At 44.2% G+C, this 136837-nt stretch overlaps 17 protein-coding genes, 1 long non-coding RNA gene and 1 pseudogene across 26 annotated transcripts; 7 read left to right on the top strand and 12 right to left on the bottom strand.

Moving 5' to 3' along the window:
- Positions 1–1084: 1084 nt before the first annotated feature.
- On the top strand, positions 1085–3449 carry LOC4332765 (reticulon-like protein B16). Its single transcript, XM_015773232.3, has 5 exons — positions 1085–1339; positions 2290–2470; positions 2577–2718; positions 2800–2869; positions 2979–3449. Exons 1-5 carry the CDS (start codon positions 1204–1206, stop codon positions 3143–3145), a joined length of 696 nt encoding a protein of 231 aa, XP_015628718.1. The 5' UTR covers positions 1085–1203; the 3' UTR covers positions 3146–3449.
- A 642-nt stretch (positions 3450–4091) lies between these two features.
- Positions 4092–6207, bottom strand: LOC4332764 (uncharacterized). The gene is made up of 7 exons (XM_015773421.3): positions 5936–6207; positions 5311–5359; positions 5124–5226; positions 4926–5021; positions 4753–4827; positions 4584–4653; positions 4092–4379 (listed from the first exon to the last, which is right to left on the bottom strand). The coding sequence occupies exons 1-7, from the start codon at positions 6194–6196 to the stop codon at positions 4296–4298; spliced, it is 738 nt and encodes a 245-aa protein (XP_015628907.1). The 5' UTR covers positions 6197–6207; the 3' UTR covers positions 4092–4295.
- A 7279-nt stretch (positions 6208–13486) lies between these two features.
- Positions 13487–14921, top strand: LOC4332763 (expansin-A6-like). Its single transcript, NM_001417666.1, has 2 exons — positions 13487–13732; positions 13847–14921. The coding sequence occupies exons 1-2, from the start codon at positions 13597–13599 to the stop codon at positions 14488–14490; spliced, it is 780 nt and encodes a 259-aa protein (NP_001404595.1). The 5' UTR covers positions 13487–13596; the 3' UTR covers positions 14491–14921.
- A 242-nt stretch (positions 14922–15163) lies between these two features.
- On the bottom strand, positions 15164–25706 carry LOC4332762 (nardilysin-like). Its single transcript, XM_015776638.3, has 19 exons — positions 25287–25706; positions 24770–24845; positions 24558–24604; positions 23445–23557; positions 23278–23351; positions 23054–23149; positions 22848–22967; positions 22514–22747; positions 21773–21921; positions 21106–21262; positions 20865–21020; positions 19672–20048; positions 19387–19536; positions 18154–18336; positions 17764–17967; positions 17432–17538; positions 17001–17154; positions 16490–16611; positions 15164–15866 (listed from the first exon to the last, which is right to left on the bottom strand). The coding sequence occupies exons 1-19, from the start codon at positions 25641–25643 to the stop codon at positions 15620–15622; spliced, it is 3123 nt and encodes a 1040-aa protein (XP_015632124.1). The 5' UTR covers positions 25644–25706; the 3' UTR covers positions 15164–15619.
- A 2183-nt stretch (positions 25707–27889) lies between these two features.
- LOC4332761 (transcription factor RF2b-like) lies at positions 27890–32103 on the bottom strand. 2 transcript variants are annotated; one of them, NR_175280.1, is made up of 5 exons: positions 31517–32103; positions 29726–29858; positions 29098–29182; positions 28305–28742; positions 27890–28151 (listed from the first exon to the last, which is right to left on the bottom strand). NR_175280.1 is itself a non-coding variant. In NM_001402148.1 (4 exons), exons 1-4 carry the CDS (start codon positions 31927–31929, stop codon positions 28384–28386), a joined length of 990 nt encoding a protein of 329 aa, NP_001389077.1. In that variant the 5' UTR covers positions 31930–32103; the 3' UTR covers positions 27890–28383. The 2 variants fall into 2 exon arrangements, 1 of the variants encoding a protein (NP_001389077.1); NM_001402148.1 differs by having other exon boundaries at positions 27890–28742.
- Positions 32104–34443: 2340 nt separating this feature from the next.
- LOC4332760 (vicilin-like seed storage protein At2g28490) lies at positions 34444–36943 on the top strand. Its single transcript, XM_015777328.3, has 5 exons — positions 34444–35044; positions 35144–35325; positions 35408–35503; positions 35672–36142; positions 36255–36943. The coding sequence occupies exons 1-5, from the start codon at positions 34585–34587 to the stop codon at positions 36741–36743; spliced, it is 1698 nt and encodes a 565-aa protein (XP_015632814.1). The 5' UTR covers positions 34444–34584; the 3' UTR covers positions 36744–36943.
- Positions 36944–37094: 151 nt separating this feature from the next.
- Positions 37095–39279, bottom strand: LOC4332759 (pentatricopeptide repeat-containing protein At1g09900). Its single transcript, XM_015777329.3, has one exon. It carries the CDS (start codon positions 39137–39139, stop codon positions 37502–37504), a length of 1638 nt encoding a protein of 545 aa, XP_015632815.1. The 5' UTR covers positions 39140–39279; the 3' UTR covers positions 37095–37501.
- A 12205-nt stretch (positions 39280–51484) lies between these two features.
- Positions 51485–61756, top strand: LOC4332758 (valine--tRNA ligase, mitochondrial 1). 3 transcript variants are annotated; one of them, XM_015777289.3, is made up of 23 exons: positions 51485–51748; positions 52534–52707; positions 52819–52854; positions 53392–53439; positions 53644–53703; positions 53822–53991; positions 54091–54163; positions 54314–54379; positions 54458–54541; positions 55084–55161; positions 56123–56206; positions 56314–56393; positions 56551–56608; positions 56705–57007; positions 57146–57316; positions 57723–57916; positions 58042–58444; positions 59539–59784; positions 59852–60352; positions 60608–60705; positions 60823–60922; positions 61186–61331; positions 61435–61756. In XM_015777289.3, exons 2-23 carry the CDS (start codon positions 52699–52701, stop codon positions 61598–61600), a joined length of 3174 nt encoding a protein of 1057 aa, XP_015632775.1. In that variant the 5' UTR covers positions 51485–51748; positions 52534–52698; the 3' UTR covers positions 61601–61756. The 3 variants fall into 3 exon arrangements, with proteins under 3 accessions (XP_015632775.1, XP_015632774.1, XP_015632776.1); XM_015777288.3 differs by having other exon boundaries at positions 52816–52854; XM_015777290.3 differs by having other exon boundaries at positions 52816–52854; positions 53630–53703; positions 61435–61732.
- Positions 61757–69072: 7316 nt separating this feature from the next.
- LOC4332757 (probable LRR receptor-like serine/threonine-protein kinase IRK) lies at positions 69073–72885 on the bottom strand. Its single transcript, XM_015773358.3, has 3 exons — positions 72778–72885; positions 70953–72618; positions 69073–70822 (listed from the first exon to the last, which is right to left on the bottom strand). Exons 2-3 carry the CDS (start codon positions 72407–72409, stop codon positions 69364–69366), a joined length of 2916 nt encoding a protein of 971 aa, XP_015628844.1. The 5' UTR covers positions 72410–72618; positions 72778–72885; the 3' UTR covers positions 69073–69363.
- A 2854-nt stretch (positions 72886–75739) lies between these two features.
- On the bottom strand, positions 75740–82244 carry LOC4332756 (vacuolar-sorting receptor 1). The gene is made up of 12 exons (XM_015774231.2): positions 81649–82244; positions 79567–80253; positions 79342–79430; positions 79168–79237; positions 79011–79094; positions 78832–78908; positions 78653–78734; positions 78384–78466; positions 78236–78302; positions 77653–77784; positions 76334–76440; positions 75740–76209 (listed from the first exon to the last, which is right to left on the bottom strand). Exons 1-12 carry the CDS (start codon positions 81947–81949, stop codon positions 76102–76104), a joined length of 1887 nt encoding a protein of 628 aa, XP_015629717.1. The 5' UTR covers positions 81950–82244; the 3' UTR covers positions 75740–76101.
- Positions 82245–87345: 5101 nt separating this feature from the next.
- Positions 87346–89614, bottom strand: LOC4332755 (transcription factor WRKY45-1-like). The gene is made up of 3 exons (XM_015774235.3): positions 89165–89614; positions 88479–88586; positions 87346–88340 (listed from the first exon to the last, which is right to left on the bottom strand). Exons 1-3 carry the CDS (start codon positions 89512–89514, stop codon positions 87728–87730), a joined length of 1071 nt encoding a protein of 356 aa, XP_015629721.1. The 5' UTR covers positions 89515–89614; the 3' UTR covers positions 87346–87727.
- Positions 89615–92570: 2956 nt separating this feature from the next.
- LOC4332754 (E3 ubiquitin ligase PQT3-like) lies at positions 92571–94113 on the bottom strand. Its single transcript, XM_015774238.3, has one exon. It carries the CDS (start codon positions 93696–93698, stop codon positions 92718–92720), a length of 981 nt encoding a protein of 326 aa, XP_015629724.3. The 5' UTR covers positions 93699–94113; the 3' UTR covers positions 92571–92717.
- A 4609-nt stretch (positions 94114–98722) lies between these two features.
- Positions 98723–103630, top strand: LOC4332753 (uncharacterized). Its single transcript, XM_015774233.3, has 6 exons — positions 98723–99086; positions 100082–101015; positions 101418–101513; positions 101969–102105; positions 102392–102564; positions 103255–103630. Exons 1-5 carry the CDS (start codon positions 98896–98898, stop codon positions 102516–102518), a joined length of 1485 nt encoding a protein of 494 aa, XP_015629719.1. The 5' UTR covers positions 98723–98895; the 3' UTR covers positions 102519–102564; positions 103255–103630.
- A 215-nt stretch (positions 103631–103845) lies between these two features.
- Positions 103846–110888, bottom strand: LOC4332752 (phospholipid-transporting ATPase 1). Of its 5 annotated transcripts, none has more exons than XM_066308627.1 (10): positions 110522–110888; positions 108101–110006; positions 107498–107828; positions 106504–107359; positions 106188–106311; positions 105736–105846; positions 105383–105602; positions 104842–105300; positions 104464–104753; positions 103846–104316 (listed from the first exon to the last, which is right to left on the bottom strand). In XM_066308627.1, the coding sequence occupies exons 2-6, from the start codon at positions 109851–109853 to the stop codon at positions 105809–105811; spliced, it is 3102 nt and encodes a 1033-aa protein (XP_066164724.1). In that variant the 5' UTR covers positions 109854–110006; positions 110522–110888; the 3' UTR covers positions 103846–104316; positions 104464–104753; positions 104842–105300; positions 105383–105602; positions 105736–105808. The 5 variants fall into 5 exon arrangements, with proteins under 5 accessions (XP_066164724.1, XP_066164723.1, XP_015629712.2 ...); XM_066308626.1 differs by having other exon boundaries at positions 103846–104288; XM_015774226.2 differs by lacking the exon at positions 105736–105846 and having other exon boundaries at positions 103846–104357.
- Positions 110889–116643: 5755 nt separating this feature from the next.
- Positions 116644–118104, top strand: LOC9271406 (uncharacterized). Its single transcript, XR_001544330.3, has 2 exons — positions 116644–116940; positions 117564–118104. It is a non-coding gene; the product is annotated as an uncharacterized lncRNA (long non-coding RNA).
- A 129-nt stretch (positions 118105–118233) lies between these two features.
- On the bottom strand, positions 118234–121887 carry LOC107280351 (protein FAR1-RELATED SEQUENCE 5-like; annotated as a pseudogene).
- A 2435-nt stretch (positions 121888–124322) lies between these two features.
- LOC107277999 (uncharacterized) lies at positions 124323–125085 on the top strand. The gene has a single exon (XM_015774239.3). The coding sequence runs from the start codon at positions 124461–124463 to the stop codon at positions 124923–124925; it is 465 nt and encodes a 154-aa protein (XP_015629725.1). The 5' UTR covers positions 124323–124460; the 3' UTR covers positions 124926–125085.
- A 585-nt stretch (positions 125086–125670) lies between these two features.
- LOC4332750 (protein ENHANCED DISEASE RESISTANCE 4) lies at positions 125671–129137 on the bottom strand. 2 transcript variants are annotated; one of them, XM_015774229.3, is made up of 3 exons: positions 129044–129137; positions 127956–128194; positions 125671–127852 (listed from the first exon to the last, which is right to left on the bottom strand). In XM_015774229.3, the coding sequence occupies exons 2-3, from the start codon at positions 128074–128076 to the stop codon at positions 126036–126038; spliced, it is 1938 nt and encodes a 645-aa protein (XP_015629715.1). In that variant the 5' UTR covers positions 128077–128194; positions 129044–129137; the 3' UTR covers positions 125671–126035. The 2 variants fall into 2 exon arrangements, with proteins under 2 accessions (XP_015629715.1, XP_015629716.1); XM_015774230.3 differs by lacking the exon at positions 129044–129137 and adding an exon at positions 128810–128974.
- Positions 129138–131177: 2040 nt separating this feature from the next.
- LOC4332749 (uncharacterized) lies at positions 131178–136628 on the bottom strand. The gene is made up of 7 exons (XM_015774237.3): positions 136111–136628; positions 132772–132852; positions 132525–132599; positions 132209–132253; positions 132007–132096; positions 131817–131918; positions 131178–131705 (listed from the first exon to the last, which is right to left on the bottom strand). Exons 1-7 carry the CDS (start codon positions 136576–136578, stop codon positions 131523–131525), a joined length of 1044 nt encoding a protein of 347 aa, XP_015629723.1. The 5' UTR covers positions 136579–136628; the 3' UTR covers positions 131178–131522.
- Positions 136629–136837: the final 209 nt, after the last annotated feature.

Genomic DNA, 136837 nt, shown 5'->3' with positions numbered 1-136837 from the left:
TTTTCTAATTGACATTTTTTTCCTTTTTCTTCTTTCCTTTTCTCCCAACCATCTTGATCATCTCCCGCTCCTTCCGATCACCTCTCTTTTCTCCTCATTTTCTCTTCCAAATTTCTTTCCTAGTAAATATTTTAATTTTGAAATTATCATTGTTTTAAGGTGTTTATATGATAAATTTGTTACTTTGCAAATACTTTCTATTTACAGTAAAAAAAACTTTCACTAACCGAATAATCAAAATTTCAAAATACGTATGCATTAACTTATAACGTAATCACCCGACTGATTTATAAGGGTATGAAATGGTATATAGAAGGGATTCTTCATGTGATGATGTATGAAGCAAGCGTAATCGGGTTTTATGCTATATGTGATTTTTTTACTCTTTTTTGTCTTATTGTTTTGTTTATTTTATTTCAGTTTATTGTTTAAATTGTCAGAGTTTTAATCAATTGTGAAAATTATCTTCACACGTTGTTATGCATAGGTATTTTTGCTAGTCAAGTTTTATTATTTTACTTGACAATAGTTGTAAACAATTCATCATATACAATGAATAATATTGGTGTTCAAATCCACTTAGCATTCTTTATATAAAACACCCAGAGCTTATTCAGATTGTAGCTAAAATAAACCTTACAAAGTTTTGGCAATGTCAAAATTTTGGCAAGATGATAATATTGCCAAAATTTTTGACATGATTTTGGAGTTGTGTGTAGCCGCCACAGTAGTCTTTTGTCTCTTCTTTATTTTAGTTTTTTTTTCTCCCCTTTCTTGGCATAAGTTGGTCTGACTGATTGCGTCGTGTAACAAACATTATATTCTTCTAATATATTGACGTGCAATCCTTCTGCGCGTTCGAGAAAAAAAAATATTTGACATGATTTCTTATGTATTAACCAAATTTAGCAACAAACTAAACGTAGATATTTTTTAACAACTTTAGAAAAATTAATAGTATAGTTGAAAATGGCATCAAGGGAACAAGCCCCAAATTTCCGGGGTTCACGCCCATTTGCCACAAAGACATGTGTTTCTGCGAAATTTGCTCCAATTAAAAAGTCGAAAAATGGGCAGCGCCCCTGTGCTGACCTTTCCCAAGTCCTCCTGCCGCCGCAGCGCCGCGGAGGAAGAAAGTAGAAACTGCTTCCCCCTCCTCTTCCCCTCTTCTCGCGGGAATCTCCCCGTCTCCGCCGCGAAACCATGGAAGCTGCCGCCGGCGCCGGCGCCGGATTGGCGGAGGCAGCGAACGGCGGGATCGAGAGCTCGGCCGCCGACCCCTCCACCTCCGGCACCGCCTCGCGGCTCTCCGTCCACCGGATCGCCGGCGGCGGGAAAGGTATACTCGTCCAACCCCCCCGAACTTCCTCCTCTCGTGCTAGAATTCGGTAGCCTGTTGCTTGAGCCGTGTGGTTGGATGCACGAATCGGATTTTAGCCTTGGTGGGGGAATGGGATACGTCAGGTCGTTCAGCTCCCTTACGAAGTCTAGACCATTTCTGTGTTTTTCAGTACTAGCAGCTGGATTGATCAGGGTGGTTCTTTAGTTTCTGGGTCTCTTATGATGTTAGAAACTGGAAGAAGCCTGTTCAGGCTAGAGGTGCTTGCGGCTGCGGGGTTCGATTGTGCGTTATGATATCGGAGCCTAAATTTCATCTTTAGATGGGAATGCTGAAGGGCCTGCTGTTTCGGACAATTGGGTTGGAAATTTAGTTTACTTTGAGTAACTCAATTAGGCTTAAAACTGGGAATTTCTGTGATGCTACCCAATCGGACTAAAAATATGGGCCAAAACTAATACTCTAAAGTAATGATTACACATTTTGATACTTCGTTGCTCCAATGTGTTAGTTTTATAGATAGCTGGTTGGGCCAAAACTAATACTCTAAAGTAATGATTACACATTTTGATACTTCGTTGCTCCAATGTGTTAGTTTTATAGATAGCTGGTTGAAGAGCTTGGGTTTGCATCCGATGGACGGGACTGCAAATTCAGTTACTCTGATACTTCATTGATGATAGCCAAATTAAGTTCCTATGATACTTATTGATGATAACCAGTTAACTATGCCTCTTGTATATCTTCTGCGTGTAATTAATGCTTAACTTGAAGGGAATTATGCACAATGTAATATGATTCTATGGTTTCGCTACCTTTTATATCTTTTAGATGAAATATCATTTGCATGCTCCAGCTTTACAAGAAAGCTCGCGAAGGGATACCTTTTATATCTTGCTGGCCATCAACTTGCCTTATTCACGCTTCATGATGTAATTCCTATCTTACAGCTGCTGATATCATCTTATGGAAGCGTGGACGTGTTACAATTGGTGTTATATTTGGCGCTACAATGGCATGGTGGCTGTTTGAGAAATCTGGACTGTCCTTCTTGACAGTTTGCTCTGATGTACTGCTCATTTTGATTGTTGTGCAGTTCATACGGATTAAAGTAGCTGGATTGCTAAATAAGTAAGCCATCTACATCCGACCTTTGATGGATCCTTCCTTTCATGTTATTTAAAAATTGGATCGGGGGTGTGTATCAGTGTTTTTATCTCCTGTTAATTATTTGTAGGCAACCTAGGCCACTACCTGAGTTAGTTTTATCAGAGGAAATGGTTAGCAATGCTGCAGCTTCATTCCGTGTTAAAGTCAACAACATGCTGATGATCGCACATGACATTACTCTTGGCAAGGACTTTCGACTCTTTTTCCAGGTTAGCTAATTCATTTGCAGTATTTCTCTCTGTTGATTATATGAAATTCATGTGGATTTTGAGAAGGAAAATTCTTGACAGGTTGTGTTGCTCCTATGGCTGTTATCTGTTATTGGAAATTTCTGCTCGTCTATTACTCTTGCTTACTTTGGTATGTTCTGTATGCATAATGTATTTTGAACTCACTTTACAAGCATACAGCATCAGCTGCTCACATATCTATCTGAAGTTCATGCTAATTTTGCAATGTATCGTGTCAGGAACCATTGCTTTGGTCACAATACCTGCATTATACAGTAAGAACCAGGAGCAAGTTGATAGGTATGCTGGGATGGTCCACAGGAACATATCAAGGCATTACAAGATTGTCGACGAAAATGTGATGAGCAGGCTACCAAGAAGCTTTATCAGAGATAAAGAGGATTGATTTGTTTAGAAGCTGTGATAGTAGTCATGCCACTATATCCACACCCAAGTGTGTGTGTTTTCTACACTTGTATTTTTATGCCGTAGATTGTGCAAATTAGGAATTTAGGGCAAAAGCTGGAGTATGCTGTAGATGCCACTGCAATGTGCTACTATTCTAACTCTTGAGCAATAAGGTTCGAAACAAAAAAAAAATATTTTGCTTGTCCTAGTGCTTTTTGTCCATTTCTTCAACAAACTGGATACAAAATTGTCCAAAGGTACCCAGTGTTCGTCATGAAATGAAATGAAAAGTTTGATGTCAATTGCCATACGCTGGTAACTTGTTCATACTTCGGTACTTACTTCCTATATATTCCACTGGTATGACATAGTAACATATGAGCTTGTACAGCGATGTGAATATTGAATTTGGATATACATGGCTTGTTTGGATTGCTGCCATTTTGAGCCTTAACAAGGAAAAGAAATGGCAAGTCAAAATTTTGGCATTGCCCAAAATTCGGCAAAAAGTGTAGTGTTTGGGTTGTGGCCAAAATTATGATAATGTTACTTGTGATGTATTGTTTGCCCTTTCCAAAATATTAGCAACACTAATTTTTGGCAACAAACCAAATGCATGCCCATTCCGTTGCCCTTGCTTTTGTGTGTGTGTGTGTGTTGGGGGGGGGGGGGGGGGTTGTTTGGGCTGTAAACCAAGCAGACCCACAGTAACGTAATACCAGCTTATATCATGTCATCAAGTCTGAATTGACACAATGAATGAGAATGAACATTCTATGGCCGTGACTACTCAGGCACCTTGATTGAATCATTTAGCTCGTGCACATGAACGAGATGTTGGAATGTCTTCGACAGTTAACAGTTCAAAACGCCCCAGGTTAGATGTAACATTCTAAGTCTAACGATAAGACATGGTTATTGGTTTTCGAGTACAAGTATGTTAATTAGCATAATTCAGAGATGAAACCTTTATTTTGATAAATATGCCATTCAGGGCATATCCATTCACCACTAAGCAACTCATACTGTCATACAGATACAGGTTTTATCATGGCCAACCGGCTCTAGTGCTCATATTAACGACGGCAACTACGGCACGGTCGGCACCAGACTTACACCAGGAAGTAAGCCTCATCACAGTTCACAATTCATTTCTCAAATTGTGACAGAAATTCCTTGGCAGTCTCACGCCAGATATCATAGAGCTCATCAGAAAACAGAACAAAGTGTACCTGCAGGAAAAATTCATACCAACAGTGATTCAAATGTTTAATTGAGGTAATAACGACTAATAGAGGTAATAACAACTACGGTGAAAAAACTATGAAGATGATCAAAACACCTTTAATATTGGACTTGATTACAAATTCAAAACCACAACAACTTCATACTGAAAAGTGAAAAGTGATAACTTAGAAAACAGGACCACTGCTAACCTCTTTAATATCATTAGAAAATCGTTGTGCAGTAGAAACAGCAATCTTCGATGCTTCCTTTGGAGGATAACTGCATTGAGTTAAGTCATGAAGATATTGACAAATCAAATGACGCATAGGACTTACACAATGACTAGGTAAGTCAAAGGAAAATGCCAATAGCACATACCGATAAACACCACAAGAAATTGCAGGTAATGCAATGTATTGAATACCATTCTGTTTAGCGAGCTTCAAGCTATTTCTGCAGTTAGCACATCAATCGGAACAGTTATTTCACTGATTTTGCAGGCAACCACAAATTTTCTTGTAATACTATACAATTTAGAAAGGACGACTAACGTGTAGGCATTATTTAAGGAGACCTCAGGTTGCTTGTCCATATCATATATGGGCCCAACAGTGTGTATCACGCGGGAAACAGGAAGCTTGAATGCTCTGTTCACATTCAACATACAGGTAATGATATAGAGATATGTGGTGTTCAGAAGATGGCATTCTGATGCCATCAGTCAGATTGATTAAGGGAAAGGCACTAACGGAGTAATCCTAGCTTCTCCAGTGGGGCAGCGAACTCCAGATTTGACCTCTGGAACTTTACGGCATGCCTCTACGAGTTCAGGTCCAGCAGTTCGATGTATAGCTACAATGAGAATTTTAAGTTTGTATGAGATAGTCAATCGGTGATGAGATAAATGATAGCTCACTAGTAGCTGCATTCAATCACCTCCATCTACACCTCCACCTCCTAGCATTCGCTCATTAGCAGCATTAACCTGAGAAATATGAATAACTGTCATCTTCTTCATCGTCATACTCAGATAGTCAGAGTTAGAGATTATTGCTTTAACAATTTTGCAAATATTTTCTAGAAAAAATGAAGATTAGAGAAAGTCAAACACAAAACAGCATCCTGCATATTGTCGCACTGTAGCACAAATGACACACCATGGATCCAAGAAACAGAATAACCAGAGAGTGATGCAAATTCATGCGGATATAACACTAGAATTGTGTCTGACAACTAACAACCCATTACTCGCGACCCAGAATTCGTTTCTTGAATTGTCACACTGACTTCCTAGATAAAACGGCAAAAGCACACAACCCTGAGTGGTCGTGATTCTCGTAAAACACGCGCGGATTTGATATCCCGGGCGAGTTTCAGCTCACCAGAACAGTCTCCTAGCATGGCTCGAACCTAGACACGAATGTGTGGCCATGCGCACTAATCCCACCAAATTCACACGAGCAGCATCAGATTCGAACCACTCCTTCGCCGGGAACACAAGCATCGGCAAGGATCGAGGGAGGGAACGAATTAACAAGGAAGGAAGGAAGGAGGGACGTACGATGGCGTCGGTGGCGCCGTCGACGGACCAGAGGGTGATGTCGCCCTTCTGCAGCTTGAGCGCGCCCGCGCCCGCATCCGCCGACAGACGGAACGCCTCGCCGCCGCCTCGCCCCGGCGCGGCCGCCATGGCGAACGATGCCCTCGTCGCGCCGCTGCTCGGTGGCGGCCGCCGCCGCCGCCGCTTGGGGAGGAGTGGGAGAGGGAGTGGGAGTGGGAGCCGCGACGGCGTGAGGAAAATTCTAGCGGCCGCACGCGACATTTCGTCGGGTCGTGGCGTCTCCGTTGTCTGTCTCCTCAACTAGCCGAGGCCCACAAGTGGGCTGGGCTGGGTTGGGCCTTTCGTTAGGCCCACATAGAAATTGTTCTTCCTCGTAGTTTTTCTTTTTTTTGAAATATAAGTCCACTTATCATCGAGTTTAATCGGCATCCCTAAACTGCAGTGCCAGGAATCTTGAACCCTCCAACTTGTAAAACCGGGTTAAATTTGATCCTCCAATAGTATAGATGGTTGGTTTCGCTGACTAGGCGTTTACGTGGCAAAAACAAAAATGGACCCTTCATGTCATCCTCATTCTCCTCCCTCCTATCTCTCCCTCCCCCCTCCCCCTCTCTATCTCTCCCCCTTGTTCCTGGAGCTCGATGCATCGAGCGCACCGGTAGGTGAGGGTTGGCCAGGAGCGGTGACGAGGAAGCAGCTAAGGGCAAGGAGGTCCGGTGGCATGGTGGGCCTACCATGCCGCCAGCTGAAGCCGAACAATAAAAAGAACGGGCAATGGCCATATTGGACCGGCGGCGGCCAAAATGAAGTTGGGGCTGCTGAATCGGAGGAGGAGTCGTGACCGTCATCTAGGCTGGACCCTCCTCTCTCACCTTTTCCAGCAAACAAAGTGAGCGTCTTAGCGGAAGGCAGTGGACCTCACTGACGCCGCCTTCTCCTTCGACCTCATTAGCTTGTCGTCTCTACCGAGCTGCCAAGGAGCGACAAAGAGGTGCTAGGCCAGGTCGTTACCACTGATGCGACGCGGAGCATGCCCCGCTGGTGGAGGCATAGCAAGAGTCGATGGGCGAGCCGGGTAGCATGAGCTCATTGGGACAAGAAGTAGGACACGGGGACAACACCACCGCTCAATCTCGTGTTCCACTGCCACCGCTGCGGCGCCTCCTCCCATTCCTCGCGGCTCCTCCCTACTCTTGGGTGGTGGCAGTGAACCCACCCCTAACAATGGAGAGGAGCCTACCCTAGCGTCGCAAGACCGCAGGAGCACTCGAGGCAGAGTTGCTGGGCCGTCGAGTTCTCTCCTCCTCCATCACCATAGACAACAGCGACCCCATCCTCTCCAGCTGCCCTCCCGTGGACGGCTGGTGAGCTCGAGCTTGCCGTCTCCCTCGTCTCCCTTCTTTTCTCCTCCTCCGCCACGGACTTCCTGAGCCCCCTCATCGCCGACCTCCCACTGTCGCTGACATCTCCACTGTCACTGTCGCCTCCCACAAATGGCTCACAGGCCACCACCTCTCTCCCCGCTTGCAAGCTCTTGAGGAAGAAGGGTAGAGGTGGAGAGATGGGGAAGAGAGAGGAGATGTGGGTAGATGCGGAAGTCCACTTACATGTGGGCCTTGTATGCTTTTTTAATTTTCTTTTTTCTGTCTAGGGTGCCATGTTAGCCAAAACAACCATTCATACTATCATGGGATTTGATTTGAATGATTTTGTCAAGATGGGAGGTGAAGATTTCTAGTATTACGATTTAGATATTACAATTAAACTCGACGAAGAGATAAGGAATAGCAACTAGACTTATTCCAAGATTTTTCGGCCGAATGTTCTCCCTCATAGTTCATTCCTTCATTCCCTTATTCTTGAAGAAAAACTAAAATATTTATGTAATAAAAACCTCACAAGGTTTATGTTGGAATTTTTTAATAAAAAAAGTTTGTTTATGGATTTAACAAAATTCCCAAAACAAATGCATAAGTTAATATGACAGTCAACAAAATCTCAGGAGGTTGGAAATTGAGGGAGAAGGCATTAAGAGCATGGATGCAATAACTCCTCCCTCTATTTTAAAATATAATCATTTACAGGGCATTTTACGGGGATTAAGTTGAAGGTGAAAATTAAATAGGCGATGGTTGTGATCAGTTGAGATAAGCAAGGGCTTGTTTGGATTAGAGCTAACTTCTATCATACCAAAATTTTGGCAACTCTAATAGTATAGTATGGATGTTTGGTATGATGTCAAATTTTGTCACAGAAGAAGTTATACTTAAAAGTTTAGTAGTGCTAAATTCATGTTAAAAAGCTTTTTTTCGATTAGCGACATATTTCTGATCGCGCTGAATTCATATTAAAAGCTCATTTACGTTTACGTAATAATCGTAGGCATCAGGATTTGAACCTTGATAGGTGCAGTTATATATCCACGACTTCACACCACACCATGACACCATCCGTGCTTCCAATATTTTGAATGGATAAAAATTGATTTCAAACCAAACTAAGGTCAATCCCAGCAAAATTTTGGCAGAACCACTCCAAGCAAAAGAGCAGTTAGCAGAATTTTGGAGCAGAATTTGGGGGCAGAAACACGGGCCGTTAGCAGATTGCCCCCTTTTGTCTTAGGTTACAAACAAAAACATCCCAGTTGTAGCATAGACAGTTCCGGTTTGGCTTTCTCTCAAACAAATAAATTGGGTTTGGCGACCAAAGGAGAACTACTCCTGCCATGGCTGCCGCCGCATGCACTTGCCACGGGCGTCGGCCGTCGCATGTCGCCACCGTGAAAGTGATCATTTTCTTTCATTTTCCTGGGCTTAGTTTGGGTTAAAAAAAGGGTCAACCAACGTGGTAGCCGAGCGTACGGCGCGCGACACTATACGTGAAAGCAACCGGGCGAGCGGCGGGGTGTCGACCGTGCCCCTCGCCGTACGTACCATCAGAATCCGAGACGATCAACACCATTATTCAGGTTGCATATTAACGTGTAAGTGTGTAACTAGTCTAGCGAAAGAAGACGCGCGTGGGCATATCATAGCACGCGGCTGCAGCCACCCCCCACCCGCCCTGTCATTGGATTTGGATCCTTCTCTCTGCGTCATTTTTCCTTGTGGAGTATCAAAAAAATGCTGCAGGTTTTTTAAGTCAAAAACTCTTAAGATGTAACTATAATATACACATAAACTTGTAAAGTAATTACATTGTAACTATATTATAATTGCATCGTAACTATATTATACCAACGATATAACATATATTAAACTTGCATTCAAATATATATGGTTTGGTAATTAGTTAGCACTAGGATCTTACACGTAACATATGTAAAAAAAAATTTATCTAGTAATTTTTTCCCTTCATGCACAAATCTCAAGGTGATCCAAAGATCGCAAATCTAAAAGTATTGGAGGCAAAATAAACTTGCGAAAATTTTCTAGCAAATCCATTTCTTTGTTACAGATGACCATATCAATACTTAGCCAAAGCAAAAAATTAAATTTTGAAACCTAATTATAACGTTGATTTTGGATTTTTTTTTCCATAAACAAATACAGATATAAAAGTTTTACCTATAAATTATAAACTCTGAAACCTGCTCAACCTATTAGTGCCGCCAGGTATTTTCTCTTATCGTGAAAAGAATATTTCAGAGTTGTAATAGGTTTTAAAGTTGTAGTTGTTGTACTAAAAAGGAATAGATAAGATTGTTGCAAACTTGCAATCATGCATCAAACATGACAATTGGCAATGCCATCCTCAGGCCGTGTTTAGTTCTAAAATAATTCTTCAGAAGAGCAGTCATATTTTCGAAGTAATAATTGTTCTTATCCCTGCCCTATGCATGTAGATATCTCAATTTTCTGGCTCATGTTGCATGGCTAGCTAGCTCCCCAATCATCGATCAGACTGAAAACGAGCAGTGACTGGCGGCTACTTGTCAGTTGTCACCCATGTGCACCGAACATGCATGGTTCAACACTGCCACTGCAATTTACTCCTACATCTACATTGAGGGGGCAAAAAAATTGACAATTGTAACTAGGTATTGTTCTCTTGTGATCATTGATCAAAATTCATTGAACCGGATGGCAATCGTTACTGGCCATTGTTCTCCTGTCGTCAGAATTCAATGAACCGGATGATCTAGATCTGCTATATATATATTGATATTACCTGTGCTGTGTAGGAAAGAAGAGAAAAACTACGGTGCATTCTCTTCTGGAATTGTTGGGTGCGAAGGTCCCCCGTTCAAATGCATCTAAATTACTACACGAAGTCGGTAAATATGAAGATAGCAAGCATGCAAGCGCCACGGTTAGGTCTGGAACCCGGCCTTTTGCAAACAGGGTTTTCCACACCTTTTTCATCCCTGTTTCTGATGAAAAGAAAACGAAAGCCATCTTCCCTCGCAAAGGTTGTCGTCTAGCCATCTAGTCCTAGCTAGCAGCACACATTTTAATTACTGTCGGTGAGAATAATTAAGCAGCACCATTGTCCTCTGCATAAACTTCACACGGTACAAAACTCTCGAGTTTTCACAGGTTGAGTTCGGTAAAGCAAATAGCTGCGATAATTTTCTCGTTCTTCTAAATTGGTAAACGATGTGTTTCATGTAAAAAATATTATAAAGTTTCTTAACAAATCAAATAAATCTATTATTCAAGTTTAAATATATGTAATTAATACTCAATTAGTTATATGTTAATAGATTGTCTCGTTTTACGTACCATCGAAAAACCTCAGTCCAACCACTGCATCAAAACCCAATTGCTAGGAACTATATGTTTACCAAATTTGAGAACAAACACGTCCTCCACCAAAGCTAGACTGTGTGGTGGCCTGATGTGAAATATATATTTGCATGAACAACTTACCCATAACTAATGAATGAAGGTGGGTCACTCCGCTCCATGTGTTATCTATTCTTCCACACTTAGGACTATGTGGTGGCCTAGTGTGGGAGCTATAAAGCTACACGAACAACTTAACAATAACCAATGGATGGACACGGGTCGATCATTCTGTTCCGTGTGATGTTTCATACATGTTTAGGTTTAAAAGTTGGGTCTGGTGTGAAATTGTGGAATTACTTAAAACACAGCTCTACCTCTCTATTTATTTTGTGATATCACTTCAACCTGCTTTTTTAATTAGGTAGAAGTAAAATTGTTTGGTTGAACTTCTCAGTTTAAAAGAGATGGAGTTTTTTCTTTTTTTTGGGGGTAAAAGAGATGGAGTTGAAGCTAGAGGTTAAAGCAAACATGACCTTAACTCACCCGCGTACAGTTTCTTTGAATTGACCAAGCACGATTCCGCGAGACACATCATGTTCCGTCATTAACCAACTCCCCTGGTGGTCACACTCATCAAGCACACGCACGTACGCATGCATATGAACGGATTCACGCGCACACCAGTTGCACGGCGCGTCCAATCCCCATCTCCTAGCCATCAATTTTGGAAGACACTATAGGCACCGGCACGGATGGTGAGTTGTCAAAACTATGGCGGAAATTCCCCCACCGATCATGCCTTATGTAAAAGTGAGTATTGTTTTTGACCGTTAATTTCTGGTTCTAACCATATACAAAATAATTGTTTCTTTTGGTTACACAACAGATTTATAGCACACATCACTACACACGTAACACCATACTTACACCCCATGAATACGTCTCACAATATATACTCTGAAAGACGGAAATCAGCGGTACATCTATGATAATATTTGTGGACGACGAGATTTTAACCTTGGTGGTAAAATCATATATACCAAACTTCTTAACTTCATCACCACAACATTGCTTTCTAATCTCTTTTATCATCATATTACAGTCGTCGCTAAATAGCTAAACTGATAGATTAAACATGATTACTTCTCGACTGGCCGAGAATCATTTCTGTAGATATGTCACCATTTTCGATCGTTTGAAGAAGGGAAGAAGAAGAAGCAGCAGCAGCAGCAGCAGCAGCAGCAGGAGACAAACGGAAACGGATCCAAGCCATGGCTGTAGCTGTAGGCCTGTACTGCCCTGCCCTGCATGTGGGCGCGGCGGTCTGGCCCTCGATTTTGCCTTGGGCCGCCGAGAGCAGCCGCATGTGCCGACGACTCCCTGATCGGCGGCAGCCTTCCCTTTCGCCGGGCCCACACGCAGAGGAACAACGAGGAGTACTATTTAGAAGAGGAAAGAGAAAAAAAAAAGATAGCAGGGGTCCTGGTCGTTGTATTCTTCTTGCGTGTCATCGAATTTGCACGTAGACAAACAAAATTGGGGTTTGCGTGTGAGCTCGGAGTAGTTTGTTTGGATGTTAGTCGAAAAAAGGAAGCGAGTTGATCGAGTATCACGAAGAAATTGCTCCCCAACAGTGCCGAAAAAGTGTCTCTAATCTGTGATGGAAAAGGCCCGTCTTCGTAGATCACTCGATCACCCTCTGTTTGCAGGGTTGGGCTTGGGCGGTCCTGCGGACAAATAATGCAATGTGGATTCTTCTGGTTCATTCATGGAAAAGCATTAGATTTAGCTTTGATCTAATTAGAAAAGGAAAATACGAGGAAGCACCGACGGTACAGTGGTATAGTCGTGGACTGGGATTTAAATCATGATAAGTACAAATATTATACACAGATTGTTTTAATACAAATTTAGTGGTCCAATGATTTGTTATTGGTCTCTGTGTTCGAACATGTTTTAAGGGTGCATTCACCGAACATATCTTCCATGTAATTGAGTAAAAACACGATACTCTCAGTACAAGCATGTTGTATCTTACGGATCATGGGTGTCGTTGAGCATTGCGCTTTCCAAAATGTAAAAAAGTAAGAATAAAACTTTCATTCATCATCATCTCTACTATTATAAAAATTAAAGATATTTTTACCGGTATTTTGGTACGTCATCTTGAATCGCTTTTAAGTTCGTTCGCTTTTGGAAATACAGATCCATGTTTGAGTCGGATTTTAAATTTATTTGCTTTTGGAAATATAAAAGGAGTCGTATAAGAAGCCTCTTTAAAAAAAACTCGCATGCTAACTTGAGATAAAAGTCGGACTCCTAATTGCAGTTCGTGATTTTCTAGAAAAAATATCAAGCGAATTCCCAAAGTGAATTTCATCCTAGCTAAACCGTATAACAATAATAAAATTAAAATAGAATTCACCCATTGCAATGCACGGACATTTTTTTCTAATATCTTAAAAAGATTAAAAAAAACACTTTTCAAACTTTTTAATGTTTTGTGAGCTATCTACTCCTGATAATTTATGCAATTACGTAAATATTAGGGAATGACTTAATATCAAATAATTAGAATATGTAAGACTTCAAACTTAGATCGTCTAACTCACCACCTTATTAAGCTAGCCAGAATAACTCTGGACATTTCTCATAATTTTTGTATTTACTGCCTCCTTTATAAAGGCTATGTTTAGATCCAAAGTTTGTATCCAAACTTCAGTCATTTTCTATCACATCAACCTATCATACACACATAACTTTTTAGTCACATCATCTCTAATTTCAACCAAAATCTAAACTTTGGATGCAGCCAAAAACACACTTAAAGGTCACACTCAACGAAGAAGGATCCAAATCCCTACGCAGTGCCAGCGAAGCACACTACAAATAGCCAACAGAGACCCGCAGATAACGCACCAAACTACCCCAATGGCGCCACCCCTGCTCCTCCTCCTCGCTTCTCTCCTCCTCGTCGCAGCGCGGCGAGCCCTCGGCCTCGGCCTCGGCCAGTGGCAGCCCGGCCACGCCACGTTCTACGGCGGCGGCGACGCCTCCGGCACGATGGGTACGCACTGGCGCACACTGACACTGACAGTCTGACACAGATGGCGGCTTAGCTTACCTATGATGTCGCCGCTCATGGCGCCGCCGCCGCGCGCGGCCGGTCTTGTCGGTGCAGGTGGCGCGTGCGGGTACGGGAACCTGTACAGCCAGGGGTACGGCACGAGCACGGCGGCGCTGAGCACGGCGCTGTTCAACAGGGGCCTGAGCTGCGGCTCCTGCTACGAGCTCCGGTGCGCGGGCGACCACCGCCGGTCGTGCCTCCCCGGCGGCGCCACCGTGACGGTGACGGCGACCAACTTCTGCCCCCCGAACTACGCGCTCCCGAGCGACGGCGGCGGCTGGTGCAACCCACCGCGGCGGCACTTCGACCTCGCCGAGCCGGCGTTCCTCCGCATCGCGCGGCACGCCGCCGGGATCGTCCCGGTCTCCTTCCGCCGCGTGGCGTGCGCCAGGAAGGGCGGCGTCAGGTTCACCGTCAACGGCCACGCCTACTTCAACCTGGTGCTCGTCACCAACGTCGGCGGCGCCGGCGACGTGCGCTCCCTCGCCGTGAAGGGGTCGGGGTCCGGGTCGCGCGTGGGGGGGCGGTGGCAGCCGATGTCGCGCAACTGGGGGCAGAACTGGCAGAGCAACGCGTACCTCGACGGCAAGGCGCTCTCCTTCCGCGTCACCGCCGGCGACGGCCGCTCCCTCACCTGCGCCGACGTGGCGCCCGCCGGCTGGCAGTTCGGCCAGACCTTCGAGGGCAGGCAGTTCTAGATTAGTTTAGCCAAGAGGATTATTATCTCTTAATTCTTACTAGTATCTTTTGAGTTTAATTGCACACCCAATCGGTGTTTAGTGAGGTCTAGTCGTCTAGTAGATGCTGAGGTTGCTGTGGCTCCTGCAAGAGAAGGCAAGGCATTTCGCGCCCGCGTGTCAGAGGCCGGATGGTTTGCAGTTTGCTGCTCTGCTCTTAGTTCAGATTTGTACAGGGCATGTGGCATGAGTAAATGAGTTGATTAGTTAGGTCCAGAGAGTGGCTGGCTATAGTGCGAGCGGTGATCGGTGAGCCAGCCTCTCTGAAAAAGAGTGAGCTGTCTGTACAAATGCAGTTGCTTGTTTGCTACTCACTCCATTTAAAATATAGCAATTTATATTATTTCTAAAATATAGTAAATTATCAATCATAATCATCTCTAATTTATTTATTTTCTCTATATACTTAAATTTCGGCCATGAGTTACTGTAAAATTCTGGGCACGACCAAAATTTGGCTCGCCAACCCTGAAGGCTACCTTGTACTGTACTTAGAGAACAGCTGAACTCATGGAGTCGTGGTTACCTTTAGCACCACGTCCCTTGTTTATAACCTACTCGTCCTTGGATGTGAACAAGGTAATCTCACAAAATAGCTGAATGTAAGCCTGGAGGTCACTGAAATTCGAATGGATGATTCTAAAATATGATATCATTGTATTCCAAAATTGAAATCCAGCAACAATTTGTATACATAAAAAATGAAATAACAATCGATAATATGAGATCCATCGTATAGCACCTACCAAAACACTATAGGCACCTTACTGGCAAAGAAAAGGTTCTCTTTATCAACAGCACAAAACACTATTAGTACACCTTACCAGCAAAAAAAATTCTCTCTTTATCAACAGCTTTGAATGGAAGCTCGTCAATTTACAAGCTGCATGAAACTGTGCTGATCGCTGGATCTTCGGCAGAGGCGAAGACGCCTTTCAAGGATTGGACGTCATCAACTACACTCTGTGACTGCTGCAGCTTGGCTGCCTCAGAAATTCCGGTCACCAAACCGATGGGTTTGCTAGCCATCAGAGCCTTGGAGATGATGTTTCTTTCTTGTAAGATTATACCAAATCAATAATTTCCTCCCTCAGCAGAGGCTCGAATAAAATTGAGATGATTTTTTCAAGGATTTGACATCATCAATTGTAATCCATGACTGCTCTTTTAGCTTGGCAGCCTCAGCAATGTCTGAGTTGCAGCCATACACATGGATTGCTAATCGTCTGCGCTTGGGAGATGATGGTTTAATGTAAGTATTGTACCAACTGATTACATCCTCCTTCCGAACTGTCCTTAGCTCTTCAGCTTCCAGTTTTGACATATCAAACATATACCTACATTTAGATTTACACACAACGTGAGATAGCATATATTGGGTAAATAAAGAAAAGATGAAACATTAGCGAATCCCATCACATTCAAAGAGGACATTTCTACTGTGTTTGTTCCAATTTTCAAAGAAGAAACACATTTTACAAGTATTAAGTTAAAATGTTGTCCAAGTTTTATGCGTGACTATCATAAAAGAAGCCAGCTCCGAACAGAGGTATAAAACCAGCAATGCTATCTGGAAACTCTGAAAATGAATGTTTCAAACAAGTTCCTGACCAAGTCTATTGACTGAGCTACGGCAATTTGTTATCAGCAATAATCTGGTTTTACAAAATATATGGCTCAGAGAATCTGGTTTTGGCATTTTGACTGGTGGCAAGACACATATGCTGGACTAGATAAAGCAACAGTATGCCCACAAGCAATAATCAGTTAGACAGCAAGTTTATCAGCTTCCAAGCTTGATCCTAGCTTTCATGTTGTCAAACATTATTACGCAGAATATGTACTTTGACAAATTAACAATAAATGCCATTCAAAAGTACTATCCAAATGCCCCGCAAAAAAAAAAAGTACTATCCAAATGAAAAATGATCACTAGCTGCAGTTTGGAATAAAATAATACCTTTTGTCAACAATCTGCGACCAATAATCTCCAGTTTGATAACTAAGAGAAGGATCCTTCTCCAGCTTATCGGCTATTAACCCACTCCTGTGATGCTCAAAAGTCTCTTCATCAAGCCCATCCTGCAAGCACACAGATTAATGGATAATTGGACACAACAAAGGATATTGAAATTTCAAAGCCACCTTAAAGATTTATTTTTTTTTGGAACGGGAGGATTTTGATCCAAATCCTCAGGATCCTATTATAAATTTGAAATCCAAATAACACTGAGAATAATCCCTTCAACCACACACCCCCTTTATTGTCTTCGAATCCAGATATGAAGAGATAAGGGTGAACTTTGATTTAATACAATTTCATAAGGTTCAGAATTAAGGCAATCTTTTGTGCTATGATCACATCAACAGTAGTAATACGAAGGTTAAAAGATACCACAGAATAGTAATATGACAGTAGTAATTAAGAACTGAAACATACATGTGCATGTTAAAATAGGATAGACGCATACCAGCAAAGCAGATACACCATCAATGAAGCTATCAATCCGACTTTGTAGGTAAACAGGGCTATACTTGGAGGACATGACTCGAAAACAATATGCGAGCACACGGTAAGTCATCCGCGGACTAGAGTCCACAGTATAGCCAAGCTGCTCCTTTGTCCTATTATTGGAACACCAAGAGAAGCAATTAGCAAGGCATCTTATAAAAATATAATTAACACTGACTAAATTGTAAACCACTCTGGTCAAAAGGATCCTAGAAATTTGTTTAGTTAAATTTATTTTAACTTGACCAATAACTTTGCAAATATTTAGACTACACACAATAAAAAAGAGTAAATCTGTCCCCAAAAAATTGCATTCAAAATATTTGTGTGGAGTAAGATGACATTTATCTACATACTTGTCGAGGCAACAAGCAAGCACAATATTTATACCTGAGCTGATCAAAGCAAGGTTCTTCAATAATGTTGCTAAAAAGATCTGTAATAGCTCTGAGTTTTGTTGCATCCTTCCCAATGTCTTGTTCAACTGGAAAATAAACCTGACAAGCAATTGTATATCAGAAAGTAGTGTAATTATGTCAAATCAAATTATCAAAGGAAACATAAAAGGCGGCCCATGAGGCCCTTGTTCACAGGCAAACCGAGGCTCCAAACCATAATGCTGGCATGCAATAATTGAAGAATTCAAATGCATCTATGGAAGATAATGTTTATGATGCTTTAGTAGACAGTCATCAATAGAGTGCCAGAATATATAACCCCACCTCAACCACAGAATTCTCTTCAAGTTCATTCTTCACACGGACACTTCTAACAAAATTTGTATCATCAGGAATGCAAAGAACTCTTTCTTCATGCCTTGCCTCATCAGGCAGTGTCTGAGCTGACAATGTGTTTTGGAATATTTTTGATATATTCATTGCTTCATCTTCTGATAGGTTACCATGACAGAGGCCCTCGATGTGCAACTGCATGTGTGCAAACAGATAATCATATGAAGTATATAGAAAATCATGTGGTACGTTGAACATCCATTTTTTTGTTCCTCAGAAACATTAAACATTTCCATATTTGAAAATCATTTGCTATTATGTAGGAAAAGGTGGTTAAGTGGAGAAAAAAATCGCATAAAAGATCATCATGGTAATGGATACCTGCGAAAGAAGCTTTGGCACATATGCCACCAGATCAGAAAAGGTTAACTTCATAAGAACTTCCAACTTTTCATCGACATCCCAGAATATTTCACGTAGGACTTGTAACCTCAGGTAGGTTGAATGGCTCATAGGCTTCATATTCGTGTTTTTGTAAGCTCTTTCCAAATCCTCCTTGATGACCTGGGTTAGGAGATATAAAGGAGATAAACAAACCACAACAGCTTGCTAAAATGTCCCTCTCTCTCATACTGGTCATGGAGGTCAGACAGTGTGCTTCTACAGCTAAGTACTAACCCATGGAAACTAGCGAGTCCTACAACTTTGGTTGACAGGACGTGGAAGAGTAAATAACATACTCCCTCCATCTACTTTTGATAGTTATATTTCATCTTGGCACACAAACTAAAGATAAGTGATTCTAGTTATCATCCATTTAAACATGCTACTAGTTATTTCTCGTAAACAAGTGATTCATTAATATTTACATTTCTCGATGCCCATATAGCCAATCTTGTGTGGAAGAATGGAGAGTCACGCATTAAATCCGAGAAAGTCATTAAGAGTAGGTTGTTGGATTGAAATATGCCTATCAAAAATAAATTTTTCAGATTTGAAAATATGACTACCAAAAGTAGATGGAGGGAGTACTATAGAAGGGGAGGAGTCAATTGTATAGGTTTATTTCTGCCAATGTATGATAGCAGGTACAAGTGTCCAAGATTAAGATACTTTTAATTGTGGCAAAGTGAAATACATGAATCAACAGGGCTTAGGGACAAAAACATGCCTGAACTCAGCTTGTTTTCAGCCATCATAATCATTTTTGGGTGATATACTTGTCAAAAAGAGCAATTTCTGATTAACATGAATATCAAAACCTGCTATGCCCATCTAAATCCCAATGCCTAGGCTACATTCATTCAATGTGCTCATCCTCCCAGAAATCAAAGTAACGTGTTTTATATTTCAGAAAAATTGTAAGATGGACAGAAATACATGATATGTGATTCTCTCTAATCTTTGTATGTCAATAGTCAACAACTTCAATATCTTCATGTTAATTCCTCCACTTTTATTTTGAAAAATCAAGAAAACAGATACAGAAAAACAAGACTTCCAAAGAAATAATCCAAACTTTTTCTCTACATCAGATCAGTCATCTTTCAAAATAATAAATCATGAATTGCATAAAACAAGTCATATTTCAGTTATATTTCAAAACAATGTTACCTCAAACCTATCTGACTTTGGAGAAAAAGATTGAGAGGCAGCCAAGATACTGGACAGCAGGGTGGACAGCTTGTCATTGTAACCATAAAGCTTTAATTCAAGGTTGCTACCAACAACGGACATTGAAGTCTCCAGTTTAGCCACATATGCCTGGGAGAATCATAAATCAATTGCAAAGAATAACTCAAACAGTTCAAGGAATGTAACAGCAGACAACTAAGTTGGCATTTAACACCAGATATGGCAGCATAAAACTGGTACTGCAACAAATTCAAGAACACACACCTGGTAGAGGACCTCGTTCAGCTCATCTTTAAGAAGATTTACAAATAGATCTGTCAGGACAGAGTTTTCAAGATTGCTATAGCCATCCTTGACAGAAATCAAAAAGTATGTGTTGGCACGAGGTACATTAAATGTCATGTCCATCTTGTACCAGAGCTTTATGAATGGTTCATCCACAATGCATCGAGGATTATCATCACTCAGGGGTTTTGGCATATTAGCATTTCGCAGATTAAAGTCCCCTGGAATAAATTCATTCTTTCGTGGCAAATGAAAAGCATCATCTATTTGTGCTGGGTTTCGCCAACTTTCCATGAAAGATGACGGAATGTCCTCCTCGATGTATTGTGCGCCAAACCATGGCTCACATTGAATAGCTGCATGCAATAAACTGGATTAGAAAGGCTATCATGAGGAAACAAACTGTAACATGGTGTCACATTTGTCCTTTTAAGAATCCATGAAACATGAAACAAACATAAATCTCAGAGCTCAATGATCTGTTGATATCATTCTGCAAATAGAATAAGCTCCATCTATGAGAAAAGGTACAGCTAGGTCAAAGATGTGCTATAAAAATGAGTCGTGTTGCTTAAGTTTCCATGCATAAACAACAAAAGTTGATAGTCAAAACAAAAAAGTTGCTGGAGGCTTCTAATTTCATACACTACATTAAAGAGCAGAATTACAAGTGCAGTGTTCCACAATTCCCTTTTCAGCCTTCCTACAATGCTCTCATTCCACCTCTTTCCACAAGATTAAAAAAATACAGATAGTTTAATAGAAACACTGCAGTTGCATTTTTTTAGCACAAAACATGAAAAAAATCTCTATTTGCCAATTCAAATTTCAGGATTAGTAAAATATCCATTTAGAAATTCGGAAATCCAGGAATTTCAGGTGTAGTTAATAAAATATCCATTTACTCAAAATATAATATATGCATTTCAGAATTAATCAAAATAAGTTTTCCTAATAAAGTGAGCACTGGATAATAAAATATCAAGATCTTGTTTGACCAGTACGATATCAGATAGAGCAAAATGGTGAACAAGAGTTGGTTTAACGAAGGAACACCAAATGTTTCAACATATAATAATATGATGAATTATAAACCTAAAAAAACTTGCCCAATTGCATGAGTTCATCGTTCATGAGTCTGAAATAATATTTTTCATACACTGCCTGATTACCTTGGGACTGTTTGTCAAATGATTTACTAAGGACATCAACTCTCATGTTGTCTGGATGGAAGAAGCTCAAAACATGCTTTACCAGCTCTGGATCCCATCCCTCATAAATATATTCTCCAGAAACAATGTGCTTCTCAGAATAATATAGCATATTTTCTGCAAAAGAAAAAAAAATCAGTAAACCCTGACCAATCCATAAACTAAAAAGGAGAAAGGGATAAAAAGATAAGGTAAAGATAACCTGCAAGATCTACAGCATAATCATCCGGAGGTTGCTCTTCTGCAAATCTGAACTCCATGTACCCAATGTCCTGAAGTTCTTTGAATATCCATTCTTGTGGCTCAGACTGCTTAAGCAACTTTATATATTGGTATACGGCACTTATGACCTCGTAAAGCTGGAAAAGCATTCCATGTTAGACGATGCATCATAAGCTGATCTCATTACTATCAAAATACAGATCTAGTACTCAGCACGTATATATCACATAAGGTGGGGAAAACAAACCATGGAATGTTGTGTTTCAAACAAAACCATTCTAAGCCCCAGACTGGTCCACCTAATAACAGTGTTTCTAGAAAGTATTTAGTTCTACCAGTTCAACAGTGAAAACAGATCTGATGAATAAAAAGGGAATTGCAACATATGGACTTCCCTAAAGAACTGTTAGTCTTGGCTATGTTTGGCAACCAGACTGGTGGCAGAAAATGAAGTCAAAATAAAAATGAATAACAATTTCTTAGCATAGGCATTCGTAGCAGACCTTTTATTGCAGCTTTCTATTTAAACTTGACATAATATAGAGAAATATGTAAAATACATTGTTATGAAAAAGGAAAGGGAGTTTCACTCATTCAAAATATGCTTTAGACATTTCAAAGGTCTAGGCATAAGAAGTTATACATACATTTTTCAGTCCTGAATCAGTAAGACGGATAGACATTTCAAAGATATAGGCATATGAGGAGCGTTGTGTCCCATCAGTGCCAACACCAGCACTCAATGAGCTTGCCCAACCTTTAGCTTTCAGAAAACAAAGTAAGCTTCCCTTTCCCTCTGAAATAAAAACAAAATGGTCAATTGCTAAATGGCAGAACAGGAATGTTATAATTTATTCAAAATAAATTAATTATATTGCAACTTAACTTTTTAATGCAAAAAGGTTTGGTCCTAAAGAACTACTGTGCTGAAAAGCACACATCATCTAACAGATGATTAACATATATTAGCAAATCACCACAGTTGAGTGCATAGCTGAGCTGCAGAAACATGAAATGGAACAACTTGCAACAATAGCTGATTATCAGGTAAAACCAGCTGTTGTTGTTATCATATCAACCAGAGGAAGAAGTTATTTTTTTCTAATCAGGATAAGAGCCTATTGAGGAAGATGCGCTGGTGACAATATTAGGTATAAGAGAAATAAGCACATCATCACTTACATCCAGTCCCATGGCTCAACTTGCAGAACAAAAGAAAGGGCAAAGTAATGCACACTTTACTAAGCTCAAAAGAAATCCCAGTCTCCCAGAAGAAGAAAAATAAATGCTAGAGGCAGTCCACTAGCTTAGCATTCAACCTTCTAAGCTAGAGCATATACATTGAGGAGTAAACATGACAAGATAAAGGTGTGTGGCAGCTATTTTACCATGACCAAGGAGATGTGCCAAGTAATCTTCTGGTTTCTTCATGTATTCTTTGTGCAGACAAGGTAGTGTCCATGACAAGCACAGGCTGTGAACATCTCTAACAGCCTCTAACCTGTGAAGTTTACCGGATCTCCAAAAGGGCATATCAGTCTTTGGACTCATATCCAAGAGAGGACCACCTTTAACCTTACTAAATAGTTCCATGGTCCAACTTTCTAGAATGTCAAGGGGTTCTGAAACAAATAAACCAAAAATACATTCAGTATATCCTTACCTCTGATTAAAAATGATTTGAGGTCATCATACAATTAAAAAAAAGTGAAGAAGCCTTACCTCCTCCAATTATAACTAGCTTCATCATGCCTCCATGATAGTTAGTCTTGTACATCTGTAAAATCTCTTCCCTTAGATTAATTCCACTGCCCATGGCATCAACCAAGCTTTTCTTGTTTCCTAAAAACAATCTCAAAAGTTTAGACCCAATACAATTCAGCTGATTGCACTACATCAAAATGAACTTTGCCAAATGACAAACATACCCCAGGTAAATCTGTTCAAAGGGTGCCCTTGTGAACAAGTATGAGACTGAAGTTGGTAAAGACGGCAGCTATCACTTTGCAGAACTTGGTTGAACTCTGAAGCAACATAATTGTTCAAGTGACAGCAGTTCTAATGTGCATAATCGAGAGAGAGAGAGAGAGAGAGAGAGAGAGAGAGAGAGAGATGATCTAGCAGTGGTTAGTCGGGACAAGGTTGAACATACCAGAGTCTACTGCCAATATCTCACGGTCCATAGCTTCCGCCTTAACAAGAGGTGATACAAAGAACTGAGAAAATCTAAGAACAAAATCAAACCACAAAAAAATGAATTTTGATTCAGATTCATCGTATAAAGGAAAACATTAGAATGAAAAGTAGCAGGATTGCTACCTGTCCAATGCTCCCTTAAGATACTCCCGCTTGACCTCAAAATGGTAGCATGTGTATTCAGTTTCAGTAAAAGCATTGGACGAACCACCATGTTTGGACAAGTAACTGTCATACTGCACATGAAAGTTCATATTATAGATATGTTTGAAATTCCAGGGCCATCCAATCATAAAAAGACTACTCATTGACCATGTAACAGAAAAAATGTTCAAAATGTTGCATCTGACCCCCCCCCCCCCAAAAAAAAAAAAAGAAAGAAAGAAAAGCAAAAGCTCAATAACTACCCAAAGATCTATCTGCTTTTTCTGCAACTAGTCCCAATTCACTAGAAGCTCAAAGAGTTGCATATGGTACCCAGATATGGGTAGGATAACTAATCTCAAAAGCAGGTCTGATTACAATTATTCGTAATTATAATACAATGCAAGGATGTGGAGATTTCATTGAAATCAAATAAGCACTAAAATAAGTGTATGAAAAATGAGGAAAGAAAGCAACTTGCAGGCCCAGATTCTCTGCATGAACTAGAAAGGGAATAAAGTGGCACATCTTCATCACAGAACGAAAATCCATCAGAAGAAACATCCTACTTTCTATTGTTTTCACTTTTCAGTGATGTGTTAGCATTCAGTGCAGTCATATTGGCTTAACTTTAGATGATTCCATGCAAGATTCACCAGTTTCAGTTATCAGAGTTTTACTAATAAAAATGTGTTGTCCCTACTATACACAATCCACAATAATAATTAAAAAAAACATCTCCATGTCTCCAATGCACCCACCTTAAAACATAGATCCAAACAGAATAGTTGATGCTATTAGGTACTCCCTCCAGTCACAAAAACATGCCGTTGTGGGCATTGACACGGTTTCGACTCACATAAATCTACACACATGATTTTCATACATCTAATATAAGAATTTTAAGAGATGTTCATGTTTTTAAGTTTTGAATTTTTAACTTAAAGACGCACCCAAAACGACATGTTTTCTGTAACTGAAGGGAGTATAATGGAACTAAGCAGTCTCAATACAGAGAACCTTATCAGTTACAGCCATTCTCACAGCTTGACGAGAAAAGAAAAAAAGGGTTTATATGCACATTGTACAAACCTCATTTTCATCTGGAAACTCAGAGCTCCCCATAAAAAGCATATGCTCTGCAAAAGTGTAGTATTCGTTCAGGTTCATAAGCATGGAAACTAGCCGAGCTTCAACCCATTACAGGAGAGCATGGACTAGAAGGTATTGTAGTTTTCAGCTTTTAACAGGTGCATACAAGCAGTTTTGGTGAGACAAAGGATACGATTACAAGGATTACAGACCTAGAAAATGAGCTAATCCCTGGGCCTTTGGAGGGTCAGCAAAACTTCCCATTCCAACACACATTGCAGCAGCAGCCTGAAACACAATTCATCACTTTGTATGGATTGAAACAAACATCAAACTTCAAACACGCATCAAAATCCACATTATCTAATATGTCGATTAAATGATAAAAAAAACATCACACCACAAGCCCACACCAAATTCTTCAAGCTATAACTTGGTACTCTTAATAGTCCAACAATAACTACCTCCTGAGATTCGAACCACAGACTTCTAAAAGGTTAACAGAAATCCAATTTCCATTACATTGGTTATGAATCACCTAGCTTAGCTGAATAAATGACCGTTTCCAACACTACTAAATGTCTAAATCACGCCAGATCCAGGGGGGTGTTAACACAGTGTATCAGAGTCACCACACCACACAGAGGAGATTGAACTAATGTACTCGCACAATTCAATCTACAGATTAGGCAATGGTAATGTAGGACTAAAAGTTAAACAGGCCATTACCTTCTTAACGAGCGGCTCGGAGCTGCCCTTCTCCTTCCTCCTCTTCGGCTCGCTCCCATCCTCCTCGTCCTCCTCCCCTTCGTCGTCCTCGTCGTCCTCCCCTTCCTCGTCGCTGTACTCCTCATCATCGTCATCCTCATCGCCGTCCTCTTCCTCATCGTCCTCCTCACCCATGTCCTCGTCCTCGTGGGGCTTGGAGGCGTGGGGGTCGGGGTAGCCGTCCGGGTAGATCTCGGGGTCGTGGACGAGGAGGGCGCAGAGGCCGTTGGGGAGGCGCAGGAGGCGGTAGGAGCGGTGGTCGCTGGGCGACTTGATCACCAGCTCGTCGTCCCGCCACGCCGCCGCCGCCGCCGCCATCTCGGCCTCGCCGCCGCCCCGGGAATACTACGGGAGAGGTGAAGACGAGGGTTATGCGGCGACAGTAGCAGCGCCGCTTCCTTGTTTGCTTCTCTAATGAGGTTTTTTTTTTTAAAAGTCTTTTAAATAAATTCCTTAAAAAAATTAGGGCTACATAAGCAGATACGGATTCTGTGGGGACTGGATGCGGCTCAAATCAACTTTTTTTTACGCTTTGCATCGGGTGCCAACTGTCAACTGGACTACCGGTTGGGACGGCTCGGTGCAAATTGGTCGTGTAAATTTCATATTCCCTGTCCCAAAAATTATAAGACCTGTATCTTTTTATACGGTTTTTAATAACATACTTTGATCAGTATTTTATTTCATTTTATAATCCCAACAAATATGAAATAAGCATCACATGAAAGTACTTCAAAATATGAATATAGTGATATAGCATGCGTAATACTTAGTATAGATATAGTTAGTATGATTATTAGTAAAAAGTTACCAAGTTTGATTTTCTTTAAAAAGGGGGCGCCCTATAATTTGGGACGGATGGACTATTATAAGTCGTTTCATTTTCTAATCAAATTCTTTTAAGTTTGACAAGTTTATAGAAAAATGTAGTAGTATTTTCAATACAACACAAATATGTTATCAAAATACATTTAATGGAACTAATTTGATGTTTCAGATGTTGCTAAATTTTTCTATAAATTTGGTCAACTTTAACAAACTTTGACTTATATAGAGGGAGTGTTTTTTTATTACACAATGCATATACCATTACACACTTAATACAACACTCATACCTTCGTGAATATGTCTCTTAACGCACGCTCTAAGAGACGAAAACCAACTACATATCCCTAATCTCTAAATGTTAGAGTTTGCATCGAATATGTGTACGTAGACGGTTACAGTTTAAAACTTAAAGTTATACTAGGTATAGAAATAGAGTAAGAGTCAGACTCTATTACAGGATATCTCTTAAAATAGAGGTGCGGACCTGTTGTAACCGCATGTGGCGACTTAGCATAGCGAGAGGAAGTGGCTGCCAGCAGCGTCCGGTCGTGAGTCGTTGTAACTTCGATACGCTATAATATGCTGGATCTGGGAGGAGCGCCCATAATCAATGCCCTAGGGATGTAGGTTTTGGCTGAAACTCGTTAACAAATATCGTGCCTTGGTGTCGTCATCGTGTTTGAATTTCTTATGGTGTTTCTTCCGCGTTTGGTTTCCGATCGTGATTTCGGGCTGGTTTTATAACACTGAAGCCCAAGTGAAAGTTCAGCTACATATTCATAATATTCGTAGTTGTCAGGATTTAAGGGTTTGTTTACTTTGTTGCCAAAACAAATCTTACCAATTTTAGTTATGCCAAATTTTAGCACGTTTTGATGTTACTGAATTTTGATAGAGTTGTTTACGTTTGGTTTGAAGCCTTACTTATTTTAGTTGAGTTTTTGTGAGAGAGAACTTTTGGAATTGCCAATCTTTAATAAGGTAGCAATGTTAAAATTATGTTTAGTTTATTACCCTATCAAACTTTGATAATACTTTTTTAAGGTGGAAAGTGACAACAAAACAAACCTGCCCTAAACCGACCTCACTACTGATATTTCCTTAAAGAAACAATTTATTGATCGACACGGGAGAGGTGGAGGAGGAGTAGAAGACAAATTTGTTTAAAATGACATCAGAAAAATAAAAAAAAAAAGGGGAAAGGACATAGATGAAGCTGTCGCCAGTGAAAATTGTAGTCCCACTGGATTGACGATTTTAACGTTTGCTTCCGTCACGTTCGTTAGTGTATTGCCGTATTGGTGAACCAGTTCCTTTTTAAGGATTCGCTGCCATCAGCCGTATATATGCCAATTGGTGAACCAGTCCCCTTTTAAGATTTAAGAAAACTATACAGGTCAGAGTTGTAATTCGATATGGTCTTTAACGTGGATGATCATAAGGGTATTGCAACAGCACTCTAGGTCGAAACAGTAGCAGGTTTAGAGTGCAAAATGATCAGCACACATGCATCATTTGAATTTTGATTCGTCTTGTTGAAACCTCAAGAAGTAAACGCGTGCATTGTCAAAAATACTGGATCGAAGCTTTTGGCCTCTAATAGTAGTATTTGTCAAGTCATTGTTAGCAGGCACAAATGCTCGGAGTACATAACACGCATACAAATCCATATTCCACAATAGTAAGAGACTATGAAAAGTGGAAAAGTTACCCCACATGCATATGGTGAACAAGAATAGAACAATTTCCCAACATTAGTCACATACGAATATACGATACAGATGGTTCCACAGCAATCCCAATCTTAACTCCTTTTGTTATCCACAAATTCCACAGTACACATCAATCAAACTAGCATAACAGTGACATGTACATGACTGAGAAAAAAAAATCAGAGAATACATGCATCTTTTCAAAAGGTTGAATTGAATCCATGGTGAACAAGTCCACACGACCACAAAGAACACAGTATTCTCGGAGAAAGCCAGTCCTGGTGCCCTGATAATCCCAAACACAGCACACAGGAGATGAACCCAAAACAAATGGATGTGAGGGGTACAGGAATCATGTCCACAGAAGGGAATAGATCAGCCACTGCAATTACGAACAATTTCAACTAAATCGAACGAATTGAATAAATAATAAGCTTACAGAACAGGGAGCAGCGCGAGGATGTCAGGCTATGAACAAACGAATCTAATGGAACTGTGGGCTCGGTGGGTAGGCCTGGTTAGAAGGTGCTGCTGCTTTCACTTGCAGAGATCGAGCTGCTCTCTGATTTCACAACTAGAGGCCCTTTGCTGATGTCCAAACCCTGAAGCCGGCCAAGAGGGTCTTGCTGCATGATATCTTGCAAACCGTTTGGATGGGATAGCATGTGATTGGGCACATTAGGACGGGGTGGTTGGAATTGTGGTGGCAACTGGGTTCCACCGTTCTGGCGGGCTGCATTATGCTGGGCGAGAGGGAAGAAAGGGGTGTTGTATGGGACATGTTGCAGTCCCATGCTATATGTCTCATTGGAATTTGTCATCTCACCAGTAGCGAGCTTAAGCCTCTCCAGTTCCTGCTTTAGTGCATCATTCAGAGCTGAAAAATTATATCACACTTTTTGTTAGAACCAGAAAGGTACGCTCACAGTTGCAATTCATACTCCAGCTATCACTTCTACATATCCAATATAATTACACGGGTCTCCGTATTAAAAATCATTCTAGCTTTTGGCACAAAATTTAAGATGTCACAAATAGAACGTATATAGCTAGGATAGCTCTAGACTGAATTGTAAAATGAAAAGGGTGTGTCTATCAGGAAAGGATAAATGAACTTTGATGCTATCATTTCCAATATAATGATCAGTTTTATACTTTTACCACTAGTTATTGTTGATGAAAAACAACAAATGTTAAGTAACTATAGTTATCCAGTTAAGGAAAATGCTCACCATCTCGCAGTTGAGCCTGTTGTTCCATGGCCTGCAACCGTATCTTGAGCTCTGCATTTTCTGCAGAAAGCCCAGTTGTGTCTCTCTGAAAGTAAAAGAAATGTTTTAAGAGCCAGTAGTTTAGCACAGCCATAAATTGAAAGGTTTTATGCTCTTTCAGAAGTCAACAGCACAACAAAATAGCATAACCTATAACAAGATAGTCAAAAGTCAACGAATAGATTTATTCTTTATTCTCACATGCACTCCATCAGCATTCAGCTCTTCAAGGTGTTCACATAGCCATATAAAATAATCCAATGGATATTTATAATGATCATAGCATGTGCAGAAGTCATGCATACAACATACAAGTTGTCCAATGGTACATGAAAAACTATCAAGCTAGATGCAATCCACAAGGAAGCCGCAACTTGGTTCTCGTCTTGTATGGGATTCTTGCATCTAGCAAAGAAGCTACAGTTTGTTTGCTGTGTGGTAAGTGGTAACTATTGGGGATGGAGGAACAGCCGACAGCCAGTTTGTTTACTAAGATTGCCAAGGAAAAACAGTGTTTCACTAGTACAGGATTACTGTTTCCAGAAACTCATGATTTAAACCATGAGGCAAAAGATAGATGGAAAGGCACCTGAAATAGTGTGAGTTGTGCTGAGAGAGTAGTGGCTTCAGTCTGAAGAGTTTGAACCTTCCGCTCAAGTTCTGTTATGTAACGAGCTTTTCTCTCTTTTGACCGAGCTGCAGATTGTCTGTTCGCCAGAATTCTGTAAGAGAACAAACTCAAGAGGTTAACAAAATATTACAAATTGCCTGGTTTAAAAATATTTCAGGAACATAATGATAATTTGCCAGCGATTGAGGGTGTTCATCTTCAATCCACTTTCCACATTACAAACAATATTTACAAATTTAAAAGAAATCATGAATTAGGGATAAATCCCACCATAGATTTCAAGAAAGAAATAGGAGTGTTATTTATCAACATCAAACACAAGTGTAGTCAAATTTTGTTAAATAATGGTATGTTCAGTATTTTTGTATATATCAGAACAGAAAAGAAGAAATATTCATTGCCCGGATAACCTTATTAAATTAAAGATGAACTGGGGAAGCATTTGTATATTGTTTAGAAAACAAAACAAAATCGGAAGCATGTGCAGAATTACAGACAAGTCAACCAACTGGCATGTGTAAAGCGATCTTTTTTGGTTGATGTTTCACACAAACTGTTTACTGCATACAATTAGGGAGAAAACAAAGGGAGGCAATGCAATTTTAACGCATCAGACGTTAACTGTAAAAAAATAAGTTTAGATATACTATCTGGTTAAACTGAATAGCAATAGTTTATTGAGGTGGAAAGTATACCATGGTTTAGTACTGGTGAGATCACAACCATGCTGATAATTAGAACATCTAAGTTGACAGACCTACATTGCAGAAGGCATCAATGCACATCTTCAATGTGTTGAAGAAATGAAGTACTGCCCTCACAGTTTTATATTGGTTGATTGCTTTAAGATATAGAAAATTTTGACTATTAAGTATTTGCAGCCCCTAAATAGCTACTCCAGAAGGTGATGGTATTTTCTCTAATTTGATTGGCTACACGCCTACACACGACCTCAAAGAATAATTCCAAAACTGAGACTGTTGCTTTCTCTTATTCGATTGGATGTCTATCCTTTGGTTGTTGCTCCCACAGTCCCACTGCCTTTCACAATCAATCCAGACAATCCGGTTTAATAACATGTCACTAATCGCATATCATTGTGCTACATTTTCATAGTTTAACTAGAGATGCAACATTTGTTCATCACATTTCTTAGGTACCAGAGCTAAGCAAAGAGAAACAAAAAACAATCTAATCAGACATCCAAACAGTATCTAGCATCTTAGACAGTAACTAATATCGAATTAAAACCAGCGCATATGCACAACTAAAAAGTAACTAACGATTACACCTACTCTATTGACCCACCCCCTTTCACAATCCCAGCAAAAAAAAGCCAACAAAAGCATGCGCCAAGCCGCCACCTCACAGCAGCAAACACTTATCCATAACAATCCCACCAACCGAGTGCTCGATAACTAGCACTTATAACCTTAACTCCTGATCTGCCAACCAACCACCAAGCGCCATCTATCCAATAATCCACACAGTACGCAAAGAAACAAACAAGACGCAAATGCACATCTTTTTCTCTAACCTCCAGGCATTTTTCAGAAAGATGCATGCATGCATAATTGTCCTAGGTACCTCGTCTGGTATGATTCCCTGCTACCTTGGAGAAACGAAACAGGTAATCTGTTAATCTATGGCGTGTGACGGGCACCTTTCTAATCTAAGCATCAACGACAACGTCGGATTCGCGAGAGCAAGCGGATGGATGGAGAGCGGGAGATCGGGGAGGCTTTGCACCTTTTGGCGCGCTTGGGGTCGATGGCGGCGAGCTCGGAGAGCTGCTCGGGGGTCATGGCCTTCTTAGCCTCCATGACCTCCGCCAGCGATGCGGCGGCGTCCTTCCGCGCGGCGGCGAAGAACCCGGAGCCGTCGACGGAGCTGCTGTGGCGGTGCTTGGGGCGCGGCGGCGAGGACGTCTCCGCGGCGCGGTCCCGGTCGGAGCCCCCCGCGGCGGCGGGGCCGGAGGAGATCTTCTCGATGTCCATGAAGGTGGAGAAGAGGTCGTCCTCGGAGCCGATCTCGTCGAACGCCCCCGCGCCGCCGCCGCCGAGGTCGAGGTCGTCGGGCAGGCGGAAGGCGACCTCAGATCTGGCCCGGCGGTGGTGCGCCCCGCGCATGGCCGCCGGATCGGTGTGCTTTGGCTCCTGCATTGCGCTCGCCCCCGCCTCACCACCACCACCCTGTCTCCCCCCCGGTTCCCCGGCTGCGCGCGCGCGCGCCCGCCAGCGAGTGTTCGGCTCGGGGATTGGAGGAGGCGGCTGCTGCTCCTGCCGCGTCCTCCGCCGCCGGTGCCGTGCGTGCCTGCGCTGCGCTGGGATGGCGTTGGTTGCTTTTGGGTTTGGTTTGGTCTTTATGAGGTGGTGGGGTGGGGGGATCTGGGGTCTGGGCTGGGGGATGGAGGCGGGAGGATGGGCAGCATGTGAGCGCCCACGGGGACGCAAGTGAAGTGAGCCGAACCGAGCCGGGACTGTCTCTCCGTGGCGGGTGGTGGTGACGGGTGAATGCAGCGGATTGGCGGATCGTGGAACCGGATACAGAACAATAATACACGCGTCGGACCGTCTGTTAACGTAGCAGCTCCATTGTTTACGAGTTGGCTACAATTATCCACATACATGATTATACATTGTTAAATAACATGCAAGTGAAGTGAGCCGAACCAAGTCGGTAATGTCTCTCTGTAGCGGATGGTGGTGACTGGTGAACGCAGCAGACTGGCGGATTATGGAACCGGATGCAGGGCAATACACGCGTCGGACCGTATGTTAACGTATTAGCTCCATTGTTTACGAGTTGGCTACAATTATCCGCAGACATGATTATACATTGTTAAATAACATTCTCCCTCCGCTCCAATAATTTAGAACTAAATATAAAATATATGTGGATTCGTACATGGTACTTGTGTCGGCTTCCTTGGCGTCGCAGACTTCGTTGTCCACACAGGCAAAGCAGGCCGCCACAGTCTCTTTTCATTGGGCGTGGTCTTCATCCTCGATGTTCATGCTGTCGTCACCATACAGCAGCCTTCGAAACCGCACCTCCTCAGCGAATACCATGTTCATATACTCCCGATACGCCTCCGTCACGTGGGACCCAACATTCCCGTCGTATGCCGCAAAGAACCCCTCGTCGCTCCCCTCACCTGTCCTCCATCTCCCTCCAGCGCCCGATCACCGACACTGCCCCGTGCGACATGCGCACCGATCATCTCCTTGTTTCGTCACCTTACCCTCTTGGAACATCACAATTCCACCGTCCTTGTTCCCAATCGATCCAGCCTCTGTCGCCAATAGGCTCCCCAAAGTCCAATGACCCTATTCCATCCCTCGTCGAGATCCAATCGTCGCTAGAGCCGTTTTCTCCAACATCGGCGCCCCACGGGTCCAACGCTCGACTCTCGCTGCTAGTGATGGTAGGAGCCAAGTCTCCCCTCCAATTCCTTCCCCTCTGCAGTGGGCTCAGGCACTACCTTAGCCGACTCTGTTGAGTCGAAGGAGTTGTCCGATGCCGGCTGCACCCTCTTTGTGGCCTCATTCTCCACCGTTCGCCCGAGCCTCTAGAGCTCAATACCACACGGAAGAGGGAGAACGAGAGGAGGGATAAGAGTTGGGCACTGACATGAGGGCCCACTCGCCCCGCCACGTTAGCCAATACCGGTCACTATACTGCTGAGGGATGAATTTCAGAATCGACGACAAATTGAGGAACGTAAGGTGAACTTATTCTTTTTTTTCCCAGGTTTCTAGCCCAACATTGCGCAGAATGTTCTTAACCGGCCCATAATGGGCACGATCTCAATGCACCGTGCTTGGGCCACACTGCCACAGGCCGCGCAGGAGATATTAAACTATATGCCACTTTTAGATGTGGCAATTAACTATTTGCCACTGGACCCACATGTCATAGACACATGTGGACCTACATGTTATTGAGATAGTTGTCGCAAATAGTTAATTGACAAATCTAAAAGTGGCAAATAGTTAAATGCCCCAGCCGCGCAGGGCAGGACGAGGCTGTGCTTGTTCGGCCGCGGAGCCGCCGTGATCTTCTACGGGTCGACGGCGCTCAGCGTTCGCGACATCACACATGCATCGCGTGCCATCCGCTCATCACCATAACCTCCGATGAGCATCGCCAGAAACAGTGGTGCACAGTTGCACACCACCATGTACTGATGTACACAAGAGCCGCATACACCGCGCCAGGCCAAGTCCAAGCACATTGGCTTCACATACAAGGTAATGCTAATACAGCGGTCTGGTTTTGTTTCTTTGTACGTAGCGTACACCTAGTACATATCATATCAAAAGCCTTTTCAGCCTTGCTTCTTGCATTGCCCAAAAAAGAAAACACAGAAAACTACAGAAGACGCCGGCGCATGGTGTGACGAACGTCTCTGAATTTCTTCCGCGCCGGGCGTGGCGCACAGTTGGAATTTGGAGCGCAGCTGGGCGGTCGGCGGTCACCGGCCTCGCGCGCCAACAACCCCGCTGCCTGACTGCCTCCCTCCCTCACTCGCCCATGCGGCCATGCTGCCATGCATGCGCGCGCTACGTGGAGCCCGTGGCCGCGCCATGCACGCCGACACGTGCGCCGCGCTGCCGCGCCGCGCCAGCGCCACCCGTCGCCTCTTTTAACCCTCCTCTCCCTCCTCGCTCGTCACGCCCACGGCGCGCACCGATCGAGCCCTGCACTGCGCGCGGACAAAGAGATCACGAGAGGCAGAACATAATCAGTTTGCTCGAGGAAGAGTGATTAGCTTGCTAGCTAGGCGTTTAGGACGACATCGAACGGCTCGATCGATGGGTCGTCGTCGCGTGGCGGCAGCGGTGGCGCCGCTGCTGATGCTGCTGCTGCTGCTCCTCTCGCGGTGCTCGGCGGCGTCGCGGCGCGGCGGGAAGGGTTGGGACTGGGAGGAGGAGCATGAGGGGGAGTGGCGTCCGGAGGAGGAGGAGGAGGGGGGAAAGGGCGGCGGCGGCGGCGGCGATCACCCCGGCCCCAAGCCGAGGCCAGCGGAGAGGGGGCTGTTCGTGCTGGACCGGGGGGAGAAGGTGGTGGAGTCGGAGGGAGGGCACGTGCGCGTGGTGCGCGGCCGGCCGTGGCCGCCGGCCGCCGTGCCGGACCCGTGGCAGCGCGGCTGGTCGGCGGCCTCCGGGTGCTGCCGGGAGGGGCTCATGCACATCGGCTTCATCACCATGGAGCCCAAGACGCTGTTCGTGCCGCAGTACGTCGACTCCAACCTCATCCTCTTCGTGCAGCTAGGTACATCTCCGATCTCTCAACAATTCGAGCAGAAATCGAGTCGATTCATTCCGCTAGCTCGCGCGTGTGCACGAGCTTGATTGATTTGGATGTGAGCAGGGGAGGTGAAGGTGGGATGGATGCACAAGGACGAGCTCGTGGAGAAGAACCTCAAGATGGGCGACGTCCTCCACATCGACGCCGGCTCGACGTTCTACATGGTCAACTCCGGCAAGGGCCAGAGGCTGAAGATCATCTGCAGCATCGACGCCTCCGATAACATCGGCTTCGGCCCTTATCAGGTCGACCACATCATGCCTTCGTTAACACCATCGATCGTTTTACTCGTCATCTCCGCTAATGAATTACGATGGTGCAATGCAGGCCTTCTTCCTTGGTGGTGGCGGCGGCGGCGGTTCAAGGCACCCGCAGTCGGTGATCGCCGGCTTTGACCCCAAGACGCTCGTTATCGCGTTCAACGTTAGCCCTACTAAACTGAAACAGTTCTCAATTTCGAAAAAAAACGAACAATTTCCATCGTGCAAGTTACAACACATAGACATGGGGAATTGATCCATTAATCTCCAATCGATCATATAATCATATGCGCGTGATTAATTTTGGGGTCATTGATGTCTCATGTTCTAGACCACTTTCGAGGATTTGGATCAAACATTACTGGTGGATACCGGGCGGGGGCCTATCATGTACTACACCACGGAGCCCGTGATGAGCGGCGGCCAAGGCGGCGTGGGAGTCGGATACAGCGGAGCACGGCGCGGCGCGGCGGCCGGGCAGTGGAGGCCAGTGGGCAGAGGCGAGGAGGAGGAGGAGGAGGAGGAGGAGTTGGTGGTGGACGAAGCGTCGTCGACGTGGTCGTGGACGAAGCTCGTGGGCCGTCTCCTCGGAGTGGTCGGAGGCGGGGCGCCGTCCAACTCCGTGGCCGCGCAGCCGAAGAAGAAGAAGGACAAGACGGTGCGCGCGCCGGAGCCGTACAACCTCTACGAGCAGGGCACCGGCTTCCGCAACGCCTACGGATCCAGCGTCGCCGTCGACAAGCACGACTACGAGCCCCTCGGCCACTCCGACATCGGCGTCTATCTCGTCAACCTCACCGCCGTATGCAACCTTGCCCTCTTCTTCCTCATACGCATACGTACTCTTGTCTGCAGCCTCTGTACTACTACAGATTTGACACGGCGATCGTTGCATATGCGTTGCGTTGTCGCAGGGATCGATGATGGCGCCGCACGTGAACCCGAGGGCGACGGAGTACGGCGTCGTGCTCAGCGGGACGGGCTGCATCGAGGTCGTGTTCCCGAACGGGTCGAAGGCGATGAGCGCGACGGTGCGCGCCGGCGACGTGTTCTACATCCCGCGCTACTTCCCGTTCTGCCAGGTGGCGTCGCGGGGCGGGCCGTTCGTGTTCTTCGGGTTCACGACGTCGGCGCGGCGGAACCACCCTCAGTTCCTCGTCGGCGGCTCCTCCGTGCTCCGCGCCCTGCTCGGGACGGAGCTCGCCGCCGCGTTCGGCGTCCCGGAGAAGGCGATGAGGAAGCTGGTGCTGGCGCAGAATGAGGCGGTGATCCTGCCGTCCTGGCCGGAGAAGAAGAAGAAGAAGAAGTGGGAGGAGGAGCCCGAGGACGAGAGGTGGGAGGAGAAGAAGAAGGCGGCGAAGCAGAGGAAGCCATGGGTTATCGAGCAGGTGCCGGCGAAGTAGTAACTAAGCCCGCGTAAGCTAGCTGCTTAACTCTGATTAAGCATGTGAGCTATCTATCAATCCATGCTTAGGTATGCAGCTGGTTAACTTTGTTTTGCTGTCCAAACTTTTGTAACCATGGGCGTGTCTGCTCAACTTATGTTTGCGCTCTTCGTGTTGCTTCGGCGTCGCGTTAATAAATAAAGATGCTTCTGCTTTTACTTTTTGGCGTCGATACATGATCATTCATCGTGCCTGATTATAAACAGTTGTCCTAAGCTCTTTGATGTTCTTTTGCTGAGTTGAGCATTTCGGCTTCTGATAAATCAGCGCATTTTTTACAAATTTGTACTAGCTGCGAAAAAATCAGCGTGAAGAATCAGAATCCGCTCCAATCCCAATTATGTTCTACTTATACAGCCTTACAGGTCACAACAAGCAACTGAAGCAAGTTATAGCCTCACCGGAGAATGACCGAACAAAGTTTGCCTCCGGAAAGGGTGGTGGCGTTCGTTGCTACCAGGGCCAAAGTGCTGGTGCACTGGTGCTGATGTAGCGTGATGGTCCGGCCGGTTGAGCCGATCATGTCGAAGCGATTATGCAGAAATTGGTTTTCGCCATCTCCCCTCCCGAATTGTCAACGAAAATCCAAAACTGGTCGTGTATTCGCATGCAAACAATGGCACGCCTTTGATCGGTGCAGATTCCGGAGCTTCCAACAATAGAGTCCCCCCAAAAAATGTGTGAATTTTGCAGCAAAATTTTTCACTGCGGAACGCTCAGTTGCACGGTTGCACCGACGATTCTCGCGTTTCCGTCTGCTCCTGCACCAGCAGGGCCTCCTTGCTATGCCGCTTCAAGGAGACGAGGACGCCGCGCTTCACGGCGGCGGCGTACACGGCCATCGCGTCGGGCCACCTCCCCTGCCGGGCGAGCTCGCCGAGCAGCGCGTCGAACGCGTTCCGGCCGGGCACGAAGTCCCTGGCGATCACCAGCGCCAGCACCCGCAGCGCGTCGCGCGCCCGGCCACGCTCGCACAGCGCGCGGACGACGTCGGTGTACGCGCGCTTCCGCAGCGCGTAACCCCTGCGCGCCATCTCACCCAGGAGCGACACGGCCGCGTCCACCTCGCCGCCGCGCGCCAGCGCCTGCGCCATCAGGCAGTAGGTGTACGACACCGGCTCGTGCCCGGACGCCACCAGCTTGCCGAACACCTCCCTCGCGTCGGCGAGCGCCGCGACGTTCGCCGCGCACTGACGGCACAGGCCCCGCGCGAGCGTGTCCAGGGCGCGGCCGTCGGCCTCGAACCCGGCGCGCTCCATCCGCTTGTACGCCTGCCACGCCGCGGAGGTCTCGCCGGCGCGCAGCAGCGCCTGCAGCACGATGCTGAAGCTGATCCTGTCCGGCGGGCAGGCGGCGTTGCCGCACATCTCCATGAGCAGGCTGTACGCCTTGAGCGGATTCCCTTCCTTGCAGTGGCCGTTGAGCAGGGCGTTGTAGGTGAATATCGTCGGCGAGAGGCCATTCCTGACGGCGTCGTGGAAGATGGGCGTGGCCTCGTCCGTCCGCCCGACCTTGCAGAACCCGTCGAGGACAATGGTGAACGTGTAGATGTCCGGCGTCTGCTTCGGCGACTCCTTGAGCTTGTTGAGCAGGTCCAGCGCCTCCTCGAGCCGCCCGACGTAGCAGAGCCCGCCGATGAGGCTGTTGTAGGTGCGGATGGTGGGCTCGCAGCCGACGGCGCGCATGGTGTCGAACACCTCCATGGCCCTGGTGACGCGTCCGCGCTTGCAGAGGCAGCCGACGACGGCGGAGAAGGTGGCGACGGTGGGGCGGAAGCCGCGCGCCACCATCTCGTCGAGCGCCTCCTTGGCCTCGTCGGGGGCGCCCTTCCGGCAGAGGCACTGCACGGCGGTGGCGTAGGACTGCGCGTCGGGCGTGACGCCGTTGGGCCGGAGCGCCCGGAAGAGCGCGACCGCGGAGTCGTGGTCGCCGGCCATGGCGAGCGCGGAGAGGATGTCGTTGTAGTCGGACACGGTGAGCGCCCCGTCGTCGCGCTGCAGGAGGTCGAGCACCTTGACCCGCTCCTCGACGGGGAGTCCCATGATCCGCTTCGCGCAGTCCCTCGCCCGGATCCGCGTGCCCCGCCTCCCGCCGCCGCCGCCGTCACCCGCCTCCTTCTCCTCCTCGACACCAGGATCAAGAACGCCATGGACGCTCCCGTTGCCGTTGAACGCGAGCGCCTGCAGTATCCCCGCGTCGTGGTCGTGGTCGTCGCCGCCGTCGCGTGCCGCCGGCGCTCTGCAGTAGGACGCGAAAGGACTAGTCGCGGCTCGAGTGGCAAACTGGAGGACGCCTCCTCCATGGCAGGAGGATGGCGGGGAGAGCGGGAAGGAGGAGTGGAAGGGAGACGCCATAGGCGCACCGACGAGAGCGCTGAGCTGGGGAGGAAGAGACGACGCGATGGATGGGGTTCGGTGGCGAGAGGATGAGAGGCTCTCGTCGTGCGGTCGAGCGATTCGACGCAGGTGCTAGTGCGCCAAGCACACGAAGCGTAGCACCCCTAATGTTCCCCACTCGGTGAGGGCCCAACGGGACAAGTGGCCAAGTCATATATGGGCTGCCACCACTCGAGCAGCTAGGGAAGATAGGCCGAGGCAGCAGGAGGTGACCTAGGCCTCTCGTGGGTTAGTGTACACGTGAGGAGAGATGGGCCGAGTGACCTAGGCCGTAGGAGATGGGCTGAGTCAATCTGAGTTGGGAATAAGTCTTTTTTTCCCCCTCATCTCTTGCTGCTAGTTGAATCGCCTCCCTCAACCGTAAATCCGGTTATAATGTCCGGAAAAGCTAGTTAGTACTAGTATAAGCCGGCAGGTATGTCGCGTCCCATCGTGATGATAAGGGACCTCGAGCCACTCACCGCTCACTGGACACACCCAAGATTGTGTCTCTAGCACGGTGGTTACTCCCCCAAGTCCTTGTTCATTAAATGATGAGTGACGAGGGGCGTCCCCGTGTCAGCCGGCATGATTTGACGGGCCCCGCACAGCAGCCGATGCAGGGATGACTTCTGAGCTAAGGCACGGAACGTGTATTTAATATAGAGAATGTTTTCCCTCCTCTAGTGATAGCTCTTGCGGCACATGTGGTAACCCTTTGAGATATAAAAGGAGGTCCAGGCCTACGGAGGAGGGGGTTGGATCCCACAACTCCTGAGAGACCGTGCGTTAGCTTCCTCACCAGAGATTCAAAGACTTTGTAAGTTCAGAAAAATCATCATACACATGAGTAGGGTGTCACGCACTTACGCTCCACAACGGCCCGAACCTGTCTAAATCTCTTGTGTCTCCTCCACCTCGAGTATCTGACCCCCTCGAGGGTTTCCTCCGTTTACTTTTCTCCATTCCCTCTGCGCTCACTCGCTGCCTCCGGCCGAACTCACAAAGGGGGACCGCGTTGTCCCTCGCTAGCGGAGTTAACCCTCTGACAACACTATTCATCAACGAAAGAAACACACAACGGAAAAGTAGTGAATGCCCGATTACCTTGGGACTGTTTTATAAAATGATTTACTAAGTACATCAACTCTCATGTTGTCTGGATGGAAGAAGCTCAAAACATGTTTTTTAGATCCCAACCCTAAATATATTCCCCACAAACAATGTGCTTCTCAGAATAGTATAACGTATTTTCTGCAAAGAAACGAATCAGTGAACCCTGTACTAATCCCATTAACTAAAAGAGACCAAAAAACCCATGATGAGGGATGAAGTCCTTCCATTATGGGGATTAAGAATATAAGGGATGAATGTAGGCAAAATCCCTTCCATTACGGGATAGAGGTGGCACTAATTACTTCTAGGGATGAGGTGGTGGTGGATCTAACCCATTCCATTACACAAACCAAACAAAAAGGTGAGTGTGAAGATAATGGACCACCCTATTCCTCCAACCAAACACTGATTTATCCATTAAAAAAAATCCTCTGATACCATTCTGTGCAGTGTTCCAGTATATCTCATGATCTCATCATATGTACCAAACATACCGCTATATATCTCAATGTTTCTGTAGATCTATTCTATCTATACATCTCGTTGCCAATCTTCTGTACGTGCTGAAATATCTACAGAAAGTTTATGGAAAGCTAAGACAGTATATTTACAGCCTTAGAGCCATCAAACAAGATAACCTCTATGCACATCTCGTTGCTAATCTTCAGTTACTTGTCCACATGAGGATTGTGGCAAAACAAGCAGACACATTGCTAATCTTCAGTTATTTACATGGGAATCCATATCGGTAAATTCGTTTTTTCCTGCATAAAGATAGAGGAAGTTGTAAGCACAAATAACAATTAGATGAATGAAATTCATGCTTTATGAATGATACTGAGCCTTAGTAAGCTAAACTAACCAAGAAAGTGAGTGCGAGCAACAAATGCTGCAAAGTGCAAACTAAGCACTACTAGGACATATCTGACATGACAAACATGGAACCATGTAAACAAGCCTAAAACGATAAACCAGACACTTAGGAGGATTATCTAACATGGGAAAGCATGCAAATCACAATTTTCACTACAAAGAGCACACCTCGTGATTAGACTTCCCATTGGTACTTCCAAGTTCCAACAGCTTACCCCCTAAATCAACTATTGATGAATTCTAACTCAAACGAATTGATTAAATAAACACAATAGTTCCTGGGAAATCATAGAGGGGAGAGATGGACCTCTTGAGTAGACTGTTCATTCAAGTGCTTCCCTATCTTCTGAATCAGCGACTTGTGGCTTCTCCTGTAAAAGAAATGTTTTTTCTTGTAAATTATAGTGGCACAAACTTTTGTTTTTTTATCAATCCTTTTTTTCTAAGAAAATGGAGATCCCTGCTTTTATAGATAGTGTATTCTATTAAGGCCATTACCAATAAGATTGAAGAGGCAGTACGCTTCACGATCAAGTCTTTCATAATCTTCAGATCTCCTCCCCAGTTACTCCACAAGGAACTAGTCCAAATATCCCAATTACCTCTTTTACTGTATGAGTATTTGTCGCAGAACTTTCTTACATAAGCTCTTCTTTTTGTGATCCCTAACAGATGCATCTCAAAGTAAATTATACCACAGCTGTAAAAGTCCACCTATGTAAGACAAACAACGTTAATAAATCAATGATATTACTGTTTCTAGTACCAACAACACTATTTTTTTTTAGATAAAGGTACCAACAACAATATAGGCTAACCTTCTCATCATGTTGCAGATGGGTGGAATTTAAGATAGGGTCGCAATAAAATTGGGTTCCATACTGAGGGCCACCTGGATACCTCACATTTGCACTTGGATATGGCTTTATCTTTGCTGAAAACTGAAATGTTAGCTATACTGAATTTACAATATCATAGTTTACATGCTACAAACAGAAACTTACAGATGCCAAAGTCAGTGATATAAATGTGATCATCACTGTCTATGAGAATATTGAGAGGCTTCAAGTCCCTATGTATGATTCCTGCTTCGTGTATTTCCTTCACTCCAGCCATTATTTCAGCAAATATAGTTGTGCTCTTTTGTAGATTTACTCCTTTTCTTGCATCAAGGTATTCATCCAAATTGCTGACCAACAAAAGGAAATTGCATATTCCATCAATAAAAAGGAAACAAAACTCATTGCTCAACAGCAACTAACATTTTTTTCGGACTTATTCCAACAGTGAGTTGATTTGAGTTTCAGTAAGTACCTTTCAAAAACTTCCATTCCAATGTACACATAACCAAGACCTGACACCGCATTCTCTGACCAAGCACAATACATCTGTACCACATGGTTTGCTCCACTCAATTTAGCCATCGCTTCAACCTCTGAGCATGGATTTCCTTTGCGTTCTTTACTAACCTTCTTAACTGCCAATGGCATTATTCCCCTTGAACACCTATACACAGACCCATGAGCACCTTTGCCTACAATGTTTGTCAAAAAAAATACACACATCAGGACTTCCCTAAAATATATAATGGTCAAGTCGATTACGATGATGTCTAAAAGTTTACCTAAAATTCCAGTAGGGACAAAATCTCTCTTGAAATCAATGGCCAAGGGGTAAAAGCTATCTTTGGAGATATGGCCTCTAAACCGGATCACAGTGGCACCGAATATCTATTGGTTAGGAAAATTATTTGTTGGTCTGCATGATATTTAAAATGAAAAAAAAGGGGAAATCATAAACAAGGAATGGTAGATGCTAAGGCATACCATCTTAAGAGCATCGCTGTTGGACAGTACCACAGATTTAACCTTAGGATCCAGCATTGAAACCACTGAGTATATGGTTGTTGATCTCCATAGTACTGACATTCCTAAATTATAAATGAGAAGAATGAAGGAATTTGGTTTGTTAAAAAATGAAAATACAATGGAAAAGGATTATTACAGTTTATCAGTAAAGCAATAGTACCTTGTGCTGTGTCATAAGAGGTCAGAACAGCTGTTGCCTTAAGAGGTTCAATTATCAATTCCAAATTGGATGTTCTTTCATGTTCACCATTTGTCAATTCCAGTTCGACACACTCAACAAGATCATTAGCTCTTTGGAACTTTAGCTGTATGCTGTCTGGTTTCGTAGACACCTGAATCGGTACCTGATCTTGTGAAAACAAGGCACGGCAGATGCTAGAATCTTGACATGGAAGCTTCTCCAGGGGATTAGAAAGGCGAAATACATAAGTGGGGTGTTCCCCCTCAACCTCAAGTACAAGAAGGTAAATCTGCACTTCATCATTCTTATCATCTTCTGCCATCATGTGCTATTTTCTAGAACTTCTGAACAGGTTTGTGAAACAACTTAGGATGTCAGAATCACGGAGCATCAGGAAAAATATACACGAGCATTGTGAATGATAATGAACCTCGCTTGCTACTAATGTCGCGATAACACACACTATATTTCCAAAAACCAACGCATACAGAGATCACTCTAAACAGAAAACTACAGAATAAATGCTGAATATGATGTAGCATTCTAGAAGAACATGCCCTTTTTTCCTCTGTTAGACACAACAGAGTCATTGTAAATTTGAAACTACTGCATAGAAAAGTGAACATGTGATCTAAATAAGCATATCTGTTTTTTTTGGACTGAACTGAAGTTAAGATCTGAAGCCTTTTGAGGTTCACAATTCACATACTGAATATGACAAGAATTAAAGAATCATGAACAACAGAAACTAGCATGATTCAAACGAGTGTGTTCGGTATACAGAATTCACATAAACAGCAACAACTAGCGGTTCACAATTCGAATACTAAATATGACAGGGACGAAAGAATCATGAAAAATAGCAACTAGCAATTAGCAGGATTCAGGTGGTGTTTGGTTGGAGGGACTAAAGTGGGGCTAAACTTAGTCCCTAGTTCCCAAACACCCCCTCAACAATATGAATATCGTGCCAAAGTGGAGGCACACGAAGAGCACGAGTGAACAACTCGTGTGCTAGTTGGCAGCACGGCGTGCGTGGTATATGTGCACGTAGCAATCCCTAAAAAAATGAATATCATTTGCAATCCAATATCAGTTCGAGACCACTCCGGATTATTAGACAACTTTGAATGCAACTTTAAATTTTACGTTTCCTGCAGCTGCGCTCGCAACCGGAACCACCTAGCGTTTCCGCAGCACCCCTCCCTACCCCTGCGTGTGGCACTACCACCTCTCAGCAATTACAGCGAGATCGATTCCTGAACCCTCAATGCGCACTTCTAACCCAAATTCCTAAATCCTGATCAACACCCCCGATTTTCTCCCAATTCAATGGTCTAATCGAATGCAAAGTAGATCCAGGAACAGCTAAAGCGATCCAAAAAAAACATCGAGAGTAACACGAGAAAATCCGCGAACCGCGCCTCTCCCGTAATCACTCCTCCTGATCCTGCAGGGGCACGGCCCTGCTACCTAGTACCTACTACCCTCTCAGCCACAACAGCGAGATCGATTTATGGAGGCTCACTTCTCGTCTCAAATCTCCCCGGCAAAACCCTGATTTCATCCTAGTTTCCAGGTGAACTCATGTGCGAAACAGCGAACTCGAAGAATATGATCGAAAAATCGACTAGAAAGCGAGAAGATCAACTATCATCACACCATAGGCGAGAGGGAAATCCTCACCTTCCAGGTGCGAGCTTTCCTAGGGCACTGCGAGCCCGCGCGCAGATGGGGGAAATGGCGGCCGCACTGGGCGGAGAAGATGCCGTTGGGTTTGCCCCCGATTGCCACGAGATTTGAATAGCCGTTGCTCCCAGGATCTTTTCGATTGGTGGCCTAAACCGCCATTTTCCACGGACTCGGGGACCTTTTCGATGGTAGCGGACTTGTGGGCTTCTCCAACTATTGGCCCAAACCGTTCACGTGTTCCTTTGTGGAAAGTGTCCAATTTAAGTCCTCCGATCTAATTCATAAGGAATAAGTTCATTTTGACTCCCTTAGGCCTTGTTTGGTTTAGAGGGGTTTTGAATGATTGGAGGGGATTGAGGGGGAATAATTTCACACCACAATATGTGTGGGAAAAATCCCCTCAAATCCATCCCTCACAGGGATTAACTGAAGAAGCCCTTAAAACTGACATGAATCTAATCCGTGACCCGAAACCACAAAACCAGATATCTTGACCTCCTAAACTGTTAAAACCGATGCAATTTGACTCCCTCGGTGGTTTTGGAGGACGGTTTCACTCACGTGGCATATATGTGGCGGTATTGACCTGGTCTTCTTTCCACGTGGCGCTTATGTGGCATCAGAATTTAAAAAACTAGGTGATTCCCCGCGCTTTGCTGTGAAAATTCCTAAGTTACTTTTAATATTTTTTAATAATCGAGCTAAAAGTAAAAAAATTACATTATTTATTAACAACAAATAAAACTAGTTTGTCAAACTATGTTAAGAGAGAAATACATTTAGTAGACTCTGTATATGCTTGTAGATAAAATATGATATATCGCACTTTGATTATATGGATGAATATATGTTAAGGATTATAAAAATGATGGATATATACATGTTAAAAATATTGCAAAAAATAATGTGAAGGAAGATTATTGGATGTTGATTTATAGAATTCAATAAATTATAGATGATGTTGATTTGTATAAGTTTTGATGTAATTATTGCTAGTGGATGATAAAGTGGCATGTTTGCATATTGAGCTTTAAAATTAGTGGATTATAACCTTATAGTAAGATAGGATATGTGTGGGAACCATTTGTCATTCACACAAAAAAGATTGTGGGCCCCATTAACATGTCATCGTCTCTCCTTCCCTCCTTTCTCCTCCCTCTCTCCCTTCTCTCTCTTTCTCTCCCCACACCGGCGTCATGGATCCCCGACTCCTTGTTGTCAGCGCCTCCACCTCGCCACCGTCAGCACCCTCCCGGAGTCATCCTCCCCGAACAACCGTGCGCGCGTCTCATGACCGGTGTCAAGGGGAGTGGCTAGGCATGGAGCTGGCCGTGCGCGTGGTACGAACGAATGTGGTGGTAGAGGCCGATCGCCGCCACCGCTGCCGTGTTGGACGAGGGGTTTGGCGACCCCACGGTGGAGAATTTGGCCGCTGAGATGCTCTCGTTCGGGCAGAAGATGGCCGAGCGCGCCGTGTCTCATTGCCGAGCCAACACTCCAGGTCAGTGGCATATCGCTCCATGGTGCTCCTCCCGTCGCTCCACATGGCGGCGGTGCAATCCCTGACCATGCTCCGACGGACGAGGGTCAAACTACGTGGTGCCGGTGGAGATGACGACAGTGGAGAGGCTGACGGCGTCGTGGGTCTCAGATCCGCTCGTGTGTGCTGGAGACCCACATGAAGCCGAGGGGACCGGGGGGGGTGCCAGCGGTGGCGAGGTGGATGTGCCGGCGACGGGGAGGCGGGGATCCATGACGCCGACATGGGGAGAGAAAGAGATAGAAGGGAGAGAGGGATGAGTAAGGGGAGTTGAGGCTCCATGACGCCGGAGTCGGGAGAAAAAGAGAGAGAAGGGAGGATAACATGTGGGCTCCACATGCCAGTGGGTCCCACAACTTTATTTTTGTGAATGACAAATGGGTCCCACACATATTTTTTAAATTCTAATGCCACGTAAGCACCACGTGGAAGGAAGACCAGGTCAATACCGTCACGTATGCGCCACGTCAGTGAAAGTGCCAACCAAAACCGCAGAGGGAATCAAATTGCACCGGTTTTAATAGTTCGGGGAGTCGTCTTATCCGGTTCTATGGTTGAGGGTCACAGATTAGATTCTGGTAACTTTTAAGGGAGTCAAAGTGAACTTATTCCAATCCATAAACCCTCAACCATAAGACCGGATATAACGACTCCCTCCAACTACTAAAACCGTTAAAAACAACTCCTTGGTAGTACCGAAGGTGGTTTTGCTGACGTAGCGTCTGTGTGACAACCTAGTCATTAAGAAATTAAAAGTATAACCCACGTGTAAGTGACAAGGGGAAAAATCACCTCTTCATCCTGCAGGGTATGCACGTGCACCTCTGCTCAGGAACCGCGAAGGCATGCTCGGAGCCGTGCATTGGCAAGGTCGTCTCCCGCAATGGTTCCCTATTCATCTCGCTCTTCTCCTTCCCAGCTCTTTGTCGGGGAGACCACTTGTTCCATGGGGAGGTTACGCTCGATTTGCCATCCTCATTGCTAGCCCCAACCCGCGGCCAGAGCTACCTTGATTTTGCACCAGCCAATGCCACCTCGGCCTGCGCCGCTAGGGAGCACGGCGACGGTCGGAAAGGAGGACAAGAGGTGGGTGGGGGGTTGGGGGGGTTCGAATTAATGAGCACCACCTCTACTTGACCTGTCTACGGCCTCCTCGACCGCCAATGCGGTCTCATTGATATGAAGAACTACCGACAACGGTGGCGAGCTCCTTTGAGTGGAGCTCAAGGGAGAGAGGGAGGAGAGTGGGGAGCTTGCCGTTGCGGCCTCCTCGACCAGTCACCACTACTCGACCTGTCTACGGCCTCCTCGACCGCCGATGCGGTCTCATTGATCTGAAGAACTGCCGACAACAGTGGTGAGCTCCTTTGAGTGGAGCTCAAGGGAGAGAGGGAGGAGAGTGGGGAGCTTGCCGTTGCGGCCTCCTCGACCAGTCCAAGGCAGAACGTGGCATGGGGAGAGACGGCGGCAGGAGAGTGAAGCAACAACAATGGCTTGAAGGCGGGAAGCTTTGCCATCGCCGTTGAGTTGTTGTTGTCGGCTCGCGAAGTGGGGATCGGTGAGGGAGAGAACCATTAGGAAACATACTATGGGCCTGTTTGGTACCGCTCTAACTCCTAAATTTAGCTCTAGGAATTGGGTCTGGAGTAGAGTTGTGGAGCTGCTTAAACCCAGCTCCACAACTCTAGTTCATTTTGTGAGAGAGCTCCACCCAGCTCCACTCCCAGTTTTGGTGGAGCTGAAACTGTTTAGCTGAGCTCCAGCTCCAGGAGGGGTGGAGCTAGAGTTGGAGCTGTGTCAATCAGGTTATAATGATCTTCAAAATAATTTTCCTTCTGATATAATTATCCAATCTGTGATATGATCACACCATTATATTTGTTATAATTAAATTTTTATAACAAGATATCACATCATTACATTCCGATGAAAGAAAAACGTATGTTTCAATCCATTAAGTTTAATGTTTTAGACGCGGTAGCAATATGTTTCATTGTGAGTTTTCATTATGTTTTATAGAAAAGTTAAATGTTTCAGTAACTGATTTTTTTTGTTTCACCACGTATAACTAAATGCTTCACGCTGAAAAAGTATGAGACGCATATGCCTCACTCTCTTTCTCTCTCATACATTTTATTGACTTTCTCCCCATACCATGCATGCATACAACTATTTAGTGATGTTAAAAATCTTTTTTTCTTCTAAACTACTTATCCGATGAGCGATTCGATCACACCGTTGAATTCGTTATAATTAAATCTTTACAACAAGATATCACATCATTATATTCTAATAAAAAACAAACATATGTTTCAAACCATAAAAACTTAATGTTTCATACGTGATAGAAATATATTTCACCATGTGTTTTTATTGTGTTTCACAAAATTTTTATATGTTTCAGAGGCTGATTGTTAAACCATGTATAACTTAATGTTGCACCAATGGTCAACTGAAACATTTGACTATCCGATTTTTTTACAACATCGGACATCTGATTTGTAGTTCTCTCCAATTAATTAGGTTCACCTTAAAACCAGCAAATGAGGAAAGTTTCACATAAATAGACAGAGGTGTAAAAAAAGAGTAAATTACATGGATGGACCTTAAATTGTTTCGTCCATGTCATTTAGGGTTTTGTTTTGGAAGCTTAAAATTCTAAGAAGCAGTAAGTTGGTAGCTAGCTTCTAAGAATAGATCCAAACAGGCTCTACGTTTGCCTGTCCGATTTTTGTTTGTTGCGTCAGACGTATGATAGGAAGTATTTCCGTAATTAATTTGATGGTAATTTTCTGAAACGGTGATCTTTTCATTACACATATCTTTCCGAATAAGAAGTTGATAAGCAGTTGAACATGTAAAGTTCTAGAGTGAAAGCTTTTGAAATTAACACAGTTCAACATAAACTAAACTTTTGTAAGGCTCAATTCAAATTCAACATGTAAGCGCTAGATCCGAACCAAACCTACGCCTCACATAATCCCATGTTTCCCCTCTCCCGTCCGCACGAACAAATGATAGAAATATATATATATATATTTTTGCTAACATAAAATGTTAAAAGTCATTAACAACTAATAGTATTGTACCATAGCGTTTAGCACGAGCATATTTATTAGACTCATGTAGTGTAAAAAGTAGTGTAAAAAGTGATGTATTAACTTTGCATGTTATCCCCTAAACATTTTTTTTGTTTTAGTCCTCATTTTTTTTTCAATTTAGAGGTTACATTTGAAATAGAAGTAAAAATAAGCAAAAACAAAAGAGTAAGAATACGAAGAAAAATTTAAAAAAGGAAATCGAAAAGGAAAAGGAGGAAAAAAAATCAGTATATATCTTCCTAAGCGCCAAACATGGTAAAATCATAAAAGTAACGTGTTCATGGTTACTCCTACAGTACCTTACAAGGAATAGGAAAAAGAAGGAAAAAGTACACCCAAGATCCCTCAACTTATCATCGAGATATAAAATCGTCCTCCAATCGCAAAACCAGATACTGGGCGTCCCTCAACTAACAAAACCGTTCGCTTTAGGTCCCTCAGCGGTTTTGACCCCGGTTTTATCCGACGTGGTGGCTGAGTCAGCGTTGAACCCACGTGGGCCCCACATGTCAGACAATCCACGTCAGCCTCCTCTCTCTCCCCCCTCCTCTCCCTTCCTCTTCTCTTCCTCTCTCCTACACACACCCAAGCGGTATCACGTCGGCGCGTCGGCAGCAGCGGCAGCCGGTAGTGCGTCTGATCTCCGTCAACGGCGACGACTGTAGCGCGTCCACGCGTCGGCGGCGGTAGCGCGTCTTCCCAGGAGTGTCTCCGTCGTCGCCGTCGCCGTCGCCGTCGCCGCCGCCATCGGCGACAACCTCCTGGAACCAGCACCGTCGTCGCGGGGCACCATCGAAGGAGCGGCGGGAGCAGATGAGGACGGCGGCGGCGACGCGGGAGAAGGCGTCCCGCTGAAAAATCCTGCCACGAAGCTCGCCGGCCTCCCTCGGTGGCGGCGTCGAGCTCCACTCTGCGTCCATAACAAGTCCGGTTCAAGTACTGTCCTCACCAAGTGCACACAAGAACGGGGAAACGTAGTGGTTCACGCTCTTGCATCTCTCGCCACCGCCCATGTAGATGAGATACTTTCCGCGGCTGAATTCAGACTCAGATTCAACCACCGGTAAATTGTCATTGACAGCTTCACCGACAACTAGCTCCGGGCTCGGAGGCGGCCGTGGTGTCTGCATTGGCAGCGTTCTCATCGAGCCTCATCTGCGTCTTGGCCGGCACAAAGTCAGTGACCGGCGCCTCGCGCTTGCCCTTCTTCCCCTTCTTGCCCTTGCGGCGGCCGCTGCACTTGGCGCCGGTGCTGGAGTGGTACTCGCCCACATTGCCGACGACGAGGTTGCAAGTGTTGACGTCGCAGGTGAGCGTGAAGCGGCGGTTGTCCTTGTAGTAGGTGGTACGGCCATTGGTGTCCTCGGCGGGGCGGAAGCGCCATGCGAGGTCACACTCCATGGGGCTCCTCGGACGACGACGGGGCGGTCGAAGTGGTCCAGGTCCCAGCGCCGCCGACAGCGCCCCCGCCCGGCCCAGCATTTCGCCGCCCGGATCTGGCCGCCGGCAAGGGGGGAGAGTGGGAGAGTGAGAGCGAGGTGGGGATCTGGGAGTGGGAGTCGCCGACAAGGCGAGGAGGCGACAGACGTGTGGGAAAAGAGAGTGTGCACGCGGACGTGGCATCTGGCATGTGGGGCCACGTCGAATAAAACCGGAGACAAAACCACCGAGGACCTAAAGCGAACGGTTTTGTTAGTTGAGGGTCGCACGGTATCTGATTTTGCGGTTGGGGGACGATTTTGTATCTCGATGACAAGTTGAGGGACCTTGGGTGTACTTTTTCCGAAAAAGAAAAGGAAAAGAGGGAGAGAACGAAACCTGCTCCATGGTCCGAACCGGCCCAGATGCTGCAGCGGCTAGCTGGGCCAGCAAATTTTCGTGGACTCGTGGCCAACTCCAATACGTTTCCAACCATCGAATAAAGGAAGGAACACCTCGTCCACCGACCGGCCCAATCCCTTTCGTGAGAGAAAAAAAACAAAAGAACCCTAACTCGCGGCCCTTTGTCTGGCCGCTCTCGCCGTCGTCTCTAGTCGACGGCCGCGGTGGCCGTTGGCGGAGCGAACAGCCAACTCGCCGAGTCTCTCTCCGCGGCAGGCGACCCCGGAGCTCCTCTCCCCAGGCGGACGAATCCGAGGCCCCCCTCCGGCTCCGAGCACACAGCCAGAGTACCGCGACATACATTGGGTGTCCCTGTACCAGATCCACTTATCGAATGTGAGTACATGAACAGATGAACTGGATGGCCTTGTTTTTTTGATATGCAAGTCTCCAATTTGATATGACCATATGAACAATTACTGGGTACCCAAAATAAGAGAAGCACGCTGGAGTTTATGTGAATATTTTCCTCATGCATGCTTGTTCCTCGTATCTCCAATTTGATCTGCAAGTACCTCATGCCTGTCTGAGACAATTCGTGTGCTTTCACGAACTGATTCTCCACATTTTACTGATTGTGATGGCCAGATGAAGCTATGCCTACTATGCTTGTTAGTAATACCGCGTGCTGTATAGGTAAATTACCTTTTTTGATACTTGTAGTAGCAGTAGTGACATACTCTCCAATGCTGATATTTATGACCATGACAGTAGTCTTGATGTACTTTTTGCAATCAAGGGAGTGATCACACCACATTCACATTTTTTTTTTGAAAAAAATGTAATCTATGGATGATCAACTACAAGTTCCAACAATGCTAGTTAAATTTTTAGATGTTGGTGTCAAGAGAGGCTTTTTACTGAGAGGTTTGAGCAGTTTAGGTTTCTTGGCCCTGGCTGTAATTGAGCCCTATGCGCTCTGTTGCAATCAAGGTTAAATGCTGTAGGTTGTTAAACTCGTCGAGAATGCTGTTGTGCGACAAACATTGCAATATCATTGCTTTCCTGGTAATGAAATTTGGGTGTGCTCGTTGTGGGAAAAAACAATGTTAGTTAAATGTGCATGCACCTTATATGTCAATTCCCCTCCAGGTATTAAAAACTATTAAAACATTTTACAGAAACAAATAGGTTCACTCCAAACAGCCAGGGGCATTACAGACATTGCACACATCAATTGGCGCAAAGCAGGGCTGCGAAACAGACACAACTTTTACAGACTTACATACCAAAAGCAAGAAGCGGCTTTTGGAGAAGCTTTAGCCCAAACAAACAGGCCCTTAAGCATGGAAAAGGTAGGTTAACATGGATCAGGCAGTCTGATCCTATGCTTCTGTTTGTGGGGAATTCTTCTCTATCTCTCTCTGCTTTAGTGATACTAATTTGGATGTGTTCTTCTGCAGCAGCCCGAGGTGCATGGTCCGGAGAAGGCTCCGGAGAAGGTTTGTATAGTCCCTAACCTAACCTTACCTTACCTCATGTTCGCTTTGATGATAAGCTTATGCATAGTCATTTATAATCGAATTGCACTTGTGCTACAACCTCTAGTCCATGATTACTATGTCTCGTTCGTGTTTCATGAATCCATGAATTCATGGAACTGAATCAGCCGTTTATTTAGAGCATTGGCGATGCATATCAAGCATCATATATTTTAGTAGCACCAGTGAAATGCACTGGCCATAGACATAGGAACATTTATACATTTGGTAGTGTGAGGCTTCCCCCACCCCAGCACACAGATACACTCTTACACACACCAAGAGAGAGAGAGAGAGCATAGACATAGGAAATACATTTGGTAGCCTGAGGCTTCCCCCACCCCAGCACACAGATACACACACCAAAAAAAAAGAGAGCGAGAGAGAGAAAATTTCAAGGAGGTACTTGATGCATGGTACAAACTAACTGTGTTTTGTTTTAGAGTTTTAACTCCACAGCCCATTCTATTCACTTCTCTTCTTTGTGGATGCATGCAGCAACTTGATGAGAAAACGTTAGAACGGAAACTGAGGAAAAATCAGAAGGTATCAATTAAATTTCCATCTAGGGTTTGCTCTCAAAACATTGTTTTTTTTTTGTTTTGGCCTGAGTGGCTAATCTGTAACCTAATGCCTTAATGGGTAATTGAAATCTTACTGAACAGTTGTTTTAAATTTGTTGAATTATTAATTTGTTTGTTAATACTGTGTGCATGAATAGCCATATGGGGTTAAGTGTTATGCTTGCAGGCTAAAGAGAAAGAAGAGAAAAGACTTAAAGCAAAACAAAAGGAGGCAGCTATGCTTCAGGTTCAAATATAATTCTTTAATTTGTATGCGAATGTACAGTTGATCCAGATTTGTATGAAACGAAATGGTTGCTGGAGATGACTTTACTTATTTCGTCACACTGCTTTGGTTTCTGTAGGCACAGCCAGCTTTAGATGTACTCAAGAAGGTTGAGAAGAAACATAGGGGAAAAGCTGTGGAGGATGAAAATCCTGAAGATTTTATTGATCAAGACACTCCTAATGGGCAGAAGAAACTGCTTGCACCTCAAATGGCCAATCAGTATTGCCCAAGCACGGTTGAGAAATCGTATGATGCCAAATTGGTAGTTTAAATTTATTGGTTTTATGGCATTGGAAATTTGTGCTGAACTGCATGTCTTCCTTTGTTTGTATTTTCATGATGCAGATGGTATGCCTGGTGGGAATCATCAGGATATTTTAGGGCAGATTCTGCAAGCACAAAGCCACCATTTGTTATAGTAAGTGTTTCATGCTCATGAAGATTGTGCAAGATATGCTACAAGCTTATTTAGCAAACTGCATAATATGAAATCACCGTTTTATATTGTCAAATTGTTCACACAAATGCTGATTAGCTTCCAGCAAAGAGTTAAGTTATTTCTTTTCAGGTTATGCCACCTCCAAATGTGACTGGAGCTCTTCACATAGGCCATGCTCTTACAGTGGCTATAGAGGTAGTATTTTTTAATGCTTGTAGAAATGTCTATGACATTTTAACTGTATTTACTAGATAATGATTTTGAGCAATGCAGGATGCGATGATACGATGGCGGAGGATGTCAGGTTATAATGCTCTATGGGTCCCTGGAGTGGACCATGCTGGCATTGCTACACAGGTCTGCATTTAGCAATCGGTTCGCGATCTGCTGGAGTTCATCTTATGAAACATAAAACTATAGATGGTAGAGTTTATTAGCTGATGTATCTTGGTAGCACATTCTGCCATTCAACTTATGGGATGGACATGTAGAAATCAGTAATTGCAGTGTAGTTGTCATGTGCAGCCATTGAAAGATAGCTTTCAACAAGGGTATTTATGCAATGTTAATAAAAGCACTTCTGTAATTTTAGCAGAACTTTCATAATTATGTTTGGAATCACTCTATTAATTTCTTTACCTTTAGAATTAGCAATTGCTCATTCACCGAATACACGGTCAACTTTTTTTACTTTACAAATTGCACCTTCTTTTGTTGCTTCTGTACCCTTTATAATTCTTTTTTTATTTCACTCATATTTTTTATAAATTTAATTTGGCATCTGTAGTTCAAAGTTTTGTTTTCTTTGAACTTTGCACTGGTGGACAATTGACTACTTCAATTTTATGTACTTCCTTAATAGTGGGCTTTGTTTTGACTTATTTTCTGTTGCACATCAGGTTGTAGTAGAAAAAAAGCTTATGCGTGAAAGGAATCTGACAAGGCATGACATAGGGCCTGACAATTTTGTTTGTGAAGTAAGCACTTTTTTCCGTAAGACATGATTATGTTTGTCACCCAATGGTTTATTCTTGCCCATGGCAGTGTTGTCTGCTTTGTCTGATTAATTCCATGCCGCCAATCTTCTCTCTGTGCACTGGTTAGAGCGTTGAACTCTGGGAGTCGTTCGAACTCCCACCTGACCGAGGTTTGAAGTGTGGCACCTTCTTAGAACAAAGCCCTGATGGTCTCCCCCCAGGGTTGAGTTTTCTTTTACCTGATGTGATGCAGCATACTATATTGGAGCAACCACTCTGATGTGCTGATAGGTAGATGTAACACAATGTGTTCAAGGAACAGATTCAATGTGCTAGTCGATAATGCCGTAAGGGCAATCTGAATCCCACAGATAATAGAGCTTAAGTTAAAACTCAAGAAAGAGATCTAATCCAAGATCTGAAATAGGAACATCGAGTTCTATTGATAGGGTTGTGAATACATGTGAACTACAAAACTAGAGGGCAATGCCTCTATTTATAGGCTCCAAGGTCTTACACAATACACATACAACTAAGATGACAGCCAAAATGACAACTAAGATATTACTCATAAGAACTCTTCTATTACTCAATGACACTTAAGAGTAAACTTGTAGGCAATGTTTTTAATAGCAACCTTATCAATAGAACTTCTTGTACCTAGGCCTTCATAGGTGATTGTACTTATTTCAACAGGTTAGAGTAATGCAATGTTAAATAGAGAAATTTGGCACATTAATGCAATGAACAGGTTAGGAGCTTGACCGCGTAGGTACAATCACCTATGAGTAATGCAAATCACCTATGATGCAGCTCAAATTGACTTCTTGTTCTTAATAGCAAAAATCCAGATTCACCTGTAGTTCTTTTTAGTTTATGAATAATCATTTGATGTCCCTCACCAGTACCATTTCCTTTTTGACATTTTCTTATTCCGTTTTCTCTTCAATCTGTTGGAAAGGTTCTCAAATGGAAAGAGCGGTATGGTGGTACTATATTGAATCAATTGCACCGCCTTGGGGCCTCACTTGATTGGTCTCGTGAGGTAGTATTTCCATTTCTTTCAGTTACGGAAAAACATTACTTGCTATTGAACCATGCATAGTTTTGCAATTCGAACTCTCTAGTAACCTAATCTCAACCTGGCATCAGGCTTTTACAATGGATGAGCAAAGGTCAAATGCTGTAACTGAAGCTTTTGTAAGGTTACACAAGGAAGGCCTGATATATAGGTAAGTTACCTCACCCTTTGTGTTTTGACTTTTGAGTGTTAACATGGAAAATTTTCACCTATTGATGTTGCTATGATAAACCTTTTTATTTGTACATTCTTGTTTTTCAGTTGCCAGCTAATTTTTCACATGTTGCGGATGATTTGTTCCTTTTCAGAGATAACCGCCTTGTGAATTGGGACTGCACACTTCTGACTTCAATTTCTGAGATAGAGGTCTGTGGAACATTTTTTTTGTTTATTATAAACGAATTAAATCTACGCATACATGACTAAGATGTCTTTCTTCATTGGAAAATGCTGTTTTTTCAGGTTGATCATATTGATCTTAAAGAAGAAACAATGTTAAAGATCCCTGGTTATGCTACTCCTGTACAATTTGGTGTGTTGATATCTTTTGCCTATCCTCTTGAAGAAGGGCTAGGTGAGATTGTTGTTGCAACAACTCGAATTGAAACAATGCTTGGTGATACAGCAATAGCTGTTCATCCTGAGGATAAAAGGTATATGCATCTGCATGGACGGTATGCAGTCCACCCCTTCAATGGCCGAAAACTCAAAATAATCTGTGATGCTGAGATAGTTGATCCCAGTTTCGGTACTGGGGCTGTCAAGGTAGGAGCTAGTGCCTTGTTTTACTTGTTTATTTCTGCCTAGTGCTATTTGTTTCTATCTCTTGTTTCACATAGTTGGATCTTGCTCACTCGCTATCTCCACTTGACTTATTTTGTTGTCTGCTGGTCTTTTATGCAGATTGCACCTGCACATGACCCAAATGACTTTGAGGTTGGAAGACGGAATAACCTTCAGTTCATTAATATCTTGACAGATGATGGGAAAATAAACAGCAATGGGGGTGCACAATTTGAAGGAATGCCAAGATTCACTGCTCGAATTTGCATTATTGAAGCACTGAAGGCAAAGGTATTAATGGATTTGTTTAATCATACTTTCAGAAAATTTTTTTTGAGGGAAAATACTTTCAGAAAATTTCTATGGCATCAGAATCTCTAAAAGATAGGCAAAGATATGCATTATAATGTACAACATGGCATGCAAAACTTTAACAGAGCTCTATTAAAACTATAACTTGCATCATGTCATTCCTTTGGGATTGTGTAATGGGCATTCATAATTAGGGTATTAAGAGAATCTCATGTTTTAGTGGCATCCTGCATATCTGTGGAAGCTAGTGATAAAACTTTACCCTTAAAATGTTTTGTTTTTCCTGTGTGCTTGGTGGGTAGGGAGTCTTTGCCTTCTTTTTGTTTCATAAAGTTCGTTCTAAATAGTTCTGTACTTCTGACGATGTTTGATTATGCTAATTAAGGGCTTGTACAAGGGTGCAAAGAATACCGAAACGAGTTTGGGCATTTGTTCAAGAACTAACGACATAGTGGAGCCTATGATAAAATCCCCGCAGTGGTTTGTTAATTGTAACACCATGGCCAAGGTAGCCCTTGATGCTGTAAGGTCTAAGAGGATTGAGATCATTCCCCCGCAGTACGAACAAGACTGGTATAGGTACATTTATCCACTTTTACATACTTGTTATATATTTGTCACATCTTTTAAAAAATCATGTCATTTGTCAAATCAATGAAATAAACAGAAAACAAATGATAGAACAATTGCTTGTGTCATTGCAGATGGCTTGAAAATATACGTGATTGGTGTGTTTCAAGGCAACATTGGTGGGGACACCGTGTACCTGCATGGTATGTGACACTAGAAGATGACCAGGAGAAAACTCTAGGTTCTGACAATGACCGCTGGATAGTCGCCAAAAGTGAAAGTGCTGCAAGCGTTGAGGCACAGAAAAGTTATCCAGGAAAGAAATTCATCCTAAATCAGGATCCTGATGTGCTAGACACATGGTTTTCATCTGCTCTCTTCCCCTTAGCAGTACTTGGTTGGCCAGATGATACTGCTGACCTCCGTTCTTTCTACCCTACTTCAGTTCTAGAAACTGGACTTGATATTCTCTTCTGTTGGGTAGCACGGATGGTGATGATGGGAACACAACTTGGTGGTGATGTGCCGTTTCAGAAGGTATAGCACAAATCCCCCATTCAATGCCAATTAGAATTATATTTTACGATTGTAGTGGTCTTTAATATGCATTTCATTCATGTTGGTTGTTCTTGTTTGGAGCCTATCATTGCCTTCTATATCCCCTTAAGATGGTTAAATTTTGCTTTACTTTGCTGAACAATAAAATCTATAAGAATAGATTAATTGAACCATCCTTGAATCACCATCAAAGGCGCGTGTGTTCTGGTGTTTCCAAATACACCTTGCGTCCAGGATGATCGAGTCCTTTCGTGTGACTGTTGAACGCTGCTTGCATGCTGCCACCATTCCATGAAGGACCCACTGGTTCGAGTTGGTGGGAGATGAATAGATGATGCACCCTGGCAGGGGTAGCACCTCAAGCTATACCCATACCTGACGAGCAAATACGCAAGAGACCCTCCTGATCACACAAGTGACCAAGGCATCGTGCAAGTCTATCTACCATCCAATGACCCACCGCTTCCGATGACAACACCAATGCTGAAAACTGATGCTACCAACAGAAGCAAGCTGTAGGCCAGTTTAGCATAGTATGACTAGATGTCGAGTGGATCAAAACGTGTTCATCCTGTGTCTCCAGTTGCAGGATTTCCCAAAGCTGTTATTGAACCAGCGTAAGGATGCATAGAGAGATCCCTTGATGTCCTAACCCCGCAATGTTCATGAAGAGGTTGCTGAACCATACTTTGTTTCCGTTAGCATTTGGTGACTAAGGCCCGCAAATTACAGACAAGGTCAGCTACTGACGTCCCATGTAGCCATTTATTGATCCAGAATATATAGTACTGTGGCCATCACCCACTATAGATCAGCTACCAACGTTTCATTAGTTGTGTTCACACTAGAGAGCTAGTAAAAAGAGTTTGTGCGTGTGTATTAAACACCCAAGAGATCAGTGAGAGATCAGGGGCTGCACGGTGAAATCAGATAAATACTGGTTTCCTTCTGAATGAACTCTGTATCTTGGTAATATCGTAACCATATCGTAAGGGACTGATAGATATTAACTGACACCAGGTAAGGCAGTTAATTATCTGCTGCGCTGTAACTAATGACTGCTTTTTTCTTAGGTTTATTTGCATCCTATTGTATGCGACACACATGGCCGAAAAATGTGCAAGTCACTTGGTAATGTCATTGATCCTCTTGAGGTGATAAATGGCATGACACTCGAGGGTCTTGTAAAACGTCTGGAAGAAGGTAATCTGGATCCAGATGAATTAAACCTTGAACGGAAGCTGACAGATTATCCTGATGGAATTGCTGAATGTGGTACTGATGCCCTCCGCTTTGCACTGATTTCTTACACTTCTCAGGTTTGTAATCACATTTTCATTTGAGTTTTGCTTCACTAGCAGTTCAGGTTTTATCTCCTTTTTTCAGTCTGACAGGATAAATCTTGATATCAAGAGAGTGGTTGGATACCGACAATGGTGCAATAAATTGTGGAATGCCATCCGTTTTGCCATGGGCAAGCTTGGTGTTCACTACAGTCCACCTGCAACTGTCGACGTGTCTATCATGCCACCAATCTGCAAGTGGATACTCTCAGCACTAAACAAGGCTACCGGCAAAACTGTTACCTCTTTAGAAGCATACAAATTCTCTGATGCAACATCTGCTATATACTCTTGGTGGCAATACCAGCTATGTGATGTATTTATAGAAGCTATAAAACCTTACTTCTTCAACGAACCTCAAGAGTTTGAATCTGCAAGAGTCGCCTCCAGAGATACTCTATGGGTTTGCCTGGAGACTGGTTTGCGCTTGCTCCACCCATTCATGCCTTACATAACAGAAGAGCTATGGCAGCATCTTCCACAACCCAAATATTCTTGTAGGCAAGATTCAATTATGATTTCGGAATATCCATCTCTCGTTGAGGTAATACCTGTTTCCTAAATAGGAGTGTTATTTAGAGAAATTAGGCTCTGTTTAGGGAGCTAGAGATTCTAAGATGAAGCTGGTGAGTAGCCAGCAAGTGAGAATCTAGAAAAGCTGGGTTACCTAGCCTCTGGATTTTGAACTATTTGGGGGAGCTAGAGATTCTTGGACTGTAGCTGCCAGAAGCTCCCCCAAATAGGTGCTTAGTCTTTGAGAACTTCTTAACTCATGGAAAAATGTTGTTCTTTATGACAGGAATGGACTAATGACAATCTTGAAAATGAAATGGACATTGTCTTAGACACCGTGAACAAAATAAGGTCTTTGAAGACACGAACAGAAAGAAAAGAAAGGTGTGTGTATGGTTATCTGGTTTCTTTGTTTGGTATTTGCCTGCATTATTGGCCTTGTTAACAAAGCTGTCTTTGCGAAATGCAATATCTTATTGTTTATCCTTTTGCTCTGAACAGACGTCCTGCTTTTGCACTCTGCCGAAGCCAAGATGTCACTGCCACTATTCAATGCCATCAATCTCTAATTGTGTGTCTTTCTTCCGTATCATTTCTTAAGGTTCTGTCTACATTTCTGTATGCCTGTTTACATTTTTTTTTACATTCTTAATGGTTTTTTCTTGCACGGTCTGCATTTAGTTTCTCCGTTGTGGATGGACATTTATGTCCAAACTTAATGGAGCTTGATTGCCTCAAAAAACACTTTATAACGACTGACTCCTGCCAAACAATATTTCCTCTTTGTTTCCTTTAGATTTTCACATTTATATGTTTAGTTACAATGTTCTTGAAAATCAAGCTAAGGTGAAGGGAATTATTCAGATCCTGACAGAGAATGACGAAACTCCAGCTGATTGTGCAATCGCTGTTGTTAACAAAGATTTGTCGGTGTACCTTAAGCTTCAAGGAGCCATAAATGCAGAGGCTGAGCGTGAAAAGCTAAGGAAGAAGAGAGATGGAATCCAAAAGTAAGTGTGCTTATCTTTTCTTGTCCTTAAATTTTGTGGTAATCTGGACATATTTCTCTGTTATTCCCAAGCATCGGTAGCATGGTCTCATCATACAATGCAGGCTACACCATGCTGTGACACACATGATGGATGCTTCTGGTTATCGCGAGAAGGCACCTCAAAGTGTCCAGGAAGGGGATATGAGAAAGCACACTGCTTTGTTGCGGGAACTGGAGGGCATAAGTGAAGCTGAGAAGAAACTAGATGCCAAAACCGATAATATTTGACTCTCTGATGATCATTGTAGTAAATAGCGGTGTTAATGATAATTTTGGAGTAAATTAAGCACTACTTTATAATTTATAATTTCAAAAGGTAAATTTATCACATAAACTGTTGATATATACACTGTTTACTTATATTTTGAGTGTTTTTTTTTATTATTTTGCTATTGGAATCTATTGACCACTAGCCGTAATGTTGATGGCTATCTGCTACCACACCTATTTGCTCCTCCCTTTGTTTCATCATATTATAAGTTATTTTGTATTTATCCTAAGTTAAACCTCATCAAATTTAACTACGTTTATAAAAAGAATATGATAATATTATTAATACAAAACAAATATATTATGAAAATATATTGAACGATGGAATTAATAAAAGAGTGAATCTATTTTATATCACCAAGTTGGTTCAAGTTCAATGATTAGCCGTCGATATTATCGTTTTCTATAATATATTGGCGACTTTATCAATTGTTCTACGATACGTCATTGAGCATATAAGGTTAACAATTGATTTATCTCATTAGAAAATTCAAAAAAATATGAAAACTATTATAGGCCTACTTACACAACATGAAAATTTGTAAAAAAAAATATAACCTATATGTTATGTGCTATATAAAATATTTTTTATTGTTGTTTTTAATATAAATCATCTTTCATACACTATATAAGAAATTTTTTACTATTATCTCTTGCAAAAGCAAATTCTCTCTCATGTACCACACTAAAATATGTTTTTTTTCTAAAAACTTGAAACTTGTATACAAACTTCCATGTTATGCAAGGTTGTGTTTGTTTCTTTGGGTTCCCAACTCCACTCCTTTTTTCGCATGCACGCTTTTCAAACTGCTAAACGGTGTGTGTTTTGCAAAAGAAAATTTATAGGAAAGTTGCTTTAAATAATCATATTAATATATTTTTCAAGTTTATTTTAGCTAATACTTTAATCACGTGCTAATGAACTGCTCCGTTTTTCATGCAGGAGGGAAACGCTCCCAACACACAAACGAACACAGCCAAGCCACATAAAAATTTCTGTATTTTTTTGAAACTTCTGATGAAAATCAATTGTTAATCTTGTATGTCTCTACTAAGGATATTTTGGGTATTTTTGAAAAGAAGACCCAACCCAATGGCACATTGTAGAACAATTAATAAAACCGTTAATATATTACATAAAAAAATATGGATGGTAAATCATTGAACAAAGTTAGTGGTATAGAATAAATTCTCTCTTAATAAGACTATTGTGATAATGCAGGTCACTTGGGGAACCAATAAACCACTGTCCCCCAAGAAACTAACTTTGTTGATAAAGATTGACATTGCTAGGGGCTTTCGACACGGTATCTTTGGCAAAAACTGGGAAGTGTTGTAGAATATTGGGTTTGGTCACATCCTAATTCCTGACCTAGTGACAAAGAACAAGGTCTGGTCCTTCATGTTTTGTTCCACATAGTCAAATATTAGCGACTCCGAACGTCGATCTCGTTCCTTTCAGGTTGTGGCTAGGGCAGGCTGTGGCCTATAAACTGCAGTTACTATAACATTGCCATTTAGCCAGTGTTCCATGGTTTTCAACTGAAAGCTACACATGGGTTCAAGGGTGAGGGGCAAGCTCAGCTGCCAATATCTTTGAAATCTAGACAAGCCCCTGACCATATACGGGACACGCATCTTGAGCCTCTTAGCAAGCAAGGTAATGGCACTACATCTCAAAGTTATTGTTAAGTGGTCTCATTATACACTAGCTCGGGGATAAGCCAATTTTCAAGGGAAGGGATATCATGAAGCACGAGGAGAACCAGAAGTTGTTGGGGGCACGGATGAAGCTGAAGAAGAACTCACTGCTGACAACGAGGAGCGTGGGATGAAGGACCTGGCCCGAGGGAAAAGGCAGAAGAAAGCTAATATGAATTACATGGGGCATGAGTGGGCCGCGTGATGTAAACTGTCGTGTCGTCTATGAGAGAGGGAGAGTAGGGAGACATCCCTTAAAAGGGAGGTGTATTGTAATGGAATGCTTAAGCCGATGAATGAACAAAAGGTGGTAGCAGCTTGATCCAAGTTAGATATCGCAAACTACATCCTCTGTTTCTTAATTCCTTATTCGATATGTAGTACTTCCTCCGTCCCAGAATATCCTCCGTCCCAGAATATACGGTTATTAAAAAAATAGGTAGAAGTGAATGGTGAAGAGTTGTGATTGGATGAGTAGTGGAGGTAGGTAGAAAAAGTGAGTAGTGGAGTGTTGTGATTGGTTGGGAAGAGAATGTGGTGGATAAAGTTGTTATATTTTGAGATAAATCCTAAGGGCTAAAAGTTGTTATAAAACCGGCCCGATATATACCTCGGAAACCGAACGCGAAAGAAACGCCGTAGAAGATCCAAACATGAAGACAACACCGAGGCACAATATTTGGTAACGGAGTTCAGCCGAGGCCTACATCTCTGAGGCATACATCTCGGGGGCACTAATTACGGTCGCTCCTCCCCGATCCAGCATATTACAACGTATCAGAGTTACAACGACTCACGGCCGGTCGCTCCCGGCAGCCGCTCCCCCTCGCTATGCTAAGTCACTATGCGGTTATAACAGGCGCGCCCCTCTATTTATGAGAGATCCTACGACAGAGTCTGACTCTTACTCTAGTCTTACACCTAGTACAATTCCAAGTCCTAAACTGTAACCGACTTTATACACATATTCAACACAAACTCTAACAAACTCCACCTTATATATATCGGGTCGGTTTTATAACAAGTGGTATCAGAGCCCAAGTTTGGAACCCGGAACAATTTCAATGGGTTACATGGTGCGTAGGCCAGGTAACAAGTCTTGGGGTCACATGGGTTGATGTGACGGGGAGATTGTTAGGCCCAATGTGTGACGAGGGAGATTGCTTGGTTTAGTCCCACATCGGTAATTGATGATGGGGGAGCACAACTTAAAAGGTGAGGGCAGTTCTCACCCATTAGACTAGCCTTTTGTGTTGTGTAAGCCCAGGACCTAAAGTTGTGGCTCTGGTTGGGCCTGTGGTGGAGCAGGCCCAATGTGACCTGGGTGGCCCACGGTTGGTGGGCCGGCTACGCACTGTAACAAGTGGTATCATAACTCAAGGTTTTGAACCCGGAACAATTTCTATGGGTCACATGGTGAGAAGGCCAGGTAACAAGTCGGGGAAGATTGTTAGGCCCGAGGCCCAGGGGAGCACGAGGTGGGGCAGTCCGCACCCATCAAACTAGTCTTTTGGGTTGTGTAGGTCTAGGACCTAAAGTAATGGCTCCGGTGGGCCTGTGGTGGAGCAGGCCCAATGTGACCTGGGTGACCCACAGTTAGTGGGCTGAGCTGCGCACTCTAACAAAAGTTTTGGGACGGAGGGAGTAGTACCTACTACTCCATCCCATAAAAAACGAATTTAGGACCGGATGTGACATATTCTAGTATGATGAATCTGGACAGATGTATGTCCAGATTCGTAGTATAAATATATGTCACATCCGGTACTAGGTTCATTTTTTATGGGACGGAGGGAGTATGTCCCAAAATAAGTCTAATTTTCAACCATTCCACACATCTCTACTATTATAAAAATTGAAGATGTTTTTGCCGGTATTTTAGTACATCATCCGTATTGAGTCGGTTTTTTAGCTCGTTCGCTTTTGGAAATACAAACCGTGTTTGAGTCGGATTTTAAATTCGTTTGCTTTTGAAAATCTCTTTAAAAAAAACTACTAACTTGAGATGAAAGTTGGACTCCTAATTGCAGTTCATGATTTTCTAAAAGAAAATATCCAAGTGAATTTTCAAAGTGAATTTCATCCTAGTCAAACCGTATAACAATAATAAGATTAAAATAGCATTCATCCGTTGCAATGCACGAGTATTTTTTTCTAGTAACAATAAAAAAGAAACAAAAAAAGCTAAAATCCCACTACAATTTGCCACCTACTTTATATATTTTCAATGTGTTAATCTCCTAGTTTTACAAACTCCAATGCAGTGAGCCAATGATTACTCGAAGATGATCCTAGCTTAGGATATAAGAGAGCAAAATGATCTTATTTTAGAGCGAAGGGAAGTAGTAGCTAACATATACTCCATCCGTCCCATTTTAAATGTAGCTACGATTTTTCGCGACCAACTTCAATTGTATGTCTTATTTAAAAAAAATTAAAAAAATTTGAAAATATAAGTTACGAGTAAAGTATTATTCATGTTTTATCATCTCATAGCAACAAAAATACTAATTATAAATAATTTTAAATAAGACAAATAATCAAATTTGAGCGCGAAAACTCATGGTTGCACTTAAATCAAGAGACGGAGGGAGTAGTAGCTTTTAATTGTATACTCTAGTATATGATATACAAACCATTGGCATCAGTGCAAATCATGAGGAGCACTTTGCTCAAACATGCTCCAAACAACAACCCCGAGTAGTATACGGCACAGTGTACTATCGCCCTTTGGCAGTGGCACCGCAATAGTGCAACTGCAAAGCACAAACCCCTTCCTCTCCTCCACCTCGTTACAAAGCGGCGCACCAGCCGAGCGGTGTCTCCTACCCTCCTCCTTTCGCCTACTTTGCAATCATGAAGCACACGTCCTTCTGGTCCACCAGACCACCACCACACCCTGCACCTTCCGAAACCGCAAACCCCAACCTTCTCCTGTAATTTTCCCACCCTTGGTTGTGTTTGCTCGAGTGGTAAAACGAGAACGGCCAAAGAAGGACAATGCGTTTGCTTGGAATTCTGGGGCTGGACCTGGACGATACTCCATGACAATTGGACCAGCCGAGCTTCGCGTTCACGCAAGAAAGTTCCAACTTCCAAGAGATCCAGCGGCCAGCGCACGGCGCTTTGTTTTGTTGGTCAGCACCCCAAGTTCAGCTAAACCATTGGTTAATTAATTTGACCGGGGAGACACAGCTCCAGGGATTCGGGGAAATGGCAATAGAGCTGGAGATCTTCACAAACTGGTTTTGGCACAACCACCTTGTTGATTCCTGACAATCATGGCAAGTGCTGAAGCGCCGGTGCCTGAACCCTGAAAGCCCTGGACTATTATCACTTTATAGTTTATACTCTTTTTTTTTTTAAAAAAAAAAGGAACTGTCACCACTTTGGATTCGCACTTTCTCTTCATCAAGGGAGGCAATTGTGTGCAGAGACTGCAGATCCAGCAGCAGTAATCTGTAATCCAAGCCCCATGCAATGCATTGCAAGAAAAGATTCTCCCTTGACGAGTCTTGAGCACTTTGCTGGTCCTACCTGCACTGCAACTGCAAACGCGAGCGGTCAAAAAGAACACTCCAAGAGGGTGTTGGGGCTGTGTTTGCAAATGGCAATGCCCTCTTGCCTTTTGGTTGTTGCCTGTTGGCTTGGCTCTCTCTTCTCTGCTGCTTCTTCCCGCCATGTTGTTTTCGACTGATGAAAAGCTCCTCGGTGACTCTCGGTGTGGTGGCGCCATTGCCAGAGCTGCCCTTTTGAATGGCTGTCCGCCACTGCCCGTCGGCGTGAGAAGACACCACTAGAGTGTAGACACATGATCTACTCTTGCTGTCTCACAAGCATCTTGGGTTTCAGAGTTCAGAATCCTTCAGCTCATCAAGATCCAAATTGCCACAAAAAAAAAAGAGGCTCTCCTACTACTATTTTCGTCACAAAATATAACAATCCAGAATCATGTTAGACATATTTTAATATTACGAATCTAGCTCAAAATATAGCAAACTAGGACCGAATTAGATATTTTTTGGATCCTTGTCCAGATTCTAGAATATGTATAATTCGGTTTTAGGTTGCTATATTTTGAAGTAGAGGTGGAAGTTTAATGTGTTCTTCACCGGCTACCGTTTACACAAAGCAGCGACTAAAACAGATAGCTGGGGGTGCCAATGTGACTAGAGTATGAGACAGATGTATGTACTTCCAAGCAGTAACAGGCATACGAGTCGTAGACAACTTACACGACAATAAGCAGACAGTTAGTATACTGGAACTACACAGATTGCAGATGCTGTGGGAGTTAGTAATAGTATTAGTATTATTATTATAGACTGTTGTTAATTTGACAGTCAAAAAAGCGCACAGTCCACAAACAAGTGCCCGGTTAAAAACTGCATGATCGGTGATGGAACACACACACACATAGGGGTTGTAGTTTTATGGGGGACCCTGCAAATAAGAAGGTTGCGCACGCTGCAAGAAGACGGCTCCAGACGTGTAGTGCCAACAAAATCATCATCATATTGTATGGTTTGTTCCTGCATTTTCAGGTACTCCGTTGTTTGTTTATGCACATGGATGGCGGTGATATGCCAGCTCTAGGCGATGTTAACCCATGTCGTTAGTGATTAGACCCCACGGCAAATCGGTAATAACGCTATGCTCACAAAAGGTATAGCATTATACTTTCCCGTCTGTATAAGCATTTCAAGAATTTAAAATTTATTCACAAATATAAGAATTGTTAAATGTCCCAACAATCAACTTTCGTTTAAATTTATTTCCCACTTAACATCTAGTTCTAACCACTACCACCATCCTTTATTTAATAAGGGTCACCCAAAATTTTCTCCTACTCCTTATAATCTCCTAAATGGAAGTCTTAGAAATGTTTATATTTATATTTGTGGACCGATTGAGTACATCATAACATATCCACATCGCTCTGGAATCTCTAAATCACAAGAGAATGATTGTGCGTAACAATGGCAACCCATACTGCAGCATCAGTAAATCAGTACTATGGTAAGTGTAGCATTGCACTTACCATAGTTTAATGTTGTTGGCTTCCAAGATTTCATTCAACTGAACTAACAAACTTTGACTACCAGCTAACCTCTTGATTAGTTCAGCGCAAGGTGCTGCACCATGATTTTAGAGTACAAGGGTGTCTCCTCCCTCCTCGGGAAAGAGATTAAAAAACAAAGATACTCATGCGGCAACATCAGCAAGGAAGAAGTACATTAGAAAGGAGACAAAATGGACAATGTAAACAAGTCCATTTTCCATTATAGTTTATACACACGCATAGTAAGTCATTAGGGTGGGGTCAACCCGTTCTGATTTTTCTGTATGATTCCAAGCAATGTCAGGTAGATGAACACATAAACACCAAACTCAGTAGTCAGTACTACTTTATTTCTGTGGAGACACTACTTGTGAATTGATGCAAATGCAATAATATAGGTTCAGAAATGAACCGCGACAAAATGGAAAAAACTATACTATCAAACCAGCAGGCAAATCTATACCAGAAGACAAATTACACGAATAATGTGCAGGAATGGAAGCATTTTTTTTCCTTTCAGTGTGCACTTGTCAGACAAGAGAAAGGCTCAAGTGATTAACTGAGATGTTCTATGTTTCATCCAGGTAAAAACACTACAAAAAGGAACAAGGAACTGAGTGAGAGCGCAACGGCATATCAATTTTTACATACAAATAGACCAAGCAAGAATTGGAAACAGCATATATAATTGATGTGAGAGGATCCACAACAGTTAACATCCTGATGAGGATCAGAGTCAAACACATCAACAGCCACAGGCCATGAAACTATTTCATGCATTACATAATAACTCCTTAGCTACCAAAATACTACCCAGAAACTTCACACTTGCTCCTAGTACTAAGCATAACAGATAGAATCCCCTTCATGTCTCATCATTTTATCAGTTGCCAAGCAAAGAAGGATCTTAAAATGGAATAAGAAAACTAACAAAAAAGGGAACCACATCAGATAGAGCTTAACCTAATTCAGTTTCAGGGCTATCCTGGGGGCATCTGATCAACTCCAGTATGTTCACCACCTCACTCATGTCTGGCCTATTGGAAGGAACCTGAGAAGTGCACACTAGACCAAGTTTCATGATTGGAACAGCCTCCTCTAGCGGAAATTTTCCGCAGAGCCTCTCATCAACACACTCTTCCACCTTCCCTTCATCCAAAGCAGCCCTTACCACATCGCAAAGCACAATAACATCATCTTCCATGTACTGCACCGGTGTCCTCCCTGTCAATATCTCAAGGGCAAGAACTCCAAATCCATACACGTCACACTTTTCAGTGATCTTCACAGTCCTGCACGCAAACTCTGGTGCCATGTAACCAAGTGCACTCTGGACCTTACTGCTTAGAACATACCGATCCAACATCGGCAGAAGCTTTGCCAATCCGTAGTCCCCCACCTTGGCATCGCCTGATCCATCAAGCAGAATGTTGCTTGACTTCAGATTGTAGTGGATAATGTCATGGCGGTGGAGATGGGCCAGGCTTCTTGCAATGCCAAGAACTATATCAAACCTCTCTTTCCATGAGAGACAATTTGCAGTGGATGATTCATGCAGTTGTTTATGTAAGTTACCCCCAGAAACAAACTCATATATAAGAAGCTGAAGTGATGGTGTCCAATAATATCCCTTGAGCGCAACAAGGTTGCGGTGGCGTAGCTTGCCTAGCATCTTCACTTCTCTCTCAAACTCATCTTGAGATTTAACCAAGCTAGACACAGTCAGTTTCTTGATGGCAACAGGTTGGCCATCTCGCAGAGTAGTCTTATAGACAGTGCCAAACCCACCACGACCAAGCTCACAGTCCTTGTTCAGGAGAGCGTGGGTACTAGCACTGAATTCTGGATTACCGCCTCCAAACATGACAAGCTTGCCTGAATTCACATCAGTTGTGGGGGACTGGCTGAGATATCCATCAGAGAGTTCTAGCTCAGCAGCAGAATGAGAGCCTGGAGTGCGCACTCGAAGGTTGAGAACTGTAATGGTTATGACACCAACAGTAATGAGAACAGCAGCACCAATTGCGACAAGGGCTGAGATGCTTAGTATAGTTTTCTTGTGACGTAGGCCATTTGGTGTAGGCTCGGGTTGTGATAGTGGATCCGAAGAAGAGTCTGGGTTCAGCACAATTGGCTTTGGTAACACACCAGGACAAGAAGAATTTAGCTTTGCACCACAAAGGCCAGGATTGTCAGACACTGATGAGAGGGGGATAGTGTCAAAAAAGCTCCCAGGAGGGAGATCCCCAGAGAGCTGATTATGTGAAATATTGAAGCGTACAAGGTGAGGCAGGTCAGAGAGCTGCTTTGGTAGACCACCAGTGAGCTTGTTCCGAGAAAGATCAACAGTCTGCAGGTTGGTGATGTTGGCTATTGTTGCCGGAATTGCGCCTGTCAGGTTGTTGTGTGAGAGATCCCTGCAAACAGTAAATACACCAAAAACAGGATAGTGTGGTGTTAGACGATATATAAAGTAGAAATGGTTTGAGCAATATACAATGCTCGCCGAACTATTGAATCGAATCAGTGAGAGGTTCTTAAACTTACAGTGATGCAAGGGCAGAGAGATTGCCAATCTGTGCTGGGATTTCTCCAGTAAGGGAGTTCTTCGCCAGCCTCAACTCTCTCAATGACTCTCCTCCAACAGTAGCTGGAATGCTTCCATTGAGCCTGTTCGCAGTCAAATCAAGCACCTCAAGTGACTTCATCTGCACAATGCTCGGCGGAATACTCCCAGACAGCGAGTTCCAGGACATGTTCAGTGACTGCAAGGTGATCACCTGGGAGATTTCAGATGGGATCATTCCTGAAAACGCATTGCTCGACAAATCCACGCCTCGAACCATCGAAGATGCATTCACAGGTACAAACACCTCTCCACTCAAGGTGTTGTCCGACACCGATACCCATTGCACGCCGGAAGCAAAGACCCAGGAAGGCAGGGTGCCGGTCAGAGAATTCCAGCTCACATCAACATGCACTAGGCTCTTGCATCCACCAATTGACTCCGGCAAGCCACCGGTGAACCCATTCCCCGACAGCCTCAGCTCCTTCAATGACATCAACCCGCCAATCGACCCCGGGATCTCCCCGGAAAACTTGTTCCCGGACAAATCAAGCGTCTCCAAGCTTGCCATTTCTCCAACCCAAGTTGGAACATTGCCGGTGAGCGCGTTTGAGCTCAGGTCAAGGTATGTGCAAGTGGAGAGCCTCCGCAGCGACTCCGGCAGGTTGCCAGAGATGTTGTTGGAGCCGAGGTCCACTGACCTCAGCAGCGGGCAATCCCCAATGTCGTCGGGGAGGCTGCCTGCGAGGCGGTTGCTCCGCAGGTTCAGCGACCGCAGGTTGAACATCCTGCTAACGCCGACCGGCAAGTCGCCGGTGATGGCGTTGCCGGAGAGGTCCAGCGTGCGCAGGGCGTTCAGTGACCAGATATCGCTCGGCAGCGCGCCGGCGAGGCGGTTGGAGGACAGGTTCAGCGACGCGAGCGTGGCGCACGCGCCGACGTCGCGCGGGACGTCGCCGGAGAAGGCGTTGTTGGCCAGGGAGACGTCGCGGAGGTTGCGGCAGTGGCCGAAGAAGCCGTCCGGGATGGCGCCCGAGAAAGCGTTGGCGCTGAGGTCCAGCGACTGGAGGTCCGGGAGGCGGGCGAGGTCGGCGGGGAGGTCGCCGGAGAAGTTGTTGCCGGAGAGCGAGAGGGACTGGAGCGACTCGAGGCGGAGGAGGCCGCGGCCGAGCTTGCCGGAGAGGCCGAAGCCGGCGAGGGAGAGCCCCGCGACGCGGCCGGTGAGCGGGTCGCAGGTGACACCGGCCCAAGCGCACGGCCGCTCGTCGTCCTCGCTCCACGTCGCGAGCCGCCCCTCCGGGTCCACCACGTCGGCCTTGAACACGATCAGCCCCAGCACGTCGTCGTCCAGCGCCGCCGCCGAGGCCGCGCCGCCGCCCTTGGCCTCCGCCACGAAGGCGAGGCAGGCCAAGCCAACCAGCACCACCAGAGCCCGCATTGCCGCGACTCCGGAGAGCCGAAACGCGCACGAGCAGCAAGAAAAAAAAAGGATGGCCTTCTTGCCTCGGAAGCCGGAACGCGCAAGGCCGCCGGCGGCGAGCCAAAATGCTCCAAGAAACGCCGCAAGAACGCGCCCAGGAGACGACGAGCTTCGCCTGAATCTTCAGAAGATTGGCCTCCAAGATTCAAACGGCACCTTCTTCCCCGCTGCACAAATCGAAGAGAAGAAACAAAAAATGCGAGTGAGATTAAGAGCCCCCAGCTAGAATTCAGTTACTACTAGAAACGGAGCATTCCAAGAATGAGCAGTGAGCCAGTGACTTTCACTGGGTGGCAGTAGCAAGCACTCGCCGAAACAGGGCTTACCGTGCACGCCGCCGGCCGTCTACGTCGCCGCCGGCTTACCGGAGAACGCCATTGCAGTGGGAGAGGGGAGGGGAGAAGGAGGGAGTGGGCGGAGTGGGAGTGGGAAGTGGAAGGTTGTAACGGCGAGCGAGGAAGAAAAAGGAAAGCGCAAGGGGACAAAGTAAAAGAGCAAAAAAAGAAAAAAAAAAGATGATGTTGCAACGCAGGACGGACGGACGGACAGATCGATCGGACGGCTATGTTCGGGCGTATCACGCGAACGAACGGCCTGGATGGATGGGCGGAGTGCACGGCGGCGTACAGACAGAGGAGAGGGGAGGACGGGTTCGATCGGTGGTGAACCGGTTGCATGGACCGGGCGTGGGTGCGTTGCCAGCGTTGGGTTCCTCCTCGGAGTCCGCGGCGTTGAGCCGCTCGGCGTTCGAGGCGTGGTGGTGGACCGGTCGGTCGAACCAACCCGACCGCGGATTCGGTGCTTTTGAGGTGTGGACCCCCCCGGGCCGGCCGCGACTCCGCTGCTCCGCCTGCGGCGCGTCGCGTACAGCGTACTACTCGGCGTAGCATTGAAATTGAACTCGTTCACGTTTACAACACACTTCGCTGCCTGTGCCTACTGCCAGCGAGCGAGCGCGCGCCCGTCCATTCCATTCCGCACGCGTCGCGCGTGGTCGCGGCTGGCCTCCCGCAACGTACAGTTGAGCGGAGACGAGACGGGAGCGGGAAAAAGAGCTATTTTAATTTGATGTGCCTTACAAAATTGAAACATAAGTTGTCAAAAAATTTCGCGCTACCAAAAATTTACGGGTCTATTTGGATTGCTACCAAAAATATGCCCTACCAATATTTTGATAATTTGAATAGTACTTGTGTTTGATTTGGATTGAAGCCCATTCATTGGTAATACCTAATCTAGATTTGGCATCATCTAGAACATTCTTCACTACAATTTACATTTTGGCTCTATTTTGGTAACAAACCAAATATGATCAAATGTAATTTTACCTTACCAAAGATTTAGTAGTGCCAAAACTTACCTATATTTTAGCACTAACAAAAAATTGGTAGGGTAACAATTCAAATAGGCCCTACATATGTTTTGGTATGGTAGCAAACCAAATAAAACCCAAAATCCACCGAACGCCCAACCTGCCAGCGAGCAAAAGCACGCTCCAGTCCAAATCCCCGTTCTCGCGGCGCCTCCGCCTCGTACGACCGCCACCACGGCGCACACGCACGACGCAACTATCCGTGCTCCGCGGCCAGCCCGCGGACCACCACGCCGCCGCTGCCATCCGACCCGCAGTTAAGACGGCTAAGGTGTCCGCAGGACAAATAAAAAAAAGAGCAGCGGCGAGTGCCGAATGGCGATTGCCGCAATCAATACCGCATTCATTCCCCCCCGCTGCAGCCGCGACTGTCGATAGCGGCCAGTCGAAACAGTAGTAGAGGAGTAACGCCTCGCCTGCCGGCCTGCGACGATGGCGACCGAGCTGCCGCTGCTGCACGACGGGGCCCATGGCCGCATTCACGCATTCACCCGCACACGCTGCTGCCCTACCCAGTTCATTACTACTGCGACGTACTGTACTGCCATTGCCATGGCTGCAGGGCTCCGTCCGAATTACGGGAGGTGTGTCACCGAATGGTCTGGGCACATTCCGAGACGCGAGAATTCCTCGTCACCAGCATCACGAGCGTTCGGCCTACGCGCCGTGACAAAGGTTGTGTTTAGATTGGTCCAAAGTTTAGAATTTAGTTGAAATTAGAGACGATGTGACTGAAAAGTTGTGTGTGTATAAAAGGTTTGATGTGATGGAAAGTTGGAAGTTTGAAAAAAAACTTTGGAACTAAACACACCCAAAGCAGTGTGCAACTGTGCAAATGCCAATTCGGAATTTGGCGTGTATGTGTACTGGAGGAGGAGTAGTAGTAGTACAGTACATAGCTACACGAGCCGAGTAGTCGTGCTCGTGCTCGTGCATGCATAGCTGCGTCCTGAACAATCCTCGTCAGTCTACTGTCCGTATCTGTAGCCTGCCATGGCGCGACTGTGGCTGTGTTTAGTTACTAAAATTTAGGAGAAGTTTGGGAAAAGTTAATAGTTAGAAAAAATTAGGAGTTTATGTAAGTAGGAAAGTTTTTAATGTGATGTAATGGAAAGTTGGGAGTTTGGGGAAAGTTTGGTGTGAACTAAACAGGGCATGTATCCTTCGACATATTGCTAAAAGCCTAGTAAGGCTGTGTTTAGATTCAAAGTTTGGATCCAAACTTCAGTCATTTTCCATCACATCAACATGTCATACACACGTAACTTTTCAGTCACATCATCTTCAATTTTAATCAAAATCTAAACTTTGTGCTGAACTAAACACAGCCTAAACCAATACTGTAGCTACTATGGCCAAGATTAACCAAAGCCAGAGCTAGACAATGGCAGCCCATGCCCGTGTGCGAATCTCAAAGCGAGGCGTATCGAAAGCAGCAGCGGCAGGTGGAATCGATCGAGCGGTTCCCCCTTCCCTCAAAAGAACGAAAGGAATATCACGCAGTTGAGGAGACGATATCATGCCTCGCTACGCTACCCCCAAGTGCCCATGCTTTTCTTTTTCCTCTCTGTGTCGAAAGGCTGCACACGCGCGCCCTTCTTTTGTTGTTGTGGGAGAGCATCTCTCTCTCTCTCTCTCACTCCACTCTCCCTCCCCTTTTGGAGCACCTGCTTCTGCTTGCTGCAACACAGGACTGCAATGCAATGTTTCACCATGCTCCTTTTCATGTCTTTACCCTGTTGGTCTTGGCCTCTTGAGAAGACAAGGAGATTCTTTTCTCGCTGTTGCCTAGTAGTAATGCAGATACTGAGATACAGAACGGGAGTTATTCTGATTAACCACTTCGAAGAAAAAAAAAACAGTTGAGTAATCAGTCACACATGCATACAGATAATTCAGTCTTCAAGCATGTCATAGACCCCTTCAAGACTCGAGCTTTTATTAAGTTGAGGCGAGGAGGAATTCTCTAGTCTGAAGAACAGACAGGTATTTACACGACATTTGAATGTATCATGTATTCAGTACTCATGTATGCAGCAGGAGCAGCTGAGTCTGAGGAAGGGCTAAAACTGTCACAATATTTGCCTATGCTGTTCTTTGGGTTTTACAGAAAGATGATCTCAAACGATGTCTCTCTTACAATCATACATGTATACGGCTAATCTTTCTCGCGCACACACACTATCTTTTGCGCCCAGTTGACCCCTGTAAAGTCGATGGCCACCGGTGCATCAGTACACATATGAAATGTTCGCGCACCCGGGAAAGGAGTGCCGTTTCAAATATCATCACCAGCATGCGCGACATGATGTTGGTTAGCTGCTTCTTGGTTATCCAAAGGCATGTACTGGGCCATGATCGCGCGAATCTCCGAATCCATGTAGCTCTGATGAGGCATCATGGCACAGATTGAATCCAGTTAGCAACTCAATTATGTATCAGGTGCAAGTCCCACATGTGGCCATATGATAACTAAAAAGTGAGGAAATAAAGGGTGGTAGATGTTTTACCCGTAGCCTGTATTTATACACCGCATATGCTCCGACCCCAGCAAGAACAAGTCCAAAGAAAATAACCCACAGAAAACTCCAGCCAACAGCTGACGTAGCCTCCTTGCCTGCATATCGTTTAGAAACAGCATTAGGGTAGGTAGAATATACAAAAGGTGTAAAAAAATTTGCCACACTTTTACTTGTTCAAGCCATTAGTTCAGTAGAATATCGCACATAACACTTGGATGAGGAGCTGAGATCAGGTGACAGAGGAAGTGGAGTGCAAAGATTAAGGTGGTGTCAGAGGAAAAGGGTCCACAGATCTTCAATAAAGGGTTCTGACTGATTCTACCCCTACTTCTCACCCCATCACTCTAAGAGCAAGTTTAATAGTATAACTAACTATTGGCTCCAAATCATATATAGTCAATTTAATAGCTAATTCATACAATAGTTAACTATAAACATGTACTATATAATTAATGTCTGGTCCCACCTATCATACACACAAATCTGTAGCCCGCTGCTCTTATCTCTCCTCTTTTAACTCCTTAAAATATGTTTATAGCTGGCTTATAGTCTGCTATTGTACCTGCTCTAATCCTCTGCCCTAGCCCTCGGTTGATTTCCCTATCCTTATCCCCTCTATCCTATCCCTACATCCAAACACCTTCCACATAAGGTGGAGGTGGAGCACCCCCATCTCAAACACAGACAGAAAAGGATAGCAAAAGGAAGTATTGCAGGTTTGCTTGATTAATACTTGAAATTAAGCATGATGAAATCTCTTCAAAGGTCACTATTGGAGTTCCCAGAACTATATGGCCTTGGTCATCTGACTACAATAGCTTTGGTTGGCTGCATAACACCAATAGGACTGTAATATAAGATTATAAGAAAATTAGGTAATTGTACAGCAGGTTGCTTGGGAGTGTGGTGAGGAAAACTGATGCAGTTTCTCTCTTGGATGCTAGTAACTGGTAATGTTTAGGCCAGTAATTTGTTTCTCTTTTCATTTTCTGCACCAAGACAGCTATGAGTTGTATTAAGACTCTGCTCCTCCTCCTTCCGAATGATATGAATATGATAAGATACGTGGCTCTTGGGAATGTAACATAAGGAAACTTCATTAAAATCACTGCCTATATAATTGCTTAAATTACCGGATAACTGAGCAATAGATAATCCTTGTTTCAAGATGATCTATAAGATTGAGCATCTCAAACCAAAAAAAAAAAAAGAACAAGAAGAAGTATTTTGCTCAACATAAATTTCAAGATATAGATTATAAATAATAGAAGTAAATAACCGCTGAAAGCCCAGGTTGGGTTACTCACTGAGACAAGTGTCATGCTCTCTCATGTATAACATGTTGTTACCGCCACAACTGCACTCATAGCTACCCCATGTATTCTCACAGCTGCAGCCCTTGCATTGACAGTAAAGTTTTTCCTTGCATTCATCAATATCTGCAAGCAGGTAGAATATTTTTATTTACAAATGAAAATCTGCATTGGTCACAGAGTTCTCAAATTTTGGAATCATTATACTGTGGTTAGCAGGTGAAATTTGTTAAAGAACTCAGATGAAATACTCCTTCCGTCCCAAAATATGAGAACTTTTAGCCTACAAAATTTGTCATAAAATATAACAACTTCTCCACCAAAATTCCCTTCTCAACCAATCACAATCTTTCACCGTTTAATTTTACCTACTTTCTTAATAACCATGTCCAACTCTAAAACTCCTTATATTCTGGGACGGAGGTAGTATTATCTTTCTCAAGCACAAATTTAAGTGTTATCTAAATTACAAAGAGTGCTAACCCAAAGTTAAGAATCAAAATTCAATATATGCTTGTTTAGAAAAGTGTTCCACTCATGGTTAAAATACATAAGCTTCACAACAATTATAAAATACCTTCACAACTTTTTATTCCATCACCCTTGAAACCTGGTGGACATTTGCAGCCTTCAGATACTTCATTCTGCAGAATTTCACATTAGCTTTTCACACGTTAAAGAATTGTGAGGCACAGATTGACAACTTGAGGTAAAGGTCTACTTACTGAGCAGGCAGATATTGTCTTGCCATTTCTAGTTTCTTTCCAGCATCCTCCATTTTTAATTTCGCACCTACCAATGCCAGAAGCTGACGATGGCAAAATGTCAACCAAGTTGTAATTAACAGCTAATATAAATATGATAATAAGATGGTGCTGCACAAAAGGTATAGGACTACATACTAAGGCTGAAGTAGCAGCAAAAATATAACTAATCAGAAAGCCTATCACATAATTGTAGGTAAATCAATTCTATAAGTAAATTCAAAGAGCACCTTCACAATTGGTGTACCCATCACCAACAAACTTTACACCTTTCACAACGGGACATTCACAAACACGCCCACGGAAGGTATCCTACATTTTTCATATTTCATTAAATTAGAATTATCCAACAAGACTAATCAAGAAATAAGCTGAAACACTAGCAGTATCTGAGGGATTAACGCCATACCTTGCATGCAGTAACATTATTATCCCTATCTTGCCAGCAACCTCCGTTATTTTCCAAACACTCATTTGTTTGAACATCTGATGAAACAAATAGAAGGAAAAAGATGAGCAAATGAGTGATCATATAAGATATAAGAAGACATCCTGCAGAAAAAAGGAAAAAGAACGAAGTTTACAGACCCTCGCTCAAACAAATAGCAGGCTCAGTTGTCTCCTCAAATCCTGCGCAGACTGCTTTGAGCACGGCAGATTTGTCCAACTTACCTGAAGAGAAAGCTTAATTGTAAGACAAAAAACATAGCACCCAAAAATAATTGCTTCAAAATGATATACAGACCTCGATATTGCCTGTTGTTGATGACAAGGGTTGGCAGTATTGTGACATCTCCTCGTTTATCATGACCAATCTATAATAGAAGAGTAGGGTTGAGTACAGTATCTAGCATAAGGACATAACTTGAAGAAAATACTCAAGCACATTACACTAGTTAAGATAATCAATATTACATACTTGGGCATCTTGTTCTGCCTTCAGAACAGGGTTTTCCTCATCAGCTTCAGGATCTCCAACACACTTCTTTATCTTCTCAACATCCAACCCTGTAATAAAACAGAAGACGAGAAAGTGTCATAATAAGTTCACTAGGCAGGTTCTTAGCTAATTACTTACACATCAGTTAAAAACAAAACAAAGAAATATTGGGATGAATTAAATTCAGGGTGCCAAAAGACATACCGAGTGACTTAATAACATGAACAGCACATTCAGGTGTGTATTTCTTCTCCTTCATAGGGCACCTAATTGAGAAGTCATGCACATAGTCCCACCACAACCATGGCTTCCCACTCTCATTAGCAGCCTTGAATACACAAATTTGATGTAGATTTTGAACCACAACATCTTTTCCATCATATCCCTGGCTGAAATCCTGCTCTGGGTCTGGTGCACAATACCTCCCATGATTGATACACTGTGATTTGCACTGCTTGCTCACAACAAAAGCTTCAGGGCAATACCATGTAATATAATGAGGAGTGAACTGGGTGTATCCCTTCTTCTCAAGAATTTGTGCAGTTCCTCTAAAGCTCTTAACAAAGTCCATTTGCATATCACATTTCGGACCACATTCATCGTTACTGTTTGTCCAGAATTCATACTCTACACGCTCATCAGGATGTGGAAGAGATTCTCTCCAGTCCAGAAGGACGCTAACCATATCACCATTTTCAGCAGATTTTTTTAGGTCATCGCCCAATTTCTTCGTTATAAGCACAGAGGGAATAGTGATGTTTTCAAGGTGCTCTGTTCCAGCATCATCTGGGTTATCCATTGTGATTAAAGGCTCCGACTTGTCATCCACAACAAGAACTGCTGCAGCCCCAGCATTTTGTGCATTCCATGCCTTCGTTGTGAAATAGCACTCTGTACCAGAAAGTGGAATTAACTATAAAAATAAAAGATGGTTTTCCAATCATGATTGAGATGTCTTATGATTAGATAATCATCTAAACAGGGAAATAAAATACCAATGGCAGTCAAGCAAACATATGTTTAATTTTTCTACCTTACGTAGTTATATGCGCCAGATGGAGTTCTTCCAAAAGGACAAATAAATTGTGAGACATCAGGAATCAAAATCTATTGCATCATGCACGTGACTTCCTATCCCAATACTAGCAAGGATATTTCAATGAAATTGAAATCAGACGACTGATCTGAAACTTCTTCTGTTATATAGTTGTTCATCATACTACCAATGCTATGGAGGGATAATAGGTATTCCCCCAGAACCCCACCATACACTAATACATGATATTAAGGTAGAATCGAGACTTCATCTTGGGTGGACAGGTTAGCAACCTTGTGTGCGCACCACAAGAGAGTGTTTGTTGTGAGTCATATTAGAGTACTCCTTATAGACATTTTTTTAGCCAGCCATAGGTTCATCTACCGTGGGGATGCTTTATCTAAGTCAAGATTAAAAGCGTATCAGTATCATGTTAAGAGGTCTTACAAGATGAAGTGCTACGTCAGGGTTTGTGACGTTCTGTACCTTCACTACTTTGACGTTCTGTACCTTCTTGGAACATAGAACTTGGGTGTTTACTACTTCCTCCGTTTTACAATGTAAGACTTTCTGGCGTTGCCCACATTCATATAGATGTTAATGAATCTAGGTATATATATGTGTCTAGATTCATTAACATTTATATGAATATGGAAAATGCTAGAAAGTCTTACAATATGAAACGGAGGTAGTAGTATTTTACTATTTACTCTAGTGATAGGGATTCAAATTTCTCGTAAACAAACTATGGTATAGGAAACGTCAAAACAACTTAAACAGTCAAGCACCCTGTCATACTATGAACTACAGAGCATTCATAACCCCTTAAAGAAGAATCAAACCGATGGCGTCCTAACTTCAAATTCAACAATTATCCAAAGTGGATTTGTCACCCCAAATACAAACCAAAATAATCCACAACCACGTATTTACCAATCAATCAATAGGCAATAGCTTACTTACCTAACAAGTAGGCTACGTCCAACGAAACACAAAAGGCTAAAAATAGAGCATACTCACGAAAATTTCGTCAAGAAAAGAGTTGGAAGCTAGCTGACTAATAATTAATGCTAAGAGGTAAGAGCTACCTTAAGAACAAAATAAAAGAATTGCATGCATTAATTTCCCATTTTCCCTCAGTAACTGACCAACAATAAATCAGTTCGATAGATAGCAAATTCCCAAGCTATATAAGAAGCAGAATAAACCATAGCAAAGATCTGAAAAAAAAAACAGGGGTCAGTCCTCACGTCCACGGTCGATGAGCACGAACTTCGGGCGTCCTCCGGACCGGGTTGACTTGAATGAGATGTCGAAGTCCTCGAAGCTCTTGCAAGCCTTCTGGTTGGATTTGGGGTACTCGACCCATCCATGCAAGGTCCCCCCGTACTGCGGCACCCCGAAGTTCCCGATGGCGCACTCGTACTTCCCCTTGATCCCCTCCGGCGACGTCACCCGCAGGCTGTTCTTCTCCACCACGAACCTCCCCGCCGCCGCCTCCACCATCGCCATCACCACCACCACCACCGCCCACCGCACCGGCCCCCTCATCCTGCCGCACCGGTTAGTCAAACTACTCCACCAAAGCGAGCTTCTCCGCCGCCCCGCCGCCTCCCGATTGGAATCTTGCGGAGGAGACGGAGATTCCCAGGAGGAGGAGGCAGCGAGATCTACCGACCTACGGAAGCCGGCGAGATCTAGCGGGTGGGGGTGGGGAGGGAGGAGGCGAGCCGGCGCGATTTCCACGGCCGCGTGCGTGCGTGCGTGCGAGGAGTCGGAGTCGCCGCAGTCGCCGGCTGGTTGTTCCGTCCAAGCAAAGGCGAGCCAAACACCGACCTAGAGTCCTAGACAGCCAACCGCTTCATTTCAGTTAATATCGGCCCCTATCGAAACGGACGGTCGGGATCGCGATGGGGAGTCATCACGCGTGGTCCACGTGTGCGGGCAGGTAAGGGGTGGGCCCCACCCATCCTCTCGGGTTGGGCTTATCGGGCTTTTTTTTGTGTGTGTACGGGTTGGCGGTGAGTGGTATGGAGTGGAGTAGCTTTGAGATTCACGCTCCAGGTCAACGTCCGGTGGTGTTGCTGCTACAGTCGAGGTCCATCCATCCACTCGACGTGTCGAAGGAAACGGGAAGAGCACGGAAAACACGAGCGCTTTGTTTGCGATTTTTCTTTTGGCTGTACTGGTATGGAGGAGTGCTAAACTGTCAGGTCTTTGTGAAAAAAAAAACTCAGAAATCAGCAGCAGCTGACGCTTCGAATCAAATACTCCTACAAGTACTGTACTTTACTGGGACTACTAGTATCAAGACCTGCAGTTCTGCATAAATTGGAGTATTAATAATTGGCTTGCCTCGAATAAATTAGAGCAGCTTCGCGGTGAAGGAATGGAGCCTGATTGTTTGCCCATCCGGTTGCTCAGATTTTTATTTATTTATTTATTGCCCTGGATATATCCCCAGCAAGAAGAGGTTGATAGGAAAAGCCAACGGCACGAGTTTCCTCTGACGAATGTGTCAAATTGTGTGTCTCACCGAGCTCGTCCGATAGGGAAGACGGGGACCAGCGCGGCAGCGCCCAAGTGATGAACCACATGAAATGAAACCCCACTAAAAATCTACAGTACATTGCCATTCTTTCTTGTCGCGCCAGAGATCGAAGAAAGCCAAAATACGCTAAGAAGGTACCTGGTTTTTATGCAAAAATCAATCTTTTCACATTTTAATACCACTCAATTCACAAGAATATTCCGTTCAAAAAAAATTACAAGAATATTTTAACATTCAAGATGGCTTAGTTTGTGGTTTATGTATATTTTTGGGAGAAAACTACCCATCGGATGCCCGACTTTTTCGAACAGTCAAATGTTACAGTTGACAAACAAGTGAAACATTAACTTATATATGGTGAAAAAAATTCAGCAATTGGAACACTACAACATTTTATAAAACACAGTGAAGATACACGTTGAAACATATCACTACTACGTACTATGAATCAACTAGAGCAAACGGATTTAAACATATGTTTTTATTTCATCAAATATAATCATGTGATATATCTTATTGTAAAAATTTAATTACAACGAATACAACAGTGTGATCGGATCACAGATTAAATAAGTAGTTTAGAAGAAAAATCATTTTTAAGATCACTAAAATGCATGCATGCAAGCTTTGATGAAGTGGAGAGAGAGAGGAGAGTAGTGGCAAGTATTTCTGTGAATTTTGTGAAACACGGTAAAAACAAACGCTAAGACATGTCGCTATAACGTACCCCCTCCGTCCAGAAAAAAGTCCAATCCTAGCTACGAACCTGGACACATGCGTGTCCAGATTCGTAGCTATTGTTTGCCTTTTTTTTACAAAGTAGTATGAAAACATGAAGTATTAATGGTTTGAAACATATGATTTTCTTTAATCACAATATAATCATATGATATCTTGTTATAAATATTTAATTCCAACGAATACAACAGAGCATTCGAATTTTAGATCGGATAAGTAGTTTAGGAGAAAAAAAATATTTTGAAGATTGACACACACATATGTATGGTCGGAATGATAAGCTAAGATAACTGAGTTAGCACCAGGGTTTCACTTATCGCGAGATAATTGCACGATTATCGCGCTTACCGCAGGGTTACGGTAGGGGAAACCGGCGATATGGTTTGGATGAATTTTGACCAAATTCAAAATTCTGGAAAAAAAATTGAAAAAAATCATGGATGTAGTTCTTGATTTATAATTGCTAATGGTGAAGAAATTTATTGAAATAGAGTAAGCTAAATTCAAATTTGAGGGTAAAATCGAAAATAGTTTACAAATTGAAAAAAGGAAGACAATATTAGGCCTTAAGTATCCTACGTATTCTTCCAATTATTCTCAATTTCTAGTTTTCTACACATATTCAACCGTATTTTTTATTTTCTTTCCCTATTTATTTTTCATTTACATGATTTCAGCTACACAGCCCGCAATAACCGGGATAACCGTGTGAATATCGCGGTGAAACCGTGAGAATATTGCGGTGAAACCGCGAAACCGCCGAGTTTTGAATTCGAATTTTTGGATGCGATTTTTGTGCGATTTTAGACGATTATCGTGCTACCGCAGAGTGGCGGTAACCCCAGCCAAATGATAAGGTAAACCCTGGTTAGCACTTATTTGATTGCAGGTAGAAGCCCCCCGTAAACTTGTCATATCGGTCGATCGATTCGAAGCTTTCTCGGTATTTTTGAGTTTATTACCGTATCGGTAATTAATGATGGAAAATACATTAGGAGAGCTCGCCCTAGGTCCACAACGATCTTTGAGGTTCCATTTCAGGATCTATTTGCAATCTCATACGTTGTTTTCGCTGAAATCTATTAATCAAAAAGAGGCACCACGCTTGTTCTGAAGTCTAAAAACTCATCATACTAAGCCGAGGGAAAAAGAAAGTTCTACGTCATTAGATCATGCTGGGTCTAAAATGCAACAGTGTGGATTTGTATTTGTAGTTTCGTAAAGAATTGTGTGGGATAATCCTCTAATTAAATGGATATAAAACAATGTCTCATATGGTCATATTTTGATTAAAATATATGACAAGTGTTCTCACTAAATTCTGGCTTATCTCATCCAAGTTTTATCCCTAAACCAAAAATAAATTGGATCACGAAATCCATGCGAACCCAATAGATGAATAGACCATTAAATTGTCTCATCCAACAAAATATGGGTGACCATCTATCATCCGACCTTTCCCTTAACTAGATGATCTAAATGCATAGGACGTACATCCACTGGTGGAGAAATCTTTTTTACTCCCGGTTGGTAACCCCCTTTAGTCCCGGGTTTCCAACCGGGAGTAGGAATCTGGGATTAAAGATGCCTATCTTTAGTCCCGGTTGGTAACAACAACCAGAACTCCCGATTACCAACTGGGACTAAAGAGAGGGAAGCGGCAAGCGGCAGTCCAGATGGTCCCTTTTTCTTTTTTTTCCTTTTTATTTTCTCCCGAATCGAGTGGCATCCATATCCCCAAATCAAAATAACATCCCAAATCCACATCATAAATTAAAGTTACTTATACACACAAATCAAATACATCACAGATCCTAAAAAAATTACACACAAATCAAATACATCACAGATTATACATCTCATATCCATACAATGAATCACAAAAATTATACATCTCAGTGAATCACAAATTATCAAAAAAAAAGAGAGAGAAAACAACACCGGCTGTCGCCTGCCGACGGCGGCCGCCGCGGCCGCCGCCCGCCACGGCCGCCGTCGGCCGCCTGCCCGCCGCCGCCGGGAGGAGGGGGAGGGGGGGAGGAAGGGGATGTGTAAGATCTGTGTAGGAGAGGGGAGGGGAGGAGGAAGGGGAGGATCGATCTGTGTGAGTGTGAGGAAGTGGTTGCAATTGTGGAGGAGAGGATAAGTGCTAGGGATTATATACTACGTGTTGAATTTTAGTTCTGGTTGGTAATATCAACGGAGAGTAAGAGATCTTTAGTCCCGGTTGGTAAATACCAACCGAGACTAAAGTGGGACTAAAGATCCTCGGCCCCCTGACATGGTTCTGACAGAGGATGAACCGGGACTAAAGATCATAGAATGGTAGTGGGGTTTTTAACCAAGGCTAAAGATCTTTTTTTTTTGACTGGATAAAAAAGATCATTTTTAGTCAGGAACCGGGACTATTGTGGTTTTAGATCGACTCAGCAAAGATCAGTTCTCCAGCAGTGATCCGATGTGCGATTGGGGAGAGAATTAGTTCGTAACAAATAATATCATAGCCAAGATCGTTGATATGTGAAGAGTATCAAGTGGTATTAGGCTGCGTTCGGGAGTGAACCCTCACTCCCCGTCACGCAAAAGGAGCAGCGATTAGCGCGTGATTTAATTAAGTATTTTTTATTTTTTTTTCAAAAATGGATTAATTTGATTTTTTTTAAACAACTTTCGTATAAAAACTTTTTACAAAAAACGCATCGTTTAGCAGTTTGAAAAGCATGCGCGCGAAAAACGAGGAGGAGGAGTTGGAACCTAGTCTGCCGAACGCATCCTTTAATAGAGAGTGAAAGTCATTGACCCATAAGGCCACGAAGAATCTTCGGTGATCCTCACAAGAAATGATCAGAGGGCCTGTTTAGTTCACGAAAAGAAAATTTTTAGGTGTCACATAAGATGTTTGACCGGATATCGGAAGGGCTTTTTGACACGAATGAAAAAAATAATTTTATAACTGGCATGGAAACTGCGAGACGAATCTTTTGAGCCTAATTAATCCATCATTAGCACATGTGGGTTACTGTAGCACTTACAGCTAATCATAGACTAATTAGGCTTAAAAGATTCGTCTCCCGATTTCTTCCCTAATCGTACAATTGGTTTTTTCATTTATCTATATTTAATGCTTAATGCATGTGTACAAAGATTCGATAGGATGTTTTTGGAAAAAAAAATTGGGGAACTAAACGGGGCCAGAGCCGATCGTTCAAGTGTTGACACATCACACATGTAGACTAACAAATGATGGAAATAGGTAGGAAAGGCCGTTGACCCATGGAACGATAAGCATATCTGCGTGAGGGCGCTAATTCAATGTACGAATTGGGAGAAAATTGTTTGTCCGTAAAACTGTAACAGTTTTTCACATGGTGTACCACTACTTAATTAGCTAGTCTACTTATCGTGATAACGACTTATATTATATACATTTCTATTTAATGATTTCTAAGTGTATCTCTTCGCTTAATTTTGTATGCCCATCTCGATCATATGTTTTTATAAGAGGCCATCTCACTCAATTTGTTTTCCCTTGTTTTGTTTCTTTGGTAAAATACAGTTCACATGGTTTAGTCATCCAGCCTGAAAAGGAGAAGCCAGTTTGAGCCCAGCAGATTACATGGGTTTTTCCTTGTCGGTATAGTGGGCTAGGCTTGCAAACTGAGAAGAAAAGAGTGACCGTTTACCATTGGGCCGCCAACAAGCAATCCAAACAAAAAAACAAAAACTTAAGCCACATTTTAGTGAGCCCAATTCCGGCTCATCAACATGCGTGGCTTGGATTTCAATCTAAAACATCACCTTAACCAACTTGCACAGCTAGAAGCTGTGTGAGTCACTGTAGTCTAGTCTGTAGATAAGCAACCTACTTAATGTACTAGATGGTTCTATATTTGCTTATTTGATTTCCACAGAGATGCCATTATGCAACTTAATACTAAAGCCTTGATGCGTTTGCTACTATGTACTGGTAGTATACTACGAACGTTGTGTAAATCCGTCCGCTGCAAACTGCTGGTTCAATCGACGGCGCCGATCTCATCTCAGGGATCGAACGGGAAGAAGTCATCGACGTCCTCGATGCTCCCGAGCGGGCCGACCACAAAACCGAGGCTGCCGGCGCTCGGAGACGACGGGAAGCTGCCCGCGCCGCCGCCGTCTCCTCCTCCTCCCGCAGCCGTGTCACCGTTTCCGCCGTCGTTCTCCGCCGCCGGCGCGGAGCCCACCGTCGACGACGTCACCCCCACCGAGCTCACGTGCCCGACGGCCGCCGCGAGCTCGTCCCACTGCATGAACCGCTCCCCCGACGAGCTGAACACGTCGTCGCCGCCGCCGCCACCGCCGCTCGTGCCCCACGAGGAGGACAGCTGCGTGGCCGCGCTCGTCGTCGTCGCCGTCGTCCCTTCCCTCGCCAGCCGAGACGAATTAGCAACAACGACGCCGCCTGTGGCGAAGCTGATGATGTTGTTGTTTGGCCCGTCGCTCGCCGCGCCGGCGGCGTTGGCGATGGCCGTCGGGATAATCGTGGAAGGGTCCCTGCAGGTGTGCTCGCCGTAGTAGGTGATGTCGTAATTCGACGGGTCGGCCTCGCAGCGCTGGGTTTGCCTCCTGGCACCGCAGCCTTGGTCTAGCTTGTGCGTGCACCTGTAGTAGCTCCTGCATGTGTCATCAATAATGGTTAATTACCGTGTACAGCGCGCTTAACACAACTTCTGATGTTAGAGACCGATAGTACTATAGTAATACTTTTGTGCAATTATTAAGGGAGTGTATGATTAATTATCCTAGGAGTACCTTGGATAAGGTGAGTTTTGGATATCTTTCTGCCCATATTTCCGCCACACGTGACCGTCTTCTAGTGTTGCGGCGACTCTCTTGTTAGAGGAGCGTCCTCGTCCTGACCTGTACATATAGCAGATAAATTATATACTATAAAAAATAATTAAGAAAACAAAAATACATAATGGATATATGATCAGCTCAATTAGCAATACTTGCTCATTAGAATTGCTTATCGAGACACTAATCTAGTGCTATATATTTTTTTAATTTATTAACCTGCTACTGTTTCATAACTATAACTATTAGCTATTCTTGGCTGGCCGGATCAAATGGCTCTAAGATTCGTGTAGCTTGTTCAAGCATGCATGCCATCAACCACCCCCTCTCCTTCTAACCCCTTCTCAACCCATAATTAATTACCCTCAAATTCGGTAACTTAATTGGCAGAGTCTGAGTTGCCAGTTTGACACACGATCGTGCCACCAAATATTAGACAAGTGGACAAGACATAGCGCGTCGCCATTGAATCCATCTGATGCCTCTCTCCATCCGCTGGTGGTTGCATACATACGACCCCCCAAACCGTTGGATTTAGATATCAACGGCCAGGGGGTGCAGTACTTGACTCGCCTCAGCCTCAGGAAGTCAGGACTCAGGAGTAGCAAAACTAGTCAATCAGTGGTAATTCAGGTTTTGACCTGCTGCCGCCGCCGCGGCGCCTCCTCGTCCTCCCGGCCGAGCTCTCGCCCTCCCGCCTGACCACCATCGGATCGGCCGACTCGGCCACCGAGGTCCACCTTCCCGCCGCGTCCACCTCCCCGGCGATGTCGCCGCTGCCGCCCAACGTGGCCATCGCGCTCATCAGCTTGCTCATCGTCGCGTCCATCAGCTCCGCCGCGCACGGCGGCCGCGACGACGATTGCTCGGCCTGCGGCGGCGGCGGCAAGAAGCCCCTCAGCCTCACCAATCCGTCGCGCACCTCCACCAGGTCGTTCACCGCCGCCGCCACCCTCTCCGCCGGCACGCCGCCCTCCGACGAGAACGCCATGCTATAGCTAGCTTAGCCAATTACCAACCAAATCAACCATACACTCCACAGACCACACACACTCACACACAGACTGGGATATATACCGTGCAAATGAAGCAAAATTCGCCGTGCCAATCCGCGTCTTATATATCGCCGGGGAAAAAAGCCGAAAAGCAGTCGGAACTCGGAAAAAGGCTAAAATGAGGAAGCTGCATGGAAGAGCGGAGGTGGGTCCCGGTTCCCGACCGACCCCTGTGGCCCTAGATGTACATATCCAGATGAATTGATCAAAGCAAGGCAAAGAAAACCGGACATGGATTACATTACACATATATACATATATGGTACTAATACTATACTAAACTAAGTCGTCGTCGTCATCGCCATGACACAGGCGATGTGATGTCACGACAAATTCACGGCCTTTGACCGGACGGTCACTGGGAATGCCTAGGCAGCTTCCTCCACTACACATCTAGCGATCCGGATGAAAACGATCGAGTAGTACTCGCTTACTTGGCACACACACGGACCGTTAGATTACGTGCTCTGAGACCTGCAGTTTTCAATCAGGTTGTCCGCATCTACTTTGGATAGAAATTTCGTCTCTTTTAGTGTACACATGTTGCTTTCGTTGCATCTAACATTGGATCACTGATGACATCGAACTCGAGCCCTGTCGCTAGCCGATAGCAGCTAGCGATCGATCGAGCTGCATATATTGTAGCTTCATCTTCTCTTTATACGTACGTAATGGATCGGTCTCCTCCTGTACACAAGCATGAATGCATGATGCAGACACAAAATAAAGATTCATTAGTATACATTGGCGCGTTGAATGACACGCTTACGGTTGATGGAAACTGGAAACACCGAGACCGAACGGCCAGTGGTTTTGGCTACACGGGACGACGTGTCACACAGGTGTCTCTTTCCTCCACGTAGGACAGAAATATTAGAATCGATATAAGAACAAGTATATCAACGAGGGTGATTAATAAAGTACCAGACAGAGAGAGTACAATTAAAAAAATTGTTGATCAGCTGGGAAGCTCACTTGCAGTTAACTGAAAGGTTGCTAATCTCAGTAAGAAGAGACTGCGCTACCTAGCACCTGCAGTCTGCTACTACAGTTATGTTATTATAGATGGAAATATATATACTATATATGAGGTGATGTCAAAAGGGAGAAGATTATGGGTGTGCGAGGGAATTCGCTAGTCATGGAAGACTTGTGCGCGTGGTTTATAGTAGGACTCTGGACTTTGACAATCTCACGTATTGACGTATAGCTCAGCAGTCACCAACATGTACTCTGCAGTTTTATTCTTCTGAATGTCATTTATACGATTCTGCTACTACTACTCTAATAACTAGTGTAATGTTTTTTGGGTTATTTGCTGCGAATTCTTTGTACGTGATCGGGCCTTCTCATTGAATTGGGGACGGAAGTAGAAGACCAGAGGGCCATGATCTCGTTCTGTCTGTTAGTAATCGGGGCCGGAACCAAGTGAGTGCAGCACTGGAACACACGTTAGTAATATGTGCTAGTAGCTTGTCATTATTGCTCACTACAACATCCAACACAGGGGGTGGTAGCGCGTAGGTCTCATAGCTTTTGTTTGAGTTATCCTGAGGTCGAGAGTTCGAGCCTCTCTCACCCCAAAATTTCACCCTAGTGATGATGATAAGCATACAGATTATAGAGCACAACAGAGTTTGTTTAATTTTTTTTCCTGCAATGCAGTAGTATTGTTTTGCAATGCCATGTGTATCTGATTTCCCTTTTCCTTTCAACAAGCAATACCATGTGTATGTTTTGCAACGCCATGTATCTGATTTCCCTCTTTCTTTCCGCAATGCAGTAGTAGTTTTTTTTTCCCCGCAATGCAATGCAGTAGTAGTGTTTTGCAATGCCATGTGTATCTAATTGCCCTCTTCCTTTCACCATTCAAAAAAGAAAAAGGAAAAGGCAACTAGCACAGGCTATTACTATCTCCCATAGCGTGGAGGGGTTTGAGGCTCTATTGCTCCAGTAACATCTATCCTATTGTTAGAGTTTTGTGTCGAACATGTGTACGCAGTCGGTTACAGTTTATAATTTAGAGTTGTACTAGATGTTAAGACTAGAGTAAGAGTCAAACTCTATCATATGACCTCTCTTAAATAGAGAGGCGGATCTGTTGTAACCGCATGAAGATTTAGCATAGTAAGAGGGAGCGATTGTCGGCGGCGTCCGGCCGTGAGTCTTTGTAACTCTAATACGTTCTAATATGCTAGAGCGGGGAGGAGCGACCATAATCAGTGCACCGGAGATGTAGGTTTCGGCTAAACTCCGTTATCAAATATCGTGTCTCAGTGTCGTCGTCATTGTGTTTGGATCTCCTTTGACGTTTCTTTCATGTTTAGTTTTCGATGGTGATTTTGGACCGGTTTTGTAACACCAATTGATATCATTAGTCGTCCTGTCGCCGCCACGCGTTTACCGTGCCACTATACGTAACGGTTCGTTTAATCGCTTTATTTTCGGTTTTTTGAAAATGGTAGACGAATCACTTCCAAAAAAAATAAAAACCGACCAGTCCAAACAAACAAAAAAACGCACCGAACAGAATGACAAAGGAATCGGTTCGCTTTCAGTTTTCTCTACGCTCCACGCGACTAACCACCAGTTTTAGTGCTTCTAGCCCATTTCAAATTATATGGGTCTGTCGTGTTGTTACTTGTTAGCGTTCGAACATGATAGTTACTGGCGGATGTCTTTGTTCCGCCGTAATTAAGCCGCATCGCGCGCACGGCGACTCGGCGAAATCAATCGAGACTTCGAGAGGCACGACCGCACAACATGCTCAGGGTCAGGGTCTCAGGAACACGTACACTAACGCTATCAAACGCCTTGTTCGTTCGGTGCTTCTGGCCTTCTGCCTACTTTTTTGCCGACACGTGCAGCGGTGCAGGGGACGCGTCGTCTTTGCGCGGTAGGGTTATTTTTCTAAACAAGAATCATCCAATTCTAAACAAGAATCATCCAAATCAAGGCCATGGGCAAAAGAATCACACAAGTTCATAGCATTTACACATACAACTATACAAGAATCATACATGTTTTGACTCGCTACTTGTCTTCCGAATCATCGGAGAACACAAAAAGGAGAGAAGAAAATATCTCCAAGCTAGCGTTGAGCGCAGCCAGCAGGCAACAATTGACCGGTGACGTGCGATCATCGCAGGCGCGTCCTCTTCGTGTCACGGCGATCCTCGCCGCCGTAGTAGCCGTAAGCAGCGCCGCCACAGCCGTAAGGCGCGCCGCCGTAGTACATGTAAGGATCGGCTCCGAATGGCACGCCGACGGCGAAGAAGGGGTCGACGTAGCCTGGCGCCGGGCCGAACGGGAAGCCGTAGCTGCCGTGGCGATCGCCGTCGACGGCGAGAGCCCCGGATTGTGCTGAGTGGTCGCCCGGCACCACCATCTCCCGCGCCTTTCTTGGTCCGAGGACACCCGATGAGATCGTGGCGCTCTTCTTGGAAGACACGTTGCTGCGGCTCGCCTGCGAAGCGGCCGGGCTCTGCGGCGCCGCCGGCTGTGGCGCGTTGCTGCCGGCGGAGCTCCTCGTCTTGTCGGTTCCACTTGAGGCGCTTGCTGCGGCGCCGGTGGTGGTGGCGAGCAGGTTGGCGATGGTGGTGCGGAGCGTCGTGTTGGGGATCAGGTCGCCGGCGCGCGCCTGCGCCCCGCACGCGCACCTGGACTTGGCGGCGATGTGGTCCCGGATGCACCTGTCGCAGAAGCTGTCGAAGCAGCACTTGCTCGCCAGCACCGCGTTGGCCATCACGTTCCGGCAAATCTTGCAGTAGAGCTCCGCCGGGATGACGCCGCCAGATTCCCCGGACTCAGCCGGCGCCGGTGAGGACGCTGGAGTTGGCGCCACCCTCGGGATGTCGAATCTTGGATCGCCGTTGGTGGGGCAGTGCTGGATGAAGTGTCCCGGGACGCGGCACCGGTGGCACACGTACCCGGCCGGCGGCGCCCTGCCCGCGTGTGCGCCGCGGTGACCGTAACAGTGGCCTCCTTGTGACGTCGGGGCCTCCCACTTGAGCTGTGCGGCGTCGATCACGGCGCTGATAGCTTTCTCCTCGTCGTCGACTTCAGCTCCCGTCGACGTCGCTCCAGAGTCCGACGAAGAACCACCACCGCCCTGCGACATTGGCTTCTTTGTTGTCAACTCGACGATCGTCTCTGCAGGTGGCCCCGCGACTCGGCGCCGCACGACGACCGTGCAGCCGCTCGGGATCAGCTCGGCCTCGTCCGCGTACTCCTCGCCGGTGTTGTCGCTGTACAGCGCGACGCTCTCCCTGGGGCCGCGGCCGCGCGAACGTCAATGGCCGTGGCGCGCGGTGGCCATGATGAGGCGCTTGAGCTCGGCGACGGAGACGGAAGGCTCCTGCATGGGCACGGAGAAGGTGTCCACCCCGCTCCTGTACCTGTAGAACACCGCCATGGATCGTTCCTCGAGCTGGATCGTCGGAGAACGGAGGAGGAAAGGAATTGTGCAGCAGCGATCGTCGGAGAACGGAGGAGGAAAGGAATGGACGAATGGTGCAGCAGCAGTGATTGTGAGATCGAACGAGGCGGGGACGGAACGGATGGCGCGCCTTATATCGGCTGTCGAGGGTTCGGAACGAAACCGAGTCGGATCGGGAGTCGACTCCGAGTCGGTATAGGGGCCGCGTTTATTTACGTGCTCCTTCAGTTCCGATGCCTAAAACGCTTGCAGTTCGATGCTTCACTGAGCTGCATTTGGGCTGGTTCTTAACAGGCCATGGCCTATCCTGATGCTTTGCCCTGGCTAACGGCCCAAGTGGCCAGCACTGCGGATTCGGTAACTGGATGTGGGCTTATAGGACATCCGTTTAATTACACGCGATAAATTGATTTTTTTTCTTTATACATTTTTTATTAAAATATTTATAAAAATAATTTTTGTTTCGAAAATTTACAAATCTAGTCAACTCTCGCCCTCTAGGATGGCGATTTTTAAAAATCGCCCTTCCAGAGGGCGTTAAGGAACCTAAATGCAAATTTTCCAGCATAGTTTGTTAGCTCTATGATTTTTTATTTAAAATTATATTATAAAGTCATATGAAATAAAACTTTATATAAAAATTGTAGAGCTCGATGAGATCTACAACTTTGTAGTTATCAACTTTTTCATTTAAGATCTTTTAGATATTCAAATATTCGTTACAAAATATAAAACCTATTTTAAAAAATATCATATCTACATTTCAAATGACATCGGATGGATATAAACTTTATATAAATATTGTAGATCTACAACTTTGTAGTTTATCATTTTTCTATTTAAAATCATTTGGAGTGTCAAATAAGCATTATTTGTTTTTAAGCAATTAAAACCGGTGGAAAGGGTTTGAACACAAATAAAAAATTTGCATTTAGGTCCCTTAACGCCCTCTAGAAGGGCGGTTTTTAAAAAACGCCCTTCCAGAGGGCGAGAGGTGACTAGATTTGTAAATTTTTTTAAAAAAATATTTTTTAAATATTTTAATAAAAATGTAAAAATAAAAAAAGGTGATATCTCCTTTATTTGAGTTTGGATTTATAAATAATAAAAAAATGCATTTATTTTTTAATAGTGAAGTTCGTCCATGTCTTTACTTCAGATACAATCAATTATTACATATTTTGCTTATAACAAACAATTGTGAATTACAAAATTACAGCTTAACTAAAAATACATGAAAGACCTAAATGAATAAGTTTTAAAAAGTATAATTAGATTAGTTTGTTGCATCTATTTCAATGTACCACTAAAATAATAATCATTCGTAAATACGAGTACCTATAAATTGATTTTCGCAGATGAACCAAATGGAGGACCGCTTAAGAAAAGGATATTTTTTTTGAAAAAGAAAAGAAAAATCCAATTTTTCACATTATGAAGATCAATGTTCAAATCCGCATTCGGAGCAAACACATGCAAATCCACATCATTTTTTCATTGTACTCTAGCATCCAACATCAACACATGCAAATGAAACATCAATGGTAGATAGACGCATGTTGGTCGTCGTCATCGCAGCGTTGTTGCTGGATCTGGAGCCATAGCGAACAAACTGATGTCGCTGCACCAGGAGGGAGGAGTGGTCATGCCATCGCTCCTTCTGTCGCCGTGAGCGTCGCCGCTGCTGGACTTCCACCCCCGCCCCTCCTCTTCGTCGTCCCTGCTATCCTCATCCCTAAACCACCCCCATCCCTTGCGTCGCCATAGCCTTTGATGCCCACTACTGGCTGGTCCCCTTTGCCGCTATCAGCATCGAGCCCCACAGCTGTCGTTGTTCGCTCGGGGACTTAAGAGATGAGAGGTGACGAAAGAGCTAGGAGAGAGGAGAGATGAAAGAAAGGTGATGGAGGAGATGAGGAATAAAGAAATATTGAGGATTTGAGATATTTAAGGTGTTTCTTTAGTTTCTTCTCAGCTGGCTCGGTCCACACATCCTATTTAAGGCCCCCATAGTGATTTCAAACCATCTAGGCGGGACTAGTCGTAAGGGGACCAACTAATCAACTAGTCGTAGATTAGTCGATGACTATAGGCTAGAGGTACTAAGAATAATGTATAGATGTTTTATGTTTACAAGTAACAACTTTCACAGTTGACAGTTCACGCTAGACTTAAGGTCTTAAAGTTAAATCACTTACTTGTCTTAATTGCAACAAGTCCTTCATCCCCCCTCCTCCTCTCTCTCTTGATTGGATCTAGATGTCCGGTTAGAATTAGATGATGGCAGCATGCCTTCGTGGACTGAGCGGGGCTAAAGGCTTGCCACTGAAGTGTAAAGCCTAACACATACTCTCAGCCCTAACAAACTAGTCGTCCACAACTAATTTGATCTACTAATCGTGACTGGTCGTGATTAGTTATGATTAGTCAGACGATAAGTTTTCTAATCGAACTAATTGCTTCGAAGTTCCTGATTGAGGTTAGGGTAGTGATAAAGACGACTAATTGAGCGACTTGAAAACACTGCCCCCACAATTAACACAATTGGTGTTATTAACGCTCCGCCTAGATCTTTACACTTAGAGTCTAAAGAGACCCGCATATAAATATATAGGTATTTTTATTGACAGACCTCTCTAAATCCCGTTTGTAAAAGTCAATTTTCTTTAAGTATGGCTAAATCTATAAAAGCCTCCTGCTATTTTTACTAGCGGAATTTTTTTTCATCCGTCTAAACTGAAACTGTTATAAAAACTTGTTCTTTTATTGGTTATCAAAGAAAAAAAAATTTTGTTGACCCCTTTTCCAATTTACCTGTCATCACATAACTCCTCACCGCTCTCAGGCCATCCACAATCGGTACTCTCAACCTGTGCCCTCGCAAACAACGCCTCCTTTCCGTCGCCGGGTCGTCCCCTGGGAGAGAGGCGCGACCCCTAGCAGAGGAACGCGCGCCTCGGCTGCTTTTTTGGAGCCACCGCTCAGGGCTACGTGTTGGAGGAGGGCGTGGCTCGTGGACACGACTCCCGCTCTACAAATTTCCCCTTCCACCCTCGGTCTCGTCGCTGGCAGTGGGGATGAGTCGGAGGCGACGGCGACGGCGACGACAAGCGACGGCCGCCACCATCTCCTCCCCGATCTGGCCGGGGCGGGGAGGGGGGGCAGATCCGCCCGCTAGGGCGCCGGATCTACCGTCCCCGACCGGCGACGGCGCGAGGCGGAGGAGATCGGGGAGGCGGACGGTGCAAGGCGAAGGAGAGCGCGCGAAGCGGAGGAGGCGGATGGCGACGACGTGTCGGCCACCCCCGCCCCTCACGCCGCTCGCTGTCGACCAGCGCATCCCGTGCGCGGCCCTCCGTCGGTCATCGCACGGAGACGGGCGGCGGCGGTGGGAGCGGCCTCACGACGAGAGGGAGAGGCGACGGCGGCGGAGGGAGGCGGCCCTCGCGGCCGCCGGCGACAGTGAGCGGGCTCGCGGCGAGAGGGAGAGGCGGGGAAGCGAGGACGGGCGGCGACGGGAGAACGGGAGAGAGGGAGACGAGAACGGGAGAGATGGGAGTAAAGGGGGGGGGAGAGAGAAGAAGAGAAGGGTGGTATAGTAAAATAAAATAACTACGTCGAAAATACTTCTAATCGGCCGTCCGATCCGAACATAAAAATCGGATGGCTCTTGACTGCCTTCTCTAACACTCGTGACCGCACATCAGCACATGCGCTGCATACCACCTTTGCCAGTGACTTGCTACTGCATACTCCTTGCTTGCATGCATTCATTTAACATTATTCAGAACGATTTTTTTCCTAAATTACTTATCCAATCTATAATCCGATCACACCATTGTATTCGTTGTAATTAAATCTTTATAACAAAATGTCATGATTATATTCTAATAAAAAATAGTCATATGTTTCAATCTGTTAACATTCTTGATTTCATACGTAATAGCGATATGTTTCAATGTGTGTCTTCAACATGTTTCACAAAATTTCCAAAACTAACTGCACCACTCTCTCTCCACCTCATCCATACATGCATGCATGCATTTTAACAAGTTTCAAAATATTTTTTTCTCCTAAACTAATTATCCAATCTACAATCCGATCACACCGTTGTATTCTTTGTAATTAAATCTTTACAACAAGATATCACATGATTATATTTCGATGAAAGAAAAACATATGTTTCAATTCATTAACATTGGTTGTTGCATATGTGATAGCGATATGTTTCAACGTGTATCTTCATCATGTTTCATAAACTTTTTAAATGTTTCAGTTGCTGATTTTTTTTGTTTCACACTAAATAACTTGATGTTTCACTCGTTAGTTACCTGGAACATTTAACTGACTGATTTTTTTTTCATGCTGCATACTCAAGTGGTGTAATGACGCGCAGCGTCCGATATTTGGTGGAATATCGGACGTCCGACGCGGAGTCTTGTGGGCTTTCTGGGTTAGGGACACTCGTTAAGCTACCAGTGATATCCTTCATTGTGGGGAGTTTCCCTACGAGTGTCCTCAGTTAGTAAAAACACTCTAGAAATGGCTCACATTGTAGATGCCATCACTGCCTCACCACCTTATATTAGTCACGTTTGACGGATCAGTAGCCCACCGCTAACCACTCTCGCCTCCTCCCCCGTCTGTACTGACTACTGAGATGGAAGCGAGCAAGTGAAAGAGAGAGATTCCTGGCTTCCTGCCTCACGCGCACGCACACCAACCTCAAGCCATCGGGCTCTCTCACCCCGCACTTCTCCCACCGCCACCGAGGCACGGCTCTCGAACCTTCCCACTGCTTCCTCCCTCCCTCCCCTCCCCTCCCCGCGACGAGACGAGACGAGACCGGCGGCGGCGGCCGGAGTCAAGAGCCTTCCCTATGCAGCGGCGGCGGGGCCTCGCCGCGCTCGCCGTCCTCCTCGCCCTCGCGGCGCGCGGCGCGGACGCGTCCGTCCACGAGTACTCGGGCGGGGGGTTCGCGCCGCGGGCCAACTCCTTCTTCTTCCACGGCGGCAGCGAGGGGCTGTACGCCTCCGACCCCACCTCCAACTCCTCCGCCTCCTTCATCAGGTGCGCGTTCGGCGCTGAATTTTCCCCGTCTCTCCTCGCGCGCTAGGGTTTTTGTCGGGGGGGATCAGACGGTCCTGATCCTGATCGGGCGCGTTTCACTTGGGGTTTCGGATTCCCCGGGGGTTTGGATCAGATGCGCTGGTCAAATGTCGCACCTGTAAATCTCGATCGGAGATTTTTTAGAAATTTATGCGTACATGGATTGATCCATTGGGATGATCTGAAGTAGCTAGTACTAAAAATTGATTCTTTTCTTCGTTCAGTTCATGTGATCCGATATCTATTACTGTATTCGACCAGCTAACTTAATTTTGTTTTATTATTCGTACTGCCATGTGATTAGGTTGCTATTCAGGGATTTTTTTTTATTATTCGGTTTTACTGCCATTTGATTACGCTGCTATTCAGGGAGTGCTAGCACCTTTTGTTTCTACAATAAGCATTTTTGTTGGGTATGAAATGTGTTCGTTATTTACCACCACGACAAGGTGATCTGCGTACCCGCCATGTCAAATATTGGAGCAGTAGCATGTAATTAACACACATGGCACAAACAACATGGCAGTAGCATAACTACACGGTGGCCAATTTTGGAGTATCCATTTGATCAAGCATTTTTTTCCATGATCATTTGTATTAAATGCATGGGTAAGCACAGACATACTCCCTCCATCCCAAATTGATCATCTTATAAGGTTTGTGCACCAAGACCAATGATAATTTAAACCACATCGATCAAGATGTCATGCACAATATGCACACATTCTCCCACAATGCATGCATCGATTAAAACACAATGCACAATTAAAACCTTTAGCATGCACACATTCTCCTGTGTTGTATTAATTATATTCCGATGAAATCCGTGTCCATACGGTTACATGATGATCAATTTGAGAAATTTTAGCTTTCATTATATGATGATCAATTTGGAAAGAAGGGAGTACTATGGAAAGAAGAATGCCATGGTCTTATTTCACTGGTATCTCTTTCAGGTTTGACTCTGTCACATTTCGACGGACCCAGGAGTCAGCAGGTAGGCATGAGGCTATGCAGCAAAAGACAGGGTTAGTTGAGGCTATTATTGTTGAGATCCAGGACAGAAGCAAGATTGGTGGTTCTTACTTGCATTCTGATGCAATATGCTGCACTCCTGAGCTCGATAAAGAGAAGTCCTGCAAAGTTGGTGAAGTAATTATACAGCCAAATCCTGATAATCCTGACTGGCCAAAAAGGGTTCAGACATTTTTTAGTGGTAGAGATGAAGAAGCTAGCATGGTCACACAAGTTGTATCTATAAACAAAACAGGGATGTACTACCTCTATTTTATGTTCTGTGATCCACAGCTCAAGGGATTGAAGATTACAGGCAGGACTGTTTGGCGAAACCCACAAGGTTATCTCCCTGGTAAAATGGCCCCAATGATGACATTTTATGGTTTCATGTCGCTTGCATATCTTGTACTTGGACTTCTGTGGTTTCTTCAGTTTGTGCGATGCTGGAAGGATATTTTGCAGCTGCACTACCATATAACAGCTGTTATTGCTCTTGGCATGTGCGAGATGGCTTTCTGGTACTTTGAGTATGCTAACTTCAATTCGACTGGAAACAGACCTATGGCTATAACCTTGTGGGCAGTTACATTTACTGCTGTGAAGAAGACCATATCTCGCCTTCTTTTATTAGTGGTTTCTATGGGATATGGTGTTGTTAGACCCACATTAGGTGGGGTTACATCTAAAGTAGGTGCTCTTGGTGTCGTCTATTTTATTGCTTCGGAAGGTCTTGAACTTGTTGAAAATCTTGGAAACATCAATGACTTCTCTGGGAAAACAAGGTTATTTCTGGTGTTACCTGTTGCCATACTTGATGCTACCTTCATTATCTGGATATTTTCATCGCTCTCGAGAACTTTGGAGAAGCTCCAGGTAGCAACTTCACGGCCTTGCTAATTCAAGTAAACAATTTAATTCTGTTTTATGTGTGCTTGGATATATCACCCTTGCTGTTATTATAATTATTGTTTGCCCACACCACATTGCTTTTAATATCACAAAGAAAACCCCGATCTTTCTGAAAGGAATTACAAAGCCTTTCTCCAGTAAATCTGTACCTTGTTGTTCTTTGTTCAATTTCCCATTCAATACTTCATCATAGCCATGCCTTTCTTGTTTCAGCAATTAATATTTATGATTACATGTCCAATGAATTTGATTATTTTGTTTTTTAATATATGTGCTATAAAAATGACTTCCAGTTGATTTATGTTTATTTTGTCGACATCTTTCTGTAATATCCCCTGTACTGATTCGGCTCTAATTACATTCCAGCTGCGGAGAAGTATGGCAAAACTTGAATTGTATCGGAAGTTTACAAATTCTCTAGCTTTGTCAGTTCTTATCTCTATTGCTTGGATTGGCTATGAGGTATGAACTTGTCAATTCTATAGTCCTATTTGAGATGGTAGCAAATGTTGAATTAATCAACACTCAGGGATCCTTTTCTTGCTGTTATATATGATGCACATATTTAGATTATGATGTGACCATTTAATAACAACTTCCTCATTGCTTCTGATAATGGTTGATGAATATAAAGAGTCAACGCTCAGATCCTTCTCCCATCTTCCTATTTGACGAACATTAATATTGAGATTAGAATGTGACTGTACTACCTCGCACATTTTATTTCCATATGTGGACTTGTGGAGGTGGATTTTATTACAAAAAATGATAGGATACATCAATATGTGATATATCACTCCACAAACATAGAAGTTCAAATTTTACTGATACAAGTACTTTTTTTCTAGAGTTGCTTGATGAATCATCTCGAGCCATGCTTTAACAGCATGACCTGACTTCTTTTTGTCTTGAATCAGCTATACTTCAATGCAACTGATCCATTGAGTGAGCTATGGCGAAGGGCTTGGATCATCCCTGCGTTTTGGAATGTTCTCTCCTATGTCCTCCTTGCCATCATATGCATCCTTTGGTCTCCGTCTCGCAATCCAACAGGGTACTGAACCTGCAATGAAGTTTACTTTCTCAGTTGACAAGTAGAATTATTTGTTTGAGTTATCTTTTTGTATAAGTAGTAGATAGGTTATTTCACTTTGAACACACTAGACCCCTAGCAAGTCATAAGGGTTATACATCTTGGGTTTGCTATAGACTATAGACAAATGCCTTGTTTTTTCTTTAAAGCATTGGACTTGGGACGACCCTGTGTTTTAAGAAATACAGGACATTTTCTGTCACTATGTACAAAATTTTGTCATTTATGCTGTCTGTGCTGTGTACAGGTTTGCGTATTCGGAGGATACAGCTGACGAGGCTGATGAGGAAGGTCTCTCTCTTGTAGGCAGTGCTGTGAAAGGAACTGGAGACATAGTGAACATGCATGTGTTTCCAGAGGATAAACGTGCATGACAAGTTGTCATCTTTAGTGCAGCTGTACTCCTGGCTGAGTGCTATGGTAAGTTCAAGTTGCCCTTTTGTCCTCCAATAACACACATTTGAAATGCGTGTATGGGAGGCAAACCATCTTTCCAATACCGTCTAGATAATTTTTTTTGTACATAGAATATTTAGGATTAGTGGACTCTAGTGGGGATTCGTGCAATGGATATGTATGTGCCTATTCTATGTTTTAATGCCGTTTCTATTATCACTATGTTCCTTCTGAGTGAGATCAATGCTCCAGGTCAATTCTGGCCTTGCAATCTCCTGTTTATATATTATATTTGTTTACAATGCTCTACTCTGCATGAAGGTGCGGCTGTGTTTTTATGCCATATGATAACATCTTTAGTGATCAACCTTGTTAAGCGATCCTATAGCAGCTACATAACATCTTTATTTTTATTCATTAAGTGAATGCAACCCTGTCTGGCTCACAGCTTTAATGTTGTAAATATTTTTCTGTCCATGGAAGTCGTTGAGACAAAACTGGAACACAATTCAATTATCATGATCTGTTAACCATAACTAGAGCAGTAAACTGAATTGCCTTCAGCTTTGTTCTTCTTTTTCCTTGGTAGTTTAAACTTTTTGCAAGATTTTCACATGATATGATATCTGTTATTGCCCTCCTAGTTTTTCTAAATCAATTTGACAATATTGCAAGTATTATCATGCTAACTTTTGTCCTTGTTCTTGATTGCAGTGAAGTACCGTTTCCCTCTGCATTCATGGCAAGCTTACGACTTCTGAAGCTTGCGTGCAGTCCCAGTGTACAGGTCGTGACTTTGTATGGAAGGATTTGACTTCTATAGAATTTTACTCAATCCGTTGATGACTATCCAATACAAAAATGTGCGGGAAATAAACAATGACTTGGAGAGCGTGCTGGGGTTACTTGCTGTAATTCCTGCGCATGGTGTGGCGTGTGTAGTAGACTCGTAGGTCTTGTTTGGTAGAAGCGCACATTGTTAAACACATTGACTGCATCCCCACGTAACGTTGGTATGATGACCTCGTGCCAGTTGCTTATGCATTGCTCGCACGTATGAGATATGGAATGATTTAATTCTGGGTGTTTATTCAAGGTTCACCAAACCGTTTTGAGTGAGTTTGGTGGTAGCTGCATGGTTATCACGAGGTATACCCGTGATTTTGAAAACTGAAGGTTAACGCATCACTGAGAAGGTCACAGTATGCGTTAACCACGATAATACTTAATACATATATTTTCATCATTTTCTACGTTGGTTTGGTATTATGTTTTGCAAGTGTTAAAACTCTTACACATTGCGTCTAAAAAAGTAAAGAAGAAATTTACAATTAAACAGCTCGCCGGTCAAAGTTCAAATGGCTCACTGGTGTCAAATTTAGCAAGAGTATGAATATAGGTCACGAAAGGAGATCAATCTTGTGACCGTGTAAAGCGTAAAATTCCATTTGGACACACCACTAAGTCTCCATCTAAAACCTTGACGAGGAGGGAAGAAAAAGAAAAATGGTTAACATATAATCAAGTAATACAAAAGATTGGCAAAAAGAATTTTGTATCTATGTACCTATTTATTTCCTAACCACAAAATCTACCTTAAAATACAGAGTGTATGTATCCCTTTCCCATATCTGTACATTTGTCATTTCTTGATTACTTGGCCCCCGAAGGACGACGCTGTCTGGTGCCTACCCATTCACAGTCAGTACCTTTTTCCACAGCCGCCTCATCTCATCTTTCAGCCTCTTCTGCAACCAGAATTCGTATATCTTACTTCTGTGCTCATTGGACCATAGATAAAGGAGAAACAGGCACAACTGACAGGTCAGCACTACTGCACTTCTCGAGACAAATAATACATGACTAGGTAACACTTGCCCTAAATCAAATGATGCACCGTGTAAATTGATGAACAGAACTTACCAAAAAAATGGGCAAAAATCAGCTCAACAATTGAATCAACATAACCCGCAAACTGGGATCACAGAGCAACTGCGCCGAACCATTGTTGTCAGCTGATATCACTTGCAGGCCTTGAACCCAACTGCCGGGGTAGCTTTTTTAATAACTCAGCTTCTCTTGCTATTTGAATATCAGATGGCCAAAAGGTCTGATAGATTACTTTGCAAAGAAACCGAGGAAGCAAGCCTAGGACTATTATAAGGCAAACACTAAGCCAATAAGTTCTTGAAGCAGCCATATTGTATATTGTCCTGCCAGTAATAAGATGATAGACTTCAAATGTTGTCATTTAGAAATATATATATATGATGGTTTGAGGGAGGCACTGGGAAAACTTACCCATAGTTAGGGAATATTGGAATAGAATCTATTAACACCATGCACAAAAATGTTGCAGCTATAGAGCCCCATACAGCAAGATGGGTTATAAGCACCCAACGTTGGATATCCATGGCCAGATGAATATTGACAAGTATAACCACAGCAATCGTCCACAAGCTTCCCATACTCCATATGTCCATTGTACTGATATTGTATGTGAAGAAGGGAACATAGAAAAGGACAAGGCTTTGCCACAAGGTATCTAGCATTGTGATCCAGAAGAGCGTCAAGTTGTAGCCCTCATTCTGAAGCCCTGTTTCATATAGTCTCGGATAATGAAGTAGAGTATTATGACTCAAGTCCTTGTCCAGAATGCCAACTACCACTGTGGGAATTGACGTATAGATAAGGGAATAGAAAACACTACTCCAATCTGTTAATGCAAGAGTTGCAGAATATGCTGTATGCAAGATATACCTGAAAAAATCACATAGTAATATTTTTGTTAGCTTCAATTGAAATTACAAATACAAGAATGAGCAGGGGGTAGAATGTGTACCAGAACAACATTAGCACAAAAACAGCATTTCGGTAAAAATTGTAGAGGATCATGTATGCAATACGCTGATAATTCCAGTGTCCATGTACAAGAAGTAATCTCTTCAGAAAGCGGAACTGTCCCATGGCAAAATCTGATGCCATCACTGCTTGACGACCTTCTTGACCACATATTCCAACACCAACATCTGCCATCTGTATCATTGAAACATCATTTGCCCCTGCAAAAGTGAAACATGTTCACAAAACAAAAGGGTGTCAATTCTTTGTTGAACATGGTGAGTAATCAATTAAGGTCAAATAGTAGGGAAAAAATGCTGGCCACAAAAAGGCGACGAAAGATAAGATGGCAACATTGATTTCTAGAGAAAGATATAATTTGATCCCCTGTGCCACTGAAAGCATTTGCCCTTGCTGATCGTCAGGTTCAACAGATAAGACTATTGTTTTTGCTGAATTGGACTCCTATGAAAATGCAACACATCAACAGATGGCCAGGATATAATATCACAAAGCATCCAATACATAAAAAAGTTTAGGCACAAAAGGTAGGTCCAATCATATATCAATGATAATTCAAGTGTCAGGCATCTGATGATGCAATTTAAAATGTTTTAACATTAATTGGTAATGCGGTTCAACTTAGCAAGAAACTGAAGGAACCTATGACCTGCAAAGTTCCACATCTAGTTCAAAGTAACGTGCAATTACAAACAGGACAACAATGACAAATGAGTATGTCAACAAAAATATGAGATGTCAAATACCAGCATCACAAAACTAAAATCAGACGAAAATAATCTCACCATCACCAATTGCCAGGGTCATGTCACTTGTTCTGCTTTTAATCAAATCAACAATTCCAGCCTTTTGTAGTGGAGCAACACGGCAGCAGATAACAACTTTACAGGAAGTCGCCAGATCAAACAACTGCCATAAAAAGTCATGAAAGAAATGATTAATTGAAGTAGGAGGGTATGCACGTGGTTACATATGATTGTGTGTACCCAATGTATGTGCAGTAAAGAACTGGCTATAAGGTTCACCAAATTGTGGCATTTGATCAACCAATGCAACAAAAAAAACTTTCACAGATTACTGCAAAGAAGATGGAACTCCAACCTCTGATTCAAGATCCTTCTCTAAAATATACACCAGGGAGCTCCCATCAATTACCAATGCTAGATCAGTGTCAGCAAAATTTGCCACTTTCTCAGAGTATTCTGACTTGTCACTTGCAATAACTCCAGTCAGCTCGAAGTTATGTATGCCACTTTCAGACATGTGACCATTAGAGGTCCTCAACTTAGAAACGTCACCATTGTGCGTATGTTCGATATCTTGACAATCCCTCCCAGAATCAGATGACTTTATTCCAAATTTGGCTTTAGCATCAGCTAGAAGGCGCCTGCACTCAAACTCTGAGGATCCATTTATAACAATCAAATGCATATTTTGAGTCAATAGTCTACATGACAGACCAATCGATATAGCAGTTTCTTGCTTATCTCCGGTGAGAACCCAAACCTTGATTCCAGCCTGCCGGAGAGACTCAATGGCCTCAGGAACACCATCCTGCAACTTATCTTCAATTCCAGTTGCACCAAGAAGAGTCAGATTGCACTCAACAAGAGCTGCCGCCTGTCGGAGCTTTGCTGATCTCTCTGTCATGGAGGTGCTGGCTTCTTCATACCTTTCTTGCCACTCACCAAATTCTGCATCAGTCAGGTTCTTTGAACCAATTACTAAAGTTCGTAAACCCTCTGATGAGTAACCTGACAAGTGGTTTTCTGTAGTTTCTCTAATTTTAGCATGCAAAGAATTGTGAAGTTCATCATCATCTTCTCTCCTCAAAATGCTAAGCATTGAAGTATCAGCACCCTTAACAAGAACCTTCACAATGTTGTCTGGAAATCGTACAACGACAGACATCCTTTTTCTCACGCTGTCAAATTCATGGAGACCAAGAACATCCAGCCTGTTATGACAGTAAAATTAAATATTAAATAACAGACAGAAAATTCTCAACAGTAAAAAATGCATTTAATAGTAAACTGAAGATGAAATGAATGGTACAGGAAATGTTATCGTCGAGAAAAAAGTATGCAGTATATACCTTATCTTCTCCCCCTGAACATCAACAACAATGTGGCCAGTTGTCCTTTCCACAAGCGTATATCCATAAGCAGAAGCTGCAGTTACTAAGGCCTGCTCATCAGGTGATTCACCCTGGTAATCAATTCTGCCTATCTCATTTATTTCATTAACCAAATCGAGAGAATTTTCTGTGCTGACTGGAATGACTGTATTGCATGCAGCTAAAGTAAGAAAAAAATCATGGGCAGAAAGTCTTTCCTCTCCAACCAATGGTTGACTCAGAAGTGCTATGAGTTCTGCATCAACATTGACTCCTGACTTGGACTTACTGCCTTGCTGTCTCGATGACTCTGCAAAGAGACAGAGACTTAAGCATCAATAGGTAAATGATTAAAATCCTATCTGAGGTAAGAGCATAAGTGAGAATAAATAAATGGAAAGAGCTGCATATAAATGTCTACTATTTTCACAGTTTGAAGCGTGCAATTATATGGTATATAGGAACAATGTTTTTTTGTACACACGAATTAAGCATCCATTAGTCATTCAACCTGAGGAACAATTTGTCCAATATTCATAAACCAAATACACGCTGATATTTGTCCAAAGACAGTGATCTTACCTGTTGTGCTTATTTCATAAGATGAGTCACCAGTGACCTGCAAGGGGCTCCCATAGTTCTTCCCGTAGATGCTGGCTTGATGAAACTCCATCTTGTTTTGTGTCAAGGTACCCGTTTTATCAGAAAATATGTAACGTATTTGACCGAGATCTTCATTGATATTCAAGGACCGGCATTGAAATCTTGAACCTGAACTACTGTCATACATCCGTGTATCTCCAATCATAAAGTATGACTGCCCCACTCTGACTAACTCCATGGTGATGTATAGTGATATCGGTATCATTATCTGAAAGATTATCACAGAACTTAGGAAGGAGAAAAATATCTCCAAAGCGATGCCATAGAACTTGAAATCTTTTCTGTTTTCCCGACCAAAGGTGAAGTACTTCCTCCTGTAGTATGGTAGCGCATCGAGGTTTTTAGAATTTCTGAATAGCCATACCCCCATCCCTGTAGCCACAACTGAACAAGTGATCAAGAGGAACGCTGACAACCAAAGGGTTTCCCTGTTCATGTAACTCTCCAGATTGCTGCTCTTTGAAGGAGATATTGTACTGTTCAACATAGCTTTGGTCTCCTGACCAGCATAGACAACTACCCCGACAATCCATTCTGTGTTTTTGAGCTGGCATCCACGCAGTACAATGTTCGATTGTCCAAGCGGAATCCTATGACTGTTCAACTCCATGGTAGCTGTAAACTCATAGATGTTCCTGTTAGGCTGCTCGCATTTGATTAGCCCTGAATACGAGCCATCACTTATCATGGACATAGTTTCCTGGCGAGCATACCTTGTTTTCAGGTTTGACTCGCCATCTAAGTTCATTGTTTGGATATATGCTATACCATTTGGATCACTTGTACCAAGCAGGACCATATCACATGGCATTGTTTCGTTGGAATGAATTTTGACAACCTCCCCTGCGCAAATGTTTTTCCATGTCTTCAACCGAAAATCACCAGATTGGAGAACAAGAGCTTCTCTGTTGTTTTCATTCCTGTCAGATCTGTGACGCCGCCAGTCTTCATAGCCATCTTTAATAGCAGTCACAAACAGCACAAAAAGTAGTGGGAACAGTGAAGCAGTCCTTCCAAACACAGCTAAAGGAGGGAGCTGGTTAAGAGCAGCAATAACTAGGAAATATACATAAGCCAGCCGGTGGAACTGGATGAAGAGGTTCTTAGGAAGGAAAGTGATAAGGGTATACTTGCTTGTCCGAATCTCATTACCCGTAAATTCATACCGATCATTTGTCCTGTTGGGGTCATTAATGTAAATTAACCTTGGGTCATGCTCAGATGAAAATGGGTCTTCGAACTGCGAACTCTTGTTCCTAACCCTCTGGGGGCGATTTGGCTTCTCCTGAGGCTGAGAGGAAGACACCACTCCGATCTCTAGGGATGATGGAGAATGCTGCATCTCCATTGCACCACCCCAAGAAACCTTCCGCTGCCTCTCCTTCTGAGAGCATTCCACCGAGAGACGATGGAAAAAGTTCGAATCGGCAGACTGAAATCGTTCAGCCCCCCTGTTCACATCAGACTCTGAACAAACCCTTGACACAGCCTCCTCTTCATCCACATGGTTCACAGAAGCCGTGTCGCAATCCTCGTACAGTGACGAAGAGAAGGAATCAGTCTGGCAGAGGCATCCTAATGAACCCACAGATAATCGAGCAGGAGCCTGGCGCTTGGAAGGTGAATCGGAAGTTCCAGATGATGACAGGAGCAAGGGTTCACCGGTACTCATATATAATTGCCGTGACCCAACCCAATCACCATCTCAAGAAGCAGAGAGGAAGTTCAGCAGCGAGATACATGATGCCAGCAGAACGGCCGTACCCATCTCATTCTTGCACGATTCAGCGCCATTCCCACCTCCACAACTGCAGATTTCTTCAAGCTGTTGAAAGAAAAACAGATAGTCCAGCTTTAATTTCCACAGCTCGTGTGGCATATGTTACTGTAAAAGATCAATAAGCTGAAAACCTCCGGGGGGGCACGACTGAACAAAAAATTGCTAAAACAACGAACAAAAACATATAGCTAGTTTGTCTTTAATGCAGTTCAGCTAACTTAAAGTAAAGTGCCCCGATTAGCATCAACTAGTAAGCTTCATGAATACTCCTCAAAAGACATCACCACTTCCGCCCTCCTGAACACGTTTATATTCAACTAATCCATCACAAGCGAACAAACTTAAAAATTTCTCAGATAATTTGCTTACTTCTACTATCCCCCACGCAAAATTCAATCCGTAACTACCAGAGCGGTATCCCAGAAACAATCAGCGCTGCGCCAAAAAAACACCCAGAAAAAGAGAAGACACCAGAGCAGAATTTCTCAGATCGCGCCAAACGGAGACACGACCCCCGGGGGACCAGACCAAAGGCACAGGAACAGACAGGACGCACGCACCACGAGGAAGAAGAAGAAGAAGCCCCTCCGGATCGGGCCAAGGCCAATGCCGAGCTGAGCCAAGCACTCGCCCCCTCGCGGGCGGCGGCAGAGGATCCGAGTCGCGGATCTGAGGTTTACGCCGCGGGGGGGGGGGGGGGTCGAGGGAGGCGTCGGATCGGGACGGGGGGGATCCCTGCGGTGGCGGCGCCCCGCGGCTTTAGGGTTTCGGGAGGGCGGCGCCGACGAGGGAGGCGGCGGCGGCGAGGGAGGTGGAGGAAGGCGGTGGTGGTGATGGTGGTCGAGCTGTGTGTGGTGTGGGAAACTCTCTCCTGTTTTTTCGCTTCTGTTTTTTTCTCCGCGTTGGTGTGTGAGATCGGGGAGGGGTAGAGGAGGAGGTGGTGATGGTGGTACGGTGCGGGGGGTAGTAGTGGTGGACGGGTGGAGGAGCGCGAATTATTCGCCCATTTTTTTACGTGCTTGGTGTGATTTCTACGTTGTGCAGCTGCAACAACAGCTGCAGCTGCCAAAGCCCGCAACAGCAGCGCACCTTGTATTTTTGGGGTTCCCCGTTTTGCCCCTCGTGCCGTTAGACTGTTAAAAACCTTGGCTATGCTGCTGGTTTCGGCGGTTAACAACCTACTTCTGCTAAATACGGACTAACTTTCTGTTAAGCTTGAGAGCTCTTGGTTCTGGCAGTTAAAAATCTGCTACAGTTAAATAACCTTATGTTGCGCATGACGAAAAGTTCTGGCAGTTAAAAACCTCCTACAACTAAATAACCTTATGTTACACATGACAGTTTCTGATTCTTCTAAACAAAATAACTTTATGTTACGCATGACAATTCCTGGTTCCAACAGTTAAAAACACCTTGCTACTAAATAAGTTTTGATTCCTACATAGCTACATAGATGTGTTCCTCTATACTTGGTGCAGTTTTTGCAGCATATGCATAGCTGCAGCCATCATATTTTTATTTTTTATTTTTTGAAGAAACGACGGTAGGAGTTCTATCGGAATTTATAAGAAGAAGAGAATTGACCCTGTTTATACAGAAAACCGGACCCAAAAACCATACAACCGCACAATTTTGCTACAGGAAAATCGGCAAAACCCCACAGAAGACAAAGCAAAAAAACATGTGGCAAAACAACTACGAACCATAGTGGTGACCGAGAGAGGAGCAAGACCTTAGAGGCGAAGCCTCCAAGGAGGGAAGTAACGACAGAAGCCACTACCAACGCCCGTCCAAAAAGGACTGGGTTTTCACCCAAAGGGAAAGAGAGTCAGCAAGGCGACACCTCCATGGAGGATACGGCACCCGCAAGCGTCGATGTCACCGATCCTGGAATACCAGGCAGGGCTTTTGCCCGAGACTCCCTTGAAAGGTGCAGGACCTCCAAGAAACCAGAGCAGAGTGCTGAGAGTTATCGTTGCCCAGCTCATCGGCTAAACCTGATGCAGCAGCTTCGACTCCGCCTAAGCACTAAAACCCTAGCACTACAGAGGACAAACCGCACCGATCCAAACTCGGCACAATGACATGTTCACTAAGACACAGGACACTTGAAGCATATACGAGGCCAAAGAGCCCTGACGACGAACAAACTGGACCAACTTCACGGATGAACACATCCCCTCATCCACCGAAAGGCTCCACGACCATGGTCTGGAAGCAGACCGGCCAACATAAGGGAGGAGCATCAAGGAAGGTGAGGAGGTGTGCCATGCCAAAAGAGGAACCGAAAGTTGAAGACAGAGCAGCAAAGACATCGGAGTCTTCCATGTTTCCGACGAGATCTGTGGCGGAGGCATCTCCACCAAGAATCTTCGGGCTTTGCGGGAAACCACCCCTCGCAACTGCGACGACAACTTTCAGCTTCACCCCCAACACAGAGAAGAGTTGGGGCGAGCAGAGCAGCAGAAGACAACTAGGAGGGGGGACGTGAGGAAGGGAGGTGACAACCGTGATAGGGGTGGGGGGAGGGGGTGGATGCCACGGCGGACGGAGATGCCGACATGCGCCCCGCCGACTACCGCCCCACCGGACTGATGAAGAGACCGACCCGTGCCGCCTCGCAAGCGTCGGCCTCCGCTGCCCACACGCGCCAGCCACCGTCGCGCGTGCCTACCCCGTGCGCCGGCCACCCACCAACGCGCACAACAGAGGTCCACCGCCGGCCCCGCTCCACGCCGGCGCGCCGCCACCCGCTACGACTAGATCCAGCCTAGGGAAGGCTAGATTCGGCGACGGCAGAGGCGGATCTGCCATCGCCTAGCCGAGACGCCACACCGCCGCCACACCCCACCACCGGCAGTCGCCGCCACCCCCGCGCCTGAGAGGATGCGCCGCCAACTGAGAAGGCCCCGCCGCTGCCCTCCTCGCTGGCCAGCCGGCTTTCCGGCGATGAGCTCTGGTGGCGGCGAGGGGAGGGAAATGGGAGAAAGGGACGGCAACACTGGGCGTTTCGCCCCCCGTGTCGCCAGACACGAGGGCGACGCGGGGGTAGAGTCTCAGTTGAACTATGGATCATCAATGCCATCATATTTTTATATATGCTGAGATAATGTGCATCAAGTAGGACTAGTATTACTAAGGTAGTGTTTGGATCTAGGGACTTAACTTTAGTCTCTATATTTAGACACTAATTTAGAGTATTAAATATAGACTACTTACAAAACTACTTACATAAATGAAAGCTGATTTGCGAGATAAATTTTTTAAGCCTAATTAATCCATAATTAGAGTATGTTTACTGTAGCATCATATAGGCTAATCATGTATTAATTAAGCTCAATAGATTCATCTCGCGAATTAGTCCAAGATTATGGATGGGTTTTATTAATAGTCTAGTTTAATATTTATAATTAGTGTCCAAACATCTGATGTGATAGGGACTTAAAAGTTAGTCCCATCTAAACAGGGTCTAATGGTTAACATATGGACCTAGAGAAAAAGTTAGGCATGTATATATATCAGTGGCTTCAATCTATCACTTGTAGTATGTAGCTAGTGGTTTTCTCTCAAATCAACCTAGTTTAAAAAACTCGTGGCACCACTCGATTCAAAGTCGGTTACTGGTATCGAGATAAATCGACTAAAAGTAAATTTTAGAAATTTAAAAATCAAATTTTGTTGTTTTCTTACTAGTGCATCTTTCTATGGTAATCGGCTACCAATTATGTGAAATATTTGATTATTGAACATTCTCTGACAAATTTTAGTAACCAATTGGCATTTGACCCCAATAACGAAAACTATGTGAATTTTGTTTGGGATTAACATAATATACTTACTTAATTTCTCTCTATGTAGGTACGGTCCTATGTGGTATTTCTTACACCTAATAAAATAATTATGTGAGGATTTCTCATACCCATAAGAATGATATAGGAATTTAGTTTTAACTCCTAAAGATTACAACGATATAGTGTATGCCCTTATATAGTTTTTTTTCTAAATGTTGTAATCTCAACTCATTTGTCTTGTTCTCCTTTTTATAATAAAGTTTAGGACCATGATATACGTTACTATAATTTTACCAAGTATCTCATCCGTCTAAAAAAAACTATCCGTCTAAAAAAACTAATCCTACCTACGAACCTGAACACATGTGTGTCTAGGTTCGTACATATGTATATACAGGTTCGTATGTAGGAATTTGTTTTTTTTTGAACGGAGTAGTATGATACTCCCTCCATCTATTTTTAATAGTTATATTTCTAAATCTGAAAAATTTATTTTTGATAGACATATTTCAATCCAACAACCTATCATCTTAATGACTTTCTCGGATTTAATGCGTGACTCTCCATTCTTTCACACAAGATTGGCTATATGGCATCGAGAAATATAAATATTAATGAATCGCTTGTTTACGAGGAATGACTAGTAGCATGTTTAAATGGATGATAAGTAGAATTACTTATCCTTGGTCTGTGTGCCAAGATAAAATATGTCTATGAAAAGTAGATGGAGGGAGTACTAAAGAAGAGATTTAACAAAAAAAATAGTATCACAAACAAATTTAACAGGAAATAAAAATCCAAAATGACGAGAAAAGCCGACTTGGCGTACTGCCAGCCGTATGAAATACAGTAACCAGAAAACAAGCCGCTCCTTTTTCTTTCTGGCTAACCTAGTGGCAGGATGGTAAATACACCCGTCGTCTCAGGGCGTGTATCGCACTGACCCTGATTAATGAAAGCCAAGTTGAATCTGTGGGGGCCACCGCCGTCTTCATCCACGACCAAACTCACCTTGAACTAAAAAATGCGGTGCAGGTAAAAGCGACTGGTACCGTACAATACAACAGCCCATATCCATACTCCATACATACAGCCAACTTGGATCCCAATTCCCAAGTGGACGCATGGCTCGTATGTGGATCTGACATTCCGAATATACGTACACCTGGAGTAACTATATGTATGTACATGGAGTATCCCTCTGCCAAAGGATCGAATTGCTAACGTGCACAAATATACAGTGACGCATAAGTATTTACTAGTACTGGTACTTGGCATCCAATTAATTCTGTTTGAGAGAGAGACAGAGGACAATTTGTTGTTCAGAGATCTGATTAATCATGTCATTAGGTCAAACATGCACGGACCAAGCCGCAATTACTGTACCTAGTACTGTACTGGCTAGTGGCTACTCCTAACAATACTATTTCACTTTTCACCGCATTGTGTTGGCGAAGAGATGGAAAATCCATATATGTGCCGGGAGGCATACAGCGTGTGAAATAATTAAACAAGTCGCAAGCGGCCGTGCCGTGCGCGCACATCGGCCGACGTGGATCCATCAAACTTTCCCGTGTACTCGTCGCTTTTTTTTTTTGGGGCTTTGTTAGCGTGATCAGTATGTTCCAGAACGTGGATTCTGCTATGATCCGCGTGTAATGATAGTACAGGGGCAAATACGCATTTTCTGTGGCCTCTTTGGGATCACCTCCACTCCCGTTTCTTCCTTCCCTTGGAGACGAAGCATATAATTGGGTTGCCGTGCAATCTTTAAACATGGCATGCTTGCCATATATGCTGCCTCCTGAGCTTCGATACACATTTTCTTTTTCATTTTTTCCCCTAAAGTGCTTTCTTGATGTGGAGAGAGTGACGTGTATGTTCGCCGCACTATTGGTGACTTTTGAAAAGGGCTTTCCATGTGTGCACTGTGCAATAGTATGTCGTAGCTAGATGCATGAAAGACTGTGTTTTGTGGCTTTTGTGATTTATGAAAAAGGAAAAAAAAAGAAATGTCCTCGTACGCAGTTAAACGAAGACCCAATCTAACAATTTCACTCGTTCGACATCGGTTTGTCAAATCTATATCTCTTCCAACTACTATTGTATTGTTGTAATCTTACCTCCCTAGGCAAACTGGTGCTCCTTTTTCTTAGGATTATGATAGGAATTTTGGAGGATTTAATTTTCTCATCACTATAAAATTATGATAAGTTGGAGATTATTTTTGGAGGATTATGATAGGTTGGTGATTTCTTAGGATTATGATAAGGATTTAATTTCCTTTGATTTGTATGACAAATAAGATAGCGATTATTTTTATAGGATTGCATTTCTACGGAAGAAGATTCTCTAACTTACTTCCCAACTAGCATGGTGGCCCGCGCAGATTACGCGTCTAGTATCATTATATTCTCTCGTATAATAGCATATATATTTTCTCAATATATTATTCAAATATATTAAAATGACAACATAATTTTAAATTTTATACTAACTTTACAAAACTACTAATGTGTAATATTCATATTGTATTTTATATACTCCCTCCGTCAAAAAAAAAAGTCGAATTCTAGAGGAGGGAGTTTGTCTCACAAAAAACCGAGTCCAGCGCACAAAACGAGAAACGTGTAGTCTTAGTGTATACATCGATGGGCCCACGACCTCTCTCTCCTCGCGTTCACACCGCCATCCTTATCCTCTCTCTCGCAGGCGCCATCCCCGGAAAAAAATCTGGTGCAGACCGGATGCAAACAGCAGTCCGTGCAGCCCCGACGTGGATGCATGACGCGTGGATGGGGCGCACATCCGACGGCCGGCCCACACAAGCGAGTCCGCATCGCACCTCAATCTCAGCTCGGCTCAAGAGCGATCTCAACACACCACAACTCGGCTCGCGCTCGCTCCGATCGGCTCGATCTAGTCCGAGATGCAGTCATCGTTCCCCTCCGCCTGTTTCTTATCCCGTCGCCCCTTTCTCATCCGCTATTGGGCGCGTGGAGACGGAATGCGGCGGCGGCTCCCTCGGACAGCTAGGGCAGTGGCGGCGCCCTCCCGTGCCTGGAGCAGGGCAGTGGCGGCACCCTCCCATGCCTAGAGCAGGGCAGCAACGATGGAAGGGCCAGGCGGCACCCTCCCGTGCATTGAGAGTTTCATAGTTTGATTGCTCGGTTTTGGTTTTTATTGCGGTAATTAATCATGGTCACTAGATTCTGGTTTGATTGCTCAGTTTTGGTTTTCATGTGATTAGGTAGTAAGCCTAGCATATATCATTGCAGCTTGATAGTGTTAATTAGTACTAGTTTGAGACAATCGGTTTTTGTTTTGCATAAACAAAACAGACATTCTGTATTGGCAACTCGCTCGGTGCCTGGCCGACCAATCATCATATCAGTAAAATTGTTGGACATTTTGCAAAGTGGGGTAGTAGGCTCACATCAAAATTGACTAGGAATAGGTCACCAGAAAACAGGCAAAAATCTGAAACTTGAGTATCACACTGAATAATTTGCATAGTGGAGGAGTAAGATATGTTGCATGTTGTATATTCAGCTGTGATACTTCCACTGAAAATAGTTGAAACAACTAGAGAAACATAAGGCTTTGGCTTCCCCCTGACAAATCTGAACTGAACCACCTGGTGGCTTCTCTTTTTCTGTCACTACAAGACAGAGCCAAATCTGAACTGAACCACATTTGGTTTCTCTCTTTTTTTTCTTTTATATGCACTACATGACAACACAATCAGTTGCAAAAATCAGATATCTGTTCTTGGCACACTTGGCAGCTGGCAACTTCCGCTTTTGTGCAGGAGGCCAATGCAGAATTGCAGGTGAGATATATGGGGTGCGGCATGAATGGCAATTGAAGATTGGAAGAGCATGAACGAGAGGATGCTGAAGAAGTGGCATAGAACAATTAATGACAAGATAATGAATGTAGCCTTTCTTTGTAATTCCTACTATGTAGTATATACACTATTAGGAGTTTGTAAAGATTCAGAACACCTTGTATCCTGAGAACTAGTTTTGCCAGATGTCAAGTTATCCTGAGAACTATTGTAACCTTGTGCAAAATACAAAAGAGGAAAATTGATTGCCTAAAAGGATGGTAAATGCAGCAGGCAGAAGTGGATGGTGCTAAAAGGATTGTAGTTTGATGAATGTAGCCTTCGCTGTTAATCCATACAATGTAGTCTGTACACTCTTAGGAGTATGCAAGGATTGTAGTCTAGATGCTGTAAGTTTGGACCGCATTTTTGGTCAAATTGCAAGGAAACTCATATCGCTATGTAATCTGTACAATGTATTTCTTTTATTTGAAATACATATGGCATGTTGGATGTTCTGAAATCTGCAATGTGATTGATGCCTTGAAAATTTTGATTATTCATCTGATTCCTTTCAAAAATAAAATATGAAATATTGTGTGATCTGAAATCCTGAAGTTCAAATCTAGAATGTGATGTCTAGAAGCTGGTCTTTCAGAAACAATGTAGATAATTCATATATCATACATAGCTACCAAATTTATGGATAGAACTGACAACGTCAATGATAGTTTAGTGTAACACAATGCAAAATGAAAATAAAATATAGTGCAACACGGTAAAAGAGTACAGGTTCATGGATACACCAAAATCTATTCAAAAAAAGCCTACTCATTGTAGGTTGAGCCAAATGCTATTAATTGAAATGTAACTTTCTAGCAGCCATGGCTGAATCTCGCTGAACTCCAAATAAAAGACTTGTAAATCCGCCTTGGATTAAAGGAGCATCCATGGTCGAGGATTGCCCAAACCCATCATATGCAGCCATTGTCGAGGATTGCCCATACACATCATATGCAGCCATGGTCGAGGATTGCCCACACACATCATTTGCAGCCATGGTCGAAGATTGCCCACACACATCACCAACATCTTCATCTTCATCTTCTGATGCATTATTTAGATCTTCTCCTATATAGTTCAAACATACAAAATATCAGAGTATAAAAAAAATTAATTATACAAGCATACAATGGGAATAAACATGCCGGAATGGGTAGGATCAGCACCTTTATTCTTAGCAGTTTTTGTTTTCTTCCGTTTCTTCTTTTCAACTGCATCTTTTGATCGTCTACTCTTTGGGCCTTTGACCACTCGAGGAACTCTAATTGATATTGCACCATTTAATGTGTCCATAACACAGTCATTTGAATTTAGAGGAACCTCACATGTTTTTTCTTGCATCTTGCTTAGAGAACTATCTGCCTCCAAGTCCAAATTATTTATGGCTTTCTCCAAATCATCAAGAAGTTCTTTCGAAACTGAACATTTCAAAGCGATGGATGTTGCCTTTCGAGAGATACGTGCAGCATGTGTTTTCAAAGTTTCCTTCTCACTTCCTTGTTTATCAATATTAAATCCTTTTTTCGCATATTTTGTCCACCTGTTGAGTATATATTGAGATGGCATAGTGAAAACTTCATTCATATTGAAGACTCTGAGGGCATGCTTGCACAGTATACCTATAAGATGTGGATGCCATTTTTCAGATGTTTGTATAAACAAAATTATAATGCGATTTAAAGTATGCATACATACCAATGGACTCGTACGTTCTGCAAGAACATGTAATGGTCATATCCGCAGTGTTATACACAATTGTTGCTTCCTGATCTGATTCCATGGGCATAACCATGAATGTCAATATTGATCCCTCAGTTTGCAACAACTTACATGACAATGAAAATTGTTTTGTAAACTCCTCTTCAAACTCTGAATACATCTTCCTTGTATATGAGTCAGCTGCGGTCTTCAACATAGGTAAATTTGGGATGCAAGTAACGGGGCTCGAGTTTCTTGACTTAAAATCTGCATCCAACTCATTTTCACGAAGACTGGCAGCAACCTTATCACATTCTACAAGGAGCTCAGAAAGACCAAGTTTCCTACGAAATCTTTTCTTGAAGACATTATTCATACCTTCGCTCCTTTGAGTCGAGGTCATATCAGCTGTAAAAGAGTCACGAAAGACAATAGCCCACTTTCCTTCAACCTATATAGATTTGACATCCATACGTTATCCTCAAGCTTGTATTCACTCAACAATTCATGCCACATCTTGTTGAAATGATACTCCGCTTTCTCCTCATAGACACATTTCTTAAAATCAGTTAGAAACTTGTTAGGATGCTTATGAATGACATGACCAAGATTTTTACCACCATTTAGATAAATGTGCCACAAACAAAGACGGTGTCTTGTGTTTGGGAATACTAAAGCAATTGCTGCTGCCATGGCCGCGTCTTGATCAGTGAAAATTGTGCTTGGATGCTTTCCTGACATTGATGTTAGAAAAGTTTCAAAGAGCTAAACAAATGATTCAATAGTTTGATTAAATAACAACGCAGCACCAAAAATTACAGTCTGCTTGTGATGGTTGGTTCCAAGGAGTGGAGCAAAAGGCATTTCAAACTTATTAGTATCAAATGTGGTGTCGAATGACACAGCATCACCAAAACAGGAGTAATCCATGATAGATTGACCATCTGCCCAAAAGAAATTAGCTATCCGACCATCTTCCTTGTCTATTTGGATGGCGTAAAAAAATGTAGGATCCTCTAATTGCTTATTCTTCAACTATTCCAACAATGTTTGTGTGTCATTGGATTCTAAGTACTTCTTGCGTTCGCGACCGATCTCATTATTGCAATCCATCTTTGAGAATGGTACTTTGTCAGCTCCTCCATACCACTCCTTCATGAACTCATACACTTGCGCTGGTTTCATCCCGGCTTCCCTTATTTGGCCAATTAGCTGCCTATCTGCTTCTATAACACGCCGTTGGGACCTCACCTTGTGCGACTTATTTGGACTAACAAGACAATGGTTGTGTTCAAGTACAACTTTTTGCACTGTCCAAATTCCCTTTCGACAAATACTAAACTGAACACAAGCATCACAACTCGTCCTAGTAGTGTCTAGTGATGACTTAGTCTGTCGTTGTCCTTGGTTACTACAAACTATATATTTCTGGTATATAGTTCCATCGACTCGGTGCTTTGCTTGGCTCTTTCTAATACTGAACCCAATCTTCCCGGCATAGGTGTTGTACATATCATACACTTTCTGCTCTGAATCAAAAGCCATTCCAACTTGAGGCAAGATCAAAGTTTGTGCAACTTTATCATTGGCCTGTTGTACGATAAATGAGTTATATTACCACAGTATGAAATATTCTGTTTTCCATCGAATTTGCTATTAAATTATCGTTACCTGATTTGGTGCTTTATCTGCCATCTCTTCAAGTACTATGCGACATAGTGTGTTGTCATCACCATTAGCGTTGGCATCGATAGCGCCGGCAACATCTTCTTCCATGGTCATAAACTCGGAGATCTGTGCAAGATGATCATGCACGATATGATCACACATCAGTACGTATTAGCCACACATCAGTATTTGCGATGAGGGCATGTAAGACGATCACTCACGATCATGCATGCATGTACTGATGAAAAATCATGAGTCAATTAGCTAGGCAATGTACCTGCGTTCTCTGCTTGCCATCGGCTCCATGATCCCCAACGATTACATCGTGTTCATGTGAAGATTGTCCTGCCATGTCGTGCGCTACGGCAGGCAAAGGTTGCATCAGATGAGACGACGGCACCAGAAGCTCGGCGGCGCCTGTGCTCTTCTGCTGGACTCCTCGTCCTGCCATGTAGCGAATCTGTTTTGCTCTAATCGTCCGCCTCTAATCACGCCCTACCCAATCTAATCCTGAGCCGCGCAAGCCGAGCTGAGGGAGAACGACCTGAGTCGAGCCGTGCAGGATGCGGACCCGCTTGTGTGGGCCGGCCGTCGGATGAGCGCCTCATCCACGCGTCATGCATCCGCGTCGGGGCGCACGGACTGCTGTTTTGCATCCGGTCTGCACCAGATTTTTTTCCGCCATCCCCTCCCAGACGGTTCTCCCCCATCTCTCTCCTGTACCCCTCGGCCTTCTCCCGCTCCTCCCCGCACCTCCCTCCCGCTCCACCACCACGCGGCGGCGCGGTGACGACGAGCGAACGCGGCGGCGGTGGTGGCAGCTGGGGAGGTGACGAGCGGACGCGGCATCGGCGGTGGCGGAGGCGATGAGCGAACGCGGCATCGGCGACGGGCGAGGCGATGAGCGGACGCCGGGGTTCTTGTCGGCGATGAGCGGTCGGATGCTGCCTCGTCGGCGGCGACGAGCGGACGCGGCATCGTCGGCGGCAGCGGTGGCGACGAGCGGATGCAGCCTCGTTGGCAGCGGCGACGAGCGGACACGGCATCGGCGGCGGCGTCGTCGGCGGCGGTGGTGACGAGCGGACGCGGCATCGGTGGCGGCGACAAGCGGACGCGGCCTCGGTGGCGGCGGCGACCGGCGGACGCGGCTTCGGCGGAGGCGGCGGCGACGAGCGGACGTGGCCTCGTCGGGGTTCTTGCTAGTTCATTGCTAGTTCATGCGTCGGGGACCCGGGGTTCTTGCTAGTTCTTGTAGTATCTCTTTTTCTCTCTTCTTGGTTCTTGGTTCTTCTATGATCTTGGTGCTTGCTAGTTCATTGCAGGTGTAATTTCTCTTCTTCTTTTCTACCGCAAATTGTCTTATTATCTCCCCATCTCTGTGAATGTACTACTGATGATGAATGGCTGTGAATGGTACAAAGAATGGCTGTGATTAATAAGGGCAGTTTGGTATTTTCACTTTAACCTTAAACTTGCATCGGGAATTTAGGGTTCGATATTTACCAGGACGGAGGGAGTACGTGTTAGTTATTAATTATTTTTAATATCAAATTACGTGTTAGTTATTAATTATTTTTAATATCAAATTTTAGTTGTTTGTAAATTATATTCCTATATGGAATCTAGACACGTCTTTCAATATTTCTTTTTTTAAATTCAATTTTTATTATCTATAATTGTATTTCTATATAGACTCTAGGCTCTTCTTCCAATTTTATTTATTTTAAATTCTAAATTTTTATTATTTCTAATTATATTTCTATGCAGACTCTAAATTAATCTTTCAATATTCTTTAATTTTAATTTTGAATTTCAGTTACTTCTAAATTGTATTCCTATATTGACTTTAGACTCTTCTTCCCATATTTTTTTTATTAATTTTGAATTTTAGTTATTTGTAAATTGTATTTTTATACGGACTCTAAACTTTGTTTTTAATTTTATTATGTTTATTCCGAATTTTAGTTAGTTTTAAATTCCTATATGGACTCTATACTCTACTTTTAAAAAAAATTACGAATTTTTATTATTTCTTAATTATATTTCTATATGGACTCTATACTATACTTCTAGTATTTCTTATTTTTAATTCCAAATTTTTATTATTTTCTAATTGTATTTCTATATGGACTCTATACTCTTCTTCTAATATTCTTTATTTTTAATTCCGAATTTCAGTTATTTATAAATTGTATTTCTATATATGGACTCTAGTCTCCTCTTCCAATATTTCTTATTTTTTAATTCCGAATTTCAACTATTTCTAAATTGCATTTCTATATGAACTCTATTTTTCTTTTTCTTCGAATAATATAAGAATTTCTAGGCCGTGAGAGCGAACGTGGTTGCACCTTTTTTTATTCCTTTAATAAGTTAATAGATAACGACATGTCCAAACGCTAGCGGGAAGTAAGTTAGAGGATCTCAATTCCACATCTATGATCAATTTCATATAAAAATAAGTTAAATGCTAGATCTTTTGGAAAATTTCTTTCAATTCAATTTTTCATGTGGTGTAATCATTTTTTTCTATGTTTTCAATTCATGTAGGATTTGTTGAGGGGGGGGATGCTACTTTGATTTCTGTTTTTTTGCCGTGCTTTACACATGTATTGACATGGAAAAAACTCTCTTCGTGCGTGTCACGTTAGTGTTGTGACAAAGAGGAGAGGTTGCGGTAGGTCAGATCATGTATGGTGCACAACACCACCGGTGGGGTTAACACCCTGAGAGGCACTCATATCACTTTCACAGGACCCCCCGAAGCTAGTCGGCGTGCAAGACCCCCTAGCTTACAAGCACGTGCTGTATAAAATGCGCAGGAGATGCAGCCGGAGGCCCAGCTACCAGCCCATCGCGCAACCAGAAAAGCCCCAAACCGTCTTATTTCTCATCAGGTTTACCATATAGTTTTAGGTGTGATTATCGCCACGCATGATTTGATGATTATCGCGATAACCATGTAATTTCTGTGAAAACTATATGATTATATAATGGTTTTAAAAATTAAGAAGATCGTGACAGATGATAACGCGGGATAACAACAAGGTTTCGTAAACCCTGCTCTGATCTCTGCACTGCACACAAGGGAAGCAACCGACACCCACGCGTGGCATACTACGCAGCAGCTCGAGGGTCGAGCGCCTCGTGCCGACAAGTGATATGACGCTGGCACTAGCAGCAGCAGCCAGGCTCATCAAACCAGGCCATCCTCCACGCGTCCCCCCTCCGGCCACGCCCACGCCTGCGCCGCATCCGGAATCTTCGGGCCCACGGATAAAACGAGACAGCGTCCCCGGAATCGAATCTCCCGTGTGCATCCATCGATCCACCACCTCTCCCGACGCTGCTCACTCGCGTACTACAGTACTCCTATACTACTACACCGCGGCGCGTGCGGTGAAACGTGTCCCGTCTCCCCGAGCTACGTGTACGTGTTACCCACGCGCCATGCGGTCCCTCGTCTCCCGCACCGCGCCCCCCGCGCGCCCGACGTCGCTGCGGGGCCGTGGCGCCGGTGCCGTCGCGGCTGGCCATGGACAGGCCACGTTTGGCCGTCGCGCCGTTCACGGCGGCTGGCTCGTCGCGATCCGTCTCCGCGCACGGTGCCGGTGCGGCGGCGGGACGGAGCCGGTGGAGGCGCGGAAGGAGAGGGAAGGAGGACCGGGGAAGGGGGAGGAGGAGGAGGAGGAGGCCGCGGCGGCGGAGGAGCTGGAGGTGCTGGAGGAGGAGGCCATGGGCGGTGGCGACGAGGGGCGCCGCCCCACGGACTACGACCGCCGCGCGCACATCTTCGAGGAGAGCTCCCGGGTGTTCAGCGCACTGAAGCACCGGCACGACGACGGCCACGGCGTGGACGGCGACCACGGCGCCGCGGCGGCTGAGGTGGCGCGTCACGGGGACACCGGCCGCTAGCCTGCTAAAGCGCATCGTATTGTACGTATTATTATACAGTAGTATGTGATACAATGTAAACGTAGTGTACAAAAGTTTTAGAAAAAAACGTTCTGTACTAATATACTGTATGTACTCCGTATATAGTAGTATCATATCACACCGCGAAACATTTGCACCAGTTTTGTTTTTTTGAGCAAAAAACATCTCCACTGTGCTTCTCCTCATTTTATCACCTTACACCAAAAAACCTCTTGTTCATTGTCATGCGGATTGTTGCACCAACACAGCAAGACGACGAACCTACGGTGGATGTAATAGAAAGAGTAGAAGAATGGTTGTGCTTAGTTCTATGGGTCTAAGTTTTTTTTTTAAAAAAGTATATGAACACATTAAATGAAGACTAATAATACGCATATAAAATTTGAGACGAATTTATTAAGTCTAATTAATCTGTTATTAGCAAATATTTATCGTAGCATCACATTGTCAAATCATGGTGTAATTAAGTTTAAATAATTCGTCTCGCAATTTACATATAAACTGTGTCTGTATAATTGATTTTTTTTCCACATTTAATGCTTTATGTATGTGTCTAAACATTTGATTAGATGTGATATTTTTGATCAAAATTTTTTTAAATCTAAACCAGGCCTATACCGCATTTCAGCCTCAGAAGAATTTCAGTGAGCAAGAAAACGCAGTGCAACTGTGCAAACTGCGAAGGGCACATGGTCATGATACGTACAGCAGCTTCAAACATTCATAATCAAAAGTGGCAATCCTTTTCCATTTCAGAAGGAAGAAAAACTCCTCTATCAAGATTAAAAAAAAACTCAAAATAGTTACAACAGCTAATTTGCACACAGGTCGTAGCCTTTTTAGCCTATACAATCAACAATACTGCAAATCACACACCACCACCAAAAAGCACACAAAATTGCCACAGAAAACCAACCTTTACACAAACTAATGATCAAATACAATGAACTATCACACCTATCAGCATCTTACCCACTATCCCAGCACCCTAATAACCAAGCCCGTTTCTGAATTCCCTAAACTGGCCATAATCAGTTAATCCTCAAAAAATAGAGTAGTGTACATCATCCGCTATGACCTGACGAGTGACTACCTGAGCTTCAGGGATTCCAGTCCATGGATCCCCTTCTTCAGGATCCCTGGGAGCGGCAAGCCACGGCCTCTTCTCACCTTCGCGCTGGGATGCTCCTCTTCGTCAGCTACGCAGATGGCCTTGCCCTTCGTGTCACTCGTTCTTGCAGCGGGCGTCCGCTCTCCGAAGCTCTCGTACAGGTCGGGGGAGCGCCGCAGCCGCAGCAGCTCGCTCGCCGACGAGTACCCCATCAGCCGGTGCAGCTTGGCGCTCCGCTCGTCGTCGACGGTGTCGAACGACGAGTTCCTCGACACGTGCAGCGGCTGCTGCTCCTCCTCGGTGGAGTAGCTGATCACGCCGTACTCCTCCGAGTACGAGAACGGGTCGGCGTCGCCGGCCGCCTGATGGATCTCGTAGTCGTCGGTGCTGTACTGGCACTCCTCGCCGTCGCCGGACGGAGACTGGAGCTTCTTCTTGGCCGGGTCCCTGTACGAGTAGGAGAGGATCTCCGAGCAGGAGCCGCACTGCAGCCGGCGCGTGCCTTTGCTCGGGACGGCGAAGTCGGTGGGCAGCTGGACCAGCCGGTTGCAGCCGGAGCAGACGACGAACGGCGCGCCGCGCAGCACCGGCCGGCAGTGGTGCCTGGGCGGAGCCCGGCGCCTCGTCGTCTCCTGCACCGGCGGCCTTTGCATCGCGCCTTCTTGGCTCTTCCATGGCCGGTCATGGTGGTGACATGGTGGTGGCCGGCAGCTATGGTAATGGCAGCAGTCGTGGGAGCACGGTCGCCTCATCGTCTCCATCTGGTCGCTGTGGCAGCACGAGTAGGCCCTGCGCCGCCGGCGATATCGCAGCGAGGAAAGCTCACGATGATGATGAGGAGGAGGAGGGACTTGGCCTGACCTGCTCAGGCGAGATACATGGCCGGAATGCTTAGCTGCAGGGTGGTAAGCCGTGAGTGGCACACTGGAAGTGAACGGCGCACGAGGCTTGCTGTAGCCGTCTTGCTTTGAAGGACGAGGAGGGTAAGCTGCTGTTTTTGGCTTGCGATCGTCGTCGTCTTCTCCTTCTTCTTCAGGTTTGCTGAAAAATTCAGAGAGGTCACCTCTCAGCTCGTCCACTGTCTTCATGATCTTCGATTGGAGCGGCTCGCTCGCCCTGAAGCTCTTGGACTGGAGGGAAGTCCTGGCAGAGTGGAAATCCATTGAGCTACCGGCCGACGCGCGATGCGACTCTCGAAGATCGCAAGAACGGGATTGCACCCTCACAAGATGGCCTTTCTTGGTTGCCTCGTCTTCGGTTTTGGTTGCTTCCTTCAGCTCGGAGTCTGACTTGCTCTCCTGATGTAAGGGCAATTCGTGCTCAGGTAAACTCAGGTTGCATTCTGTATCAATATCTCCACCTCCTCTTACCCTGCAATCCTCTGAATTCTCAGCAATTCCTTCCACATTGTAGGTTTCCTCTCTGTCGGAATCGATATCCATGCCATTTGCATTGGGTGGTATTTCTTCAGAAGGGCCTTCGATCCTTCCACTAGTGTTCTGGCCATCCAAATTGCAATCTTCCTTGTTGTCAGTATCTGCAACTTCAGAAGCATTATTCTCAACTGACATAGCATGGCCATTATCGTTGCTGCTCGTGCCATTACTGGCATGCTCTGTGTCAGTGCTCGGAGCATCAGGGGTACGGGATCTGTCCATGGTAGCACCACTGAAAGCAATATCCTTCTTTTGAGGATGCACTCCATTGCTCGCGGTGGTAGCAACCGAAAAATCATCGGAGTCTTGCCGGACTTGTTTCGTCGCTACATTTTGTCCATTGCTGGGACGGATTTTAACTGCATAAGAAGGAAATCATCAGGAACAAGTCAGCCAACAGATGAACAAATGATCAAATTTACTGCTACCCAGTACCCAGCTAAGCGAATCACACAAGTTTACCTCGAAGTATGGTGTCACAACCACCACACTTGTAGACCTCAACACTGGGAGGTTCTGGTAGAATGTTATAACACTTTGGGCATCTCACCAGGCGTAAACCTCCAGTGTTTACGCTTGCCATGAAGCAAGAAACGCCCAGAACATCACACGATGCACAATTTATCAGGTTGATGTAGAACCTAATTCCTCTGCTTGTCAATGGTGTCCTCTGAGCTCTAATATTACAACGCCCGCTGAGCCTGAAAATGTGCAAGAAAAAGATGTTCAGAATCTATCTAGCAGTCTCGGCTGGACTTGCATCCATAGAAGAGCAATGAGGACACAGACTAAGGACAAAGTCATGAACTAACTTCAGCAGCATCAAAATCAGAAGAGATGCCGAACGAGATTAAGAAATATAAATACACGATCAACGCATCTTGAGGCACTGAAATTAGTGTGCGATCAGTCATATATTAGCAACACAGAGCAAGGGGAACTTACTCGGACTTTATTGACCAGGGAAACAACCACCTAAAAAGCTATTTACATGAATAGGTAACAGCTAAAAAAGGACACACATGTCTGTCCCCTGCTCATCCAGGTCATCAGAGAACTGAGAACATCAGCAATTGTCTCAATACTACCAGTCCTCGACCGATTAACCTTGTCGGACAAATTCAAAGAACTACTGTACTACAGTATGTAGAAAGCTAAGATCAGAGAACAAATGCTGCCATGATCGTGGTTAGTATTACTATCAGTAGCACAAACTAGCAACACAAACTGAATTACTGAAACCTGTACAACTCCAGTGGAAGCATATCGCAGAAAAAAAAAAAGAAAAACAGAGAGGCATCAAGAACAGAACTCACCGAGCATCGTCAAGAACACCTAAAGACTCCTGCTTCTACTTCTACAGTTCTACCCAAGAAGAACGTGAAGACGCCGAGAGAGGGAGACGAACAGGGGAGATATGAGGGTATGAGCACGAACTCCCTCCCAAACTCCCAAGACAAAAACTGAAGTATACTAAATCCGGAGACAGGAAAGAGGGAGAAATGAGGGCGAAAAGGAGGAGGAGGAGGAGGAAGAAGCCAAGAACTCACCTTTTCTCCAGACCTCCTCGGCCGCTTCTCCCCGTCGTTTCTCCTCAACTGCTGCTCCGCTTCTCGGAAAGTTTGGCAGGCGAAACGAAGAAGCAAACGAACAGTGAGAGCCCAGGATTATAAAAGAGATCAATTCTTTCCTCGCAGAGGAGCTGGGGTTGACTAGGAGGAAAGCTTTAATTGCTCCAACCCAATCACCGGTGTGAACGGGCCTCCCCGGCGGGGAGACTTCTCCGCACCGCGCTTTTGCTTCGCTTGTGTGTACTGCTGCGAGAGAGAGAGAGGGAGGAGGAGAAGTGGAGAACAACCCGTGGTCAAACTGTGAGCGGGTTGGTAGTAAAATAAAATAAAACGGAGAGGAGGAGCGGGAGGATTTGAAGGTTGACCGTGGATGGGCGTGTTGACTTCACGCCACGTCATCGCGGTGGTTTGGATGGCCAGATGGGTGGTGGTCGTGGCGCCCGCGTGTTGGGCCCGCCTGCCCTATCCACGCGTGCTTCTTCGCTCGGGGCGATGGGGCCCAGCTGACAGGGACAGTAAGGTGAGTGAGATGAGATGAGAACGTGTCTCGCGGTAAAACGTTTACCCTTCTAGAAAACGAGCCCCCGAGAGTCTCAACTCTCATCAAAGTCTGAAGTCTGAAATTCTGAATGTCCAATATTCTATAATCACTTGTCCTGTTCCTTTGGTCTTGAGAAAGTCAGAACGTATGCGATGCGATGCGAGCCACAGCAAGTGGCCCCGTGTATGTAGTTCTGTACTTGACAGCTCATTCAATATTTCAACGGTGACGGGCTGATGGCTGATGGCTGAAGTCTGAAGCAATGGAGTACTAGTTCTGTAGACGGTTTCTGTTGCAGGTTTCATTATTTCGAAAACTACTCTGTCCTAATAAGTTGCGAGTATATTTTACGATGGAGAGAGCACATATCTCATCGACTCGTCGACTGATGGTTTTCTCCACAGTCCACACCACAGCAAGATTACTCGGCTTCTTCCCTGGTAAATTCGTGTATCCATTCATCCATTGCCTGCAGAGTGCAGACCGACCATCTTCAGGCTTGCTCAGCTCAGTCTCGCATTGACACTCTTGAGGACTCGTTGAAACGAGAAGGAAAAGAGATAATAATACTCCTTAGCCATGGCGGCTAGGAGGTAGGAGTAGGTAGCATCAACGACGACAAGTAGTATTCCATAAGGAATTAGGGCCCCTTTAAATCGCAGGATTGAGAAAACAGAGGAATAGAAAAAACGTAGGAATTGAATGCCACATTTATTGGATTTCTATAGGATTTTGAAACACAGGAAAGTCTCCAAACTGTCGTTTGATTAGCACACAGAAAAAACGCAGGAATCTTAGACACATGAAGAGGAAAACATGAGGTGAGACCTCATGCTTATTTTCCTTCAAAGTTACTCTAGTAAGGTTCATTCCATAGTAATTTCAAAGGAATTGATAGGAAATAATCCTTTATTTCAAAGGACACTATAGGATTATTTTTTATAGGATAAAATCCTATTTTTATGGTTTTTCCTTTCATTCAAAGGGGCCTTAATCCAGGATCTACGGCAGCTTGCCCCGATCCACGAACAGTGTGTCTTTGCTGGAAAAGTTAGGGTTCATAAATCTGGGCAGCAGCGGAGGTATGCTGCCAATAAATGAGCCGACGCTGTCATCCATTCCATCGGCTCACCGACTCGAACAACGATCCGCTATTTACTGCTTCACATCAACCACTCAAACTTCATCGCTACTCCAGCAGTCCAGCTTGAAGTTGTTCGTAAGAAGTCGTTGATACGACGACGTCCGTAAGCTTATGTGTGCTGCTGGGTTGGTCGCTGAACTAAAAACGCACTACTAGTACTGTAGTAGGGTCCGGTTCAGGTCGTCGGTTACACGCGCGTACAAGCAGCATGTGGCCGTGTTGAGTCAAGTCGCCGACAGGTAGGAGGATCTCGCACTAGCTGAAGGCACAGGACACAGGAAAAAAGACTATATATATATTACTGCTTCTAATAGAGTAAGTTGTCCTATAGTTGTTGAGATTTGTTGTAGTGGCCAATTCTTCGCTTTTGGATAAAACCAAGCCCCTTTCTTGAATACCAGTAAAAACCGAACATTCTGACTAGTGACTAGAGCAATGCTAGCAGAGCACTTCATGATTACTTGTAGTCAGTACAGTCAAAAGGGCATTCTATTCCATCGATGTCTTACAAATGAATTCGCTTTTCAACAACCCACCAAAGCCACAGAAACCCGTGCGTGATCCTCCAATATCTACAACTAACTAAAGGCATAAACTAGCCATATACTCCAGTGGCGCCTGACAATCATTCACTGAAACAGGAGAAAAAAGTTTCTCCCTGATGCTCCCGCGAGCATCATGTGTCCGTTGTCCATTGGTAGTTCCCAGCCATCATCCCGGTCCCTCATTTTCCTATGGAGTTTTCGAACACTGGAATTTCGAAGACTATTTGGTCAATAGTCCATTGGTAGTTCCCAGTCACCATCTCGGTCCCTCATCTTCCTATGGAGTTTTCGGCCACTGGAATTTCGTAGACCGTTTTGTCTCTGAACACGCCGAGCTTTTCTCCTCCGATATCTACCGTTATCATCCATCTGACCACCAGGTCCTTGGATATTTTGTGTGCCCCAAATACCCTGATATTCAATTGATGAATATTTCACTCAACAAGGTTTTTGATTGAATTATGGTCTCATTTCCATCCTAATCAGTTGAATAGTTCTATCAGAAACAATCATAAAACAAACCTGTGTTAACCGTTGAACCCGAGAGATTGCATCTTCATGCACCACTATTGTATCAGAAACTATATCAAGCACATCTTCAACAAACAAGCAATATGTGCTTACCTGGAAAGAAAGAAGCAGTCTGAGAAGGCAGCATAAGATTTGGCATGCTTATATATGTAAGATGACAAGAAGGTTTCCAGAAAATTACCAGACTAGAAGGGACAATGGAAATCCCAAACGAGTCAAGCTCAAGAGACTCCATAGCACCAGTGTTGATGTCAAAGGTGAAGCCACGCACCTAAAGAATGAAAAGGGCACCTTGAAAACATCAATGTTAAGTGGTCTCCTCAGATGCAAATCCGAAATCCAAATTACAAAGATTACCTCTCTCAAAGACCACACAGACTCACCTTACCAACATTACGCCTCCTAGATGTAACAACACTGTAGCCCACCTAAAAAATTTAGGCAGAATAGTAAATAAGCAATGAAACTACAGTATTTCTCGGTTCATATATTTGCCCATGCAACTGAGAGAAAGGAACAGTTCTTTTCAGAGAGGGCTACACTGATAACCCTACCAATGAGAATTTTATATAAAAGATGGCATTGAATAGTGTTTCCCCTGCAGTTTATATATTTCACCTTTTGCTTTCCTAGATTAAAACAAAAAATTTCATGATATAGAAATGCAACCTCTGTTTGAATCCAGAAAAAAAAGCATACCAAGCTGTGCAGTCCAACTAGCTTAAACTCATTCTCGACCACGGTTTCATCCTCAACAAGCACAACATCTCCAACCTATAAAAGGAATTAGTACATTGAACATTATTGAAAATGATTTTCCTAAAAAAAACATCATTGAAAACGAAGTATCTGCTGCAGTATCGATAGTAATATGCTCTTATGTTTATGTGGATAGCAATAATAAAGGCGAAATGAAAAATAAATCGAGTATTCATGCACATCCCACCTGATATATGTCCTCAAAAAGGAATTTCTCAGCTTCTCCCGAAAGCAAACTTGGCCTCACTTCAACCAATGCAACAATCCACTGAAGAAAAATGGAAGATAAACAAATTTATCAAGGTGCTGGTCATATACAATAACATCGACTAACAGTAGCTACATACAAAAAGGGTATATTGCCTATGAACAGGTGAACAGGTCTCTTCAGACAAGCTAATCCTAAGAACCAGCTCAAAGAAGGGGGGAAAAAGAGGAGGGGGTAGATGAAGTGTGGTCTGAAACAATAAACCAGATTTGATGAAATTCGGATGAGACCCACAAGGTTTGTAACGTTGCAGAGTTGCTGTGCTATTTTTTTGGCCTTGGAGAAATCATTCATAGACACCAGACTATTCTTTGGCAAGTTACTCAACTACTTATGGGATACTTTCTCTAATATACAGGTGCAATTGATAAGCTGCAGGCTACTAGCAAGCCAGAAAATTCACGAGTTGATGATTGATGCTGAATTACTGATGAATATGCTGCTGGGCGAAGCTTCACTGGCTGTCTATGTGTTTAACTGAAGAGTAAGTACTATGCAGTGTTAGTGTGACTTGTTTTCTTTTTTTTTTTTTTAAAAAAAAGGCAAGATAACCATCTTTACGCTGCCACATTTCATTTTTCTAGCATGTGTCCTTCTCTCTACTTCTGTGAGAGCCTGCATTACACTCTGCAGAAAAAAAAGGCAGTGCAACTTTCATGGGAATCTAGTTTTGTGGACAGTCCGTGCTGATGTGGTGGCACACTCAGGAAAAATGTTCATCAACATGCGATGGCATCCCAAGTCCAAAACCCTTCCATGTCAGAATCTGATCCACCCATTTCAAAAGAAGTTGGCCTAAGCCACTGTTTCATCTTCCTCTTTTCCTATCATTCTCTCCAAAATTATGCAATGCTGTCGCCATTCCTCTACCTCCAATCAGAAGCCCATCTTCCTCCAGCATCCCGGCATTGCATAATGCACCCCTCTTCTTCGATGTGCAGAGTTGGAATCAATACTGGCTTTTTTGTCTATTTGTGAGCTGGGAAATAAAGGAAAAAATAGTCTAGTTGTGATTTAGACTAACCTGTCTAAGCCAGGGATGCTCAATAACTATTTTTGTCAGCTGTGCCTTAGGAATTTGGAGACGGTAAATAACTTCTTTTTTGAATGCCTATCCTCCGCACAAATTCAGAGTGTAGCACTGGGCAGGCTGCGCCAAACGAGCATCATCTCCAGGTAGGCAAGGTGCACGTCTCATATGGACTGGTGAATACAAGGAATGAGGAGCACTGATCGAGCCACAAGCAAAGGACTACAATCGATTTTCATACTCGTTGTTTGGGAGATATGGAAGGAGCGAAATAGGAGAGTGTTCCAGCAGGAGGGAGTCATCAGTGCAGCAAGTAATCACCCTAATATATGACGAGCTAAAACTTTGAAGCATGGGAGGAGCAAAAAAAAAAACGAAATTATTGCCTAGCTGATGAACTGTGGGTGAGGGTGTGCATGTTGTCTGCCGCCCATATGTAAAATTTTGATCATACCCAGCCACTTGGCTGTTTTGCTCCATCCATGAATACAACGCCAACCACTGGGTTGGTCTTTCGGAAAAAAATATAGGTCGAGAATTACTAGAAACTGATGAATGATTGTCTGGTACAGTAAATCAAAACATGGACTACCCTTCCTCCTGTGGCAGCAGGTTAGGGCAATTTTAGATGAGCTTGATCTAACTGATTCTCCTGACACTCAGAAATGGGGTCTGACAGCTAATAATAAGTACACTACCAATTCTCTATACAGAGCTCTGTCTTTTAGAGGTGTTAAAGATGAGATGCTACAAATAATCTGGAAATCTCCTTGCCCCGTGAAAGTTAAGCATTTCCTTTGGTTGGCTATAAGGGACAGAATTCAATCTTGTGAGCAATTAAAAAGCAAGGGCTGGGATGGGTCAGAGAACTATCTTTTATGCAGTAACATTGAATCTACTAATCATATCCTCTTTGACTGTCCTATGGCAACTTTTGCTTGGTGCATGTGTAGGGATGTCTTGAGTTGGAACACTGTTCCCAGTAATTTTGAGGAGTTTTTCTTGTTAATCAATCACAATTCTAACAAAAATATGAGAGCTTTAACTGCTTTGCTTGCTGCTATTTGTTGGGTACTCTGGACTACCAGAAACAATATGATCTTCAGATCCCAGTTGGTTTATTCTCCCCTAATGCTTCCTTTTCGAATTACTTCTTATTTGCTGCAGTGGAAGGTTTTAGGGCGTGCTGAAGAAGCTAACAGGATGATGGATTTGGCAGAGAAGATGAAGATTGCTGCTGCTAATACTGGAAGCAATAGGTTGGGGATATGTTGATTCCTGGGTTTAGAGGTGCCTCGGATGTTGCAGTTCTGCCTGTCTTCTGGATGTGTGTTTTGTATCTGATGACTGCTATCTGTATAGCAGCAGCCCCTATCTGTCTCTCTGGTCTTAGAGTTGTCTTAGAGGTGGTAGTTTACTGTTGAGCCTCTCTTTGCACTCTTTTGGAGGCCTCGCCCTCCCTATGCTGTAATCTGGTGTCTGGGTTTCCCAGCACAACCTTCGGGCTTTCAAAAGAAGCCGGGTCTTCTGACCTTTTTCTAAAAAAAAAAACTACCCTTCCTCCAGTCCTACCCCTATCTCCCTAGCTGGCGCTCCATTTGTAAAATCGTCCCAACCTTACGAACAAGGCCAGAAACAAACTACAATGCCGATCTACAATGGAAGTATGGAAATACCCCTGTCAAAGAGCCCATCAGAACTTCTGCATTGACATATGTATTGCGTGCAACATTTCATTGATCTTATATTCATGCCTATGTGCTAGTCAATTCCATTAGCATGCAATTGTTTAGGGTTCTCTAGACTTGGTGTGCAGGTGTGGTAAGATTGAACTCCATAGCTTCCCCAAGCATAGTCACAACTGCCTATATACATACCACGGCCTACAATACATCGACAGCTAGTAAACCCTATCCATGAAAGAAATAAAAATGCTGCACAGAAAAAGAATCCACTAAGCAACTAACAAATGCACACTCATCTAGAACAATTTTACATAACGTTGTCAGATTAGATCATTTACACGTTACACTAAAAAAAATGGAGTTAAAACTACATAGTAGTGCCAATTCAAACAGCATAAATTCTGTTTCAGCTAGGCACAGTATACCATAGGGAATTAGGTATTCTACAATGTATGGAAACTAATCGTCATTCGTTAGTCACGAACTGCAAAGGTAAACAGCCGAAACTGAAAGAAAAATGCAGCAGGCAGCAGCAGACCGTACCGACGCGGCGTCGACCCAGAGCTGCGACACGAACCCGAGGCTCCGCGCCGAGCTGACGCTGATCACCTGCTTGGCGAGCAGCCCCGACCGCCTCGCCATCTGCCGCCTCTTCCTCCCGCCGCTGCTCTCGCCGCCGCCGCCGCTCCGCTTCGCCTCCCCGTCGCCATCGTCCTCACTGGCAAGCCCATCTCCGCCCCCTCCATCCCGCGGCTCAACAGCCACCACCTCCTCCTCCTCCTCCTCCTCGAGCTCCCGCTTCAGCGCGAGGAAGTCGAAGGTGGACGGCGGCGGCGGCGGCGGCGCCGTCGAGTCGTCCCGCCGAGGGGCCGCGCGCGCGACGAGGGTGCGGGGGGATGGGCATGGGCCGCGCGTGGTGGGGGCGGGCTTGGGCTTGAGGTTTGGAGGCGGCGGCGCGGGCGCGGGCGCGGGTTGCAAGGCCGGGTGCGGGAATCGCGCGCAGGAGCACATCCTTGATGATCCTTGAGCGATTGAACGGTGAGGACCGAGGAGAGAGGGTTGGAGAGGAGGAGGGATGTGGTGGTCTAGTGGAGTGGAGTGGTAGGGACTAGGGAGGGAGGGATTACGATGAAGGCGCTTCTATTCGCAGGAAACGGATATGAGGAATACGTTTTCTCGCTGCTAAGGAAGAACGCCTATGAGCTTTCCTTTATATGCTTATGCATACGTATAACTTTTTTATATACGTATTGTTAGCAGCAAATAAAAT

Source organism: Oryza sativa, chromosome 3 (assembly GCF_034140825.1).
Source record: "Oryza sativa Japonica Group chromosome 3, ASM3414082v1".
NCBI classification, from domain to species: Eukaryota; Viridiplantae; Streptophyta; class Magnoliopsida; order Poales; family Poaceae; genus Oryza; species Oryza sativa.
The sequence above is the reverse complement of the archived record's forward strand: the minus strand, read 5'-3'. Positions and strand labels throughout refer to the sequence as shown.

Excerpts from the sequence above, each read along its gene's own strand:
- LOC4332765 (XM_015773232.3), top strand. The coding sequence starts at position 1,204 with ATGGAAGCTGCCGCCGGCGCCGGCGCCGGATTGGCGGAGGCAGCGAAC. Across the intron at positions 2,471-2,576 it reads GTAGCTGGATTGCTAAATAA|GCAACCTAGGCCACTACCTG; the intron begins GTAAGCCATCTA and ends AATTATTTGTAG. Across the intron at positions 2,870-2,978 it reads TATTACTCTTGCTTACTTTG|GAACCATTGCTTTGGTCACA; the intron begins GTATGTTCTGTA and ends GTATCGTGTCAG.
- LOC4332764 (XM_015773421.3), bottom strand. The coding sequence starts at position 6,196 with ATGTCGCGTGCGGCCGCTAGAATTTTCCTCACGCCGTCGCGGCTCCCA. Across the intron at positions 5,360-5,935 it reads ACGGCGCCACCGACGCCATC|GTTAATGCTGCTAATGAGCG; the intron begins GTACGTCCCTCC and ends CATATTTCTCAG. Across the intron at positions 5,227-5,310 it reads AGGTGGAGGTGTAGATGGAG|CTATACATCGAACTGCTGGA; the intron begins GTGATTGAATGC and ends TTCTCATTGTAG.
- LOC4332763 (NM_001417666.1), top strand. The coding sequence starts at position 13,597 with ATGGCGCCACCCCTGCTCCTCCTCCTCGCTTCTCTCCTCCTCGTCGCA. Across the intron at positions 13,733-13,846 it reads CGACGCCTCCGGCACGATGG|GTGGCGCGTGCGGGTACGGG; the intron begins GTACGCACTGGC and ends TTGTCGGTGCAG.
- LOC4332762 (XM_015776638.3), bottom strand. The coding sequence starts at position 25,643 with ATGGCGGCGGCGGCGGCGGCGTGGCGGGACGACGAGCTGGTGATCAAG. Across the intron at positions 20,049-20,864 it reads ATTTGACAAACAGTCCCAAG|CTATTCAATGTGAGCCATGG; the intron begins GTAATCAGGCAG and ends TATTGCATGCAG. Across the intron at positions 17,155-17,431 it reads CCTTGCTTTGATCAGCTCAG|GACAAAGGAGCAGCTTGGCT; the intron begins GTATAAATATTG and ends TTCCAATAATAG.
- LOC4332761 (NM_001402148.1), bottom strand. The coding sequence starts at position 31,929 with ATGCAGGAGCCAAAGCACACCGATCCGGCGGCCATGCGCGGGGCGCAC. Across the intron at positions 29,859-31,516 it reads GACCCCAAGCGCGCCAAAAG|AATTCTGGCGAACAGACAAT; the intron begins GTGCAAAGCCTC and ends GTTCTCTTACAG. Across the intron at positions 28,743-29,097 it reads ACAGGCTCAACTGCGAGATG|CTCTGAATGATGCACTAAAG; the intron begins GTGAGCATTTTC and ends ATAATTTTTCAG.
- LOC4332760 (XM_015777328.3), top strand. The coding sequence starts at position 34,585 with ATGGGTCGTCGTCGCGTGGCGGCAGCGGTGGCGCCGCTGCTGATGCTG. Across the intron at positions 35,504-35,671 it reads CGCTCGTTATCGCGTTCAAC|ACCACTTTCGAGGATTTGGA; the intron begins GTTAGCCCTACT and ends CTCATGTTCTAG. Across the intron at positions 36,143-36,254 it reads ATCTCGTCAACCTCACCGCC|GGATCGATGATGGCGCCGCA; the intron begins GTATGCAACCTT and ends GCGTTGTCGCAG.
- LOC4332759 (XM_015777329.3), bottom strand. The coding sequence starts at position 39,139 with ATGGCGTCTCCCTTCCACTCCTCCTTCCCGCTCTCCCCGCCATCCTCC.
- LOC4332758 (XM_015777288.3), top strand. Across the intron at positions 53,704-53,821 it reads AGGAGGCAGCTATGCTTCAG|GCACAGCCAGCTTTAGATGT; the intron begins GTTCAAATATAA and ends TGGTTTCTGTAG. Across the intron at positions 56,394-56,550 it reads AAGGAAGGCCTGATATATAG|AGATAACCGCCTTGTGAATT; the intron begins GTAAGTTACCTC and ends GTTCCTTTTCAG.
- LOC4332757 (XM_015773358.3), bottom strand. The coding sequence starts at position 72,409 with ATGCGGGCTCTGGTGGTGCTGGTTGGCTTGGCCTGCCTCGCCTTCGTG. Across the intron at positions 70,823-70,952 it reads CTCTCTGCCCTTGCATCACT|GGATCTCTCACACAACAACC; the intron begins GTAAGTTTAAGA and ends TACTGTTTGCAG.
- LOC4332756 (XM_015774231.2), bottom strand. The coding sequence starts at position 81,949 with ATGAGGGGGCCGGTGCGGTGGGCGGTGGTGGTGGTGGTGATGGCGATG. Across the intron at positions 79,238-79,341 it reads AGGCAGAACAAGATGCCCAA|ATTGGTCATGATAAACGAGG; the intron begins GTATGTAATATT and ends CTTCTATTATAG. Across the intron at positions 77,785-78,235 it reads TGGAATAAAAAGTTGTGAAG|ATATTGATGAATGCAAGGAA; the intron begins GTATTTTATAAT and ends ACCTGCTTGCAG.
- LOC4332755 (XM_015774235.3), bottom strand. The coding sequence starts at position 89,514 with ATGGCGTTCTCGTCGGAGGGCGGCGTGCCGGCGGAGAGGGTGGCGGCG. Across the intron at positions 88,587-89,164 it reads CGCCGCGGCGGCGGCAGCAG|GTCAGGACGAGGACGCTCCT; the intron begins GTCAAAACCTGA and ends CTATATGTACAG. Across the intron at positions 88,341-88,478 it reads CAAAACTCACCTTATCCAAG|GAGCTACTACAGGTGCACGC; the intron begins GTACTCCTAGGA and ends TGACACATGCAG.
- LOC4332754 (XM_015774238.3), bottom strand. The coding sequence starts at position 93,698 with ATGTCGCAGGGCGGTGGTGGTTCTTCGTCGGACTCTGGAGCGACGTCG.
- LOC4332753 (XM_015774233.3), top strand. The coding sequence starts at position 98,896 with ATGCAGCGGCGGCGGGGCCTCGCCGCGCTCGCCGTCCTCCTCGCCCTC. Across the intron at positions 99,087-100,081 it reads TCCTCCGCCTCCTTCATCAG|GTTTGACTCTGTCACATTTC; the intron begins GTGCGCGTTCGG and ends TATCTCTTTCAG. Across the intron at positions 101,016-101,417 it reads GAACTTTGGAGAAGCTCCAG|CTGCGGAGAAGTATGGCAAA; the intron begins GTAGCAACTTCA and ends ATTACATTCCAG.
- LOC4332752 (XM_015774226.2), bottom strand. The coding sequence starts at position 109,853 with ATGAGTACCGGTGAACCCTTGCTCCTGTCATCATCTGGAACTTCCGAT. Across the intron at positions 107,360-107,497 it reads GTTCAGGGGGAGAAGATAAG|GCTGGATGTTCTTGGTCTCC; the intron begins GTATATACTGCA and ends CTGTCATAACAG. Across the intron at positions 104,754-104,841 it reads CCAATATTCCCTAACTATGG|GACAATATACAATATGGCTG; the intron begins GTAAGTTTTCCC and ends TATTACTGGCAG.
- LOC107277999 (XM_015774239.3), top strand. The coding sequence starts at position 124,461 with ATGCGGTCCCTCGTCTCCCGCACCGCGCCCCCCGCGCGCCCGACGTCG.
- LOC4332750 (XM_015774229.3), bottom strand. The coding sequence starts at position 128,076 with ATGGCAAGCGTAAACACTGGAGGTTTACGCCTGGTGAGATGCCCAAAG. Across the intron at positions 127,853-127,955 it reads TTGTGACACCATACTTCGAG|TTAAAATCCGTCCCAGCAAT; the intron begins GTAAACTTGTGT and ends CTTCTTATGCAG.
- LOC4332749 (XM_015774237.3), bottom strand. The coding sequence starts at position 136,578 with ATGTGCTCCTGCGCGCGATTCCCGCACCCGGCCTTGCAACCCGCGCCC. Across the intron at positions 131,919-132,006 it reads CCATTGTCCCTTCTAGTCTG|GTAAGCACATATTGCTTGTT; the intron begins GTAATTTTCTGG and ends CTTTCTTTCCAG. Across the intron at positions 131,706-131,816 it reads GGGTTCAACGGTTAACACAG|GGTATTTGGGGCACACAAAA; the intron begins GTTTGTTTTATG and ends ATTGAATATCAG.